Source organism: Scyliorhinus canicula, chromosome 20, assembly GCF_902713615.1.
Source record: "Scyliorhinus canicula chromosome 20, sScyCan1.1, whole genome shotgun sequence".
NCBI lineage: Eukaryota > Metazoa > Chordata > Chondrichthyes > Carcharhiniformes > Scyliorhinidae > Scyliorhinus > Scyliorhinus canicula.
Genome location: NC_052165.1, coordinates 42,628,150 through 42,762,868, shown reverse-complemented (window position 1 = coordinate 42,762,868; position 134,719 = coordinate 42,628,150). Strand labels below are relative to the sequence as shown.

Here is a 134,719-nt window from a genome sequence, read left to right as displayed (position 1 = left end):
ACAATCCTAATGGAATACTGTATTCAAAATTCTCATGATCAATTAATGGTTCTGTTGCAAGTTTTATTACTCCAAAACTGTCACTGTGTGTTCTGATGTATTTACTGTTGATTTTTTTCTGAGCATATGACACTACAGTGAGCATTTATCTTCAAAGTACTTCATTAGGTGAAGCATCTGTTGCAAATGTTTTCAGCAATTTTCTCTGTTGGATCTCAATGGATTAGGGGAAGAAAAGAAGGCACTTTATAATTTCTCGCTTGCATTTATGTTTATGTATTTAAGTTTGTGTGATTAAAGGCAGAATTCTACGGAAGATGTTATGATGCTCTCCTAATGATCCAATGAGGGAATTGGCTTAAGTATCAAATAGACTGTTGACCTTTGGTCTTACCAGAGGGTGGTTTGGGACAATAAGGAATGGACAAGCTTTTTGGAGGTGAGGGACAGAAGTTATTTAACAAAGGGAAAAAGAAGCGCTAACTCCTGTAGTTTTTAAACATGCTGTAATTCATCTCGGGCAGTAGCACAGGGCAAGAGGCAATTGACAGCTTACTTTAGACCCTACCCACTTTCCTTCAATGACTTCAGTGGTTTAAGAAATTCAGGTAGAGTGAAAATTGAGTTCTCAATTGGCTGATTAAATTTCATGTAGCCCGCTGCATGCTTCCTCCCAAGGTCGATTTCTCCCCATTTCAATTTCAGTAAGTGTTTGTAAAAAGCTGCTTGATTCAATGTTAAGAATTTTACAATAAGCTCAAAGATGTTTTGTTGGATGATCTTCTTCCTGGCTAAAACCAAGAGCTGTGTCAAGGGCAGGTTGACCAGCCCAAACCCCATGGCTGTCCCATGCCTTGCCACTTGCATTCAGACGCCAGCAGTGTCGTGCCATGCCACCATTTGCAATTACTTTTGAAATGTACAAAATAGATCATCACCCCCAGTGCCACTTTAAACATTTGCACAATATGCAAGTGCTTAGAATTATGATTGAATGGGTTCTCATTGCTTGTTTGTGAATTGGAATATGCAGGTTGATTACTTACCAAAAGGTTTGCGGAGTTAGAGACATTTTGGTACTGGGAAAATCAGTTTATTTTAGTTTTGGGCGGGGGGGGGGGGGGGGTTGCTGTGAAGTTTTCAGTCCCTAAGCAGTTTGTAGCAGCAAAGACTTGTTAAAGTTGCACAAGTTCTGCCATCACTGCATAAGATGGGTGGCACGATAGCACAATGGTTAGCATTGTTGATTCACAGCGCCAGGGACCCGGGTTCGATTCCCGGTCTGGGTCACTGTCTGTGCGGAGTCTGCACATTCTCCCCAGCTTGCGTGGGTTTCCTCCCACAAGTCCTGAAAGACAGGCTGTAAGGTGAATTGGATATTCTGAATTCTCCACCAGTGTACCCGAACAGGCTCCGGAATGTGGCGACCAGGGGACTTTCACAGCAACTTCATTGCAGTGTTTTGTCAGACTACTTGTGACACTAATAAAGATTATTATTATTATTAAATATGAAACAACAACTGATCATGGGAATTCCATCTGTTCATGACTAGGTGAATGTAACCCACCTCATGGCAGCATGGGGCATGTGTAGAGCACCTGCACGTGAGTGTGATAATCATTGGACAGCACATGCTATACACTTGTGCTGCAGAAAAGGCTCCAGTGCTTTTTAGCTTTGTGTTACAATATTGAGAAAAGGCTATTCCGCCCCTCAGCATTATTGTCATTCAGTTAGATCATAGCTGATGAGTACCTCAAATTCATTTAACCCCCTTTACTCCCAATCCCTTGATACACCGACCCAACAAAAATATTTTGGACGATTGTTGAACCCCTCCGCCAGCCCTCTCCAGATTTCTGCTGCCCTTTCTGTGAAAAAGTGTTTCCTGATTGCTTTCCTGAACTTTCTAGCTCTAATTTTAGTATATGCCAGTATGCTAGATTCCTTGTACCAGATTGAACGAGTTTCTCTGGAGTTACTGAATCAATTCCTTTTATTCTTTTAAACACCTCAATCATATCACCCTTCAGCATCGGCGTATAAGCCAAGTTTATGCAGCCTGCATATTTTGTATCAAAGAAAAAGGTTGCATTTGCTTAGCATCCGATCACTGGCTAGATTTGGCAAGTTACTTTATAGCTAAGTAATGATATAATTTAGTGTTTGAAGAGCAGCTTTTGCTATGTAGGAAACTATAATTTAAAGTTGAATAACTAGGTACTCACAACACTGGAATCCAACCCTTAAAGAACATTGCATTTCTTAATGGTTGAACTTTGAATAGCGTTGACTTGTGTTACTTGTGAGGGGCATGTTGTGGGTTGCTTTCTTTGTCAATCATTTGCTGTGTGCAACAAGTGTTTGCTTTTCAGGTCAGTTGAGGGAACCGTTGAGCTCATGGTGACATTTGGGAGGTCAGTGGCAGTTCGAGGCACTGCTTTCCTGGGGAATAGAAACTGGAACAAAACAAAAGGACTCTTGGGGCTACTGACCTTCCCCTTATGGGTCAAAACAACTTTAACTACCTGCCTTGAAATGCAAAATCGGTCATGGAGGCTAGTAATGGTAATGCTGTTAGAAGCTGGAGATGCTGAGGCTCCTTCATGCTTCTGGTGTGGGGTGCTTTGCACCAACTTACTATTCTAATAACCTTCAAACTGGAAATGTAACTTTATAAAATGTACCTCTGTGTTAAAATATTTGATATCAAACTGATAAAAGCATCTTAAAGATAGTGACTAGAATATGCTTAATGAAATAGAAGTTCTGTTTGAAACATTGTACGTAGCACTTTGATATAAAACACAGTTAACCCATAGTTGTAAAATAGTCATCTGGGTACAGACTCCAGGTTGGGTTCAATATCTTGCACTTATTCTCAGCTCGGTTCATTTGGGTTTCTTGAGCAGCTCAAATTATATTTGGTATTAAATAGGAATTTGCTGTGTAGTTTTACCAATGGGGAATTAGCACACCTCCATTAAGGAAAGAAGTTATTCCAGATGTCAAAGTTTGCTTTGATTGCACTTTTCTGATGTTGCATACTGTCCTGTGCCTGTTTTAATAAAACATACCGTACTCTGAATTGTGGTCACTTGAGTGATGTTCACCTGAATTGTTGGGGTTGATGTGGGCTCTCAGCTATGTGGAGGTGACCCAACCCATTGTCTGTTCTCCTAACTGGAGAGGGAGTCATGGGGTGGGATTCTCCCACAATTGGCTTGATGTCCCACCACCAGGAACGGTGCGAACCACTCTGGTGTTGGGCCAACCAGAAGTTACGGAATCCTCCACACTTCCGGGGGCTAGGCTGGCGGCAGAGGGGTTTGACCGCACCAACCGGTGGCAAAAGGCTGGCGTGTGTTGGCGCATGTGCAGAACTGCCGGTGTGGGTCCGCTCATGCGCAGACCGACTGGCGTGTTCCTGCGCATGCGCAGGGGGGTTCTTCTCCGCGCCGCCCATCTCGGAGCCCTACAGAGGCCGGCGCGGAAGGAAAAGTTCCCCCACGGTACAGGCCCGCCCGCAGATCGGCGGGCCCCGATTGCGGGCCAGGCCACCGTTGCCACCCACCTCCCCCTCCACCGTGGGGCCGGATCCCCCCGCGCCCCCCCCAACAACTCCACTAGATGGCCTACCAGGCATGTGGGACCGTGTCCATTTCACGCTGGCGGGACTGGCCAGGAACCCACGGCCGCCCGGCCCATTGGGGCCCGGAGAATTGCCGGGGGGTGGTGCTGCCAACAGCCCCCAACCGGCGTGGCGTAAACCCCGCCCCCGCCTGAAAACCGGCGCCGGAGAATACGGCAGTCAGAGCGGGCGGGAGTCACACACCCCCCCCCCCCCCCCCCCCCCGGATACTCCAATCCGGCTTTGGGGGGGGGGGGGAAGAGTCTGAGAATCCCACCCATGATCTTTGGGCATCAGGCTCATTTATATCAGGAATCACAGTGCAACTCTTGGATTAGGCTGCTCAATAGCCGGCCACCACGGGTGGCTCCAAGTTAAGTTCCCAGGAGGAGATTATGGAAAGGGGTGGGTGGGGGGAGTGAAAGAGTGCAGGAGGTGTGTTTGATCGCAACATGGAGCAGGCGGTGGAAGTATTACACTGGTCAGATAATAAAGGAGGCTCTGGATCTGCCAGATGAAAAAAGCAATTGAAATAGTTCCCAATGACGTTTCATTTCATCAGCAAGGCATCCACTGCTTTAATAGGAAGGAAACTAGGCAGCACGGTAGCATGGTGGTTAGCATAAATACTTCACAGCTCCAGGGTCCCAGGTTCGATTCCCGGCTGGGTCACTGTCTGTGCGGAGTCTGCACGTCCTCCCCCTGTGTGCGTGGGTTTCCTCCGGGTGCTCCGGTTTCCTCCCACAGTCCAAAGATGTGCGGGTTAGGTGGATTGGCCATGCTAAATTGCCCGTAGTGTCCTAATAAAAGTAAGGTTAAGGGGGGGTTGTTGGGTTATGGGTATAGGGTGGATACGTGGGTTTGAGTAGGATGATCATTGCTCGGCACAACATCGAGGGCCGAAGGGCCTGTTCTGTGCTGTACTGTTCTATGTTCTATGAATGTTTCACATCTCTGACAGCAATTCTAGCATAGCTGGGACCACCTGAGTTTCCATGATGACACATTTTACCTGGAATGAATTAGTGAATTTAAAGAAGAATTCTAAGGATGAGGACAGGTTCAGACGGGGGAGGGGTTGAGGCAGAGAGGTTGGGAGTATTTCAGGCAGGGAAGGGATGATGCCGAGAAATTGGAATTGGTTCAATTGCTGTTCAAGATGGAAACAGGTGACTCAAAATTTTGGCCATAATTTGACTGCATATCTAATGGTAAAAAAATAATAGGATACAGACCAGAGCACCTGACATCAAATCTCAAAGACTTTGGAAGGTGCCTTCTCCAAGATCTGTCTAAGTTGGCCTTAAATATAGTCAATGACTCTGCATCCATTGGTCACTGGGGAAGAGAATTTCAAAATCTATCAATCCTCTGAGCAAAGAAATTCCTCCTCTGTTCTGCTTAAATCAGAGAAACCTTATTTTTAAACTGTGCCCCTGAGTTCTAGATTCCCTGTGAGTGGAAACATCCTCTCATCATCTACCCTCTGAATCTTACACATTTTAATGATCTCACCTCCCTTCTAAATTCCAGTGAGTATCGGCCTAACCTGCTCAATCTTTCCTCATAAGACAACCAACTTCATTCCACGAATCAGCCTAGTGAACCTTCTCTGAACTGATTCTGAAGCAACTAACGCCTCCTTAATTAAGGAGACCGGAACTGTACACAGTACTCCAGGTGCAGTCTCATCAATGTTGTGTACAGTCGTAGCAAGACTCTCCTATTTTAATACTCCATCCTCCTTCGAATAAAAGCTAACAATCCATTTACCTTCCTAATTACTTGCTCGACCTGCATGCATGAACTTTTATGGTCATGTACAGGAAACCTAGATTCCCCCTCTACTACATTCTGTAGTCTCCCACCATTTAAACAATACTCTGCTTTTCTATTTTTCCTGCCAAATTGGACAACCTCCCATTTTCCCACATTATACTGTATCTGCAAATTTTCTGCACACTATAGGTTTGTATGTTTGACTTTTTTTATCCTTCTCACAACTTGCTTTCCTGCCTATCTTTGTACCGCCAGTGTGGTGGGTTGAAGCAATACAGTGGAAGATCCAAACGTAACCAAATGGAGTTTATTGATAACCAGGAAAAGCAGTACAGAAGCCTGCTTGACCCAGCTTCCCTGGAGCAGTAGCTCTGGGCTGCTCCAGTCCTTAACATGTTTACTACATGGCTTCCCGGTGTACTCTGCATGAGGAGGGGTCTCCACACGCTAATGTATCATCACCAACATCATGGCTTCTTATCTTGTGCAGTAACCTCTCATGTGGTGCCTTATCAATAACCTTTTGCAAATCCAAATACACTACATTTACTGATTCTCTTTTATTCACCCTGCTTGTTAAATCCTCAAAGAAACCTAATAAGTATGTCAGACACAATTCCCATTTCACAAAACCATGTTGACTGATTAAGTTACGAATTTTAAAATGAACTGCTACTACCTCCTTTGGCATTCTAACGTTTTCTCAAAGACAGATGTTTCCTATAGTTTTCTGCTTTCTGTATACCAACTTCAATCGTGATGTTGCATTTTCAATTTTCCAATCCACTGGGACCTTCCTGAAATGTAGGCAATTTCAATTATGTTAAGACAACTCGTGACTGCAAATTTCCATCTTCATGGGCGTATGGACCTGCCTCACAAGGGCTCCTGTTTTAGTCTTGCTATTCTAACAAGGCAAGGTCCCTCTGTAGAGTCAGAGGGCAATGGAGGCAGCAGACAGTGTGAATGGGAGGATTCACGCACATCACACTCATTACCCTTGTCAAGAATGATGTCTCCATGCACAGGCATGTATTAGAGGGAGGTGCTCTCCCCCTTGGCTTCCCTCCAGGATGTCCTTCACCTGAAAGGTGTGGAACACATGCAACCATTACAACAACTAGTAGCATGAATGAATTCAGGAGACTTTCAATCAGTGCAAGTGAACATATATTTACAAGTGCCCAAACGGGCAGATAATCTTTATTGTCACAAGTAGGCAAAAATTAACACTACAATGAAGTTACTGTGAAAGTCCCCTAGTCATCACACTCCAGCAGCTATTCAAGTGCACTGAGGAAGAATTCAAGATGTCCAAGCACGTCTTTCGGGACTTGTGGGGGGAAACTGGAGGAAACCCACACAGACACTGGGAGAAGGTGAAGACTCCGCACAGACATTGAGCCAAACCGTGAATCGAACCTGGCTCCCTGGTGCTGTGAAGCAACAGTGCTACCATGCCACCCAAAGGTGCACCCTCCACGGCCATAGCAGCTGGGGCTGATGGGATCAAAGACAATGGATTGGGATTCCTTGGTCAATTCCCTGGGATATCCGACTGAAACTCCTCTTCCCTTTGGGTGCTTGAGGGCCCCACCTGGTGTTCTTGAGGAGAAGAGGCATCTGGATGGAGTTTAGGGTGCCTGTCCCCCTTCCACCTAGCCGCTGCTGAAACACACCCATGTCTTTAGTGTGCAGGTCCAAGTGGGTATCTGGCAGAAAATGTAGGACCTGGGTTTCCGTGGTGATTTCTATCTTCCCCATGGAGGCATCCATGCAGTCACATTTTTTAAAAATTCATTTGTGGGATGTGGCAGTCACTGGTTAGGCCAGCATTTATTATCCATCCTGAGTTGCCCTTCAGAAGGTGGTGGTGAGTTGCCTTCTTGAACCGCTGCAGTCCTTGCGCCATGACATCAGAGAGCACGCAGATGACCTTGCACCTCTCATGCCACTCAAAGGCCTATGACCCCCCTGACAGATGTTCCCCTGCATATCTTTGATACTCCAGTGTCTTTTCCATGTCTGCATCCAGAGGCTTGTTGTCGGACTCAACTTTGCAGGTGCCTGCTCTCCAGCAGTACTCTGAGTGAGTGCCAGCAACCTCGGTTGTCTCTTCTCCTCCTGATGTGGACACTTCATGGAAATGACGACCAGTGTGCGAGGGTGAGCCTAAACTAGATATATGACCAACCATGTCTCTATGGGTTGGTGGAGAATGCAGGTGAAAACTATAATGGCCCTCCAGTTGTGAGGTCTTATCATCTTCCTCTGAGGTCAACTGGAGACTGGGTATAATTTCTGGGGTGGAGGTTGGCTGGCTCCTCTTGCTACTGCCAGCTCGAATGGAGTGAATGATTGACTATTTAGACTGCTCAAACTATTTTCTTTACTCTTTCATGGGATGTAGGCGACATTGGCAAGGCCAGCATTTGTTGAGCATACCTAATTGCCCCTGAACCGAATGGCTTACCAGACCATTTGAGAGGGTTAAGAGTCAACCATTTTGCTGTGGATCTGGATTCACATGTAGACCAGTCAAGGGCGGTCGACTTCCTTTCTAAAGGACATTAGTGAACTAGAGCCTAGTTTTCCATTCCAGATCAATTAACTGAATTTGAATTCCGCCAGCTGTAGTGGTGGTGAGATTTAAACTGTGTCCCTACAGCATTAGCCTGGGTCTCTGGATTACTCTTCCAGCGACATAACCACGATGCCAAGGTGGCCTTGTGGTACAGTGGTAGTGCTCCTGCAGCTGGACCAGAAGCTCCAGATTTGGGTCCAATGCCAGGAATGGTTGGCCATGGAGGAGCATTCAACATGGTTCACAGACTAATAATCAGCTTGAAGATCCTTCCACCACTTCCCCACTATTCCCCAAAGGGTAAAATAAGGTATATGGGTATGAATATGCGCTAATAACAATAACCACTATGCCACTATCTCCCCATTCTGACATCCTTGGAATAATGCTTTCTTCCTTACTAGATTCTTGGGAAATGTCGATGACAGGCATGGTCTCAATCTTCGCCTGCCAGTTCGGCATTCTGCTGATTAAATTGTGTGAGGGGCCTGAACTTCAAATCCCCGCTGCACCTTCTCTCTCTCCTTCCTTTTCTGGGCCACCTTTTCCTGCATAACGAAAGCTGGATTGTGAGCATGTTTGATGATAAAGCAGGTTGTAGGCAGCTAATTCTTTGGCTAATGACTGCCTTCCAAAGAAGTTAGAGTGTGATGGAATACTCTCCACTTGCCTGGATAAGTGTAGTTTCAACACTCAAGCTCAACACCATTCAAGACAAAGCATGTTGCTTGACTGACACCCCGTTCACCACCTTAAACATTCACTCCCTCCATCACTGACACATGTGTGTGCCATCTACAAGATACATTGCAGCGAGTTAAGAACTCTCTTTGGCCAGCACCATCCAAACTATCTCCTCTCAGCCCGTGCCGCCTCCTGCTGCCATCCTTTAGAAGGAAGACATTCTACCTTTCCTCGATGTCCTGGAGGAGATTCACCTGGGAAGGAAACTTGCCGCCTTCCCATATTATTTTGCCTGCTAAAGTCCTAGCATGATGAATGAATAGCTGTCTGGGTGACGTCTAAATATGACTCCAGGACATGACTATGGGGCATGTATCTTCATGCCCCACTCACCACGAGACTCAGTATAAAATGTGTGGCTGCAGAATTAATGAGGAGAGCAACGCATGATCGACATGTTTGTCTTGTTGTACTCAACAACAAGATTATTCTGACTTTCTGCTCCTGCTATGGAAGCTGAGCCTGGAGTGGAAGATTCCACCGTATGTTTTGATTCTCTGAACCAAGATCATTTCTCATTACTGTACTGATCTCATCCTTTATTAATGGAGCTACCCCCCGACCCTTTTCCTTTTTTCCTGTCCTTCAGCAATGTCAAAAATCCTTGAATATTCCAGCCTGGGCCTTGGTCAGTTGAAATGAAATGAAAATCGCTTATTGTCACAAGTCGGTTTCAAATGAAGTTACTGTGAAAAGCCCCTAGTTGCCACATTCCGGCACCTGTTTGGGGAGGCTGGTACGGGAACTGAACCCATGCTGCTGGCCTGCCTTGGTCTGCTCTAAAAGCCAGCTATTTAGCCCAGTGTGCTAAACCAGCCCCTAGTTTGCAACCATGTCGATGTAATTGTTATATCATACTCATTCACCTTTATTTTTCCCATCAATTCATCTATATTGCTGTGAATGCTGTGTGCATTCAGATAAAGAACCTTTAATTCTGTCTTTGTACCACTATTCGCTGCTCTGACCTTATTAGCTGGTGCACTCTTGTGTTTGCATGTTCTGTTCCTTCCCGTTGCACTCTGCTGATCATTACCCGTATTGCTATCCTGCACTATTGCATTGACTTTATTTTAAGTTTCAAACTCGCCCCTCACATATTTGCCCCCCCACCTTCCCCCACCCCAATCCTTGGCTAAAGTGTCATGTTTTTTTTAATATCCATCTGATAATTACCATAAAAATGGCATTGCAGCACTCCCTCAGACACTCCCACTGGGAGTGTTAGCCTTGATTGTGCGCTCAGATCTCGCTCAGACCACTATCTAATTTGGAGATGAGTGCGACCCCAGAACCACACCAATTGATATATGTAAGGATATTAAACCAGAAGCTTTACTGTCCAACAATCAGACCATCTTTATCATTGAGACAGAGCAGGGACTATGTCTCACTGGGATTGTGCTTTGGGGTGTCTTGGGAACCTGGATACTTTGTAAATACAATTTCTTGTTCACTCTTTCTCGCTTTCACTCTCTCTTTCTCATTCTCTTCCATTCATTTCTTTCTTTTCCAATTCCTGTTTGATCTATGCTGCTTTTAATGATGGACAGAACGGTAACTGTGCTGAACTTAACCCTTATTCAAGGCCAGGAACCTTGGACGGGATTCTCCGAGCCTGCGCTGGCTCGGAGAATCGGAGTTGAGGCCAAGACGGCCCGCGACGCCGGGATGCGATTCTCCGCCGATCGGAGAATCAGCGCCACGCAATCGACGCAGCACCAGTCGGGGGCCGTTGAAAGAGGCCCCCACGGCGATTCTCCGTGGTCGACTGGCCGAGTTCCCACCGGCGTGGTTCTAACATGGTTCCACCCAGCGGGAGATCAGCCACGGTGGCTGAACTGGGGGGGGGGGGGGGGGGGATCAGACGCCCAGGGGGCCTCCACAATGGCCAGGCCCGTGATCAGGGGCCAGCAGTGCAGGGCCGCGTATCAGTGCTGCGTGGAGCACTCCGGCGCCATGCTGGCCCCTTCTGGGCCACAGAATCGCAGGGCCAGGAGGCCCATTGATGCCGTCATGAAACATTCCAGCGTTTACATCGGCGTCAACACTTAGCCGCCATACTGCAGAATCCCGGGCCTTATCTGTGACTTCTTAATCTTCTCTTCTATCCTCTGACAGCAAAAAAGCTGGATTAAATCATTGATATTTGTATTTGCTGGTATTAGAAAGAAGGTATATCTTTAAGCAAGCTTAATTTTGTGTTTTTGCAGAAGGGTGAAAACCAGAGTCAGCCCAATGTTAAACAAAGGTGCCTGCGTGTATGGGGTTTTGGTCACTTAAAAATTGCACATGCATGGCAATGAGAGTTTACATTGTGAAAATAAATGGGGTTTAAAGAAAGTCTAAACTGTTGCTTAGAGCAACCAGGAGGCTCCCTTGATTGGAAAGAACTGTTGAGATTAAGCTGGACCCAGAATCAGCTGGACAGGACCAGGGAGCAGACTGCCCCAAAGAACAACAGAAAGACCAGAAACCAGTGAGTTGGGACAAAAAGTAAGCTAACGGAACAAAGAACAAGCATTTGAAGAAGATCCTGGTGGGTGAAGTGGAAGTAAAAAGCTGCGAAAGAGCTTGTTAAAGAGATAGCTGTAACACCCAGATTTAAAGTGAGAAGCCAGACACCCAAGGTAAATCAAAAGTTTGGTGACCTCATCGTACACCTGTGAAGCGATGGTGCTCTCTTGGCATGGCTGGGTACCTAAGGGATTGTGTAGAAGCTTGAATGCATGCGGTAATCCAAGGCTGAGGACAACCAAAAGGAGAGATTGAAATCCTGGAAGTAGATCCATGATGAAGTAATCCAATCGAAAGCTTTGTTTGGGAGAAGATTCCAAAGCATGTTTTTCTGAGAGTAGATTTTGGAAACATTTGGGTATAAGTCAGAGTTCCAGTGAGACCAGTTGATGCAAAGTGTGACAGGCATTTGGGGGATTTGATGAGAAATCCACAGAAGTTGTTTAGGGTGACACCTGTCACTTGCTTTCAGAGTGTGATGTATCTGACCACAGTTGGCCTGTTGTTTTACATGGACTGTGTACTTACCGAGAACACTATAGTCTAAGATATATTCTGTAACTTGGGTTATCCTTAAAATATGTGAAAATATGGGTGGGGTGAAGAGGTGTTATATTATCGTCAATCTTTTCATGTTTAATAAATGTTTTTTTTTGTTAAATGTTAATCAGCAATCCTGTGACTCTATTCATCCATGTCTCTAAACAAAAAAATTAAAGTTAAAGTCTATTGAGCCAGGGTTCCATTCGGACCCGGCTGTCCAGTAGTAATATCAGCTGGGATTGTAACACCTCCCGTTGATACTGAATTCTGCTCAAACAACTTTCCCTTTCACATCAGTTCTTTGCTCCATTACATTTCCCAGAACCAGCTCAGACAAGGCCCTTTTCTTTGCTGAATTGAAAAATATGTTTTAAGGGGTTGGGCTGGCACGGCGGCGCAATGGTTAGCACTGCTGCCTCACAGCGCTGAGGACCTGGGTTAAATCCTGGCCCTGGGTCACTGTCCATGTGGAGTTTGCACATTCTCCATTGTCTGCATGGGTCTCATCCCCACGACCCAAAGACACGCAGGCTAGGTGGATTAGCCACCAAAAAATAATTGGCTACACCTACATTTATTTTAAAAAAGTGTTTTAAGGTGCTTTGGTTTTACTTTGCAGTAGAGACAAAGGATAACACAGTAATGTATGTATTTAATATAGTAGCGAGATTTGGGATACATTTTCCGTAATAATAAATAAGTTCTATAAAAGATCTCAGTTCCAATATGTTCGCCGTCTTGTGCATCTAAAATCGAAGTCACCTTCTTAGGTTCCTTGTGGGACCAGTCCTTATCAATTACATGGCCAAGTTAACTTATGGATGATTGGAAAAATTCACATTTCTCACTCTTGACGGGACGATTGTGTCTTTCAAGATGTTCAAATGTGTATTCTAAATTCTTTAGGTGCTCCTGTTCAGTCCTGCCAGGAATTAAAATTTTACCCAAATAACATTGAGTACCTTTGAGGTCACTAAAGTTTTGGTCCATGGATTTTTGCAATAGGGCTGGTGCAGACGTTATTCCGAATGGTAGGTGCTTGTATCTGAACAGTCTTCTACGTATTACAATAGTGAGAAGATGTTGGTGACTCACTACTACTACCTTCATCTGGAGGTACACTTGGGACAAATCTATCTTCCTGAACTGTTATCCACTCGACCAGCAAATAGGAGCTCTATTAATGGTAAGGTATACTATTCAGTGCACAACACTGGGTTTATCATCTTTATAAAGTCACCTCAGATTCTTACTAAGCCATCTAAAGGTTTTTGTCCCATGTTCTGCAGTGATAGACACTGATCAGTGCACTCCAGCCTTTGAGAGAGAATGTAGTGGGTTTAAGGTCCATTCTGGTGTCTTGTCCGCAAAATCTGGGATGATGGTCTCAGTGCAGCACTGTCGCCCTTCGGGCCGACATTCCCAAGTCTCATTGCCCTCCAGGCTGACATTCCCAGTGTCTCACTGATCCCCCGGGCTGACATTCCCAGAGTCTCATTGCCCTCCGGGCTGACATTCCCAGTGTCTCACTGATCCCCCAGGCTGACATTCCCAGAGTCTCACTGCCCTCCCACGGCCAGCGTTCCCAGAATCTCACTGCCCTCCCCCCAAGCCGACATTCCCAGTGATAATTGGCCCCCTGGGCTGACATTCCCAGAGTCTCACTGCCCCGAAGCTGACATTCCCAGAGTCTCACTGCCCCAAAGCTGACATTCCCAGAGTCTCACTGCCCCCTGGGCTGACATTCCCAGAGTCTCACTGCCGCCGGGCTGACATTCCCAGAGTCTCACAGCCCCCGGGCTGACATTCCCAGAGTCTCACTGCCCCCGGGCTGACATTCCCAGAGTCTCACAGCCCCCCTGGGCCGCTGTTCCCAGTCTCACTGCCCCCTGGCTGACATTCCCAGAGTCTCACTGCCCCCGGGCTGACATTCCCAGAGTCTCACTGCCCCCGGGCTGACATTCCCAGAGTCTCACAGCCCCCCTGGGCCGCTGTTCCCAGAGTCTCACAGCCCCCGGGCTGACATTCCCAGAGTCTCACTGCCCCGAAGCTGACATTCCCAGAGTCTCACAGCCCCCCTGGGTCGCTGTTCCCAGTCTCACAGCCCCCCTGGGCTGACATTCCCAGAGTCTCACAGCCCCCGGGCTGACATTCCCAGAGTCTCACAGCCCCCGGGCTGACATTCCCAGAGTCTCACTGCCCCCGGGCTGACATTCCCAGAGTCTCACTGCCCCCGGGCTGACATTCCCAGAGTCTCACAGCCCCCGGGCTGACATTCCCAGAGTCTCACTGCCCCCGGGCTGACATTCCCAGAGTCTCACAGCCCCCCTGGGCCGCTGTTCCCAGTCTCACTGCCCCCTGGCTGACATTCCCAGAGTCTCACAGCCCCCGGGCTGACATTCCCAGAGTCTCACTGCCCCCGGGCTGACATTCCCAGAGTCTCACAGCCCCCCTGGGCCGCTGTTCCCAGAGTCTCACAGCCCCCGGGCTGACATTCCCAGAGTCTCACTGCCCCGAAGCTGACATTCCCAGAGTCTCACAGCCCCCCTGGGTCGCTGTTCCCAGTCTCACAGCCCCCCTGGGCTGACATTCCCAGAGTCTCACAGCCCCCGGGCTGACATTCCCAGAGTCTCACAGCCCCCCGGGCTGACATTCCCAGAGTCTCACAGCCCCCGGGCTGTCATTCCCAGAGTCTCACTGCCCCCGGGCTGACATTCCCAGAGTCTCACTGTCCCCCCCGGGTGGATGTAAAAGACCCTAAGGCACAATTTGAAGAAGTGAAAGGAACTCCTTCCCGCTGTACCCAAGTCCGTATTTATTCCTCAATCAACTTCACCAAAATAGAATATTTAGTTTATTCCATTATCGTTTATGGGAGCTTGCTGTGTATAAATTGCTTGTTGCAGTTCCTGCATTAAAGCAATGGCTGCAGTAGAAAAGCATTTTTATAAAGTGGCTCAGGCCAGCCTGAGGTGTGAAAGGTGCTATATAAATGCAAGTTCTTTCTTTATGTATGAGTTGCTCGATTTTAATGCATCAGCAATGAAGGAATTTAGTTCAGTTCAGGATGCCAATGAGATGAAATAGGATGTGATCTAAGTGCTCGTTCTCTATCATTTCATCCATATTTATTTATAGAAATCCGTGCATCAACCAAACCTGAGGAGGATGTTAATTATTTGAATGGTTTTCTATTGCAACTGAGTCTTCGCTGTTTTTCACACTTGGTTGAAGGTTAGAGGACATCATTACTGCTCCGTAGTTTGTAACAAACATGTTATAAAATGAAAAAGTTATCAGTGACTGGGAGTACTTTAGCTGCATGTCAGACTGTCTTTGAGCGCCATCTCCTGGTTATTCTGGTGAGGGCAGTGCAGCATCGAACATTTGCTCATATGCACTGCACTGCCCACCATTTACAAAACCTCCAGAGTGGTAAGTCAAAGAACCTACACTAGCATATTCCCTTTGGGGGTCACACCTTGGAGGCAAAGGAAGCTTCAGGCACTGGTCCAGTTCCCAAAGCTGAAATCATTGCATGCTTGATTTTAAGGGAAGACTTTCATTTCTATAGTACCGTAAATTTCACAACTTTGGGTGGTCCCAAACTGTTTCACGGCCTTGAAATACTTCTTTTTGCAATGCGATGACTGTTGTAACGCAGGAAACGTGGCAACCAATCCATGCACAGCAAGATCCCGCAAGTGGCGATCTGATAACCAGATCACCTGTTTTAGTGCTGTCGACTCAGGGATAAGTGTCGACCAAGACATTGCACTTTTTCAAATAGTGATACGGGGATCTTTTACATCCACTTGTGAGAGTAGATGGAGCGTTTGTTCAATATCTCTCCTGAAAGCTAGCGTTGCTGAGAAAAAAAGACATTTATTTGTCGAAGTTTTTTGTCTCCCACTCATCAGGACACTTCGCAAAATTACCAAGGTCAGACAAATGACAAGTAGATTGGTTGGCAGGTGGACTCTGATTGGTTGGCAATAAATACTAGCGCTCGTGCCCGTGAGTGAACTAAAGGAAGCAAAATTGCATTCTCCTTTGACAAAAAACAAAAAATGCTGGATAAACTCGGTAGGTCAGGCAGCAGTTGTGGAGAGAGAAACAGAGTTAAGGTTTCAGGTCGATGCCCTTTCATCGGAACTGAGGCAAGGTCGAGATGTAGCAGGTTGTCGTGGTAAACGATTGAAACCACTCAAGTCTGTTAGTTGCAGTAACGGAGATCTTTTATTCACAAGCATGCTTGGGAAGCACAGCACGCTTCTACAGGGTGTCTCCCCGATCAAAAGGCTGTGCAAGATATTTATATCTTTTGGTTATCACACTTACGATATAAAATCCTAATAAGCTGAATTATACGGGTTTTAGCTGTTCCCTCGTACACAGAAACAGAAAATGCTGGATATTCTCGGCAGGTCTGACAGAATCTGTGGAGAGAGAATGGAGCTAATGTTTCGAGTCTGGATGACTCTTGAGTCTCTTGGGTAAGTGCAGCCCCAACAAAACTCAAGAAGCTCAACACCATTCGGGACAAAGCAGCTCCACTTGACTGGCACTCCATCCACCGTCTTCAGAAATTCACTCTCTCCAACACTGATGCCCAGTGGCAGCAGCAAGATGCACTGCAGCAATTTATTCACTAAGCTTCTTTCCACATGGACTCTCCCACCTAGAGCAAGGGCAGGAGGCACGAGGGAACTCCACCACCTGCAAGTTACCCTCCAAGTGACAGACCATCCTAACTTGGAAATAAATCACCATTCCTTCACTTTCGCTGGGTCAGATCCTGGAACTCATAAGAGCACTGTGGGTGTAACTACATCTCATGGGCTGCAGCTGTTCAAGGAGGGTTTAGCACCCTCTTCTCAAAGGCAATTCGGGATGGGCAATAAATGATGGCCTAATCAGCGCCGCTCACATTACATGAACGAACAGATTTTAAAAAAAATTCACACCTGGCAGATCTGTAAGCAGCTACTCAACATAGACCATAAGGCCATCAGACATAGGAGCAGAATCGGACCATTCAGCCCATCGAGACCGCTCCACCATTCAATCATGGCTGATACGTTTCTCATCCCCATTCTCCTGCCTTCTGCCCATAACCCCTGATCCCCTTATTAATCAAGAACCTATCTATCTCTGTCTTAGAGGCACGCCGTGACTTGTCCTCCACAGCCTTCTGTGGCAAGGAGTTCCACAGATTCACCACCCTCTGGCTGAAGAAATTCCTCTTTATCTCTGTTTTAAAGGATCATCCCTTCAGTCTGAGGCTGTGCCCTCGGGTTCTAATTTCTCCTACTGGTGGAAATACCTCTCCATGTTCACTCTATCTAGGCCTCTCAGTATCCTGTAAGTTTCAGTGAGATCCCCCTCATCCTTCTAAACTCCATCGAGTACAGACCCGGAGTCCTCAACCACTCCTCATATCGCCGGCTCAAAGTGGAGAGGATCTCCAGGAAGATCGCGCATATAGACATTGACATTAAGTTTCTACAAAGATGCAAAAAAGCAGACACGATCCCGAAAGGGCTACAGATCACAAACCCACTCAAGTCGAACCTGTGATTATCCCTCTCCCTGGATCTGTAATGATTTGATTACCTGCAAATGCTCGCATTCCAAGCATTGTCCAACATCTCTGACTTTGTCTATATAAATGTTTCTGGAACATACCTCTCCGTTCACCCGAGGAAGGAGCTGCGCTCTGAAAGCTTGTGTTTAAAACATCCCTTTTGGACTTTAACCTGGTGTTGTAAGACTTCTTACTGTGCTCACCCCAGTCCAACGCCGGCATCTCCACATCACTCCTCATATGACAAGCCCTTCATTCCGGGGATCATTTTGTGAACCTCCTCTGAACCTCCTCGCATGCCAGCTCATTCTTCCTTAGATTCAGGGCCCAAGACTACTCGCAATATTCCAAATGGGGTCTGACCAGAGCCATGTACAGCCGCGACAGTATATCCCTGCTTTTGTATTCTAGCAGTCTTGACATGAATGCTAACATTGCATTTGCCTTCCGAACTGCCAACTGAACCTGCATGATAACCTTAAGAGAATCCTGAACTATGACTCCTAAGTTCCTTTGTGCTTTTGATTTCCAAAGCCTTTTCCCATTTACAGAATGGACACTAGGGTCCTTTTATTGAAACTCAATATGGCACCAGCTCCACTATTTTCCAACTTGAGCCCTATTTTTTTTACAAACTGGTCTATGGTATGCAGTTTGGGGTCGAATTGGAACTCATTCTATACTGTAGTGACCTGAGTTGGGTTAAAATTTGGGCCCTGGTGTTTAAGACTCATGAAGTTCAAATTGAGATTATTTGTAATTGAGGTTTTTAAAATAAAACCTTTTGGGGGCTATACTGAGGTAGTTTCAATAACTAAGGAGAGTGTGGTTATGTTGCTGAGGTCTCCTGTGCTGAATGTGAATTAATAAAAACTTTGCACTCAATAACATGCTTTTGTGTTGCAAATAAAATGGACATCATTGTTTAATGTACAAAGTCAATTACAATCAACCTTAAAATCACAGACATTCTAGAAGTACCACTAGAGGAGGCCATTCTGCCCATTATGCCTGTGTCAGACCTTGCCCTTCAACTGAATTTATCTACCAGGTTCTCTGGTTTCCTCCCTCGGTCCAAAGGTGTGCAGGCTAAGTGGATTGACCATGATCAATGCACGGAGTTACAGGCATAGGACGGGGGTGTGGGCCTAAGTAGGGTGCTCTTTCAGAGGGTCGATGCAGATTTGATGAGCTGAATGGCCTCCTGCACTGTAGGCATTCTATAATACTGGTAACATTCCCTTTTCCCTGTACAATTCATGTTCTTCCTTTTCAAATACTTATCTAATTCCTTTTTGGAAGACTGCCCTGAATGCCCTTCACGGTGGCACAGTGGTTATCACTGCTGCCTCACAGCTCCAGGGACCCGGGTTCAATTCCGGCCTCAGGTGACTATCTGTGTGGAGTTTACACACTTTCTTGACGTGTCTGTGTGGGTTTCATCCGGGTCCTCCCACAGTCCAAAGATGTGCTGGTTAGGTGGTTTGGCTATGCTAAATTGTCCCTTAGCATCCAAAATATTAGGTGGAGTTATTGGGTTATGGGGACAGGGTGGAGGGGTGGGCTGGTGGTAGACTTGATGGGCTGAATGGCCTCCTTCTGCTGTAAATTCTATGACTTCTATGTCTATGACTTCTATGACTTTGGAATTATGTGATAGTATCTTCCTCAATAACTTCCTGTGGTAAAGTGTTTTATGTTCAATAATCTCTAATAGGGGTCTTCAATCCTGTTGGCTTTATTCGCCAGTCCAGAGTGTTCGGGTGGCACATGAAGTTTAAAACCATGGGCGCGATTCAGCAGCCTAGTCGTGCCCAACAGGACGAGGTCGTTGAATCTCATGAGAGGCCTCTCGTGAAATTCGCGACACTTGAACTATCGTGATCCAGATTAACATATTTAAATGAGCCGTACGGAAGACCTGAAAAGAGGTGGGGACAAGTTCAGGGCAACCTTCTAAAATGGCGCCCTGATCTGCGAGGAGCCTTTCCTGTGGCAAATTTCAGCTCGTTAGCAGGAATTCCCTCCAAGTACGGCCTCGGCTGAGGAGAATCACCCAGAGGCCAAAATAAAGGCAAAGTGCCATTGAATAGCGAGATGTTTCTTGGCGTTGCAGGTGCTGAGAAACACTGCTAAATGCATCTTTCAGCAGACTTTAACTCTAGTCCGCTGACTAGTTTCCCATATTGTCATTAATGTGCAGCTATTTCTGGTCGCAGTCTAACGAAAGTGCACAATACAGCCGGTAGTGAAACTCAAACACAGCAAACCAATCAAATTGGGCTTTGAAAGAGGGTAGAGTGGGAGAGAGAGGAGAGGAGTGAGGGGAAGGAAGACATAAAGGGTGAGTTGGAGAGAGGGAAGAGGGAGTGGAGCAGAGAGAGAAGGTAAGGGGGGAGAGAGAGGTGAGGTTGAGGGTGGGAGTGGAAAGGGGATTGTCAACTTAGTCTGACAAACTGCAGTTTGGACATCCCCAAAACAAAAATCTTGAAAATCAGCCACAGACCTCAGAGATTCGACTCAAGAAAGGTAAACATGTGTTTTAGAATTAAATATATTCTCTGATGTGTGTCCACTGACGTGTGCCATTTCTAATGACCTACAGATCTGCTTATGCAGGTGGAAAGCTGCATGTCTTGTCAGTGACTCCTCCTTTCTGTTGTATCAATCGGTTTATTTTATGAGAAGGTCATTTTTATTTATTAATCTGTTCAATGTATGTGTGTATCACTGGTGTTATGACCCTGGACAAGACCTCCCAAGTTCCTGGCACGATCTGGTTAGGGAGCTGTAACCTTTTGTTTAAAGTAGACAAAGTTTGAGACTCAAGACACTTGCTTTGTGAATAATGCCTCAAAGATTCCATGGGGTTTTCAACAAACAAAAATAAGGTCAGAAAAACAAAACAATTTACAATATCTAACTGTAATATTCAGTGTTAATATGAGGCACAACTGAATGAACAGGCAAGCTGTGGTTGAAAACACTCCACTGCACCATAAATGGCAGGTGCGACCAAGACAGATTCCATGGATTTTTGGGCACAGAGATGATTGACTTTAAACAACCACAACCATTTTCCTTTGTGCTAGGTATGACTCAAACCAGTAAAGTGACATAAGTCTAAATGTTACCATCATTGACTACGTTGCTAAGATGTCTTTCCTACATTTGCTTCACACTCGAGATTGTATGAAGGGGCAACTTAGCCTGACACTTAATATGGCTCCAAGCTCCTTTACAAATTTTCATACTTGAACTCTGATTTTAACATAACCTGCCCTGTGCTGAGGTCTTGGTGATCAAGTCTGAACCATTTCAGTTATCCATTAACATGAATTGGGTTAAATTTGAGGCCCTGGTGTTTGTGAATTATAAAGTTCAAATCAAGACTATTTATTGCCAAATGTATAAAATAAAACCTTTGAGGAGCTTTACTGACATAGCTTTGATAACTAATGAGTGCCAAGTTATATTGCCGTGTCTGTTCAACTGAATGTGAATCAATAAAAACTCCGCACTCAAGAATATTCTTTTGTTACAATAGAATGTTTATAATTGTTTAATATACAAAGTCAATAGAAATCAATCTTTAAATCACAGAAGTTCTAGAAACAGCACATGAGAGGCCAATCAGCCCAATGAGCCTGTCAATATTAGCCCTTCAACTGAATCCATCTACTAGAATATTGTTAACTTCCTCTGTTCCCTATATACTTTCCTTCATCGATTTATTCAAGTCCATGCAATTGAAACAAGGCCAAGTCTGGGCTTTGAGTGCCAAATGACTAGGGTTTTAGGAGGGGGAGGGCTGGAGGGAGAATGGTTGAGGGGAAGGGATAGAGGGTAATGTTGAGGAGAGACGTGGGGCACTAGGTAGAGGGAGAAGGGTGAATGGGAAGGGAAAGGGGTGGTGAAGGAGATGAGGGCTGGGTGCAGAGGAGGGAGGTATGAGTTGGAGGGGGGGAGAAGGAAAAAATGAAGGGATAATTGAGGGCATTGCAGAGATATAGGCAAGGATATGAGAAGGGAGAGGGATGATAGGAAGGGGGAAATGCTTGTGGGTCAGAGATCAGGAGTAGAGGGGTAATAGGAGCACACACATGGGTCTATGTTATGGCTTAGAAACCCATGCTTCGAAAAGCAAGAAAAAACAACCTAATAATTACTGCACTTAAACATTAGTGCCTTGATTCTACAGGAATTTACAGATCTACATTTGACACATTGATTTCAAAAGATAAATGCAGTGTTTATCACTTGCAGGGCAGGTTTCCATTTGTTTTTTGATCTGGTTTGTATTGATGAGTGAGTGGATTGAGGTTTATCACATTGGCTCCAAATGATCCATATTCTAATTCTGTTTCTCATTGTCTCCGTGCACCATTAGTTTGTATTGATATAATATTGTTTCCATTTACCACTAGACCACTGCTGTAATCAGAATAAGAATAAAACAATATTCACATTACATATATTGGAATCCAGTGTTTAGTATTTCTTATTTTAGTTAAGGTGTCAGCTCTGGCTCAGTGTGGAGTCCGAAAAATTTCACGATCAAATTATCGGTCAAGATTTGAGCCATGGATATATTAAGACAGATCATTGAGGCAAGGAACATCTTCAAAACAGAAATGAGGAGAATTTTCTTCTCTCAGAGGGTTGTTAGTCTGTGGAATCCTCTTCACCAAAAAACAGTGGAGGCTGGGTCATTCAATTTATTCAAGGCTGCGTTTGACAGATTTTTGATTGAAAAGGGCATCAAGGGTTATTGGGGGGCAGCAGACAGGAAAGTGGAGCTGCGACCACAGCCAGATCAGCCATGAGCTTATTGAGTCGTGGAGCAGGCTCAAAGGACCTAATGGCCTCTTCCTGTTCCCGAAGCCCTATGTGTCTATGATCAAGGAGGAAAGAGAAGTGGGAGATTTAGGGAGGCAATTCCAGAGCTTGGGGATCAGGCAACCAAATGTACGGCTATTAATGGTGGAGTAATTAAAATCAAGGGTGTTCAAGAGGTCTGAGCACAGTAAAAAGTCTTGCAACACCAGGTTAAAGTCCAACAGGGTTGTTTTTGAATCACCTAGCTTTCGGAGCACTGCTCCTTCCTCAGGTGAAGTGCTCCGAAAGCTAGTGATTCGAAACAAACCTGTTGGACTTGAACCTGGTGTTGTAAGACTTCTCACTGTGCTCACCCCAGTCTAAAGCTAGCATCTCCACATCAAGGGGTCTGAGTGAAAGGAGGCAAGATATCTCAAGGGGGTTGTGAGGCTGGAGTTGATTGCAGAGACAGGGATGGACAAGGCCAGGGGGTGTTTGAAAACAAGGTTAAAGCCTTGTGCTCTACACCTGTCAAAGAATAAAGAAAAGTACAGCACAGGAACAGGCCCTTCGGCCCTCCAAGCCTGTGCCAACCATGTTGCCCGTCTAAACTAAAATCTTCTACACTTCCTGGGTCCGTATCCCTCCATTCCCATCCTATTCACGTATTTGTCAAGATGCACCTTAAATGTCACTATTGTCCCTGCTTCCACCACCTCCTCTGACAGCGAGTTCCAGGCACCCACTACCCTCTTGGTAAAAACACTTGCCTCGTACATCTCCTTTAAACCTTGCCCCTCGCACCTGAAACCTATGCCCCCTAGTAATTGCCCCCTCTACCATGGGGAAAAACCTCTGACTATCCACTATGTCTGTGCCCCTCATAATTTTGTAGACCTCGATCAGGTTGCCCCTCAACCTCCGTCATTCCAGTGAGAACAAACCAAATTTATTCAACCGCTCCTCATAGCTAATTTCCTCCATACCAGGCAACATCCTGGTAAATCTCTTCTACACCCTCTGTAAATCCTCCACATCCTTCTGGTAGTGTGGCGACCAGAATTGAACACTATACTCCAAGCGTGGCCTAACTAAGGTTCTATACAACTGCAACATGACTTGCCAGTTCTTATACTCAATGCCCCAGCCAATGAAGGCAAGCATGCCATATGCCTTCTTGACTACCTTCTCCACCTGTGTTGCCCCTTTCAGTGAACTGTGGACCTGTACACCTAGATCGCTCTGACTTTCAATACTCTTAGGGGTTCTACCATTCACTGTATATTCCCTACCTGCATTAGACCTTCCAAAATGCATTACCTCACATATGTCCGGATTAAACTCCATCTGCCATCTCGCCGCCCAAGTCTCCAAACGATCTAAATTCTGCTGTATCCTCTGATAGTCCTCATCGCTATTCGCAATTCCACCAACCTTTGTGTCATCTGCAAACTTACTAATCAGACCAGTTACATTTTTATCCAAATCATTTATATATATTACGAACAGCAAAGGTCCCAGCACTGATCCCTGCGGAACACCACTAGTCACAGCCCTCCAATTAGAAAAGCACCCTTCCATTGCTACTCTCTGCCTTCTATGACCTAGCCAGTTCTGTATCCACCTTGCCAGCTCACCTCTGATCCCGTGTGACCACCATTTGTACCAGTCTGCCATGAGGGACCTTGTCAAAGGCCTTACTGAAGTCCATATGGACAACATCCACTGCCCTACCTGCATCAATCATCTTTGTGACCTCTTCGAAAAACTATCAAGTTAGTGAGACATGACCTCCCCTTCACAAAACCATGCTGCCTCTCACTAATACATCTATTTGCTTCCAAATGGAGTAGATCCTGTCTCGAAGAATTCTCTCCAGTAATTTCCCTATCACTGACATAAGGCTCACCGGCCTGTAGTTCCCTGGATTACCCTTGCTACCCTTCTTAAACAAAGGAACAACATTGGCTATTCTCCAGTCCTCCGGATATCATCTGAAGGCAGTGAGGATCCAAAGATTTCTGTCGAGGCCGCAGCAATTCCCTCTCTAGCCTCCTTCAGTATTCTGGGGTAGATCCCATCAGGACCTGGGGACTTATCTACCTTAATATTTTTCAAGACGCCCAACACTTTGGGCGCGATTCTCCGCTCCCCACGCTGGGTGGGAGAATCGCAGGAGGGCCGGGTGAATCACGACACACCGCCCTGGCACCCCCCGCGATTCTCCCACCCACCCCAAGTGGCCTGTCGAACCCGACCGGTTCACGCCGGCGCCAACCACACCTGGTCGCTGCCGGCGTGAACATCGCACGACAGGTAAGTGTGGGGCCTGTGGGGGGCGGAGGGAGGATCGAGCACCAGGGGCGTGCTCAGGAGGTGACTGGCCCGCGATCGGTGCCCACCGATCGTCGGGCCGGCGTCTCTAAGAGACCACTCTTTCCCCTCCGCCGCCCCGCAATATCAAGCCACCATGTCTTGCGGGGCAGCAGAGGGGAAGACGGCAACCACACATGCGCGGGTTGGAGCCGGCCAACCTGCGCATGTGCGGCTGACGTCACTTAGGTGCCGCCGTCTCGTCATTCTCGGCGCGCCGCTTTGACGCAAGCGGCAAGGCCCAGCGGCCGAGTTTCTCGCAACGCCGTTCCTAGCCCCCCGGGGGGGTGGAGAATAGGGGGCAAGGAGCGGCCTCCAACGCCGTCGTGAAACTCGGCCGAGTTCACGATGGCTTTCCCGATGCCACGCGGCATCGGAGAATCGCGCCCCTTGTCTTTTTGGATCTCAATGTGACCCAGACTATCTACACACCCTTCTCCAGACTCAACAGCACCAATCTTTGGTGAATACTGATGCAGTATTCATTTAGTACCTCGCCCATTTCCTCTGGCTCCACACATAGATTCCCTCGCCTATCCTTCAGTGGGCCAACCCTTTCCCTGGCTACCCTCTTGCTTTTTATGTATGTGTAAAAAGCATTGGGATTTTCCTTAACCTTATTTGCCAATGATTTTTCGTGACCCCTTCTAGCCCTCCTGACTCCTTGCTTACGTTCCTTCCTACTTTCCTTATATTCTACACAGGCTTCTTCTGTTCCCAGCCTTCCAGCCCTGACAAATACCTCCTTTTTCTTTTTGACGAGGCCTACAATATATTCTCGTTATCCAAGGTTCCCGAAATTTGCCATATTTATCCTCCTTCCGCACAGGAACATGCCGGTCCTGAATTCCTTTCAATTGACATTTGAAAGCCTCCCACATGTCTGATGTTGATTTACCCTCAAACATCCGCCCCCAATCTAGGTTCTTCAGTTCCGGCCCAATATTGTTATAATTAGCCTTCCCCCAATTTAGCACATTTACCCTAGGACCACTCTTATCCTTGTCCACTAGCACTTTAAAACTTACTGAATTGTGGTCACTGTTCCCGAAATGCTCCCCTACTGAAACTTCTACCACCTAGCCGGGCTCATTCCCCAATGCCAGGTCCAGTACAGCCCCTTCCCTAGTTGGACTGTCTACATATTGTTTTAAGAAGCCCTCCTGGATGCTCCTTACAAACTCTGTCCCATCTAAGCCCCGAGCACTAAGTGAGTCCCAGTCAATATTGGGGAAGTTAAAGTCTCCCATCACAACAATCCTGTTGTTTTTACTTGTTTGCAAAATCTGTCTACCTACCCGCTCCTCTATACCCCGCTGGCTGTAGGGAGGCCTGTAGTAAACCCCCAACATTGTGACTGCACCCTTCTTATTCCTGATCTCTACCTATATAGCCTCACTGTCCTCTGAGGTGTCCTCCCGTAGTACAGCTGTGATATTCTCCCTAACCAGTAGCGCAACTCTGCCACCCCTTTTACATCTCCCTCTATCACGCCTGAAACATCTAAATCCTGGAACGTTTAGCTGCCAATCCTGTCCTTCCCTCAACCATGTCTCTGTAATGGCAACAACATCATAGTTCCAAGTACTAATCCAAGTTCTAAGGTCACCTGCCTTACCCATAATACTTCTTGCATTAAAACATATGCACTTCAGGTCTGTTTTCAGCACATCTCCCTGCCTGCTCTTCCTCAGAGCCATACTGGCCCTATTCCCTAGTTCTCCCTCAATGCTTTCACCTTCTGACCTATTGCTCCAGTACCCACCCCCCTGCCATACTAGTTTAAACCCTCCCGTGTGACACTAGCAAACCTCTGACTTCTGGCTTCCAGTCCTCAAACATCACACCATCACACATCCCACGACTAACAGAAACCCACAATACTGTACCTTACATACCCGCTCTATGATAACCTGTTCAACCCACATAGCCCACCATCAATCTCGGCGCCCCATGCTGCTGGGCAGCACGGTAGCACAAGTGGATAGCACTGTGGCTTCACAGCGCCAGGGTCCCAGGTTCGATTCCCGGCTGGGTAATTGTCTGTGCGGAGTCTGCATGTTTTCCCTGTGCCTGCATGGGTTTCCTCCGGGTGCTCCGGTTTCCTCCCATAGTTCAAAGACATGCAGGTTAGATGGATTGGCCATGATAATTGCCCTTAGTGACCAAAAAGGTTAGAAGGGATTATTGGGTTACGCGGATAGGGTGGAAGTGAGGGCTTAAGTGGGTCGGTGCAGACTCAATGGGTTGAATGGCCTCCTTCTGCACTGTAAGTTCTATGTTCTATATGGAGCAACCTTCCTAAGCAAGATCTACCAGCAGACATCCTCTGGATCAAGAATGGGAAACACGGGAAACAAGTTCCTTGTGACAAACCCATCTGTCGATGGCAAACTTTGAGCTACCATGGTGACAGTGGTCTCGGTTAACAAGTTCAGGACAGGCCAAGGCCCCTGTGCAGCCAACCTCCAGCACTGGACCCTCTGTCTAAATCCCTTCTGCAGTTATGCACTTGCTAAAGAGGGAGTGTAGGGAAGGTCCACCAGACCAATTCCTGGGATGGCAAGTTTACTGTACGAGGAGAGATTTGATCGACTGGGCCTGTATTCAGTGGAATTTAGAAGAATGAGCGGGGATATCATGGAAATGTATAAAACTCTGACAGGGCTGGACAGACTGGAAACAGAGATTTTTTTTTTTTTTTTTTATAAATTTAGATTACCCAATTATTTTTTCCAATTAAGGGGCAATTTAACGTGTCCAATCCACCTACTCTGCACATTTTTTTGGGTTGTGGGGGCGAAACCCACGCAGACACGGGGAGAATGTGCAAACTCCACACGGACAGTGACCCAGAGCCGGGATCAAACCTGGGACCTCGGCGCCGTGAGGCGGTTGTGCTAACCACTAGGCCACCGTGCTGCCCTCCTGACTGGAAACAGAGATGATGTTTCCTCTGGTTAGAGGGTCAAGAACAGTCCTAGGATATGGGGTGGGCCATTTAGAACTGAGGAGGAGGAGAAACCTCTTCACTCAAAGGGTCATGAACCTGTGGAATTCTCTACCACAGGAGGCTGTGGAGGCCAAATCGCTGAATATATTTAAGATGGAAATAAATAGATTTCTAGACTCTAAAGATGTCAAGGCATATGGGGAGAGCCCAGGAGTATGGTTCTGAGTTCAAGGATCAGCCATGATCATGTTGAATGGTGGAGCAGTCTCAAAGGGGTGAATGGCCTTCTCCTATTTTCTGTGCTTTTACAAATAATGCTGCACATTGTCGAGGAATGTCTCCTCTAAAGACTAAATGCCAGATTATTCTCCTTAAACTCAACAAATGAGGAGGCTATCACTTAGTTTGCTAAATAAAAATGTGAAAAAACAAGGGGGAGGTGGAAAGGCGATAAATAGGAAGTTAGAACTATTTACCTTTCTCTTTTTTAGTGTAGGATTTCATGAACGGGATGTAATGAAACTCTGCGTTCTTTTCCAGATCATATGCTGCACACAATTTATCAACCTCCGCAGGCAGCAGGTTCCACCTCAGACTCATGCATATTGCCTGAATGTCTCTAAATGGCACCCTCCCTGTACCATGTGGATCTCGCGCCTTCAGGACAGATTTCAGGTCGTTCCAATGATTCACGATGTCGCGCCGCAGCTTATTCTGAATGTGGGTGACAGGGCTTTGCTGCAGGTCCTTTTCTACTTGGAATATTTCAGAATAAAGGATTAGACACAAAGACAAGCAACATATTTCCGGGTTTGTGGCTTGATAAAGTTACCCAAAACGTGGCAAACTGGAACTAAAGTTTTTTTTTTAAAAGGCAGAAGGACGACATTATAAACAAAATGTTGAAGTATAATTCTTACATCCGGAAATACTGCAAGTTTAATAAATAAAATGTACAAATAAATTCTTCCACTCATGGCTTCAAGTTACCAGTTCAAGATGCACTTAGGACTTTAGCTTGGAACCAGATGCAGTACGGAGAGAGCTTTAGTATCGGAGGTGGCAACTTTCAGCTGAAGCACCACCTTGAGCACCTTGGAGCATTGAAACTGGGGTCCAAATTCCTCTCGCCCCAATATTTTAACCTACTTAAAATGAATGGATTAATTAAAATAGCAATATGATTGACTCTTAACTGCTCTCTGAAAGGGACTTAGCAAGCCATTCAGTTCAAGGGTAATCTGGATGGGCAGCAAATGGCGCCCACATCTCATGAATAACTATTTAAAAATAGAAAATCAAAGAGTTCTGAATAAACACACTTGTTATTTAACTAATAGTACACAGAGAGGCTTTGGAATAGTGAAATGTGGACTGTCTCAATTCAGTTCATTTAATTGGCAAAAACACCAGGACAGAGTGAGGAGAATGTTGTTTACACAGCAAGTTCTTATGATCCGCAACGAGCTGCTGGAAGGGTGGCAGAAACAAATTGAAAATAAATTTTCAAAAGGGAATTGGAGAAATATTTAAAGAAGTAAACATTTATGACGGTTGACGAGAAAATCAGGACTAATTGGGTAGCTCTTTCAAAAAGCCAATGCAAGCATGATGGGTCAGAACCCAAAATAGGTTTGTAAATCAGGTGATGAAAGTGTAAAATTACAAAGAGATATTGATGGATTAAGTGAACGAGCAAAAACTGCGGCACATGGATTTCAACATCGGTGGATCTCAAAAGGATTAGAACAGGATCCTTTCCAAATGGTGCAAAGCTAGAAAATACAGACGTCCAAAAAGACTGGAGGGGGTTGTCAGATGGAGTTGACTTGACCAGTCATCTCACTTACATTCAATGCTGGACTGATCAATGCTGGACTGATCATCCACAAGTAATTCAATGTATGATTTCTTGTAATGTCACGAGTGCAATGCTTGAATTCATCGATGGATGTTAATCAATAGTGAAGGTGGTTTTGAATCACACTTAACAATAAAGCCTTAAAGACAGAACTTGTGGGTCTTGTGTTATTTCTCACATCTCAAGTACAAATCAGTATGCTGTGGGTTTCAGGAGTTAGCTCTTACACCACCGCAGGTTCTTCTGTGAATCACCTTACAAAGGTGTTCTCTGGCTATCAACCCTTCTGCCAATGAGAACCGTTTCTGGCTACTCTGTCTGGATGTTATCTATTGTCATCCTTCTCGTCACTAAAAAGAACAGTTCCAGTTTCTATTCATCTAACCAAAGCATTTCAAGCCTGGAACCATTCTCGTGAAGGCTGCTGAGTAAGGTGAGGGCCCATGGTGTTCGAGGTGAGCTACTGGCATGGGTTGAGGATTGGCTGTCTGACAGAAGGCAGAGAGTTGGGATAAAAGGTTCTTTTTCGGAATGGCAGCCGGTGACCAGCGGTGTCCCACAGGGTTCAGTGTTGGGGCCTCAGCTGTTCACCATATATATTAATGATCTGGATGAAGGGGCTGGAGGCATTCTAGCGAAGTTTGCCGATGATACGAAGTTAGGTGGTCAGGCAGGTAGTGCTGAGGAAGTGGGGAGGCTGCAGAAGGATCTAGACAGTTTGGGAGAGTGGTGCAGGAAATGGCTGATGCAATTCAACGTGAGAAAATGTGAGGTCTTGCACTTTGGAAAAAAGAATCCAAGCATAGACTACTTTCTAAACGGTGAGAAAATTCATAATGCCAAAGTACAAAGGGATCTGGGAGTGCTAGTCGAGGATTCCCTAAAGGTAAACATGCAGGTTGAATCTGTGATTAAGAAAGCGAATGCAATGTTGTCATTTATCTCAAGAGGGTTGGAATATAAAAGCAGCGATGTGCTACTGAGCCTTTATAAGGCTCTGGTTAGGCCCCATTTGGAGTACTGTGTCCAGTTTTGGGCCCCACATCTCAGGAAGGACATACTGGCACTGGAGCGTGTCCAGCGGAGATTCACACGGATGATCCCTGGAATGGCGGGTCTAACATATGATGAACGGCTGAGGATCCTGGGATTGTATTCATTGGAGTTTAGAAGGTTAACGGGAGATCTAATAGAAACTTACAAGATAATACATGGCTTAGAAAGGGTGGACGCAAAGAAACTGTTTCCGTTAGGCGAGGAGACGAGGACCCGTGGGCACAGCCTTAGAATTAGAGGGGGTAAATTCAGAACAGAAATGCGGAGACATTTCTTCAGCCAGAGAGTGGTGGGCCTGTGGAATTCATTGCCGCGGAGTGCAGTGGAGGCCGGGACGCTAAATGGCTTCAAGGCAGAGATAGATAAATTCTTGATGTCGCGAAGAATTAAGGGCTACGGGGAGAATGCTGGTAGGTGGAGTTGAAATGCCCATCAGCCATGATTGAATGGCGGAGTGGACTCGATGGGCCGAATGGCCTTACTTCCACTCCTATGTCTTATGGTCTTATGGTCTTAATATTTTCTACACCCTCTCTAAAAATATTACCTTCTTCCTAACGTGTGGTGCCCAGAATTGGACACAGTCCTCCAGTGGAGGCTGAAGCGTTTTCTTTTCATAATATTTATTATAACTTTGTTGCTTTCATACTCTAAGCATTTATTTATAAAGCTCAGGATCTGTACATTTAATTGGCCACTTTCCTGTCCTGCCACTTTCAGTGTTTTATGCACATAAATCCCCAGGTCCCTCCTATGACTAGTGGATTTCCTGGGAGCTGGGGTGCATTCTACCTCCAGTGCCCTCTGTTCCTACATCCTCCTTAGAATTATCCCCTTAATTTTATATTAACTCTCCTTGTCCTTTCTACCAAAATATATCACTGCACACTTACCTGCATTAAATTGTATTTACCACTTGTTCACCCTTCCTATTCTCCTCATTGCTCTCTGTACCTCAAGGTTTAGTGTCATCTGCAAATTTTGAAATTATGCCCTGTACACCGAGCCTAAGCCATTCATAATCATCAGGTAAAAATGTGTCCCAATACTGACCACGGAGAAACCCCATTGGATTACTTCCTCCAATGCAAAAACTGCCAGTCACTACTCTCCGTTTCCATTCTGCCACTATCCCTTTAATTCCATGGGTTTCAACTTTGCTAAAAAATGCTTGTTGTGTGGTCACGGGTCAGCCATGATCTCACCGAATGGTGGTACAAGCTGGAAAGGTTAAATAGCCCCCTTTTGTTCGTACGTTCCTGATGCGGATTAACATAACTTGAACTGTTTCACGCATTTCCTCCTATTTCCAAGATACATCAAATATCATTAAAAATAAACTGGAAAACCAGGAGATGTTGGAAATGGAGAATGTCTGCATCAGAAGCACTGGGAGGGAATATGTGGGCTGGTTCTGGGGGTGGGAGGTACGGGCTGGTGCTGTGGGCATGGGGTGTGGGGCATCTCCCCAGCTTGGCGGCCCACATCACTGGGGAACCTCTGCCTTTTCTCACCACATTCCTCAGCTTAATTTCCCACGCTTCCCTCCCCCTCGGCTGTTCCGCTGCATTAAACCTCCTTCGGACAAAGGGTCACTGACCTGAAACAATAACTCTGTTTCTCTCTCCACAGATACTGCCTGGTCTGTTTAGTATTTCCAGCATTTTGTGTTTTTATTTCAGGTTTCCAGCATTTGCCGTGTTTTGATATTTGCTAAACGTAACTCAGTTGTTTATGGAGATGATTAATCTGGTGTTAGGGAGCAAAACAGTTCCTGACCCCTGTGCTAATTCTACAATTCTTGAGGCCAATGCACCTGGTCTGGTTATGTTGCTTCTGATATACACAACCTCAAAACACCTCATCAAAAAGCTTAAATAAATTGCATTTCACTCAGTGTTTGGAAGAATGAGGTGATCTCTTTGGGAATCTATAAAATTCTTTGAATTCTTCGAGGACTGGACAGGGTAGGTGCTGAGAGACTGTTTCCCCTGGCTGGAGAGTGTAGGGAGGAAAGGTCACCAGATAAGGGGGTCCAGATTAGGATCGAGACGAGGAGAAATGTCTTTACTTAGAGGGTTGTGAACCTTTGGGATTCTCTACCCCAGGAACCGGAGGTTGCTCAGTCATTGTGTATGTTAAGACAGAGGTCAACAGATTTGTGGACACTGGGAGAACCATGAGACAATGGGGATATGACAGAAAAATGGAATAGTGGTGAATATTCAGCCATGATCTTAGCAGGTGGAGTTGGTTTGAGGGGTCAAATGGTCTCCTCCTGAATAATTTCTTATTTTTATTCCACATCATGAGAAAGACACAAAAGTTTTGCCTACCTGAACCCTTAACCTTTTTCAATCTGCTAAAATATCGAAGGAATTTTCTCAATGAAATGGCTTCGGCTGGGTAGCTGATTGGCAGGCTGTACCACAATTTCTCAAGCTCCATAGGGAGAAGGATTATGTTCATTCTAGAGAGAAGTTTCCGATTGACAAAAACAACACAATGACTTAAACTTATCTCATACACACCATCAGACAATGCAATATTGGAATGGTATGGAATTCCCCTGTCAAACCTCTCTGATATCGTTCCCTCTCCCTTGTTTTAATATCTCCTCATGAGGTTCTGTGTCAAATTTTGTTTGATAATTTCTCCTGTGAAGCACTCTTGGGCATTTTCCCATGTTAAATGTGCCGTATAAATACAAGTTGCTGATGTTGTTTGGTATCTGTGTGGCTTTGTCACTGAGCTGACTGATCCAGAAGGGGATTTGTTGAAATCCTATCCTGGTGTCTCTGAGAATTAGAACTCAGTTTACAAGATAAACAAATCAGAAAGTAAACGTGTGGTTTCAGGGAAACTGATTATGAAGTGGAAGGATCTTTGTAAAAATTCACCTGGTTCACTAATGTCCTTTAAGGAGGGACAGCAGTCAACCTAATTATGAGACGTGACTTGTGGCGAGTGCACGGAGCTTGGAAGAAACAGATAACTTTGGACAAAAGCTCTCCAGCAAAGGGGATCCTCCTCTTGGCTGAGTCTGTTATAGACTCATCGATAGAGCTTGATCACTGTGACTTATCATGGCCAGAATGTATCTGTTCGCTTACCATCCATTATCAATATGTCTTGGATGGAAAGATTTGTGACTTTTCTCACCCCTGATTGTGTTAATCTGGGTGGTTCAGTTTCCTCAACAAGTCCCGGAAGACGTGCTGTTAGGTAATTTGGATGTTCTGAATTCTCCCTCCATGTACCCATACAGGCACTGGAATGTGGCGACTAGGGGCTTTTCACAGTAACCTCATTACAGTGTTAACGTAAACCTACTTGTGACAATGAAGATTTTTATTAGCTTCTAGCTCTTTCTGCAGTTTGTTTACATTTCTCCGAGTCACCGCCCAGGCTTAATAGATCGAGCACAGTGAGCATCAATAGTAAACAGACTCACATAATCAATTGAACACGACAGGGTGGAGCTGAATGAGATAAGGACATGGCACTCTCCTCACCGAATAAACCTGAGAAATGCTCGGGAAAAAGCTCCCAGCAGTAACTGCTGGTGAAGCGCTGAGTCTTTGTGCTGTATTTAGTGTTACCTTAGCAGCACACTATCCAGCTTCTCCTTATCCGCTGTACACTCATCATTGATGCAGACGCTTATGAAAACCTTACAAAAGGAGCGGAACTTTCTTTGCAGGAGGCCCCAGATTATGTTTCGCAGCTGAAAAAGAATAGGAAAATACCATCAGTAGAGGAAGAACATGTCTTTGTTCTCTACCTATTCAACATAGTGATATCTCAATCAAATTTACTGACTTGGGATGAACAATAAACTGCATTTAAATATTACTTTTAATGTGCTAACATGTCCCAAGGTGCTTCACAGGATCATTATCAAGCAAAGCTTGTCAACGAGACACAGAAGATGCTATCAGGACTAAAAGCTTGGTCAAAGTGATAGGTTTTAAGGAGCTTCTTCAAGGGGGAAGAGAGAGATGGAAAAGCAAAGAGGTTCAGAGAGGGAGCTCCTTGGGGTCAGGTAAGCGATGGCACAAACAGTAATGCTGAAGCTATTAAAATTGGGAATGCACAAGCATGGCTAGGGAGAGAAATGATAGGCCTTGGTATTTCATTTGTTTCAGGCTCTTTTTATTCCTCCCCCCCAACCTCCACTCTTCCCACCACCCTAGCCTGCACCTTTAACCGTCCCCCTCAGTCAGGTCTTCACTATCATTGAGAAACGCTGGAGCTCTCAGGTGTCTCTGTGCAACACCACTTTTTAAGAACCAGAAGAAAAAGATAGAGTGGGTCCCAATTGTATCCGTGTTGATCAGCAAGCCTGAAGACTCTGTTGATTGCTGTCTCTCACTACAATATATTTTCAATGTCTACAATGCAGCACAACTTTATCATAATATTCCAATATCTCAGAAAACTCACAAAACGCATCAAGGAAACGTTGGATGATAGGCAAGTAGAAAAGCGGTCAAGATTGCGATCAATGGAAAAGACTGTTGGAGAATCATGTACAGTCTATAACATGTTAACAGATTCACTATGAGTCATTATATACTGCTCTCTGGCAATTCACCCCACAAAGACTGCTCACCGTAAACTACTGTCCAAAATGATGTACAAACATGTATTAGGAACAGGAGTAGGCCTGCTCCCCTATTTGATAATGCCTACTTTGGGTGGGTTGTTCTGCCGTGTGTTTTGCGGCATCAGGATTTTCCAGTCCTGCCGCTGTTAACTTGGGGCGTGATCCTATGGCCACGCTGTGGCAGAAAAGCAGCTCACTGCAGTGCAGCATGGCCTTTGAAAGCCGGTGACGCCGTTCCTGAGATCTACCAGGCTCGCAACGCATCGCGGGATTGAGTTGAATCTCGCGAGATGCTGTATGTGAATCCCACCCACAATGGCTGCTATCACTTTTTAAGAAAATCTACATATTAGAGCAAGGCAGTAAGCCTTACTCTAATGTGCAGATTCCCCAAGGTAACCGAGGCTTTAGGATTCAACCCTTTCATCTCAGAGACCTCGGGCGAGCACCATTTAGCCACACACGGGGACCAGACGGAACGGCACTCGTGACGGGGATTGGAGGCCCCAGCTGCATGACCTTTGGTGGTACTCTGGAACTGTGGGTGCCAGCCTAGCACCTTGGCAGTGCCAGCCTGGAACCTTGACAGTGCCACCTGGGTGGAAGCCTGGCAAGATGCCCATGTTCTGGGGAGGGCCAGGGGACCACCCTGCACTGTTCCTGACCACCCAGGAGCCTCCAATGGCCAGGGAGACCTCCCCGGGTCCATTTCAACCTGGTCCACATTTTGTGTACTGATTGGCGCCCAGCTGGGGGTGTCCCTGGGAGGCTGGTAGATGCTGGAAGCCCGATAGATCCTGGGCCAGCAAACCCAAGAGGGTTTAAAATGCACTTAGGCTTGGTCCTGCCCATTGTGGGGGGGGGGGGGGGTCCTGATTGCGATGCCTTGCAAGACCTGGGTAGATCTCATGAGGCATACTAGCTGTCGGGAAGACCACGGTAGGCTTCTCCCAGCATCTACCATCGCATCGTACTCCCGTTTAGGCGCAATGCAGTCGGTAGATCATGTCCTACATTTACAAAATAATTAAATTCTTCACTTAGGACAGCCTTACCATCCTCCCTTCTCTGGAACCAACCAACTCTTAATGGCATGTGCTCCTTTTACATGAATGGCATTATCCTCAGAATGTGTCAGTCAGACGTTTACCAACAACTTAGGAAAAATGTAGACTGAATTATTAATCAGAGTGTTTCAGAGGAGAATGATACATGGTACAAAAAAAGGTTCCTTCACTGTCGCTGGGGCAACATCCTGGAACTCCCTCATTAACAGTGGGTGTACCTACACCTCAACCACTACAATGGTTCAAGAAGGCAACTCACCATCACCTTCTGAAGGGCAACTAAGGATGGACAATAAATGCTGGCCTACCCAGCGATGCCGACATCCTATAAATGATTGATTTCAAAGTTCAGTGTGGCCTTAACTCAAGAACTGAATTCTTTTCCCTTCTCCCAGAAGCTGTCATGCAAGTTGTGTTGCACACTGAATTTACAGCCTATCCACAGTTTACACATGATATTACATTTGTACCAGGTAAATGTGCAAATAGTATTTTTTTTTAAATTCAGGCAAATTAGGGCAGCACGGTGGCCTAGTGGTTAGCACAACCGCCTCACGGCGCTGAGGTCCCAGGTTCGATCCCGGCTCTGGGTCACTGTCTGTGTGGAGTTTGCACATTCTCCCCGTGTCTGCGTGGGTTTCGCCCGCACAACTCAAAAAAAATGTGCAGAGTAGGTGGATTTGCCACGCTAAATTGCCCCTTAATTGGAAAAAAATAATTGGGTAATCTAAATTTAAAAAAAAAAATTCAGGCAAATTAAGTGGAAAAATGTAATTAATATATAAGAAGCACTCAACCGCTAAAAACGGGTGTGATGGCAAAGTCCCGGGAGAAATCATTTCTAGAAGCACTTGATCGCAGGATTGGGTTCCTATAAAGATTTCAATGTTTTTTTGCCAGAGTTACAATAGCCGATCAGAATTCTCCCCCAGTGAAATGTTAGTCACACAATGTGACCACTTTCTGCGAGACTTACACAGGATGGTGCAGGGTGAGGTGAACCAAGGATGGAGTAGAGATTTGTAAATTTTTTCTTTAAGCAATCTCTGTGCCAAATCGGAATTTCATTCCCAGACTTTGCAAGAGTAAAGCGGGATTCTCTGGCTGTATTTGCCCAGCGAATGGAAATTCCCGCCCGAGGTCAATGGACCTTTACATGGTTTGTGTCCCGCCCGTGGCGATCTTGCGGCAGGTGGGGCTGTGTAAATGTAACAAATTCATGAAACTGACTGAAAGCTGGGGCTGAGCTGCCATTTCGGGGAGGCGTATAGCGGAATGGAACAAATTATCCAGAGACTTTTCACAATTTGTTGCCTTTCAATGATAAGATTTCTCTCCCTGCAATGTCAATCCGCCTCTCCAGCCCAGTAAGGGAATAATTAAAGCTACAGAATTTCATTCCTGCAGCTGGAAAATAGCTCTTGAGATTTTTTTAGAGTTTAGTCATTTTTTCCTTCATGTCTCTTTCTTTGTCCAATAGTTCTTTATGTAGGATTACATAAGATATACAGCACAAAAACAAATAGTGAATTATCTCAAGTTGCTGGATAATTTGTTCCATTCCACTATAAGCCTCCCGAAAATGGCAGAAACAGACCATTTGTCTTCACCATAAGTTACGGGGTGGTTTGCACATTATTAACAGCAAATGCCATTAACCAAAATCTCCCAGCAAATTCTGTGCCCAACTTTAAATTTGTGATAATCTAGTTTACCTCTGGAAGAGAGCGTTGTTTCTGTGCGTGACTGTATCTCACCCAGTCACTCCCGAACCTATCCAAGTAACGGATTCTGTCCAGACGGAAATTTTTGTTATTCATGAGGATGGCATTCTGGTTTACTTCCTGCTTCAGCTCCCCTGTGCTGGGTCTGCACAAAAAAAAAATAACATGGGGAAATAATCACAGCGTTACAGCACAGAAAGAGGCCTTTTGGTCCATGCAAGCTCAATAAATGGGAAATTAAGTTGTGACACTAATGTATTGGGGGCAGTGCCAGGGGGGAATGTCAGGAGACAGTGCCCAAAGTCTGCCTGGGCATGACAGCAGGACACTCTCCCTCCCTGAGGCCTGCACTTATCTGTGAGGCCTCAGCAGGTTCTCTTCATTAGATCCCATTTGTCAGGACCTGTTGTAAACCCCGCTGACGTGACGTGACGCAATGCCGGTGGGGGCTATATACGAACGTGAGATTTGATACGGGGGGGAACCCGCCAGTGATATGTTAATGTATGGTAATGGAGTTCCCAACCTTTCATGGTGGGGACCCCATTACTGCATTGGCAGCACATGGGGACTCTCTCGATGGGAAATCCCACTCATTTCAAAACATAAAGCGGCATTCTCCCCTACCCGGCGTGACGGATGGTGCCGGAGTAGGGGAGTGGCGCCAACCACTCAGGGGTCGCGCCTCCCCAAAGGTGGGGAATTCTCCCCACCTTTGGGGGCCAGCCCCGCGCCGGAGCGGTTTGCACCAGAAGGCTGGCGCAAACACCCGGCGCCGTCGGTAGCAGGGCTGGCCGAAAGGCTTTCGCTGGTCGGCGCATGCGCCGGCAGTGACGTCAGCGGCAGCTGGCCGCTGACGTCACTGCCGGCGCATGCACGATGTGGTGTTCCCTTCCGCCTCCGCCATGGTGGAGGCCGTGGCGGGCGCGGAAGAACATAGTGCACCCAGGGCACTGGCCCGGCCCCTGATCGGGGTCCCCGATCACGGGCCAGGCCACCGTGGGGGCACCCCCTGGGGTCCGATCGCCCCCCCGCCCCTCCAGGACCCCGGGGGCCTGCTCGCGCCGCTGATCCCGCCGTTCCTGAGGTGGTTTAAACCTCGGCGGCGGGAGAGGCCTCCCAGCGGCAAGACCTCGGCCCATCCGGGCCGGAGAATCGCCGCAGGGGCCTCTCCAATCGGCGGGGCGAGATTCCTGCCCCCTCCACTTCCCGGGTGGCGGAGAATCTCTGCCACGGCGGGGGCGGGCTTTTACACGCCCCCAGGCAATTCTCTGACCCTGCTGGGGGTCGGAGAATTTCGCCCATAATCAGAAAATATTTTGAATACTATTTAATCTGTAGACAGAAAATGCAAACATTTCAAGCCTGGTTCAAAGATCTGAATCCATTTTAATTATGATAAGGTGGGCATCATTCCAAATGTTCACTGATACCTTTCAAAGTATCAGACATCCTGGGCGGGATTCAACGCAATTGGTGAATTGGCCCGACGTTGGCGCCCAAGAACGGCGCAAACCGCTCTGGCGTCGGGCCAGCCAGATGTTGCAGAATTCTCTGCACTTCCGGGGGCTAGGCCGGCAGCAGAGGGGCTGGCGCTGCGCCAGCTGGCGGCGAAGGGAATGCGTGCATTAGCGCATGTGTAGAACCAGCCGGCGTGGTTTAGCGCATGCACAGACCGGCCAGCATATTCTGGCACATGCGCAGGCGGGGGGGGGGGGTATTCTTCGCGCCGACCATGGCGGAGCCCTACAGGGCCCTGTAGAGCTCCACCATGTTCGGCACAGAAGGAAGGAGTGTCCCCACGGCACAGGCCAGCCCACAGATCAGTGGGCCCTGATTGCGGGCCAGGCCACCATGCCCCCCCCCCCCCTCCTCCCGGGGCTGGATCCCCCCACCAATCCCCCTCACCCGAGGACCACACCAGCTGGCCTACCAGCCAGGTCCCGCCGTGTGGGACCATGTCCAATCCACGCCGATGGGACTAGCCACAAACTGACGGCCGCTCGGCCCATTGAGGCCCGGAGAATTGCCAGAGAGGCCGCTGCCTACGGCCCCCGACCAGCGTAGTGTGATCCCTGTCCCCGCCCGAAATCAGCGCCGGAGAATACGGCAGCCGGCGTCGGAGCGGGATTCGCGCCGCAACCCCCCCCCGGCTCTGAGCCTCCAATATCGAACTCACCGGTTTTGAAAGAGGCACAGGAACTTTGAGTAGAAAACCAAATTGTTTTGTGGATCGCCGAATTTTGTCACAACACAGTCGAGTTGATTCACCGACATCTGGATCTGAAAATGCTTCTCAATGATTTCCTTAAACGCTTGAATATTAACAGCCTCCTGTCCTGGGATCGCAACTTTTCTAATGGATCAAAAAGTTAAACTGAATTAATATATGCCAAAGACTATACAGACTAAATTATACTGATTATACAGACAAAGATTATATAGGAACAACAGGAAAATTTTCTGTTCCGCCATTCTATTTGAATATAGCTGTTCTATATCTTAACTCTGTTTACCCATGTTGGTTCTATACCTCTTAATATATTTAGCTAACTAGAATCCATTAATCTCAGTTTTGAATGTTCAAATTGACCTGCAGTCTCAACAGCTTCTTTTGGGTGGGGAGGTGGGTGAAGAGAGAGCTCCATATTTCCACACCTCTTTATGTCAAGAAGTGTTTCCTCATAGCACCCTTAAATGGTCTTGTGCAGGGCTTGCCAAAACTGTGGGTCGTGTCCCCTCCCCCCAGTGTTGTCACAACAACCGATTTTGAGGTCTTAAGCTCTGAGGCAGCGATGGCTGCCATGAAGTTCATACTGAGTGCTGGCATCTGCGAGGTCTCGTTAAATCCTCATTTCCATGGGTGTGGCCTAATGGACAGATCTTTGAGGGCTGATTGCTGCTGCAATGTGTTGTGACATCCTGGGTTAGTGCCCGGTCAATTCCAGCCCCACAAGTCCCAGAGTCCCAACACAAGTGAATTAACCAATAATTTGTAGAAACTTTTCTGAAATCGTTCACCCTGCTGCTCAATAATTTACAGTCACCAGGTTTGTAAGTTGAAACACAACTACTGATTATTTATAACAGAAATAAAGATGAAATAGTCAGCAATTGTGAAGGAATAATTACAAGCTAATCCACTACCCCCCCCCCCCCATAACTGTCCCCCTCTCTGCTCATACACACAAGGTAGACACACACAGAGGGGTGGAAAGGGGTGAAAATAATAAGGGTTAAGGGCAATAGATAAAAGTTGCTTCAGTTGATGATTTACTTAGTGCATCTTCTTCCGGCATGAGTGAGGTTTAAAATCTCTAATTTTGCCACCCGCACTGGTGTGCCTGCAGTTTTAAAAACACAGAACTCACACCTTTCCTGGAGAGACCAAGACTTTGCTTCCTCAGACTTTGCTCTCAGCTTGTGGGTCCTCTTCCAGGCTCTGTTTTCAGGAATCAAACACTCCCTGGCTTATTGGAGAGAAAGGGTTGGATAGATCTTTTCATGTAGAGGTTTAGCAATGTTCTTTCTGGAGAGTACTCAGCTGGCTCTTTCACCTCCGCTGCCAGAATTCAAACTGATAGTAAAAATGGAACCTCGTGGCTCTGAAGAACATTCCAGAGGGACAATATCCAATCACCAATGGTGTCCGGGCAGAATGCAGCCTCTTCTGCTCATTCATTGGCCACCAGCCAAGTCAGTCAACCTGAGTCATCACTGATGTCAGTCAAATCGTTCTGGAATCTGCTTGTTCAAATTAAAGGCGGCAACAACCCTCTGGAACCTGATGGTTGGAATTACAGACAGCTTCATGCAGCCTGCTTTGCCTTAGGGTCACAGGTCAATCATCAGTTTAAACCAGTTCAGCCTTCTACTCGAATTAAAGGCAAAGCCCGCATTAAAGGCACAGGCTCATTAATCATCCATGGTCAAAAATTGTAATAACAAAAATAAAAGAAATACAAGGAAAGGGAACAAACAGAGTTTAAACAGGTGGTTCCTCACAAAAGGTAAATGTTTTAGTCAAACAGTGCAATCTATAAGACTCACTCAGAACTGCTGTCTGTGGCTAGAATACATTCCAAATAAGCAGTTGCAGAGTTTTAGTGAGTGTGTTGAGAATATTGGATCAGATTTTATAATGACATCCAGGAAATAGCATACTGCAAGCAGCAAGAAGCATAGCCAAAAGTAAACATTTTGATTGCCTTGTGCATTAAGCCTATTTGCGGACTTCAGAAAATAAAATAATATTAGGCATATCAGGTTCCACTCAGCAGCTAAGGTTCACCCCACCCACCCCCACCCGGTAGTTGAAGACCTCCCTCATCCCCACCCCTTCCAAGCTCAACAACCCTCAGACCCGACACATTTTCACACCGGGAATAAGTCAGGGAATCACTGGCCCAGCACTGATCTTTAAGTTATGCTCCTCGTTTTGGATTACTGCCAAACAGAGGAAAAGACTTTTCTTTATCAAACCCATCAAATCCTTTAATCAACTGAAACACTCGAATTATTTCCCTGTTTAATCTTCTGTAAGGTATATAAGTCCAGCCTATGCAACCAGGGTGAGGTTCATTAATTATTCAATACCAGGATATTCAATTTATCTTACCTACTTCCTTCAGAGCAAAAGGCCTTGAAATATACTGGACTAGAAACAAATTCCAGCACCTTCCATTCCAAAATCAAACACTCCTCAATCACCCACTTACAACATGATTCTTCCTTAAATTTAGTAAAAACTGGTGCACACTGAGTTTCGGCATCCATCCATACTCAACTTAAATCTACAAACGATATTATGTAAATACCTGAATGCTGCCAACAGCTGAAGGTAGAGCCGGTGACATTGGCTCAACAGACTAGTCGCAGCTTCTGAGGCAGTCAGACTGCCCTTGGCGACCCTCAAACTGCCTCCATCACTGAAGATCCGATAAAAGATTAAAGAGAACAAGTAGACATTAATAACAAGCTAGTCATTTGAGAAAGTTAGGTCAACGCTTCAAGAGCAAGTCAAGAGAGGTTCAGAAGGGGGCATAACGATCAGTGTAGAAAGCTCTGAGGTGGAGCTATTGCTAACTTAAGGTGACATGGTCATCATTGGTCAGACATTCAGCTGGACCAACCAGATAAATGCTGTGGCTAAGACAGCAGGTAAGAAACTGAGCATTCCATGACAAATGACTCCCCTCTTGACTTCCCAAAGTCTGTCTACCATCTGCAAGGCACAAGTCAACAGTGTGAGGGAATACACTCCACTTGCCTGGATGACTGCCGCTCCAACAATACTGAAGAAGCTCGATATCATCCAGGACAAAGAAGCCCCGTTTGATTGCCACCCCATCCATAATCATTCACTCCCTCCATCACTGACACATAATGGTACCATCAACAAAATCCTTGCATTCCAATTGTAATAGCCCTACTAGGTGGAATTATCTTCTGCGCGGTCTTTGCGGAGTATGAGCTCCCCCACTAGGCGCGGAGGATCTATAGTAACCTCTGTATAAAAAGTCGACCAGTAAGGCAGTAAGGTGGTCCAGCCAACCCGCTCCCACAGGGGCCCGAGTTGCTGTGGTAATATATAACTTTTTGTTATGTATCGACCAGACCAGGAACCCAGAAGGGGTCTACCAGCCATGGTATATCTCGTGATGCAAATAAAACCATGTTTCTTTGTTTCACTCAGTGTGGATTCCCTGTGCCCTTATTAAACAAAACACAGGAATTACCTGGGACTTAACCTCTTCAGCATCTTTTGGAATAGGCTCAGATTTGATCTGCTGTGTAGTTTTCCCACAAACGCTACATAATCCACACACCCATCATTTCTTCTTAAATTCAATCTGAATAAAGTGTAAAATTACAGTTAATTGTCAATTATTACTTACACAATTACTCAATCACAGAAAAAATAAATGTATATTTGGTGTAACTTCATTGCATCCAAGCAAATACAGGATTCTCGAATGTTCCAGCAAACAAATAGACCATTTGAACAATCATGGCTGCATTAGGATTTTTGCCTCAAACTTATAGAACCTCACAGCTGTAGAAATAGTTAAGAATGAATATAGAGAATGAAATTCTTTTCACAGTAACTTCATTACAGTGTAACCCAAAGCTACTTGTAACAATAATAAAGATAATAACTTAGACATCTATTATAGTCAACATTCAGTATCCCCAAACTTCACTAAGTCCAACTCTCAAATACCATACTTAATCCTCGATATACTATCCTCAGTCCTAAATATACTATCCTCAATCCGTGATATACTATCCTCAACCCTCAATATACCATCCTCAATCTTCGATATATTATCCTCAACTATCAATATACCAATCTCACCCTTAACATATTATCCTCAACTCTCGATAAACTATCCTCAACCCTCGATATGCTATCGTTAATTGGCATACTATCCTCACCCTCAATATATTATCTTCACCCTCAGTATATTATCTCCAACCTCACTATACTATCCTCTACCCTCAATATACTATTGGCTACCCTCAATATACTATCCTTACCCTTAATGTACTATCCTCACCCCAATATACTATCCCCACCCACAGTATACCATCCTTACCCTCAATATACTATCGTCACCCTCAATATACTCTCCTCACCCTTAATATATTACTTACTTTAGTTCTTGGCCCAAAGGTAGGTTTGACGCACAGCACCACACCTTCCACAAAGAGTACCCGCAAGGAAGCAGGTCCCAAATCCACCCGAGCCAAATCAAACCCTGTACTGTTGGCACCAATCTGATCCACACATGCGGTCCAGCCAACCGGCTCCCTCAGGGGCCTGAGCTGCTGTGGTAACATATACCTTTTTGTTATGTATCGAAGAATATATTTCTGCTGATTATGCATCACATGCTGTGTAGTGACGTCAGCAGAGTATTTGTGTGGGCTTTGGGCAGATCGGCATCTTGATTGTATGGGCAACATCGCTTAATAAACCTCTCATCGTGTTTTACAAAAATCAAGAGTGTGGACAGCTCCATACTTTTTATCTTTGCAACAACAAAGAAATATAACAGAACAGAAAACTGGGGACAAGGATTAACGCAGAATAATGGCTGAAAAGAAGATTTTGTTGACTAGCTGTGGGAAGGCATCAGGAGCAACGTAGACGTTGGGCGAAGCACTGCCGCTGATGCAAAGGTTTTAAACAAAATTTTCAACTGCAACTATGAGAAAGCCGAAAGTCAGTGAAGTCATGCTTGCATTGAAGTAAGTAGGGTTTGGGCTGCAGGGACCATGCACGTGGCGAAACTACAAGGCTACAAGGGCTGCGGGGAAGGGGGAATCGCAGACTGCCGACTCTGCACGGGCATCCGATGTTGGGGCATCGTATCAGGGGTATCCCAACGGTGCGTTGGGGAATCCCCTCTTGGAGATTCCCAGGTAAGGATTGCCCAGCAATTGCCAGGATGTTCAAACTTCCCTTGGACAATTCCTCTGCAATGGGAGCCATCCCAAAGTATGATTTAAATTGCAAACGCCAGAGGTTCTGAATGTCTTCAGGTAATAGTTACCCCCCAAAAATTAGAAGAATTAAAACCACTTCTAACTTCTGGGTAACTCTAGTACTGAACACGCCCCCTCCCCCCACCCTCCAACACCACCCACCCCCTCCTCCCCCATTGGACTCACACTGACTGTTTCCCCACTACCCACCACTTCCTCACTGATAACCACTGGCCACCCCCCACTGACCACATGACTCTCATCCCTTCACTAACTACCCAACCACCCTTGCCAACCAACTGACCAGCCATGACCAACAGCCCTCCATCCCTCCTTCCCCCCCACCCCCATTGATGAAAGTTCACCAGACCCTCCTGGGATGGCAGAGCTGTCTTATGAAGAGAGATTGGACAAACTGTGCCTGTATTTCTAGCGTTTCAAAAAATGAGAGGTGAGCTCATTGAAACCTACAAAATATTTAAAGGAATAGACAGGCAGATACAGATAAGATGTTTCCCTTGGTCGGGGAGTTTAGAACCAGAGGGCACAATTCCAACATAAGGAGAACGCCACTCAGGACGAGATGAGGAGAAATGTTTTTACACAAAGTGTTCTTGAAAATACAGAAAAATGTGTCATTTGAAACATGGAAGTCTGGCAATATCTGGTCTGAGAGGATACAGGGAAAGATCCCACAAAAGGTTAATAGCAGCTGCAAAGAGCAGGATTGTAAAATGCAGATTATCAAACACACAGGTTTCATGTGGTAAGCTAAAATAATGGCTCACACCTTCATGGAATGTAACTATCTCAGGAAGTAGCTGGAAAAGCATGGATGAGAGTTTCAATTGACGAATGTTTAAAACAGGCAGGTCTTTCAGTTAAATTTTAGCATACAGCTAAAAGCAAAGTCTCACACCTTAATTGAAATAAACTCTTAGTAACCAGCTGGAAAGGATGGAAGATGCTCAGTCGAATTTGGTATAAATTCTAAAGTGTAAAATTCTATGAACATTAAGTCAATTAAAAGAAAATTGGAGACGACCTGTCTACGGGAGACACAATTTGAAGTCAAAATCAAAGGCAAATTTATGAGCTGGGGACAATTAGAAAATTAAGCGATTCAAAAGCAGGAAGTGGAGGTAACACCTATTGAAACCGGGGCGTTTTTTAATCAGATCTGAGAGGTGACGTTATGCGCAAAGTGAATAGTTGGTTGTATTTGGATGTTTGCATCAAGGATGCTTTTTGACAATCAAAATGAAACAAGCTCATTTACAATAAAGTCGTTAAAACTTGGTGACTCTTCGAAAGAGAATATAAACCTGAAGAAAGGGGACAGCCAGTAGAGCCAGAGCCAGCTCTCACAGCTCGGTACATGGGAAGGACAGGACACAGCAACCGAGTTCACCAGCGAATACAACTCAAGAAGACCAGATTTTAAGAAGATCGATTGTCAAGGCCAGGGCCTGAAGGTCCCTTCAACCACCAAGAAGGATCGCGAAGCAAGATCTTTTTTCCTTTCTGTAAAGAAAGTGTTTGCAGCTTTTAAAAGAAAAAATATAATAATAAAATAACTTAACTTAACCTGAAAAAGTGGTTATTAGCCTACTTTACTTCCTTAACAACACAGGACCCAGGACATCGATGCTACTAAGGGGTAAGTAGGTAAAATTCTTCGGTGAAGGTATGGGTTATACTGGGGGATAACTTGAAAATATAGTTTGACCTAAATAGCACCCACCGAAGCCTGCATCGGAGTCAGGGAGTGAGAATCCCTGTTCACCATTTAGAATATCGACCTTTTTTTGGTATAGGGGGAATTCTAAGAATAGTGGCCTCACGGTAGCATGGTGGTTAGCATCAATGCTTCACAGCTCCAGGGTCCCAGGTTCGATTCCCGGCTGGGTCACTGTCTGTGTGGAGTCTGCACGTCCTCCCTGTGTGTGCGTGGGTTTCCTCCAGGTGCTCCGGTTTCCTCCCACAGTCCAAAGATGTGCGGGTTAGGTGGATTGGCCATGCTAAATTGCCCGTAGTGTAAGGTTAATGGGGGGATTGTTGGGTTACGGGTATACGGGTTACGTGGGTTTAAGTAGGGTGATCATTGCTCGGCACAACATCGAGGGCCGAAGGGCCTGTTCTGTGCTGTAGTGTTCTATGTTCTATGTTCTATAGTGGTGAGTTTTCAAAAACATGATGAATCTTTGAAATTCCCTACTCCCGAGGGCTGTGGAAGCTAAGTCATTGAGTATGTTTAAAGTGGAGATTGATAGATTTCTGATTAACAATAACATAAATTGTAATGGGGATAGTGTGTAAAAGACAATGAAGTGTCCAGTCAGCCATGATGGTATTGAATGGTGGAGCAGGCTTGATGGGCTGAATGGCCTACTCCTGTTCCTGGCTTCTCAAAGTGGCTGGACATTTAAAATTGCCTATTTCACGACAGCAATTGCCACAAAAAAGGGGCATGTCTGCCTTACCTCTAACGTTCCAGTCCTTGATTCAATGCCTTGTGAACCCATTGCTCGCTTAGCCTTAGGTGGACTGACAGGCGAGAAAGTTGAACTTTCAGGGCAGTAACTCAGAGCAGAAGGGCAATCAGACTCGGATTGTCATTCCGCGGAAGTTCAGACCCAAGAAGACCTTCGGACAGATAGCTAAAACCTTATTCAAAAGCTAAGTTTGAAGGAGCGCCTTATCAGAGGAGAGGGAGGCAGAGAGGGTCAGGAGAAAATCCCAAGACACACAGGTCCAGGCAGCTGAAAGCACAGCCACCAATGATTGAGGGATTAAAATCAGAGGTGCTGAAGGGACCAGACTTAGAGGAGTGCAGAGATCTCAAAGATGTAGGGCTAAATGCGATTACAGATATATGGAGGGGTGAGGACATGGAGGGAGTTGAAAACAAGGACGAGACTTTTAAAATCGAGGCATTACATAATAATAATAATAATCTTTATTGTCACAAGTAGGCTTACATTAACACTGCAATGAAGTTACTGTGAAAAGCCCCTAGTCGGCTGATGAGTTGGGTAAGCTGGGTCTACGAGGACTGTGTTTACTGCAGTGGTGAGACTTCCAACACTTGAAGAAATGTAACTCGATTTTATTGAACTCTTAACTATCATACATACTTTGGGCGGAATTCTCCACTCTCGGGAAAAATCGGGAGGGCCGTTGTGAACTCGGCCGGGTTTCACGACGGCCTTGGTGGCTGCTCCTCGCCCCCTATTCTCCTCTCCCGGCGGGGCTAGGAGCGGCGCTCCGTAAATCTCGGCCGCGGGGGCGTCGCGCCGAGAATGACGCGGCCGGCGCGCCTAATGAAGTCAGCCACGCATGCGCTGGTTGGCCGGCTCCAACCCGCGCATGCGCGGCTGACGTCATGACGCTGACGGCATGAATCCGCACATGCGCGGTGGCCGTCTTTCCCCTCAGCCGCACCGCAAGACGTGGCGGCTTGATCTTGCAGGGCGGCGGAGGGGAAATAGTGCGTCCAATTTGGACGCCGGCCCACGATCGGTGGGCACCGATCGCGGGCCTGTCCCTTCCCGAGCACAGTCGTGGTGCTCTTTCCTTTCTAGGCCACCTACAAGCCCCAAACTGGCTTCTCACTCCCATTTCACGACGGCAGCGACCAGGTGTGTTTGCCGCCGTCGTGAAACGGCTGCGAACGGCAGGCCGCTCGGCCCAGCCGGGTTGGAGAATCGCCGTTCGCCGTGAAAAATGGTGAGCAGCGATTCTTCCGAGCGGGGGGGGGGGGGAAGAGAATCGCGGGGGTGCAAGGGAGGCGTGATTTTTGCAATTCTCCCATGCCCCGTGGGGAGCAGAGAATGTGCCCTTTAACTGTGGGTTGACACTATGCTGACTTGACTGGAGACCTGAGGCTAACCTGACCAGACTATCTTACTACCACATGGTGTATGTTCTAGTTGCTGCTCACGGGCTCTGACTGTCTCAGAGACTGGATCCCGAGAGAGCGGGAAAACTAGTGCCCTCTGGCTTTATAGTGGTCGTGTCCTGTGTGGTGATTGGCTGCTGTGTTCTGTGTGTTCACTGGTCATCCTGTGTGTCAATCACTGCCTGACTGCACACCATCATATACCTGGATGTATATTATGACATCGGCCACACTCCGGCACCTGTTCGGGTACACAGAGGGAGAATTCAGAATGTCCAAATGATCTAACAGCACGTCTTTCAGGACTTGTGGGAGGAAACCGGAGCACCCGGAGGAAACCCACGCAGACACAGGGAGAATGTGCAGACTCCACACAGACAGTGACCCTGGGACCCTGGAGCTGTGAAGCAACAGTGCTACCCACTTGTGCTACCGTGCTGCCAATGGAGATCAGCGAGAACAGAGATGATAGGGCAACTAGCTTGGTGCATATTAGGGTATGGGTGGCAGAATTTGTGCTGAGACCTAGTTTATGAGGGGTGGGATGGGAGGGAATCATCGAGAGGCATTGCGCAGAACTATTCAGACTGGACAGGAACTTGTCAGGAGGTGATCTTATCGTGAGTATTGGAAAAGTAAAATCCTATCATTCTAAACAAATTACAAGAGTTTGACAGGGTAATTGCAGCTTCATTGTAAGTCCTCTTTCACACAAAGGGTATCATGCACATGCATTGGAGTCCTAGATAAAATAGTAGATGGTTTCTCCTTGCAGAGCTTGAAGGTTTTGTATCTTTTTCACAGTTTCCTATTGTATTCTGTAGAATAGATGGGTTCACACACTAGAGCATAAATCCTCTTCAGACAGCTCAGCCTTTGGGAAATGGCTGAATGATTATAGGAGGGAAGGTACTTTGAATTTCTGAAGATAGAGGGAATGAAGGGTATTTGTTCTACTGAGCTTTGAACTATTGGTTCTACTTTACCTCATTGGCCAACACATCTCTCTCCCTGTGCGAGTTCTGAGTTCCATCTGCTACTTGACTGTTTTTTGGGTTGTTGCACATGCGAGTTGGGAATTGTTCATTCCTCTCCATAGTATCCATAGAATCCCTACAGTGCAGAAGGGGGTCATTCAGCCCATTGAGTCTGCACCGGCCCTCCGAAAGAGCACTCTACATAGGCCCACTCTCCGTCCATCCTGCCCTGTCACCTTAACCCCACACATTGATCATGGCTAATCCACCTAATCTGCACATTTTGGGACTGTGGGAAGAAACTGGAGCACCCAGAGCAAACCCACGCAGACATGGGGAGAACATACAAAATCTATACAGTCACCCAAGGTCAGAATCGAACTGTCCTTGGTGCTGTGAAGCAGAAGTGCTAACCACTGCGCCACCATCCCACCACTTCTGAAGGCACTGACCCCTGGTGAGACATCAGGTCCCATTAGTTTCCTAGCACCCAACCTGAGAGCCCATTGTATGAGCTTTGAGAATGTGAGCACAGTAGGCTATTAATAGACAACCAAATGTATCAGCCGTGACTCACTGGGCAGGACTCTCCCTCCTGGGTCTAATGTCTATAGGTTTGAGTCTTTTCATCAAACTTGAAACATTTGGGTGGGATTTACTAGGCCCAACGGGGGTCTCAATCTCCGATTCACCAACCAGTGGGAAAAACACATCAGTGGGAATTGTCAGACGGAGTTAAGTGATCAGGCACTCACAAATGAGGACCTCGGAGCTAAAAAAATATTCCGGCTGTGATTTGCCACCCAATCAGGCGCAGAGAGTTCCTCATTGCCATCAGTACCACCGAAATGGTGGAAGTTGCCAGAAATGCATCCACCAGAGGCCCAGGATTAACCAGGTGCCCTGGGCTAAAGGTAAATGAGAACAGATGGGAGGAGGATCACGGGAGAGGACAGGTCTCTCCATATCATGCATTGTGTGCTTGACAGCGAGGGACCACCCATTATAAAGCTGCTGACAATCCCAACATACTTTTCTGGGCTGCTTTCAGGAGGCATGGGAATGCTGTACAACTCCCATTCAACTCCTGAGCCACCTGTAAATTCTGATGGGCTCACGTATGAATGGTGTCAATTGGCTCGTTAATGAGCCTAATTGACATCCTGCAGCTGGCGGTTGGGATTCCTGCAGTAGGACCTTCTCACCCTCATCTTAATTGGGGACAGTTTATCTGATGCTGCAAATCCGATGCGAATCCTTCCACGTAATACTCTTGTCCCCCCCACCCCCTGACATCATGTCCCCTTTGGCGGGCTCAATTATTAACTTTTAGACAAGGTTATTAAGGATTATGAAACCAAAATGGGTAGTTGGAGTTAGCTTCCAGATCAGTCTTAATCTAATTGATGGGCTGGACGGATTCCTGCTGTTCATATGCTGCTATTATGCCCATGCCCTAACTTGCAACAGGTTCCCCTGTGTTCACTGACTTACATTGGCTCCAGGCTAAGCAACATTCAATTTGAAAATTCCAATCCTTGATTCCAAACCCCTCTGTGGCCTCACCCCTCCCTATCTCTTTAATTCCCTCCAGGCCTACAACTCTCTGAGATAGATGCACTCCTCTAATGATGACCTCTTGCACATCTCCAATTTTAATCACACCACCATTAGTGGTCTTGCCTTCAGCTGCCTTGGCCCAAGGCCCAGGAACTTCCTCTGTCAACCCTTCCATCTCACTATGGGCGTGATTCTCCGCACCCGCGGGAAATCGTGAGGCTGGCGTCAAAAATGGGCGGATTTGACGCCAGCCTCCGCCCCCCCGACCGGGAACCGATTCTGGTCCCCAGTCGGGGCTAGCATCCCGCGGCCGTGAACTCCGGCATCGCGGGCTTAACTTTTGTTAAGCCCGCTAGCCAGAGTTAGCGACGGCTGACGCGTCAGATGACGTCAGCCGCGCATACGCGGATTGGACGACTCCAACCCGCGTATGCGCGGATGACGTCATCACGCATTTGCGTGAAACCCGCGCATGCGCGGGCCGGTATGCCCCTCAGCCGCCCCGCGAATGGATACAGTGGGGCGGCGGAAGGATAAAGAGTGCGCGGGGTAAGTACCCGCTGCCCGCGATCGGTGGGCACCGATCGCGGGCCCATGGCACCCTTGGCACGGCCATGGTACTGCCGTGCTAATTGGTGCCATGGTTCCCCAGATCGGGACTTTACGGCCGTTTTTACGAACGGTCAGACCAGGTGTGATTGACGTTCATAAAAACGGTCGTAAAGGCCTTGGAAATCGGCCCATCGGCCAGCTGAGAATCGCTGCTCGCCGTAAAAAAACGGCGGGCTGCGATTTGTGTCGGGAGGTGGGCGTGGGGGGGGGGGGGGGGGGGGGGAGAATAGCGGGAGGGCGTCGGACCAGCGTGGTCGTAAAAATTTACGCCGCCCGCTATTCTCCGCCCCGTCGTGAGTGCGGAGAATTCCGCTCTATATCTTTCTCTTGTTTTACGATGCTCCTTTAACAAACTTTTGATCAGCTGACCCGACATCTCCTCACTTGACTCAACAGTCAAAGTTTGCTGCCGTGAAGCACCTTGAGCCATCTTATTCCATTAAAGGTGTTATATAAATACAAGTTGTTGTTGTTGGATACGGGCATCTTGGTTACACCTCTCAAAAACAGGGAAAGATTTTTTAATTCTGCCGCAGAGATTCTCTCACTGAGCAAGTTGTTTAATTGCATTGAGACAAAGAAGTAAACAGGTCACGTTCACCTGAACAGCTGACAGTGTTGGGATTTTAGAATAGCTGCATCTGCATAAAATCAATTTGTTTTCTCTCGCGCCAGTGACAGCTGCTGTTAAAATCTCCAGGTGCATAAATTCTCCGAAGAAAAGAGGCACAGAATATTTATCATAAGGTGCAAGGATAAGACACCTACGGAAAGCTGGACAGTTTGACATGATTGTTTCTCACTGCTGTCACACAGGACGGGGAGCAATGGGGGAGGATCATTTAGCTTTGGAATGTAACAGAGCTGCTAAATCATGTCCATGAATCGCGGATGCAAAGAATAACAAGGCCTTATGCTATATGCACCCAGGATGCAACCTATCGATCCCTTAAATGCTAAACAGCAGGGGTGCAGTGCAGATTTTTAAAAATTATTTCATTTGATGTAGGTGTCACTGGCAAGTCCAGCATTTATTGCCCGTTTGAATTCTCCTTCAACTGAGTGGTGTGCTCAGCCATTTCAGGGGGCAGGTTTCTGTCAACCAGATTGCTGTAGGTTTGGAGTCACATGTTAGGCCAGACCAGGTAAGGATGGCAGATTTCCTTCTCTAAAGGATATTCATGAACCAGATACAACAATTCATAAAAGCATAAAAACTAGGGGCACGATTTAATGCCCCAAAAAACAAAGTTCAGTTTTGGGCGTGAATGGCTATCAAATGGAATCTTTTTTTTTGGCCTTGGCGAGGAATACCCCGCTATGCGAGTCTGATCCACCATTCAACATGATCACAGCTGATCCTCTATCCAAATGCCATATTCCTGTTTGCTACCTATGCCCCTTGATGCTATTAAAATCATTATCCATCTCTTTCTTGAATACATCCAGTAACTTGGCCTCCGTAGGCTTCTGTGGTAGAGATTTCCACAGGTTCACTACCCTTTGAGTGAAGAATTTGTTTCCTCATCTCAGTCCTGTCGGCGGGCCCCCCCCCCCGGCGATTCTCCGGCCAGCGATGGGCCGAAGTCCCGCTGCTGTCATGCTGGTCCCGCTGGCGGGAATCAAACCACCTACCTTACTGGCGGGACCAGGCGGTGCGAACAGGCTTCGGGGTCCTGGAGGGGGGGGCGGGATGATCTGGCCGGAGGCCCCGGGGGGTGCCCCCACGGTGGCCTGGCCCGTGATCAGGGCCCACCGATCAGTGGGCGAGCCTGTGCCGTGGGGGCACTCTTTTCCTTCCGTGTTCGCCATAGCCTTCACAATGGCGGACGCGGCAGAGACCCCCTCTCCTGCGCATGCACGGGGATGGCATCAGCAGCCGCTGATGCTCCGGCGCATGCGCGGACTTCCACCGGCCGGCAAAATCCCTTCAGCCCCGGCTGGCGTGGCGCCAAAGGCCTTTCCCGCCGGTCGGTGCGGCGCCAACCACTCTGGCGCGGGCCTAGCCCCTCAAGGTTAGGGCTTGGCCCCTAAAGGTGCGGAGAAATCCGCACCTTTGGGGTGTCCTGACGCTGGAGTGGTTCACGCCACTCCATCCCGCCAGGACCCCCCGCCCCGCCGGGTAGGGGAGAATCCTGGCCCAGATTTGAATATCTTGGGATTTTTCCTCTTTAAATGTGTGCAATTTTTTTTTGATTGTGAATGTGGTCTAATCCAATGAGATCTGATAGCTGATCGCTGACATTACCAGTGCCCACAAATGGTAGGCGTCTTTGTTATTTTTTGTGCCCGTGTCTCTGCTGTTTGAACCTCCACCCCACTCAACAACCCGCCCACCACCACCACCACCAAACCTCCACCCACCTTCCAAAAGTTTCACTCTAGGGCTGTGAAGCATTAAGATGGGGTCACAGCACAAAAAACTTTCAGGAAGAACTGAGCTAGAGGGCAACTACTTCCTGTGACAGAGACTCCAGTTCAAGAGGCCATAACCTTAGCATTCGCACTAGGCCAATCACTGAAGATGTCAGGCAGTACTTCTTCACACAAAGGATGATGGGAATCCAGATCTCTCCCGCAAATGTTGAGACCAGGAATCCATTGAAAATTCTCAAAACAGAGCTCCATAGATTTTTGGTGAGCAAGGGTATTATAGTGTTAGGAAACCAAGGTTGTTTTACGGGGGTGGGGCAGGGGGTTGATGCTGTTAAATTGAGTTAAAATATAGATCAGCAGGGCAGCACGGTGGCGCAGTGGTAGCACTGCAGTCTCACTGCGCCGAGGTCCCAGGTTCAATCCCGGCTCTGGGTTACTGTCCGTATGGAGTTTGTACATTCTGAAAATGAAAATCGCTTATTGTCACAAGTAGGCTTCAAATGAAGTTACTGTGAAAAGCCCCTAGTCGCCACATTCCAGCGCCTGTTCGGGGAGGCTGGTACGGGAATTGAACCGTGCTGCTGGCCTGCCTTGGTCTGTGTGGTAGTATGATTAACATAGCTGCCTGCCATTGGTGCAGAACACCGGCTTACCATTGGCCCTGGTTGGTCATGTGCCTCTCGACCAATTGGTTGAGACCAGTCATGTGACGGGTCCCCGATTCGTCGAGAGGCTGAGTTAACCCCGCCTCCAGGGCGGGGTATAAATACCCAGTACGGCCGGCGGTCATCCATTTACTGTAGTCGACCGCAGGGCTAACATCTAGCTTATTAAAGCCTAACTTTTGTACAGCAACTCGTCTCGTGTTCAATTGATGGTTCATCAGTCTGCTTTAAAAGCCAGCGATTTAGCCCAGTGTGCTAAACCAGCCCCGTGTTTCTCACCATGTTTGCGTGGGTTTCGCCCCCACAACCCAAAGATGTGCAAGGTAGGTGGATTGAACAAGCTAAATTTCCCCTTAATTGGAAAAAATTAATTGTGTACTCTAAATTTATTTTTTAAAATACAGATCAGCTACAATCTAATTGGATGGCAGAACAGATTTGGGGGCCAATTATGGATGGTCAATGCATGCTGGCCTAGCTGGTGAATCCTACATCCTTTGAATGAATAAAGAAAAGCCACTTCCTGTTCCTATGTCCTTCCTGTGCAAGTGACCAATAAATAAATAATCTGAACCAAATAACAAATTTCAGATTGCTACAGTATTGAGAAGGAATGGAAATGGCCTCAGTTTTAGAAAGAAAATAATTGTATTTCTGTAGCATTTTTCACGAGCATTTTTCAGAGCTCTGTATGACGAATGAAGCATGTCGAAGATTAGTCACTGTTGCTGTGTAGGAAACATTGCAGGCAATTTGCAAACAGGTAATGATGAACTAATCCGTTTCTGAAGGTTGATTAAGGAATAAATATTGGCGAGGTTACTATGGCGATCCTCTGTTCTTCTTCAAATTAGTAGCACTGTGGTATATTTTACAACCAACTGCAAGACAACACCTCTAATACCTCATCTGCTGGATGGCGCCTCTGGCAGTGCAGCACTCCCCCAGTGCTGGTGTGTCAGCATAGTGTGTGCACAAATGTCTCCAGACTGGGACTTGAATCCATAACCTGCTGACTAAGTGAGAGAGCCATCTCCCATTAAATCAGTGCAGTGATACCACTAAGTAATCACTTCCATCATAGGGATAAAGTAGCAACAATTAAACTGCATCAGTACCTGGATAACAGATGCTCCAAATCCATTGCAAACATTGAAATTTTTAGATCAACCAGTGCGTGTCGAAATGCAGTCTTGCTGATCTGAAAGGTAAAATAAGTTTGTTCAACTCAAGTTATTTTAACTCCAATTTAAACAAATTGAGTATGTATTTGAAGCAGTGGGCTGTGGGGAAAGAGTGGGGCATTGGCATTAGTTTGGGACTGATACAGGGTTATAGGGAGAGACTGGGGCAGTGGGATTAGTTTTGGATTGGTACTGGGCTGTGAGGAGAGATTAGGGCAGTGGGATAATTTTGGATTGGTACTGAGCTGTGGGGAGAGTGCACGGAGCAGTGGGATTAGGTTTGGATTGGTGCGGGGCTATGAGGAGAGATGAAATGAAATGAAAATGAAAATCGCTTATTGTCACGAGTAGGCTTCAATGAAGTTACTGTGAAAAGCCCCTAGTCGCCACATTCCGGCGCCTGTCCGGGGAGGCTGGTACGGGAATCGAACCGTGCTGCTAGCCTGCTTGGTCTGCTTGAAAAGCCAGCGATTTAGCCAAGTGAGCTAAACCAGCCCCTAAACCAACCAGATTGGGCAGTGGGATTAGTTTGGGAAATTTTTACAGAACTATGGGAGATAGTGGGGCAGTGGGGTTAGTTTTGGATTGATACTGGGCTATGGGGAGAGAGCGTGGGGCAATGCGATTAGGTTTGGATTCGTACGGGGCTATGAGGACAGAGTAGGGCAGTGGGATTAATTTGCAATTGGGGGAAAGAAGAGCAGTGGGATTAGTTTGAGATTGGTAGTAGGTTATGGGGAAAGCAGAGCAGTGGGATTAATTTTTGGCTGAAACAGGACTATGGTGAAATAAAAAGGATGTGAGAAAGTTCACGTTTACTGAATTTAATGCTCTTTCAGTCATTTCTGCCACATTTCTACCACAGTTTCACATTGCACAGCAAGAGGCCAATCAGCCGATCATGCATGTGCTGCTCTTTGAAGGAGAATCCAAACAATTCCACTCCCTGACAAAATTACATAATAGAATTAATCAAAACATCTGGGAGTAAAACTATATCAAGACTGAATCGGAAAGGTAATTTTATTCGCCCCTCTGTTCCCAATGTGGAGCCTCTCACTCTGAGAGCCTGTATCAGATAATGAAGGGTAGGTAAAATTGGAAAAACTACCTTCAATTAATCATCTACTTACCAAGCCATTGGTCTCTTTGTCATACTTGGCAAACTCATGGAGGGTGGAGTCGCAGGCTTCATCCATCTAGAACAAATGGAAAATTATCTTTGGTGAAAATTGTGATCCGTCCCTGGCTCACTCCATTTTCTGCTGAAACCTTCATTCACAACTTTGTTACTTCTACACTCAACTATTCCAAAGCTCTCCTGACCGGCCTCACATCTTCCAACACGCATAAACTGTCGCTCATCCAAAACGCTGTTGCCTGCTCCCTAACAAGCACCAAGTCTTGCTCGCCTTTCACCCCTCCATTGGCTGTCAGTTCAGCAATGCCTCGGCTTTAGAATCCTCACCCTTTATTTCAAAACCAACCAAGGAGAAAGGCCTCTTTATCTCTGTAACCTCCTCCAGGCTCTCAATCCCTACATTGCTCCTTCTTTGTCTTCTTGTCCATTCTCCACCTCCTTCTCCCCAACACTGGCTGTGCCTTCAGGTCCCAAAACTCCTGAATTCCCTCCAAAAATCTCTCTGCCTCTCAACCCCGCTTTCCTTGGAAAAGTGATGTCCTTGAAACTTACTTCTTTGACTAAGATATTGGTCACTATTTTCATGGGCTATGGGTGCTGGTGGCTGGGTCAGCATTTGTTGTCCATCTCTCATTACCCTTGACCTGAACGGCTTGCTCTGCTATTTCAAAGGGCATTTAAGAATCAACCACATTCCATTGAACCCCTACAGTGCAGAATGAGGCCATTTGGTCCATCAAGTCTGCACTGACCCTCCAAAAGAGCACCCTACCCAGACTACCTGTTCAGGTACACAGAGGGAGAATTCAGAATGTCCAATTCACCTAACAGCACGTTTTTCGGGACTTGTGGGAGGAAACCGGAGCACCCGGAGGAAATCCACGTAAACACGGGGAGAACGTGCATGGTGTGGGGGGGTCTGCATGGTGTGGGGGGGGGGTCTGCATGGTGTGGGGGGGGGTCTGCATGGTGTGGGGGGGGGGTCTGCATGGTGTGGGGGGGTCTGCATGGTGTGGGGGGGGTCTGCATGGTGTGGGGGGTCTGCATGGTGTGGGGGGGGGTCTGCATGGTGTGGGGGGGGGTCTGCATGGTGTGGGGGGGGTCTGCATGGTGTGGGGGGGGTCTGCATGGTGTGGGGGGGTCTGCATGGTGTGGGGGGGTCTGCATGGTGTGGGGGGGATTGCATGGCGTGGGGGGTCGGCATGGTGTGGGGGGGGTCAGCATGGCGTGGGGGGGTCGGCATGGCGTGGGGGGGTCGGCATGGCGTGGGGGGGGGGGGTCGGCATGGTGTGGGGGGGGGTCTGCATGGTGTGGGGGGGTCTGCATGGTGTGGGGGGGGGTCTGCATGGTGTGGGGGGGGGGGTCTGCATGGTGTGGGGGGGGTCTGCATGGTGTGGGGGGGTCTGCATGGTGTGGGGGGGTCTGCATGGTGTGGGGGGGTCTGCATGGTGTGGGGGGGTCTGCATGGTGTGGGGGGGGGTCTGCATGGTGTGGGGGGGGGTCTGCATGGTGTGGGGGGGGTCTGCATGGTGTGGGGGGGGTCTGCATGGTGTGGGGGGGGGTCTGCATGGTGTGGGGGGTCTGCATGGTGTGGGGGGGGGGTCTGCATGGTGTGGGGGGGGGTCTGCATGGTGTGGGGGGTCTGCATGGTGTGGGGGGGTCTGCATGGTGTGGGGGGGTCTGCATGGTGTGGGGGGGGTCTGCATGGTGTGGGGGGGGGTCTGCATGGTGTGGGGGGGGTCGGCATGGTGTGGGGGGGTCTGCATGGCGTGGGGGGTCGGCAGGGCGTGGGGGGGTCGGCATGGCGTGGGGGGGTCGGCATGGCGTGGGGGGGTCGGCATGGCGTGGGGGGGGGTCGGCATGGTGTGGGGGGGTCGGCATGGTGTGGGGGGGGTCTGCATGGTGTGGGGGGGTCGGCATGGTGTGGGGGGGGTCTGCATGGTGTGGGGGGGGGGCTGCATGGTGTGGGGGGGTCTGCATGGTGTGGGGGGGTCTGCATGGTGTGGGGGGGTCTGCATGGTGTGGGGGGGGTCTGCATGGTGTGGGGGGGGGGTCTGCATGGTGTGGGGGGGGTCTGCATGGTGTGGGGGGGGGGTCTGCATGGTGTGGGGGGGGGTCTGCATGGTGTGGGGGGGGTCTGCATGGTGTGGGGGGGTCTGCATGGTGTGGGGGGGGTCTGCATTGTGTGGGGGGTCTGCATGGTGTGGGGGGGTCTGCATGGTGTGGGGGGGGTCTGCATGGTGTGGGGGGGGTCTGCATGGTGTGGGGGGTCTGCATGGTGTGGGGGGGGTCTGCATGGTGTGGGGGGGTCTGCATGGTGTGGGGGGGGGTCTGCATGGTGTGGGGGGGGTCTGCATGGTGTGGGGGGGGTCTGCATGGTGTGGGGGGGGGTCTGCATGGTGTGGGGGTGGGTCTGCATGGTGTGGGGGGGGGTCTGCATGGTGTAGGGGGGGGTCTGCATGGTGTGGGGGGTCTGCATGGTGATGGGGGTCTGCATGGTGATGGGGGTCTGCATGGTGATGGGGGTCTGCATGGTGATGGGGGTCTGCATGGTGATGGGGGTCTGCATGGTGATGGGGGTCTGCATGGTGATGGGGGTCTGCATGGTGATGGGGGTCTGCATGGTGATGGGGGTCTGCATGGTGATGGGGGTCTGCATGGTGATGGGGGTCTGCATGGTGATGGGGGTCTGCATGGTGATGGGGGTCTGCATGGTGATGGGGGTCTGCATGGTGATGGGGTCTGCATGGTGATCGGGTGCACAGCTGACAGCTATTGCTAATAGGGAATTAGCTATTGCAGTAATGTGAGCACTTCACAGCTCCCAAGTTGATTTGCGTGGTGCACGTGCCATGTCGCAGGTGAGCGTTATTGCCTCGCATCCCAACCAGACTGTGAGACTTGGACACCTTGCCTGAACACCAGAGGCTAGCCAACATCCAAACAACCAAGAGCTGAGTCTCAGCACTGGGAACATTTCCACAAACAGAAGGTGGATATATGCACTAGGGAGGGATCCAGCGAATGGCCCAGGTAACATTATCAGTGGGTGTCTATGGTACAGCGTCTGGGATCCGGTGCCCGGGGGCTCCTGCTGCGACCAGGGATGCATGCACAGGACACATTGAAGGGCATCCTGAAGGATGGAAGGGATTGCGAGGGGGGAGCCAATGCGGGACTGGAGGGTACTGGGCTGGAAGCTGATTGTCTGGCCTTCACCTTCTTCAATTCCTTACAGATATTACACGATTTGGATGGTATCTTGGATTCCGCAGAATCTGCCCTCGTGGTGCTTGCAGGAGGCAGGAGGCCAGATACCAGAGAAGGCGGCAGCAACAGCATCGACAGAGGTTCAAGGCAGCGGCCCATGTGCAGGCCCCCACCCTACACCCTGATGACCTGGCCACCCATCAGGCCAGAGAGAGACCCAAAGGGGGAAGTCGGCGACAGCCCAAGGTATACACGTGCCGACGGCCATTATAGCAGATGACGAATCGCATGTGCTGCAGGAGACTCCGCCCTCTTTGCTCAGGTAGCTAACTATGTAAACTTTGACCTGGATCAAGCCAACAAGCTGCCCAGGCAGCAGGACTCTCCGCCATTGCTGGGATGGCCCTAATCTGGAGGTTAAAGGTGGCATGCATGTCAACTTTGGCGAATCAGGTAACAAGGAATGCCCTTGTCCTCTCCTTAGGGGACTTACCCCTTGGCCCACCGTGGGGTCTACCACTGCAGGACCCTACTGGTAGAAATCAACCGAGCCCAACTGAGCCCCATAAAGCACTGCCTGCCCACCCCTTCAACCAGACCCCATCCCCCACACACTCTCTTCCAGGGCCCCTTGTAATAGGGAGACCCCCCAGGCACCCTTGTAATAGCAGGACTCCCTCAGGGACTCTCTGACCAAAGGGACCACCCACGTGCTTGAGTGATTAGAAAGCACTTAGTGCTTGGAATGCAATTACCTTGCTTTGACGTGGTCAATCATAGAATCCCTACATTGCAAAAGGAGACCATTCAGCCCATCGAGTCTACACCGACCTCCACCATATCCCTGTAACCATCAATAACCTTTGGACACTAAGGGGCAATTGATCATGGCCAGTTCAGCTAAAGAACTGGCTTTTAAAGCAGGTCTGCATGGTGGGGAGAGGCGGGGGGGGGGGGGGTCTGCATGGTGTGGGGGGGGGGTCTGCATGGTGTGGGGGGGGTCTGCATGGTGTGGGGGGGGTCTGCATGGTGTGGGGGGGTCTGCATGGTGTGGGGGGGTCTGCATGGTGTGGGGGGGGTCTGCATGGTGTGGGGGGTCTGCATGGTGTGGGGGGGTCTGCATGGTGTGGGGGGGGGTCTGCATGGTGTGGGGGGGGTCTGCATGGTGTGGGGGGGTCTGCATGGTGTGGGGGGGTCTGCATGGTGTGGGGGGGGTCTGCATGGTGTGGGGGGGATTGCATGGCGTGGGGGGTCGGCATGGTGTGGGGAGGGTCAGCATGGCGTGGGGGGTCGGCATGGCGTGGGGGGGTCGGCATGGCGTGGGGGGGTCGGCATGGCGTGGGGGGGGGGGGTCGGCATGGTGTGGGGGGGGGTCGGCATGGTGTGGGGGGGGTCTGCATGGTGTGGGGGGTCTGCATGGTGTGGGGGGGGTCTGCATGGTGTGGGGGGGGGGGGTCTGCATGGTGTGGGGGGGGTCTGCATGGTGTGGGGGGGTCTGCATGGTGTGGGGGGGTCTGCATGGTGTGGGGGGGTCTGCATGGTGTGGGGGGGGGTCTGCATGGTGTGGGGGGGGGTCTGCATGGTGTGGGGGGGGGGTCTGCATGGGGTGGGGGGGGGTCTGCATGGTGTGGGGGGGGGGTCTGCATGGTGTGGGGGGGGGTCTGCATGGTGTGGGGGGGGGTCTGCATGGTGTGGGGGGGGGTCTGCATGGTGTGGGGGGTCTGCATGGTGTGGGGGGGTCTGCATGGTGTGGGGGGGGTCTGCATGGTGTGGGGGGGGTCGGCATGGTGTGGGGGGGGTCAGCATGGCGTGGGGGGTCGGCATGGCGTGGGGGGGTCGGCATGGCGTGGGGGGGTCGGCATGGCGTGGGGGGGTCGGCATGGCGTGGGGGGGGGTCGGCATGGTGTGGGGGGGTCGGCATGGTGTGGGGGGGGTCTGCATGGTGTGGGGGGGTCTGCATGGTGTGGGGGGGGTCTGCATGGTGTGGGGGGGGGGGCTCTGCATGGTGTGGGGGGGGTCTGCATGGTGTGGGGGGGTCTGCATGGTGTGGGGGGGTCTGCATGGTGTGGGGGGGGGTCTGCATGGTGTGGGGGGGGGGTCTGCATGGTGTGGGGGGGGTCTGCATGGTGTGGGGGGGGGTCTGCATGGTGTGGGGGGGGGTCTGCATGGGGTGGGGGGGGGGTCTGCATGGTGTGGGGGGGTCTGCATGGTGTGGGGGGGTCTGCATGGTGTGGGGGGTCTGCATGGTGTGGGGGGGGTCTGCATGGTGTGGGGGGGGTCTGCATGGTGTGGGGGGGGTCTGCATGGTGTGGGGGGGGTCTGCATGGTGTGGGGGGTCTGCATGGTGTGGGGGGGGGTCTGCATGGTGTGGGGGGGGTCTGCATGGTGTGGGGGGGGGGTCTGCATGGTGTGGGGGGGGGTCTGCATGGTGTGGGGGGGGTCTGCATGGTGTGGGGGGGGTCTGCATAGTGTGGGGGGGGGTCTGCATGGTGTGGGGGGGGGTCTGCATGGTGTGGGGGGGGGGGTCTGCATGGTGTGGGGGGTCTGCATGGTGATGGGGGTCTGCATGGTGATGGGGGTCTGCATGGTGATGGGGGTCTGCATGGTGATGGGGGTCTGCATGGTGATGGGGGTCTGCATGGTGATGGGGGTCTGCATGGTGATGGGGGTCTGCATGGTGATGGGGGTCTGCATGGTGATGGGGGTCTGCATGGTGATGGGGGTCTGCATGGTGATGGGGGTCTGCATGGTGATGGGGGTCTGCATGGTGATGGGGGTCTGCATGGTGATGGGGGTCTGCATGGTGATGGGGGTCTGCATGGTGATGGGGGTCTGCATGGTGATGGGGGTCTGCATGGTGATGGGGGTCTGCATGGTGATGGGGGTCTGCATGGTGATGGGGGTCTGCATGGTGATGGGGGTCTGCATGGTGATGGGGGTCTGCATGGTGATGGGGGTCTGCATGGTGATGGGGGTCTGCATGGTGATGGGGGTCTGCATGGTGATGGGGGTCTGCATGGTGATGGGGGTCTGCATGGTGATGGGGGTCTGCATGGTGATGGGGGTCTGCATGGTGATGGGGGTCTGCATGGTGATGGGGGTCTGCATGGTGATGGGGGTCTGCATGGTGATGGGGGTCTGCATGGTGATGGGGGTCTGCATGGTGATGGGGGTCTGCATGGTGATGGGGGTCTGCATGGTGATGGGGGTCTGCATGGTGATGGGGGTCTGCATGGTGATGGGGGTCTGCATGGTGATGGGGGTCTGCATGGTGATGGGGGTCTGCATGGTGATGGGGGTCTGCATGGTGATGGGGGTCTGCATGGTGATGGGGGTCTGCATGGTGATGGGGGTCTGCATGGTGATGGGGGTCTGCATGGTGATGGGGGTCTGCATGGTGATGGGGGTCTGCATGGTGATGGGGGTCTGCATGGTGATGGGGGTCTGCATGGTGATGGGGGTCTGCATGGTGATGGGGGTCTGCATGGTGATGGGGGTCTGCATGGTGATGGGGGTCTGCATGGTGATGGGGGTCTGCATGGTGATGGGGGTCTGCATGGTGATGGGGGTCTGCATGGTGATGGGGGTCTGCATGGTGATGGGGGTCTGCATGGTGATGGGGGTCTGCATGGTGATGGGGGTCTGCATGGTGATGGGGGTCTGCATGGTGATGGGGGTCTGCATGGTGATGGGGGTCTGCATGGTGATGGGGGTCTGCATGGTGATGGGGGTCTGCATGGTGATGGGGGTCTGCATGGTGATGGGGGTCTGCATGGTGATGGGGGTCTGCATGGTGATGGGGGTCTGCATGGTGATGGGGGTCTGCATGGTGATGGGGGTCTGCATGGTGATGGGGGTCTGCATGGTGATGGGGGTCTGCATGGTGATGGGGGTCTGCATGGTGATGGGGGTCTGCATGGTGATGGGGGTCTGCATGGTGATGGGGGTCTGCATGGTGGGGAGAGGCGGGGGGTATGCATGGTGGGGAGAGGCGGGGGGTATGCATGGTGGGGAGAGGCGGGGGGGGGTTCTGCATGGTGGGGAGAGGCGGGGGGGGGGGGTCTGCATGGTGGGGAGAGTGTCTGTGGTTGGGGGGGGGGGACCACAGAAAGGGGGTCCCTTTGGGGAATTCCTCTATTTCAGGGTTCCCTGTGGGGGTCCCTTTGGCCAGGAGGTCCCTGGTGGAGGGTCTCTGTATTACAAAGGTCTCTGGGGGTCCCTATTGTAGGATCCCAGAGGGGTCTTCCTATTACAGGGGTCCTGGGACGGGGGGGGGGGGGGGTGATGCCGGGTAACCCCCCGTTCAAATTAGAATTTCAGTGCAGGGGACTCAAAGTGATGGCCCGATATTAGATTCCCTCGGGAATCTCTTGTATTCCAAGCCATGCATAAATTTGCCTGGCAAGGGACACTGAATTGATTTCCAGTTTGCGCTCCCGGGGATCGTAAACCAATTGCAATTCACCTCGGTGGGAGAACATGGTTCCCAAATGGAGAATCCTGTCTCAAGTCTTTTCTTCCCTGACAATGGAATCCAATCCCTGGAAGTATTTTGCACTGAAATAACTGACCTTGAACAAAATCTGCAAACGACCACAAACGTAAAATATTTTCAAACAAAAGGGTCTTGCGTCACAGAGCAGACCATATCAGCTTCACAGCTGCAAATAATTACACTCCAGGTGAAAATGCTGAAACTTTAAGTGAATAGCACGAGGTACAATTCATCTTATTACAGTGCACAGTCAAAGCTACCGACTGAGGAAAAGCAGGGGAAAAAAATAAAACAAGTTCAGAAAAATACCACCCTGGGAAATTAAATTAAACAAGGAAGGTCTACGCAGAGATTGTCAGTAATTTACTTCACTCGGATAAACTTTAAAATTCTGACAAGCTCATCTGTTATACGGAGGCCAAAACTGATTCTGTCATTCTCAGAAGGCTCGTCGTTTAATACTCATTCTCGGGATGTGGGTGTTGCTGACAGGGCTGATATTTATTGTCCCTCCCTGGTTCCCCCATTAGTAGAAGTGGTGGTCAGGCATCTTCATGAATGGATGCAGTCCATGGGGTGAAGGTACTCCCCCAGCGCGCTTAGGGAGGGCATTCCAGGATGTTGACTGAATGTGAGTTGCTGTAATCCACAGGGCTACAGCCCAAAGGTTGGAAGGTGGGATTAGACTGGATAACACTTTTTCAGCCATTTTGTTCATGATATAGACTCAAATAGCCTCCATCCGTGCTGTAAGTTCTACCAAGCTGGCTCCTTATTGGCATGGCATGTGATGGAACTATTCAATATACCTGAAATAAAATACTGCGGACGTTGGAAATCTGAAATAAAAACAGCAGATGCTGGAAATACCTACTGAGCCCTGGTGCGGTCTCCCATGTTTGTGCAAACCAGGCTCCAGCAGTTGACAAAATAGTGAGAGAGTGAAATCAATGATGATTCTATATTGGTTTTCGGCATTCTATGTCACTTACCTTATCTTTAAATGTCTTAATAATGTCTTCACTGGGATCAGCAGTACCATTTGATGGGTTATGTTTATTTTTAGCTGTTGATGACCTTGCTGAATCTTCATTTGAATCTGAAAGAGATTTATGATCAACCTGATGCAACCTGTGCCTTGGAATTGCAAGTGGCTTCACAATTCAAACAAAGTTTCCGTTGGCTGCTTTCCACATTCAGATTAAAGGTTCTCGTTCTTCTCCAGACAGATTTTGCTCCTGAGCATCCAATACCGTGCCAACACATGCAAGCCCCATTCTAACATTGCTAAGAGCTGCCCTGCCGTTTAAGTGCCCAGGAACCCACACCGACCTTGTCACCACCTCATCGGAAACCTGTCAGCACTGTTCATAGATTCTTAAACTCATGCCACATTCCAGCCCCTTGCTAACAAACTTCCAGAGCCACACTAATATATCTTCATCAGACCCATGCCCCGCACTCATTCTCCTCCCAGTCTGAATTTCATCCATTCCTATTACATGCAATCCTAACCTCTCCAAACCATCCCACTCCCATTGATCATTCTCTTATCACCCATAATTAGGTTTGTGTGTTGCCAACCATTCCCCCACCCCTGCCAGTCCCAATCCCAGTCTAAAATGAAGTTATCATAGAATTTACAGTGCAGGAGGCCATTCGGCCCATCAGGTCTGCACTGGCCCTTGGAAAGAACATCTTACCAATGCCCAACCCCCACCCGTAACCCAGTAGCCCCACCCAACCCAACCTTTTTGGACACGAAGAGCAATTTAACATGGCCAATCCGCCTAACCTGCACATCTTTGGACTGTCAGATGAAACCAGAGCACCCGGAGGAAGCCCATGCAGACACGGGGATGAAGTGCAAACTCTACACAGTCACCCGAGACGGGAATTGAACCCTTGTCCCTGGAGCTGTGAGGCAGCAGTAACCGCTGTGCCACCGTGTTGTCCCCATTAGTCCTTTCACCCCATCCCACCATATTTTAACTCTGACATATCCTCAGCTATCTCTCTAATTGCTTATCCTCACTAAAAATGGAAGCAATGGTGGCATAATGGTAATGTCACTAGTCTAGTAACTAAACAGCCCAGGCTAATGCCCAGGACATGGGATCAAACCCCACCATGGCAATGGTGGAATTTTAAATCCAATAACTAAAATTTGCAATACACAGCTAATCTCAGTGATGGTGTCCACGGAACTATCATCAATTGTTGTAAAAACCAATCTGTTTCACCAATGCCCTTTAGGGAAGGAAATCTTCCTTACCTGGTCTGGCCTACATGTGACTCTGGATCCATAGAAATGTGACTTGTAACCGTGCTCTGAAATTGCTGAGCAAGCCACTAGAACTACATCATCATCCCTCCTCTGTTGCTGGGTCAAAATTCTGGAGTTCCCTGCCTGACAGCATTGTGTGCGTACCTACACCTCAGGGGCTGTAAAGGTTCAAGAAGGCAGCTTCTGAAGGGCAACTAGTGATTGGCAATCAATGTTGGTCTAGCCAGTGATGACCACATCCTGTAAATTAATTTTATAAAAGGTGCCACTCTGATCCAATTAAGGCTGCCCCCAGCGTAAAACTGCAGCAAGGCAGCTGGACTTTGGTGGATGGACAGACAACTGACCTTTCACTCAGAAAAGGAATTCATCCACCCATAAAATCCAGCCTCAAGTGCTGGGAAGTGGGATTAGACTGGAAGGGTCTTTTCTAATTGGCGCAGTCAGGGTGGACCGAATGACATCCTTCAATGAGTTACATTTCTATGATTCCAATTACCTTTTTTACAGATTGTGCCGAGATCCATTGTTCCGCAATGAACAGATTGTTGGGAACTCAACCCAATCTCATTTAAAAGCTGCACGGTCGGGATTTCCGATTTCCTTTCCTTGGTGAGTCTGCAAGAAAAGAGCAGCACAGTTGAGGAATAAATCTGGCAGGAACACAAAGTGCTAGAATGTTTGAAATGCTTTTGATAATCTTTGTGTCTGCAGATGTACCAGTTATAACATTTGATCAGAATGCTCCACCTCAGTACATTCCAAAATGCTTTACAACCAATTAAGTGTTTTTGGAAGTGTTGTAAGGATATTCCCTAATGTAAGATATTTTGCAGCCCATCTGTGCACAGGAGGCAGTAGCAAAATGACATAACTGCCCAAACAATCTGGCCCAGCGGCTCAACATTGTGGCACAAATCCAGGAGATGGCTGAAAATCCGAAGTCTCGACCCCTGAACATGGCATGTTCTATTTTCGCAGGGGCAGGAGTGGAGTTGGGCAGGGCTTCGCGTGCTCGTTGACCATTTAAATCACCAGCTGCCTCCACTGAAGTGAAATTTTGGTGGTCCAAGAGTGCAAAATCCAGCATGTGTAGATTAGAGCAGATAAGAAAAGGTCTTACTTGTGGACTAGACCAATTTTTAAATTTCCCAACCCTGGGCACCTAAGAGATCGCGTGGAAGCTTGAATGCATGTGGTAATCGAAGACAGGAATATTGAAAGGAGAGATTACATTCCTGGAAGTGGATCCTTGATGAAGGCATCTGAGAGAAAGCATTATTTGAGAGAAGATTCCAAGGCATGTTTTTCCGAGAGTGAAGTTTGGAAACACTCGGGTGGAAAGGTGTGTTTCAGTGAGACCATTTGGCTCACAGTGTGACTAACATCTCGGAGGGTTTGATAAGGAATCCACAGTCATTATATTGGGTGGCATCTGTCACTTGGTTACAGGGTGTGGTGTGTCTGACCACAGTTGGCCTGTTGGTTTACAAGGACTGTCTACTTACCGAGAACATTAGAGTAAAATATATATTCTGTAACTTTCTTAAAAATCTGTGTGCATCTCAGCTAGTCATGGAGTCAAAGAGTTTTACAGCACAGAAAGAGGCCTTTGGCCCATCATGCTCATGACAGCCATCAAGTGCCTATGTATTCTAATTTCATTTTCCAGCACTTGGTCCGTAGTCTTGTATGGTCTGGTATTTCAAGTACTCCTTAAAATTTGTGAGGGTTCCTGCCTCTACCACCATTTCAGAAGGTGAGTTCCAGATTCCTACCACCCTCCGGTTGAAAAAGGTTTCCCTCAAATCCTCTCTAAATCTCTTATTCCTTACCTTAAATTTATGCACCCTAGTTATTGACCCCTCTACTAATTGGAAAGGTTCCTTCCTATCTACCCTAACTATGTCCCTCATAATTTGCGCACCTCATTTAGGTCCCCCTTCAGCCTTCTCTGCTCTGAGGAAAACAAACACCAGCCGAACCAGCCTCAAATAACATGCCAGTGACTGATGGAAATGAGGCAGTGACAGGTGAGGACCTTGAGATGATTGTTATCACTAAGAAGGTAGTGATGGGCAAGGTAATGGGGCTAAAGGTAGACAGGTCTCCTGGCCCTGATGGAATGCATCACAGTGCTAAAAGAGATGGCTAGGGAAATTGCAAATGCACTAGCGATAATTTACCAAAATTCGCTCGACTCTGGGGTGGTCCCGGCGGATTGGAAGTTAGCAAACGTGACACCACTGTTTAAAAAAGGAGGTAGGCAGAAAGCGGGTAATTATAGGCTAGTTAGCTTAACGTCGGTAGGAGGGAAGATGCTTGAATATATCATCAAGGAAGAAATAGAGAGGCATCTGGATGGAAATTGTCCCATTGGGCAGATGCAGCATGGGTTCATAAAGGGCAGGTCGTGCCTAACTAATTTAGTGGAATTTTTTGAGGACATTACCGGTGCGGTAGATAACGGGGAGCCAATGGATGTGGTATATCTGGATTTCCAGAAAGCCTTTGACAAGGTGCCACACAAAAGGTTGCTGCATAAGATAAAGATGCATGCATTAAGGGTAAAGTAGTAGCATGGATAGAGGATTGGTTAATTAATAGAAAGCAAAGAGTGGGGATTAATGGGTGTTTCTCTGGTTGGCAATCAGTAGCTAGCGGTGTCCCTCAGGGATCAGTGTTGGGCCCCCAATTGTTCATAATTTACATAGATGATTTGGAGTTGGGGACGAAGCGCAGTGTGTCCAAGTTTGTAGACGACACTAAAATGAGTGGTAAAGCAAAAAGTGCAGAGGATATCGAAAGTCTGCAGATGGGTTAAGTGAATGGGCTAGGGTCTGGCAGATGGAATACAATATTGACAAATGTGAGGTTATCCATTTTGGGAGGAATAACAGCAAAAGGGATTATTATTTAAATGATAAAATATTAAAACATGCTGCTGTGCAGAGAGACCTGGTGGTAGTGCATGAGTCGCAAAAAGTTGGTTTACAGGTGCAACAGGTGATTAAGAAGGCGAATGGAATTTTGTCCTTCCTTGCTAGAGGCTTAGAGTTTAAGACTAGGGAGGTTATGCTGCAATTGTATAAGGTCTTATACAACCTTAGTGAGGCCACACCTGGAGTATGGTGTTCAGTTTTGGTCTCCTTACTTGAGAAAGGACGTACTGGCGCTGGAGGGTGTGCAGAGGAGATTCACTAGGTTAATCCCAGGTCTGAAGGGGTTGGATTACGAGGAGAGGTTGAGTAGACTGGGACTGTACTCATTGGAATTTAGAAGGATGAGGGGGGATCTTATAGAAACATATAAAATTATGAAGGGATTAGATAGGATAGATGCGGGCAGGTTGTTTCCACTGGCGGGTGAAAGCAGAACTAGGGGGCATAGCCTCAAAATAAGTGGAAGTACATTTAGGACTGAGTTTAGGAGGAACTTCTTCACCCAAAGGGTTGTGAATCTACGGAATTCGTTGCCCAGCAAAGCAGTTGAGGCTTCTTGATTAAATGTTTTTAAGATAAAGATAGATAGTTTTTTGAAGAATAAAGGGATTAAGGTTTATGGTGTCCGGGCCGGAAAGTGGAGCTGAGTCCACAAAAGATCAGCCATGAACTCATTGAATGGCGGAGCAGGCTTGAGGGGCCAGATGGCCTACTCCTGCTCCTAGTTCTTATGTTCTTATGGTCTCTTCATAGCTGAAATGCTATAGTCCAGGCAACATCCTGGTGAATCTCCTCCTCACCCTTTCTGGTGAAGATATCTGTGAAGATAGAGGTGGGGCGAAGGAGTATTGTATTACAGTCAATCTTTTCATGTTTAACAGATGTATTATTCTTTCGTTAAAGGTTAATTAGCTGTGCTGTGACTCTGTTCAATCACAAGGCTAAATTAATAAAAAGAAGTTTAGTCTATCGAACCAGGGTTTCATTCAGGGACTTGACTGTCCAGTAGTAACATTAGCTGAGATCATAATGGTATTCAACAGGATTGTGAGCAGTTCTGTTGGCTAGGCAGCCAGCTCGAGGATCAGATCAATGCCAACGACATTGGCATTGTGGAATCTTAATCCCCATTCTGGCTGAGGTAGTCAACCTTTGGCCTGCCTCTTCACCTGACCTGAATTAAAAATCACAACACTTCACAATGGTTCAGTGAATAATCCCCAGGGACCTGCCCTTCAGACAGAGAACTCAAGAAGAAACTTACTAAAGTTTACCAATGTTATAGTCAATTTTCTTTCAGACCCTGACAACCATATTTCAAGTTAAAATGGAACCCTATTACACCTCTGATCAATGATATTGTGTTGGGTAATCACCTGTGATCAATGCTACATGCACCCCATAGTTTAGTACATCCCAGTTTTTACTTTCTAATGAAAGTGCAACGATGATTAAATATATATGGAGGCATTTGAGATGTATGGAGTTTCGATGGCCCCTTGAGCCTGCTCTGCCATTCAATAAGGTCATGGCTGATCATCTACCTCTGCTTCAATTTCCCACCCCACCCTATCACCATATCCTTTAATTCTCTGGTCCAAAAATCTATCTTAAATATGCTATGATGTGGAGATGCCGGCGTTGGACTGGGGTGAGCACAGTAAGCAGTCTTACAACACCAGGTTAAAGTCCAACAGGTTTGATTCAAACACGAGCTTTCGGAGCGCACCTGAGGAAGGAGTTGCGCTCCGAAAGCTCGTGTTTGCTCGTGTTTGAATCAAACCTGTTGGACTTTAACCTGGTGTTGTAAGACTTCTTACTGTGCTTAAATATGCTGGGTAGCCCATCAACTTCCTGCCTACCCCAACCCATTCATAATCACTCAGGGGGTGGGGAAGCTGGAGGGTGGTTGATATCTACTAGCCTGTCTGACTGTAGGTCTATGGAAGGCTTTAAGTTGTCAATTAATGTCCACTTAAGCCCCTAAATCCACCTCCATTGCAATAAAACGAATGATAGGATGCTAGGAAGTACAGATGATCAGAGGGACCTTGGCTCCATGTCTAAAGATCCCTGAAGGCAGCAGGACATGTAGATAAGGTGCTTAAGAAGCCACATGGGATATTTGCCTTTATTAGCCGAGGCATAGAATGTCAGAGCAGGGAGGTTATGATGGAGCTGTATAAAACGCTCATTAGACCATAGCTAGAGTACTGTCTGCAGTTCTGTTGCCACACTATAGGAAGGATGTGATTGCACTGGAAAGGGTGCAGAGGAGATTCACCAGGATGTTGCATTTCACTGATGAAAATAGGCTGGATAGGCTGTGGTTGATTTCCTTACAGCAAAGAAGACTGAGGGGAGGAAGATTCCTGCTGTGCACCTTTGGATATTTGACAACGTTAAAGGCGCTAAATAAATGCAATTTGTTCATATTGTTCATTATCTCTTTCCTTCAACTTTGGTACGCAGTCAAATCTAACCAAAGGAAAGCAGCAGGTCTTCTCTCAGGTTCCGATGTATTCTGCAGGTCTCAGTCTTGTATTCATGCGGCTATTTACAGCAATGCCACACTTAACGCAAAACAAAAATAGGGCTTTGGACAGATGGTAGCACAAGAACAGAAGACAGCAAATGACAGACACCAATACAGTGCGTAACAGTGGGTGTTTACCCACTCTCATTTGTGCATTGAAAATAATTGATGCACAGAAACACGTGCTGACTTCCTCTGCTGTTTAAAGACCAGGCATAAACTTGATCTTAGGAAGTGGCCAAAGCAATTTTAACTGTCCATCCTTATTTGGACCACATATAGTAGAACTTTAGTTATATATAGACCAGACCCAATAAGGATGGCAGATTGCTTCCCTCAAGGACAGGTGAGCCTGTTGGATTTTTCATTCAGCAGTTTCAATGGCCATAGCTTTTTCCCTGGTACCCGACCACATTGCTGGATTCAATTTCATCATTTTGCTATGTTGGGATTTGAACTCAGGACCCCTCAGTTTACTCATTCAACATCGTTCCCACAATATTTCCATTCCCGATGAAGGCTCTTTTACCCTCTCTTTGTATGGTGCAATATTTTATTTGTACAATCTTCCCCTTGCAGAGAAAATGTCTCAACTTTATTCCTCTACCAATAGTTTTTATTTGATGATGTTTCTGCATGTGTTAAAGTCAGTGAAATTAATCGAATACTCTTCCATCTCAGTTTTAGTGTGACTGTAAAGCACTTTCAGGACAAAGGTAGAACAAACTAACAGATATCAGAGTAAAGCATAAGTCTATTGTTTCCCTTTCTAACCTGCTTTTGTTTCAACCTCAACCTACAGGAACAGTAATGTCGGAAAGAGATTGGAGAAAAGAGTCATAGAAATTTACAGTGCAGAAGTCTGCCATATTCATGTCAGCTGAAACTGAACTACCCTTCCAAAAAGTTCAGAAACTAAAGTAGAATGATTGCACTTTTGAGTTATCAGTCTGTAGGCTTGTAGGTTACACTTCAGGTGCATAACCAAGGATTTTTTTCAAGGAGGTGAGTTTCTTTCCTAACTAATGTAGCCCTTTTCATGACATCAGAAAGCACTTTACAGCTACAGTGTGGCATTGCTGTAAATTAAGTACTTTGAAGCATTGACGCTGTTCTAATGCAAGAAATGCAGCAGAAATGTGCGCACAGCAAGATCCCACGAATAACAATGTGATCATAATCAGATACTCGGTTAGTTGAAGGATAAATATTGTCTCTCTTCAAAATAGTGTCATAGGATCTTTAATATCCACCCAGGAATGAAACTGATCACCCCTCTGACAGTGCAAGATTGGGATTGTCAATGGCGAAGATTGATCTAAAGAAGAGCATATCGACTCAAATTGTTAGCTTGGTTTCTCTTTCCATGGATGCTGCCAGACCTGCTGAGTATTTCCAGCACTTTCCATTTTAATTTCAGATTTCCAGCTCCTGCTGTATTTTGCTTTTATTGTATTGATGGGTTTTATTGTTAACCTGGGTTTTGTGTTCAAGTCTCCAGAGCGAGATTCAAACCCACAACCTTCTGGCTGAAAGGCGAGAGTGCTACCCACAGAACCACAGTGGACAGTAATGTATTCTTCACCAATTATGGGTGGTTTTATGCCCAGCTAGGAACCCATTTAAAAGGTTGACAGTAACGAGGTCCCAAACTTGGAAACAAAAGATCTTGGTTGGAGTTGAGCGTAGAATTTGGGTTTAATCACCTCCTACCGTGGTGGGCTGCAAACCTGAATTCATTCAAATCTGGGTTGGTGCCCGAAAAAGTGACAATGAAGCGGTTGGATTGTCAGAAAAACTCAATTGGTTCATTAATGTCCCTTTAGCGAAACGTGCTATCATTACACAACTCAGATAGCACGGTAGCACGGTAGCATGGTGGTTAGCATAAATGCTTCACAGCTCCAGGGTCCCAGGTTCGATTCCCGGCTGGGTCACTGTCTGTGTGGAGTCTGCACGTCCTCCCCCTGTGTGCGTGGGTTTCCTCCGGGTGCTCCGGTTTCCTCCCACAGTCCAAAGATGTGCGGGTTAGGTGGATTGGTCATGCTAAATTGCCCGTAGTGTCCTGTAAGGTTAAGGGGGGGGGTTGTTGGGTTACGGGTATAGGGTGGATACGTGGGTTTGAGTAGGGTGATCATTGCTCGGCACAACATCGAGGGCCGAAGGGCCTGTTCTGTGCTGTACTGTTCTATGTTCTATGTTCTAGATCTACATCTGGCCCCAGCCCTCCACCAACCCGTTTGACTTTCAGTGTCTCCAGGACAATCCGGGATGTACAATGAATTCTCAGCCTGCTGATGGCACCCAAGTTCCGAGAACAAATCTAGGTATCTAGGAACGGCAACTTTCTAGCTGGATAGAGAAAAACAGAATTGATTTTGATATGTATTGGCTGAAATCGGAAAAACAAAATACACATTTTTTTTTTCTTTGAAGGAAAAGCAATCAATCAAAAATAAAAACAATGTCCAAAATGAAAAGCCAGCTCTTGGTCTGGTAAACTCCATTTATTCTCTGACTGAGAAAGTACAGAAAGTGGGACGGTTCCTATTAGGTAACAACAATTTGGACCCAGTGAAGCAGAAAAGGAGCAAATCGATAAAAAAAAATCAATGTTTATGCTCATTAGCTGCACAGAATGCAGAGCGAATGTTTCTTTTTTGGTATCCGGTCCATGTATGGAAATCAATAATTGCCCAGCGTTATATCCTTGAGGATAATATCAGAAAAAACTTTCATACTCTTACAGAATCCGCAAAGAAAAAGCTCATCAGTACAATCCACTGACAACACAATGTGTACACTGGGTATTTCATGCAGAAAATTAAATAAAATATAATTGTAGGTGAAAACTGCAACTCTAAATTAATACTCATGTCACCTTCTCCTGCTCAACCTTGTCAATTTGGTGCAGGTAGCACTTGTGCCTCTGAATCATAATTTGTCATCCCACTTCTGGACATGAACACAAGAATCAAGGCTGACACTTCAGGGCAGTACTGAGTGAATGCTGCTCAGTCAGAGGTGCTGTCAGAGAGACCCCATTAAACAGGGGTCCCATCAGCCTGCTCAAGTGGATGTAAAAGATTTTGATGCAATTTTTGAATAAAAGCAGGGTAGTTCTCCCCGATGTGCTGGCCAATATTTACCCCTCAATCAACAACACAAAGATAGCTAGGGCAGCACGGTGGCCTAGTGATTAGCACAACCGCCTCACGGCGCTGAGGTCCCAGGTTCGATCCCGGCTCTGGGTCACTGTCCGTGTGGAGTTTGCACATTCTCCCCGTGTCTGCGTGGGTTTCGCCCCCACAACCCAAAAATGTGCAGAGTAGGTGGATTGGCCACGCTAAATTGCCCCTTAATTGGAAAAAATAATTGGGTAATCTAAATTTTTTAAAAAAACAACACAAAGATAGCTAGTTGGTCATTATCACATTGTGCACAGCAAGCTCCCACCAACTGCAATGTGCTGCTGCATTTCCAACATTACAACAGTGACTACACGTCAAAGGTACTTACTGGTTCTCAAAGGTTTTTGACATGTCAAAACCGTCGTGTACGACACTAGAAATGCAAGTCTTTCTTTTATGTTTTCTTCACACATTACATTTCACTGCAGCCAAAAAGGACTCACCAATCTAACTGGTGCAACAGTCTAGGCACACATTATTACAATTGTGTATCATTTCAATGCGCCACCAAAGGGGGTAAATTCAGATTGATTGGCCACTTGTTTCACTGCATCTATGCAGGATTTTCCTCCGTATGTAATAGCTGTCTCCACATTTCAGCTGCGCCTCAGTAGCACTTTCAGTTCTGAGTTACAGAACCAGTCCAGACTAATACGTCTGGTGTCAGAGGGAGTGCTGTACTCTCAGGGGTGCTGTATTTAAGATAAATCACTAAATTGCAGCCCTGTCTGACTTCTAAGGTGGATGCAAAAGTCCATGGTAATGAAGAAGAGGAGGGGTATCCTCTTGGCCAATATTTATCCCTCAACCAACATTGAGAACAGACTATCTTTCATCATTTGATACACTGCTGCATGTGGGATCTTGCTGTGCAATAATTGGGTGTTGTGTTTCCTACAAGATAATAGTAACTAAACTTCAAAAGTACTTCATTGGCTGTAAACAGTTTGGGACATCTGAAAACATGAAAGGCATGATAGAAATGTAAGTCTTTCTTCTAACAGTGTGAGCAATGAAAAAGCAATTCAATGCACGTCTGATTTTTGAAATATTCCAACATCTTTATTTTTGGTTCACAAGCTCAGCTTAGTTTTATTCTCTTTCTGAAAGTTACAGAATAAATTTCGCTCATCCCTCTCATAAAAGTTTCCACTTTGCTTAATGTCATTTATTGGATATCATACAATATAAATGGGTGCTTCCTTTGAAATTTGGTGTTCCTGTATCTGTCCTGATGTGAGCAAGTGGAAAAACCTCAATGCCATGTCCCTTTCTTTCTACAGTACTCAAGTTCTATACTAATATGTATTGGATAATTCAAAGTCTAAGTGCCACGTTTTTGACATGTCAGGCAGTGGAGGGTATTGTTAACCATTTCTTCCCTGAGTTATTGAACTAAATTTAACTTGGGGTGAGAATCTGGTTGTTGATTCAATGGCAACAGGGATTTACTTGGATCTCCTCACCGTGGAATGTTCCTTCATGGACTTTCATCTACCGCCAGTAAAAATAGCCTCTCTTTCAAAGGGTTAGTGCAGACTTAGTGGGCCAAATGGCCTCCTGCTTCACTGCAAGGATTCTAAGAAAAAGAACAGCTTAGAGGCAGGGTAGGGTGGGGGGAGAGCGGTAGGGGCGGGGGCGGGGGGGGGGGGGGGGGGTCGATGACAGGAAACATCAGAATTGAAGGTGGGAGGAAGCAAAGTCCCAAGGTCTGTTTGTTGGGCCAGGAGGAGTCCAACTTACCATATAGAGACTTACCTTAGTCTCTTGTGGCCATTTTCAGCCTGCCTGCTAATAACCTTCGTAATCAAGTCTCAGACTGCAAGGACTGAAGTCCACCTGGTGTTAGAATCGTGTTCATGTTGCACATGTGATTGTGATTTTTCCCCCCCCTGTAATTAGTTGCATAGTTTTCTACGACGAGTGGCCTACCGCCCGAACTCTTCATAAAATTGCCAGTTAAAATGGCATCTATTAAGAATGGTTCAGGTTTGCTGTGGGAACTGCCCCAGTCCTAATTTTAATATCCACTGTCCTGTTTTTACTGAGGGGAGCAGCTGATCGGAGTGGTGTAATTTTTTTAAAAAATGGCAACACAGTGAACCTTCATTGAATTCAGGGGCCTGAGGTTACGTCAGGATTCAGAAAGAGAGGTGGGGCAAGTGGAAACAGCTGATTATTGTCTGGGAGGTGCATCCTGCAGTCAACATTATGGTGGAGCAGTCTGGGAAGTGGAGCTGGGAAGCAAAATAATGCAACAAAGAGCAAGGCTGAGAGCACAGTGCTAGTTTGGAGCTCCTGAGTTGATGTCAGATTTCAAAGAAGGTGCAGGGATACTGGGAGCAGCTGATTGGATGAGTATAGTCCAGTACGTATGTACTACTTTTATCGTGTATAATGTGTAAGGTTTTTTTGTGGTGTATAATTTGTAAGGGCTACATTATATAGTAACGAGGACCTGGGAATAAGGGCCCTGGAGTAATTGATATTATTTGATATTAAGCATCTTCCAAAATGTTTAATTTAAAGGACTAAGTCATGATAGGGAGCTCAAAGCCACGGTGTACTCTTCTTGCTCTATGTGGGAAGCCGGGAACATTTCCAGTGCCTGGGTCCAGCATGTGTGCAGGAAGTGTCTCCAGTTGCAGCTCCTGGAAGCCCAGGTTTTGGTGCTCGAGTAGCGGCTGGGGACACTGTTGTGCATCCACAAGGCGGAGAAAATCATGGTTAGCCTGTATAGAGTGGTGGTCAGGCCATAGGCTAAGACTCCACAGACAGGAAGGTAATGGGTGACTACAAGCAGAGCAAGAGGACCAGGCAGGCAGTGCAGGAATTCCCTGTGGCTATTCTCATTCCTCTGCAAAACAGATATACAACGTTAGAGACTGTTGGCAGGAATGGCCTCTGAGGGGAAAGCAGCAACAGCCAAATTCATTGCACCACAATTGGTTCTGCTGCACAGGGGTGGAGTAAAACATGTGGGAATGCAATAATTATAGGGAAATCAGTTGTAGCCGCAAATGAGACTCCATGATGGTATTTTGCCCGTTGGGTCAAGGATGTCTCAGAGCAGCTACAGGACATTTTGGTCAGGTGAACAGCCAGTAGAAGTGGTACACATTGACTCAAACACCATAGGTTAAAAAAAGGATACGGTCCTAAAGCCAGAATTTCAACAATAAGTTGAAAAGTAGGACCTCAAAGGTAGTGATCTCAGGAATACTACTAGCGCCATGTGCCAAAAATAGCAGGATATATCAGACTGAAGAGATGGTGCAAGGGGGAGGGATTCAGAATCCTGGGACATTGGGGCCAGTTCTAGGGTTGGTAGGACCAGAACAAGCTGAACAGCTTTCATCTGGGCAGGTCCCAGACTGATGCCCTTGGGGAATTATATGCTAGAGTGGTTGGGAAGGGTTTATATTAAGATGTCAGAGGGATGGAAGCTCAGCCAACCACACACATATGTTTTGGACCTGCCCCAAGCTTGCTGGGTTCTGGACAGCTGCCTCCGAGGGAGGGCGCGGAAGGAAGTTGGGGAAACCACAAGAGAAGAGGAAGGATGCTGAAGCCAATGGGGGAGGGGGGGGGGGGGAATCTTAGACCGATCTTGAGGGCAACTAAATGTACATAGAGTTAGTTAAATGAAGGACAAAATAAACCTCTCTGTAAAATAAAGTAAATTAGCGCGGGCTAATATACACAACAACTGTTTATAAATAAGAGATAAGCCAATAAAAAGATTTTCAAAAAAGAAAGATGGCAGGGGGATGAGAACCTACCCAAGGAGTCAGAGGAGGGGAAAACAAGGACAAGAGTAAAAGACAGAAAGGGGAATAAGAAAAGTTACAGGCAGAGAAATCAAGGGCCAGAATCAAACAGGGGCACAGTGAAAATTAATGGGAACAGGACAAGTAATATTAAAAAGACAAGCCTTAAGGCTTTGTGCCTTAATGTGCAGAGCATTTGCAATAAAGTGAATTAATTAATCACAAAAATAGATGTAAATAGGTACGATATTGTCAGGATTCTGGAGACATGGCTGCAGGGTGACCAGGGATGGAAACAGAACATCCAGAGGTGTTCAGTATTTAGGAAAGACTGACAAAAAGGATATTAGTTCTGACAATGTGGAATCTCTATGGGTAAAACTGAGAAACATCAAGGGGCAAAAAACATTAGTGGGGGCTCTATAGACCACAAAACTGTAGTAGTGCTGTTGAGAATTGCAAAAACAGCAAATTAGAGATGCATGCAATAAAGGAACATCTGTAATTATGGGTGACTTTAATCTGCATATAGATTGGGTAAATCAAATTAGGTAACAATACTGTAGAAGAGGAATTCCTGAAGTGTACACGGGATGGTGTTCTGGACCAATATGGTGAGGAACCAACTAGAGAACAAGCCAGTAGCATCTTTAACAAAGAGTCATCCAGACTTGAAACATTTGTTCCATTCTCTCTCCACAGATGCTGTCAGACCTGCTGAGATTAATCAGCATTTTCTGTTTTTGTTTCAGATTCCAGCATCCAGTGATTTTCCTGTAGCTTAGAGAACAGGTCAACCTAGACGGGGGGGGGCAGGATTCTCCAATCCTGCGGCAGACTGTCCACGCCGTGTAATGGGCCGCTCCCACGTCTAATTCTGGCCCCTACAGAGGGCCAGCATGGCGCTGGAGTGGTTTGCGCTGCTCCAACTGCAGATCCCGGCGCGAACTGTGCGCCGCGGGATCCGCGCATGCGCAGTTTCGCCGGCACCAACGAGGACATGTACAGTGGTGTCGGCACCATGTGCAGTGGACTCCTTCGCAACATGGCCCCGACACAATATGGCGCAGGGCTACAGGGGCCGGCGCGTAGGAAAGGAGGCCCCCAGCCACAGAGGCCGGCCCGCCGATCAGTGGGTCCCGATCGATGGCCAGGCCACTTCGGAGCCCCCCCCTGGGGTCAGACCTCCCTATTCCCCCACCACAGGCCGCCACCTGACCCTTACATGCCAAGGTCCCACCGGCCCAGGACAGGTTAGAATGGCGGCGGCGGAACTCGGCTCTTTTCCTACTGCCGCTCGGCCCATCCGGGGAATCGCGTACAGGGGTCGGGGCGCGTGGCCCTTTCGCAGGGATTCTCCGCCCTGGGTATTGTGTAATGAGAAAGGAATCATTGCCAATCTAATTGTACAAGGTCTCCTGGGGATGAGCGGCCATCAGATTTTAGAATTGTTCATCAAGGTGGAGAGCGACATAGTTAATTCTGAGACTAGATTCCTGACTCTAATTAAAGGAATCTACGATGGTATGAGGCACGAGTTGGCTATGATGAATTGTGGAAAGACATTGGGTGGGATTCTCCAATCCCCCGCCAGGTCGGAGAATTGATGGGGCCCGGCATGAATCCTGCCCCGCCGCCCCGATGCCGGCTGCCAAATTCTCTGGCGCTGGTTTTCCGTCGGGGACGGGAATCGCATCGCAACGGTCGGGGGCCGTTGGGAGTGCCCCCCCCCCAGCAATTCTCCAGGCCACAATGGGCCGCGCAGCCGCCCCTTTTCGGCTGGTCCCGCCGGCGTTAATCAAACCAGGTCCTTACCGGCGGGGCCTGGCTCTACGGGTGACTTGCAGAGTCCCCGTGTGGCGTGGAGGGGACCTGGCCCCGGGGGAGGGGCCCCCACAGTGGCCTGGCCCACGATCGGGGCCCACCGAACTGCTGGCGGGCTGTGCTCTGGAGGCACTCTTTCCCTCCACGCCGGCTGCAGTCAACCTCCGCCATGGCCTGACGCGGAAAAGAACCCCCCCTGCGCTTGCTTTGGGATGACGCCAACACACGCCGGCGCTCCTACGCATGCGGCAACTTCGCTGGCCAGACGATTCCGCACCTTCCGGGCGGCCTGATGCCGGAGTGGTGCACGCCACTCCTCAGCGCCGGTACGGCCTGCCCCGCGCCTCCGGGTAGGGGAGGATCCCGCCCAATGGCACATTCAAAGAGCCCATGAGTAAACTGCAACAGTTGTTTATTCCTGTCTGGCACAAAGGTTAAATTGGACAATCACCAAACCATGGCTTACAAGGGAAATTAGAGACAGTATTAGATCCAAGGAAAAGGCATACAAATTGGCCAGAAAAAAAACAACAGACCTGACGATTGGGAGCAGCAAAGGAGGAGAAAGAGATTGGTTAAGGAGGGGAAACTAGAATACGAGAGTAAGCTTGCGGGGAACATAAAAACTGACTGTAAAAGCTTCTGTAGGTATGTGAAGAGAAGAAGATTGGTAAAGACAAATGTAGGTCCCTTACAGTCAGAAACAGGGGAATTTACACTGTGGAACAAAGAAATGACTGGGCAACTAAGTACTGACTTTGATTCTGTTTTCACAAAGGAGGACAAAAATAACATACTAGAAATGTTGGGGAACACAGGGTTTAGTGAGAGGGAGGAACTGAAAGAAATTAGTATTCGGAGGGAAATTGAGTTGGGGAAATTGGTGGGCTGGAAGGCCAATAAATCCGCATGGCCTGAAAATCTACACACCAACGGCATGGCGAGGCCTCCCAAGCATGGGCGTTCATTCCCAGACCTCGGGAGCATGGGTTACCGACATATTTAAGTGAGCCGAACTGCTCACTTAAATATATAAACCTGGATCTCACTCAGCGGCTGGATCTAGATTGTGACGTCTCACAAGGTCTCGTTAGAGATTTAATGGCGTTGTGGCGTCACTGAATTAGGCGCAACGCGGCCATTCAATCGCTCCCAATATCTCCAAATTTGCAGATGACACAAATCTGGGTGGGAGGGGGAGCTGTGAGGAGGATACTGAAACGCTTCAGTGTGATTTGGCCAAGCCTAGTGAGTGGGCAAATGTACGAGGTATGCAGTATAATGTGAATAAATATGAGGTTATCCACTTTGGTAGCAAAAGAAGGAAGGCAGATTATTATCTGAATGGCTGTAAATTGAGAGAGGGATTGTGTAGCAAGACCTGGGTATCCTCATACACCAGTCTCTGATGGTGAGCATGCAGGCTGAGCAAGCTGTGAAGAAGCCAAATTGTGTATTGCCCTTCCTGGCGAGAGAATTCGAGTACATGATCAGGGATGTCTTGCTGCAATTATAAAGGGCCTTGGTAAGACCACACCTGGAATATTGTGTGCATTTTTGGTTTCCTTATCGAAGGAAGAATGTTTTTGTTATTGAGGGAGTTTAGCGATTCCTGGGATGGCGGGACTGACACATGAGGAGAGGTTGAATTAATTACGATTATATTCGCTGGTGTTCAGAAGAATGAGGGTGTATCTCATAGAAACTTATAAAATTCTAACAAGACTAGACAAATTAGACACAGGAAGGATGTTCCCAATGGTGGATGAGCCCATAACCAGGGGTCACAGTCTAAGGATACGGAAACAATTTAGGACTGAGATAAAGAGAAATTTCTTCACCCAGAGAGTGGTGAGCCTGTGGAATTTGCTACTGCAGAATGCAGTTGAGGCTAAAACATTGTCTGTAGTATTGTCAGCGGGATCCTCCACTTCACCGGCAGCGAACCTACGCCCACGGCATGGGGTGGCTACAATGGGAAACCCCATTGGCCGGCTGAAGGAACGGAGAATCCCGCTGCTCGCATGGACGTACCGGGGCTGGCATGATGGAGAACCCTGCCCTGTATGTTTTCAAGAAGGAGTTAGATATAGTTCTTGGGGCTAAAGGAATCAAAGGATATGGGTAGAAAGCGGGAACAGGCTATTGAGTTGGATGATCGGCTATGATCATAATGAATGGCGGAGCAGGCTCGAAGGGCTGAATGGCCTACTCCTGCTTCTATTTTCCTATGTTACAGGATAACCCATATCATTATTGTAAACTAACTCAATTAAGAACAGAACCTGGACCCAATGCAGGCCTGGAGCCTGTTTATAGCTTACATTTACATGTGTTGTCTGACCTTTGACTCCCAGTTCAGGTGACCGAATGAAGTACAGAATGTATCATATATCTAATACTGGTGAATATTACCACAATCAGCATAATATCATGTCATCCCCCTACCACCAACAGTTTAAGAGAACCTACTATCCTGTAATTTAAGGGACTGCCCCTTATTTAGACTGTTTCTTCAGTATCTCTGAAGGTTTTACCTTTTGTCCGGTATTTCTAGGACAACATGTGGGAAGTCGATCCTGGAAGTCAGCTGGGGCTGCAAGAGAGTGAGTTGACCAGCAGGGAGATGATAATGTTGTAGGTGAACAAGATGTGTTGTAAGTTACCCGTCTCCCCTGCTATTAGGTCTCAAGACATATGGTTTCCTCACTGCCCTCTCATCTTGTACCCCAACCACCGTTCTCTGATGGCTACCAACCACCCTACCCCGTTCTTACAACCCCACTCGCAAGGTCATCAGCACCATCTACCCCGCCCCCAGAAACTGTCCCACAGTCGAAGTGTCCCTTATTTTGCTTCGTAAGCATTGATCCCCCGTTGTAATTGTCCCCTCTCGATATGCCTATGTGATATTTCCCATGCAAGATAGAAAAATCACAATATCACAGAGGCTGATCCTAAAACAGATTGTACCAGAATCTGACAGGGGGCCGGTGGAATTAGTGAGGAGAACCGAAAAGTTAATGTTTGGGGCGTGAGAGGTTGTTTGTCTGAAACTTTATCTGCTCTGATCTCTGTTCCGACTGACCTGCCATGTGTCTCCAATATTCTCTGTTTCTGTCTCAATGTGTGGTTATTCAGCACACATGGTTTAAGTTCAGGACAATCATCAGGAGAATCAGAAATATCCGGTAATTTTCCTCACCTCTGCCAGAGAATGTTGAATTCCACATTGTTCATGACAAACCCCATGCTGTTGAGGGCTTGCTTTAGTTGTTCAGCTGTAATGACTCCCCCAGGTTCCAGGCAGGATGGTGGGAAGTGGGATTCCAGTGAAAATCCACTGAAAAACAATCAAAATAAAGACGTTGGAGAGTCAGTCATTGAATCATAGAATGGTTACAGCACAGAAGAAGGCCATTCAACCCATCATATATCCATGCTAGCTCTCTGGAAGAGCAGCTCAGCTAGTTCCATTCCCCTATCCTTTCCCCTGCAAGTTTTTCTGAGTATACAAATAACTTAGGAGCAGGAGTAGGCTACTCAGCCCCTCAACCCTGCTCCGTAATTCAATAAGATCATGGCTGATCTGATTGTGACTTCCCACTTAACCCTGATAAGCTTTCACCTCTTGGTTAATCAAGAATCTATATATCTCTGCCTTAAAGATCTGCTTCACTGTCTTTCCAGGAAGAAAGTTCCAAAGACTCACTACCCTCTGAGAGAAAAAAACTTCTCCTCATCTCTGTCTCAAATGGACGACCCCTTAGTTTTAAACAGTGACCCTCTTTCTAGATTGTCCCACAAGAGGAAATATCCTCTTCACATCCACCCTGTCAATACCCCCCCCAAGCTCTTAAAGGTTTCAATCAAGTCACCTCTTACTCTTTTAAACTTCAATCGATACAAACCTGGCCTGAACAACCTTTCCTCATGAAACAACCCACCCATTTTGGTATTAATCCAATGAGCCTTCTCTGAACTGCTTCTCATGCGTCAACATCCTTTCTTAAATAAGGAAATTAACACTGCCATTTCAGAGAACAGGTAAAATACAACCACATTGGTGTGGGAGTGGAGGCACATGGAGGTCATCAGTGAGAATACCAGGTTTCCTTCTTGAAAGGGTATTAATGAACCAATCAACGCATTTTTATGACAATTCATCAGCCACATGGTCATTTCTGTTGATAGCTGTTTCCAATTTTAAAGCCGGGGAAGCGGTGGTCTATTGATAATTTCACTGGTCTAATAATCCCGAGACCCAGGGAAATGCTCTGGTGACCTGGGTTTGAATCCCACCACCGCAGATGATGAAATTTGTGTTCAATTTTTTAAAAGCTGGAATTGAAAGTTGAAATGATGACCATGAAACCATTTTTGTGTCCTTTATGGAAGGAAATATGCTACCGTAGCTAGTCTGGCCTACATGTGACTCCAGATCCACAGCAATTACTCTTAAATGACCTCTGAAATGGCCTATTCAGTCAAGAGGCAAGTAGGGATTGACAACATTTCAGACAGCGACACCCACATCTTATGAGTGAATAAAAAAAAACCCTGCAGTCCCCCCCCCAAGGCATGCACACCATCTTGACTGGCAGCACAGTGTCACAGCGGCACTGCTGCCTCATAGCGCCAGGGACCCAGGTGCAATTCCGACCTTGAGTGACTGTCTGTGTGGAGTTTGCATGTTCTCCTCATGTTTGTATGGGATTCCTCTGGGTGCTCTGGTTTCCTCCCAAAGTACAAAGATGTGCAGGATGTGGTTGTCACCACTAGCAGTATTATATGTATTATGGTAAGACACGTATAATAGAAGTACATGGGTAAATCCCTGCCTGCTGGCTCCACCCAGTAGGCGGCGTATAAATGTATGTGCTCGCTGGTGGCAGCTACTGGAGGCACAACATCTTTGCTCAATAAAGCCTTGATTATTCCACTACTCCCGTCTTTGTGGTAATTGATAGTGCATCACAGGGTAGGTGGATTGGCCATGCTAAATTGTCCCTTTGTGTCCATAGATGTGTAAGTTAAGTAGATTGGCCATGTTCAATGCATGTTTTACAGTGAAAGGGCTGGGAGTGGGCCGAGGTAGAGTTCTCTTTCGGGTGGTCAATGCAGACTTGATGGGCTGATTGGTGTCCTTCTGCACTGTAGGGATTCTATGATTATCTATGATTGACTTAGAATTATTTCACTGTTGCTTCTCAGTCACTGGGTTAAAACCTTGGAACTTGCTCCCTAACAGCACTTTGATTAATCTACCTACACCATATGGACTGCAGTGATTTAAGAAAGCAATATAGTATATTTTATATATCTGATTTACTTCAGGATGCAGGTTGACACTAATTCTAAGTCTACAATCAATTTATTTACTACCACTCAGTAATCACAAGACTTCTATACATATTTTCACAACTCTGGCTTCTCAAGTCTTTCTGGAAGCTTCTGTTTATTTTAGCACAATAAGAAGTCTTACAACACCAGCTTAAAGACCAACATGTTTGTTTCAAACATCTTTTGGAGCACTGCTCCTTCCTCAGGTGAATGAAGAGGTACGTTCCAGAAACATATATATAGACAAATTCAAAGATGCCAGACAATGCTTAGAATGCAAGTATTAGCAGGTAATTAAATCTTTACAGATCCAGAGATCGGGGTAACCCCAGGATAAAGAGGTGTGAATTGCCTCAAGCCAGGACAGTTGGTAGGATTTCGCAAGCCCAGGCCAGATGGTGGGGGATGAATGTAATGCGACATGAATCCCAGGTCCCGTCAGAGGCTACTCCAAGGTTTAATCAATCAAGCACAGTTCAGGCACACAATCAATCATTGATTAGTCAACAAACTAACATAATCAAATACAGATCAGTTAAACCATTGAACACTACAAGTAACTCACCACCACCTTCTCAACGGCAACTGCTGACCTTGTCAGCAACACTCAAATCCCATGAAAGAATAACAAACATAAATTCAAGTTCTTACACTGTCATGATGGAATAATAATCTTACATTACATTAGCAGGCTCATATTAACACTGCAATGAAGTTAATGTGAAAATACCCTAGTCGCCACAGTCCGGTGCCTGTTTGGGTACACAGAGGGAGAATTCAGAATGTCCAAGTCACCTAACAAGCACGTCTTTTGGGACTTGTAGGAGGAAACTGGAGCACCTGGAGGAAATACACGCAAACTCGGGGAGAATGTGCAGATTCCACCAAGACAGTGACCAAGCCGGGAATCGAACCTGGGACTCTGGTGGGGTGAAGTAACAGTGCTAACCACTGTGCTACTGTGCCACTCATGAGCTCATGTTCTTTGATCTATTACCTCAGTAACATAACAATCATGTTTTTATGACATAAAGGTACCAATCGCTCGTAAGGGATTGGGAAACCCCATTGAGGGTTCATTTATTAGTCTATGTGCATGGGAACATTTGTACAGAAGCATAGCTGGGATTTTACACCCGCGAGATCTCTGAAACAAGAATCTCGGTGGCGAGATCACGTGGCGCAATTGTCCCTACCCCACCACCACAGACGTAATGAGGTTCCCACCCAGAAAAGCCAGGAACATTGTTTAAATAGATTATCAAATCATTCAGTCTTCCCCACCGTATAATCCACTCACATTGGGATCTCCCCCCTTGTTGATGTGACATCATGTTGTTGAGATTTACAACAGGCTTGTAATATCCAGGTGAAGGAAACCCACCTGGGGTGGGGGGGGGGGGGGGGGGGGCAGCTATTACATTCTTGATATTCACTAGTTTATGTTTGACGTGACTACATGGAAATATGAATAAAATACCTATGTATAAAATAAGCCTGTCAGATGTTGACTGTTGAGGCTTCTTTCTCAAATAAAACTATGGGGTTTTAGGGCAAAGGTGCTTTACTGCAAGTGGCTACTGATTAAGAAAGTACATTCAAAGGGAAGTTAGATAGGTATTTAAAGGGGCAAATTTAGAAGGATATGAAGGAAAGGAATATGATGGAAGTGATAGAACAGGAGCAATAGGGCAAATGGCCTCCTTTGGTGCTGTAATTTCTAAGATTGTATGAGCTTGGTGCAAATATTGATCGACTAGCCATCTCTTTAACCCTGAAATGTATGGCACTATTGTCTGCTTCAGGACTTCCCACAACGAATGAAAACCTTTTACACAGAAACAGACATAGAAAACAGAAGCAGGAAGAGGCCATTTGACCCTGTGAACCTGTTCCGCCATTCATTATGATCATGGCTGATCATCAAGTTCAATACCCTGACCCCGCCTTTCCCCCATATCCCACAATTACTTGCCATCATTTTTGGTATTGTATTGTAGGAAACCAATTTACACACAGCAAGTTCCCACAAAATACCATGCCATCATCATTAAATTATCTGTTCCAACAATATTGGTTGAGGGATGAATGTTGTCTGGAACATCAGTGCGATTCCCTCTCCTATGCTTCATGTCATGGGATCTTCTTTGCCCACCTGAAAGTTTATCACATTCTTGTTTCTGGGATAATCATATGTTCAAAATGGCTGTCATGTTTCCTACATTACAACAGTGACAATGCCTCAGAAGTCGCTCATCAGCTGTGAAATTGTTTGTGACTTCCTGAGGTTGTAGTAGGTGCTATAGAAATGCAAGTCTTTTTAAAATCTCAAATATTTGACACAAGCTATGGGCAATTTCCGCAGCAACTCTTTCACTATGTCAATACATCACCGAAAAAAATCAAATGTTATTGTTTCACTCTGCACCATTCACCTTTCATGTACTTTCTGTTCAAGTAAAGTGAGATGATTTTGAGCATTTTCTTCAACTTTACTTGATTTTTGCAGCAGAAAACAATTTCTGGCATTCTTGGCCCCATTCTCCTGCAATTGTTTTGGTTGAATGTTCGTTATCCACTCGGTCTTCCCAACCTATGGGACAAAACTTCAAAGTAATAAATGTCATTTACAAATATTGGCTGAAGGTAAGACCCATTGTGCTAAATTATTAACATGAGTAGTGACCAAGACCACAGTTGGATTGGACTAGTTCTCCTTCAGTCTCTGCCCAAAGGCAGGACCAACCCAAGTTTACTGATGACATGAAATTTGGTGGGAATGTGAGTGGTGAAGAGGATGTTAAGAGGCAACTTGAGTGGGTGGGCAAATACATGGCAGGTGCAGTATAATGTGGATAAATGTAAAATTATCCACTTTGGACGTAGAAACAGAATGGCAGAGCATTATCGAAATGGTGATGGATTGGGAAACGTTGAAGTAAAAAGGGACCTGGGCAGGCAGCACGGTGGACAGTGGTTAGCAGTGCTGCCTCACGGCGCTGAGGTCCCGGGTTCGATCCGGGCTCTGGCTCAATGTCTGTGTGGAGTTTGCACATTCTCCCGTGTTTGCATGGGTTTCGCCCTCACAACCAAAAGATGTGCAGGGTAGGTGGATTAGCCAAAAAGAAAAAGGGACCTGGGTGTCCTGGTACACCAGTTACTGAAAGTAAGCATACAAATACAGGCAGTTAGAAGGCAAATAATATGTTGCCATTCATTGCAAGAGGACTTGAGTACAGGAACAGGGGATGTCTTACTGCTGTACGGGGACCACACCTGGAGTATTGTGTGCAGTTTTCGTCTTCTTATCGAAGAAGAATATATTTGACATAGAGGGAGTGCAGAAAATTTTCACTAGACTGATTCCTGGGATGGCAGGATTTGTCGTATCAAGAGAGATTAGGTCAAGTGGAACTGTATTCGCTGGAATTTAGAATGAGAGGGGATCTAGTTGAAACATATAAAATGCTGAAAGGCCTGATTCTCCGCTCTGCGGACCAAGTGCCCACACCCTCGTTAACGCCTTCGCGTTTCACAACGGCGCGAACGTTGCCCGGGCACGACCTATTCTGGCCCCCATAGGGGGCCAGCACAGCGCTGGAGTGGTTCACGTCCCTACGCCAACCCGCGCATGCGGAAATGGGGCAGCTCAATCCTGCGCGTGCACGGGGAACTTCTTACGCACGCCGGCCCAGACACAATATGGCGTAGGTGTTCAGGGGCCGGCCGCGGCGAAATGTAGGCTCGGGGGGGAGAGGTCTGCCCACCGATCGGTGGGCTCCGATCGGGGACCAGACCCCTTCGGAGCCCCCCCCCCCCTCCCCCCCCCCGGTGAAGGAGCCCCCCTCTCCCCCCACACAGGCAGCCCCCCGAGCGTCCCTGCAGAGTTCCCGCCAGCAGCGACCAGGGGTGGACGGGGCCGGCGGGACCCTGTTGTGTCGGAGCGGCCGCTCGGCCCATTCGGGCCGGAGAATCGCCGCTCGCTGTTTGCAGCGATTCTCCGAGTGGCCCGGCGCGATTAGCACGCCGATGGTTTCGGGGGGGGGGGGGGAAGAATTGGGTGCAGAGGTCGGAGCGGCATGGCGCGATTTGCGCGGCGCCCTGGCGATTCGCCCACCCGGCGTGTGGGGGGAGAATACCGCCCAGGATGTTGTTTCCTCTGGCTGGGAGGGGGTAGGGGGGGTATAGATCGGAGGGGGGTATGGTTCTAGAACAAGGAGTCACAGTTACAGGATAGCCCATTTATTACTCAGATGAGGAGAAACCGCTTCACTCAGAGGATGGTGAACCTGTGCAATTCTCTACCACAAAAGACTGTGGAGGCCAAGTCACTAAATATATTTAAGAAGGAAATAGATAGTTTTTACACTCAACAGATGTCAAGGGGAATGGGGAGGGTGTTGGAGTATGGTGTTGAGATAGGGCAGGCATTTTCAAAGTGGGATTCGCGAATCCTGCACCCGATATGTGCATAGCCCTCTCCTCCTATGAACCTGATCGGAGTGAGATCGTGAGGACCAAGCAGGCTCACCTCTCGCATTAACGGCAAGAAAAAAAAAAAATCGCTTATTGTCACGAGTAGGCTTCAATGAAGTTACTGTGAAAAGCCCCTAGTCTCCACATTCCGGCGCCTGTTCGGGGAGGCTGGTACGGGAATCGAACCGTGCTGCTGGCCTGCTTGGTCTGCTTTAAAAGCCAGCGATTTAGCCCGGTGAGCTAAACCAGAAAATGATGGGTCGCGAATGTTGTCTGGCGTGGGTCGCAAAGGTCGGCCGGCATGGGTCCCTAAGGTTGGCCGGTTGGTAAAAACGGGTCCCCGGAAAAAAAGTTTGAAAAACACTGCGATAGAGGATCAGCCATGATCATATTGAATGGCCAAACAGGCTTGAAAGGCCGAATGGCCAACTCCTGCTCCTATTGTGTATATCACCACGATTGCCACAGGTAAGGTAAGTAGGCAGGTCCCAAATCCTCCCTAACCAGAATAGGGAATTGACCTCTGTGCTACTGACACCAATTTGATCCACACCGGTCGTCCAACCAACTGAACTAACTGTCCCTTGAGGAGTCTGAGTTGCTGCAGCAAGATGCACATTTAAAAGCATGTTGTGGTCTGCAGCTATGGATAGTGATGGTCGAGGCTCTAAGTTTCTTTCCATTACATGGCTGAACAAGAACCTTTCCCATTCTTACTGCCTGCCATTGGCGTGTGTTGGGAGGATTTACAGATTGGCATTCATCTTGTTTAGCTGGGCCAGTTACCTGCACTGAAGAATCACTCTGAAATCGTTCATCATTACCTACAACCTGAAAATGTCAGCCTGCACCAACGACTTTCAAACACAGGTAGATATTCAACCCATGGCAGGGCTGCGACTCACTCTTGCTTCTACATCTGGAAGTTCTGCATTCAGCCCCACTCTATACTTGAGCACAAATTCTAGGCTGAAGCCCCAATGGATTGCTGACGAGTGCTTCATTGTTAGAGGTGTCGTCTTTCAGATGAGACGTTAAACCAAAGCCCCCTCAATACTCTTAGGTGGGCATAAAAGATCCTATTTCTCCGTTCTGAAGAGCAAGGGAGTTCTCCCGCTCCTCTAAAATATTTGTCCCTCAACCTGCACCTGAATCTTTACATAGAATTTACATAGAATTTACAGTGCAGAAGGAGGCCATTCGGCCCATCGAGTCTGCACCGGCTCTTGGATCGAGCACTCTACCCAAGATCAACACCTCCACCTTGTCCCCATAACCCAGTAACCCCACCCAACACTAAGGGCAATTTTGGACACTAAGGGCAATTTATCATGGCCAATCCACCTAACCCGCACATCTTTGGACTGTGGCAGGAAACCGGAGCACCCGGAGGAAACCCACGCACACACGGGGAGGATGTGCAGACTCCGAACAGACAGTGACCCAATCCGGAATCGAACCTGGGACCCTGTAGCTGTGAAGCATTTGTGCTAGCCACAATACTACCGTGCTGCCCATAATCTCTGGCCATTATTGCATTGTTGGTGGTGGGAGCTTACTGTGTGTAAATTGGCTGCTCATTTGATATTTCAAAACAGTGACTACACTTGAAAAGTTACTTCATTGGCTACAAAGTGCTTTGGGACATTCTGAGGTTGTGAAAGGGTGCAAAAGAAATTCACGTTCTTTCAGTTGCTTGGCAATACACAAGTTGAATATTGCTGAAAAGAGACATGTCGCTGAAGATTTTATGTTGCACTCATCAAGACAAATGCAATCCTGAGGGCACTAATTGCTACGCTAACAACCAATTTAAGATAATCAGTCGAGCTTATAACTTGGCTCACTTACGCTTGCTAGAAGCAACGTACATTCATGCACAATGTCCCATTCTCTGCAAACAAAAGAGACATGTTCAAGCCTTGCACCATTTTTGAATTACCCGGGGGCTTGAGGAGTCTACAGTTCCCTATTGCTTTCTAATGACAATGCCTTGGCCAATCAGAGTTGGCTTACCAACCAATCAGCACCCTTTTCTCAGGTTTTTGAAATTTGATATTCTTGTGTTTGTCCTGATGAGGGTAAGGCGAAAAGCTTCAGTATCATGTCTCCCTTTTGAGCAAAGTCCGAGTTCTTTCATTCCTTCTTAATAAACGTACTTTGGGGAAGGAAGGTTCCCTTCATGCTTCCTCTGCTTACCTCAGTATTCTGGAAACGGCTCACAAAGTCCGCAAAGGGGAATCGCGATAAGCCGACCATTCCGAAACTACAGAGAGATTAATACAAGACGAAGCTTAATAATTATCTATCATCATAAAATATCTGTTCTGTCATGAGGAAGACACTGAACAAAAACACAATAGCCACAAGTTTGGAGAGAAAGGGACACGGACAGTGCAATTGTCCCCAAAATCTCTGGCACGTTAAGCAATTTTCAGTTTTGAATATCAGGGGAGATGTAACTTGGAGGAAACCAGTAAGAAGTAAACCTCCAGCACTGCAGGTGGTTTGACTATATTTGACAAAAATGAATGGGTGGAAATGGTGTAGTCAAAAAGGATTCGCTAGTTAGGGGCATGACATGACAAGGCTTGCCTGTAACCACAGATATGATTCCCTTAGGGTATGTTGCCCCCCTGGTACTAGGGTCGAGGATATCACCAAACATGTTTTGAGGAACCGGGAACAGCCAGAAATTATGGCTCATGTTGGAGCCAATAGCACAGGTATAAAAACTGAAGATCTAAGCAAAGCACTTAACAAAAGACCACAAAGTTAGTAATCTCAGGATTACTCCCAGTGCCAGATACTAATCAATATAAAAACAGAAGCTAGTGCAAGTAAGTACATGGCTGGATAAATGGTACAAGAGGCAGAGTTTTTCATTCTTGGGGCATTGGGACTGCTTCTGGGAGCACGAGCTCCTGTACAAGGTGGACAGAACAAATGATCTCGCTGAGACGTTAGCTTGTATTCATAGGGAGGATGGAGAGATTTAAACAGCAATAAAGTTAGAAATATCTCTGAAATCACAGGGACAGGATTGAGGAAAATAGCAAAAGTGACTATGGCAGCATTAAGTTATATCTAAATCTGTGTCCACTCCATAGTATAACCAATAAGCTTGGTGGACTGCAAGCACAGATTGCAACACGGGGTTTAAAATGTGGTTACATTAAGAGATACATGGCTCAGACAAAGCCAGAAAGGGGTTCACAGTATTCCTGCCTAGCAACTATTCAGGAATGTAAGAGACGGGAAAAGAGGAGGGTGAGTGGAGATGTTGGTTTTGTGCAGGGAAGGTCATGTCTTACAAACCTAATAGAATTCTTTGAGGAAGTGACAAAGTTAATTGATGAGGGAATATTAGGGAGATATATAGGTCGGGAAAAATATGCTCAGGGTAAGGAACGTGACAAATTTCCAATCATTTTCCAGGGGAAGATGTCATATACATGGACTTTGAAGGCGTTTGATAAGGTTTCCCATGGCAGGCTGATGGAAAAAGTGAAGTCGTATGGGGTTCAGGGTGTACTAGCCAGATGGATAAAGAACTGGCTGGGCAACAGGAGCCAGAGAGTAGTGGTGGAAGGGAGTGTCTCAAAATGGAGAAGGGTGACTAGTGGTGTTCCACAGGGATCCGTGCTCGGACCACTGCTGTTTGTGATCTACATAAATGACCTGGAGGAAGGTATAGGTGGTCTGATTAGCAAGTTTGCAGATGATACTAAGATTGGTGGAGTTGCAAATAGCGAGGAGGACTGTCAGAGAATACAACAAAATCTAGATAGATTGGAGAGTTGGGCAGAGAAATGGCAGATGGAGTTCAATCCAGGCAAATGCAAGGTGATGCATTTTGGAAGATCAAATTCAAGAGCGGACTATATGGTCAATGGAAGGGTCTTGGGGAAAATTGATGTACAGAGAGATCTGGGAGTTCAGGTCCATTGTACCCTGAAGGTGGCAACGCAGGTTGATAGAGTGGTCAAGAAGACATACAGCATGCTTGCCTTCATCGGACGGGGTATTGAGTACAAGAGTTGGCAGGTCATGTTACAGTTGTATAGGACTTTGGTTCGGCCACATTTGGAATACTGCGTGCAGTTCTGGTCGCCACATTACCAGAAGGATGTGGATGCTTTGGAGAGGGTGCAGAGGAGGTTCACCAGGATGTTGCCTGTTATGGAGGGTGCTAGCTATGAAGAAAGGTTGAGTAGATTAGGATTGTTTTCGTTGGAAAGACGGAGGTTGAGGGGGGACCTGATTGAGGTCTACAAAATTATGAGAGGTATGGACAGGGTGGATAGCAACAAGCTTTTCCCAAGAGTGGGGGTGTCAGTTACAAGGGGTCACGATTTCAAGGTGAGAGGGGGAAAGTTTAAGGGAGATGTGCGTGGAAAGTTTTTTACGCAGAGGGTGATGGGTGCCTGGTACGCTTTACCAGCGGAGGTGGTAGAGGCGGGCACGATAGCATCATTTAAGAGGCATCTAGACAGGTATATGAACGGGCGGGATCAGAGGGAAGTAGACCTTGGAAAATAGGAGACAGGTTTAGATAAAGGATCTGGATCGGCACAGGCTGGGAGGGCCGAAGGGCCTGTTCCTGTGCTGTAATTTTCTTTGTTCTTTGTTCTTTGTATTAAGGGATGTTACAAAAGACTGACTGGATGGTTCTAGGATTGAATCGATTTGCTTTGAGTTGGGGAACAGAGAGGCAGCAATTACATCGGTGGGAGGTTTTTGCTTGAACTGAGGAGGAGATAAAGCTGTGCAACAGGAAAATAGTACCAATATTAGGGAGACATATAGGTCGGGAAAAATATGCTCAGGGTAAGAACGTGACAAATTTCCAATAATTTTCCAGGGGAAGATTCTCGATCGTTAGGCTGAATTTTTGCCACAAAAATGAGAACCAGGTATCAGGTTGTCTTTGGGTCAGGGATCAGAGAAGACTAAGCTCCAAAGGACAATGAGAGCAACCTGGACTTTTCAGCTCTGGAACAAGAGGTGACCTTAGTGAGTACTAAAGGTTAAGCTATGTGGTGAACCACATTCCACTGTTACTCACTGCTGTATACATATATTCACTGTTATTGTTTGTTCCATTGTTACTGTTGTTGTTGCTTCTGTTGGCTCTGCCTGTGGCTCCACCCCTCGGGCTTTGTATATAGTTGGCTGATCTGTGGCCCTGCCCCCAGTGAGGGATCAGCAGCAGGCAGGCACAGATCTCAGTGTATTAAAGCCACAATTTAGTTCTGTAACTCGCTTCATCTATTATTGATGGACCATCAACCTAGAAAATTATATTGAACTAAACTTCCAGAGTAGGACTGGGCGCAAAAGGTCCAGGTAATAAAAGGCAAAGATTGAGATTGGTACACTCTTCTTTTGGACTGGCGAAGTGGGTAGCTCTCTTGCCTCTGGGCTGGAAAGTCCCAGGGTTAAAGTCCCACTCCAGCACTTGTTGTCTATGAAAGAAGCCAGCCACAGGAGCAGGCATGTTGGTACGTATTGGTACCAGTCCCCAGGGCGGATAAATGGGTAAGGTTAGCAGTGGGAACGGCATCTGGCTGTAAAATCGCAGAATAGAAGGACAGGGTTAGATCAGAACAAAAGGTGATTGACAAAGATGTTCTGGACACAAGACAACCGGGATTTTAATGGTGCCATTGAGGACTGAAGAATGTTAATATGGCAAAAGGTAAGATAACCTTATTAGCATTCTTCAGCCCTTAATTATACCATTAACCATTACCCTTTGTCTTTTGTCCATGGTACCTTTGTTAATGTCGTCTTCGCTCCAACCTATACCTGTTCTTCTATTCTGCCTCAATTCCTCCACCGCCTTTTCAATGATATAATTCATACATTTCTACCTCTCCAGTTCTGTAAAAGAATCATATGGACTCAAAATGTTAATTATGTTTCTCCCTCGACAGGTGCTGCCAGACCTGCAGAGTTTATCCAGCTTTTCTTGTTTTTATCTATTAGTGTTTGTGGGAGCTTGCTGTGCAGAAATTGGCTATAGATTTTCTGCATTACTAACGTGACTGTATTTCAAAATGTACTTCACCAGCTATATGAGATTCTGATAGGTGCTACACAAATGCAAATGATTGATTTCTAAAACCTGAATATAAGCATTTGCATATTCCACTTGAGAGTTTGGTCGAAGAAACCATTTAGACTTCTTGACCGATTCTATCTATTCTGACCTGCAGTTTACTGTCAGAACAAGATGTTGAGATAGATGTCGTTAAAATGATTGAAACTTAACAACTTGTTAAGTTAGTGTAAAGCATTACAGTTTTGCTGAAGTGTCTCGCCTAATAGGAATGAAATATGGAGTTCAGTGACCAGACTTAACACAGGCAGGACCTTTTCACCTGAAGCTGGTTTTGTGCACAGCGCGATCCCACAAACAGCGATGTGATTTTTTATTAAAAACCTGATTTAGTAATGTTGGTTGAAGGTTAAATGTGAGCATGGGGGGGAACTCCCCATTTCTTTTTCAAATGGGTACTTGGGCTGAGAGTTTTCCACTCTGACCAGTGGCAGCCAGAGTCACGGGCGGGACAAGAAAATCTAGAGGCCAAAGGTAAGCGACATTCTAAACTTGAGAAAAAAACGGACTTCCTTCCTTGAATTTCATGCTCTTAATTCCTCAGGGAGTAATTATAAATCTATATCATTGCCTTAGCCATTAATCTGCCCTCTCCACTGATGGAGTCCACCGAAACAGCCAGCGTGTCTTGGCAGCCAATCACTGGTGACACAATGGGGAATAATTAGGGGACGTACTTGCAGTACCCCACTGAGATCTTCCCCCAAGTACACCAAACCATTGCATTCATTAATCTCCTCCAATTAAGGGCAGAAAAAGCATTGGAAAGAATTTAAAGATTGTAATTACCTGCTGAGGAGGTCATTGATCTGTTGAGTATTTAAATATCCACACAAATTCCACAGAATTCTTGTCAGGGCCTCTCTGTGCCAAATGAATCAGTTACCAGTTAATGATTAGTTAACATGCCAACAACTGCTTGTATTTATTTGCAGGTTTAAAGTAACGACATGTCTCATGAGCGTTTTCAAGAGTTTATAACACTGAGCCTCATAATGCAGCACTTGGACAGGTGACCAAAACCTTACCAAATATATCATTTTAAGGTACTCCTTAAAGGAGGAATAGAAAGTTGAAGGAGTTTTGGGGGAGAATTCCAGAGGTTAGGGCCTCAGATGGCACGATAGACCGATTAAAATCAGGGATGCTCAAGAAGCCAGAATTAGAGGACCATAAATATCTTGGAGGCTTGTGAGATTGGAGGAGATCACAGAAATTGAGACACCAGGAGGAATTTGCAAACAAGGATGAGAACTTTAAAACTGGGGTGTTGCTACTTGCCAGACTGGAAGTCAATATTGGTCAGCAAATGCGGGGGTGAATGGGACTTGATGCGAGTTCGGATATGGACAGCCGAGTTTTGGAAGAGCTCACACTCACCGGGTGTTTAAGGTGGGAAATTGGCCAAGAGGGCATTGGAAATAGTCCCTCATATCAAAAGCATATTTTAAATCTCACACATTGATTTGTTTTGGTTACCTTGCATTGGTAACAACATGGTGATACGATGGTAAAATAATTAAATAAATAGGTGGGGAGGATGAGAGATGTCCTGGATCCATGGGGGGTGGGGCAGGAGGCCATGCAGACAAACACTTAGAAAGGAATTGGAATAGATAATCATGGATGCAAACAATGCTGCCTCTCGCCGCCAATTTTCTGAGAGAGCAATAAAGTGTCCACACCAAGTTCTAGAGAAAAACAAAACTTACTTTATGTACCGCGTTAACTATTATGCACAGCTCCAGTAGTTCCCTACTGGGTCTTCTCTAGTCAGTGCCTGACCGACTCTATTTGTACAATGACATATGAGCCTTGTTAAGGGTCCCTGCCCCCTTATAGGGGAGCTCATATTCTGCAAGCTCCATGGGGTTGTGGATCACCCCTACCCTGTGAGACGTGTGGGATATAACAGTTGCCTTGAGGACCTGGATGCAATGGCACAGGAAGTTTAATTACTTCACATTTGTGGTCAAGTCCAATGAATTCCCCTTCAAATGCCATTTCCTTACAACTGAACCACTATCCTCACACACACTGCTCAGTGCTTTACACATCCATCACTCCACCTACCAACTGCCTCTAGCAACCACTACTCACTTTGCCTCACCCTCGCAATGTAGCGCTGCTGCAATCTACATGCACACATCTCACACCTTGCATGCCAGCTATTCAATCATGACAGCCACATCACTCAAACACATTGCGTCACATGCACTGACACACTTCCCCCACTCTCTTTCAGGAAAAGGATGTGCACAACCAGACGCAGCAGCAATTAACTAGGAAGCTATCGGCTTGGCTGCATATCTTTACACTGTTGGAGCAGAAGCTGCTCATCATCGTTGGAGTGACCATGATGGGTTTGATACCATAACAGATAATGGTCTGTTCCTACATAATCCAACCTTCCACATCTCCCTTTGTCCTCAAACAATCTGTTCTGATTTGCCATGCTGCAACAACTGGGGAGGACTGTGTCGGAACAGTAGGCCAGGCAAAGGCATGACAACAATGAAGAGAATGCATCAGGGTGATTTGTAAAGCTTTATAAGGACTGTTGGATGTTTTGTTGTTTTGTAATGGCTATTTTAGCATTGTGACCATGAGATGCATGATTGTAATGAACTCCAATTGGCTTTATTGGTTGGCCAATTGGAGTATGAGCTCCCTCAATGATAGCTCATTGAGGGGGCCCATATAATCACCTGTGTAGGCTTTGTGAGCCAGTCTTAAGTTGGCTGGACAGCTAGCAGCACTGTTTGTAGCTGCTCCTGTAATATCGTTATTGTAAATAAATATTGATGTGGTGACGGAACTCCTGCCTCCTGTGGATTACTACAGTGGCGACGAGGTAAACTAAGAATTTTGCGGAGACCAGCTGCCGCACTCGGAGGGTAAGCCTAGCCATTTAAAAAATGCTGTTTTTTGGAAGGTTAGAGGCATTCGACCCGGCTATTGAGTACTGGTCCCAGTATGTGGAGAAAATGTGTTACTTCCTCCGGGCAAATGATATACTGATGGACGAAAGGAGACGGCTTATCCTGCTGTTGGTGTGCGGACCCTCAGCTTTCGCCATTATACGTAGTCTGACTTATCCCGATGCGCCGGACACGAAAACTTTCCAAGAAGTAACGGAATTGGTGAAAGAGCACTACGACCCACAACCACCTCTAATTTTGCGTAGGTACAGATTCTACACAGCAAAGTGGGAAGACAGGGAGTCAGTCACGAATTTCTTGACCCGCCTGAGAAGGCTGGCGGAAAAATGTGAGTTCGGCCCAACGCTAAATGAAATGTTTCAGGACCGGTTAGTGTGTGGTATAAACGACCTCACAATACAGAAACGCCTGTTAGTGGAAACCGAGCTAGACGCAGGCAGGCGTTACAGCTCGCACTGTCCCTAGAAAAGGCAGCAAGTGGGGCGCAGGAACTACAGGGCACGCCAATGGAGGTAGATACCTGCAAGAGGGACTACCACAACGGGTCCTGCTACCAGATAGCCGCTCTCAGGAAAAACCTGAGGAATAGAGGGAAAAAGGAAAACCCCAGAACTGCCCCCAAGTCTGCCAGGACTAACTGGAGACAGAGGGAAGTACCGGCTGAGGCTCCCCCAACAGAGAAAGACCGTTTCTGGCACCAGACAGAGTGGGGTAACAACGACAGAAACCCTAGAAGGAGGTGGCAAAAGAGGAATAGCAGGTGGGGACGCAGGGAAGTACACCACCTAGACGCCCCATCCTCCTCCGAGGGGGAACAATTATATAATATTGCAACGAAGAAAGCAGAACCCATTAGGATTACCCCACGGGTGAACGGGCAGCCAACAATAATGGAAATAGACACAGGTGCGGCCGTATCAGTAATGGGAGTGGCAGCATTTAGAAAAATCAAAGATCAACTCCAGCCACTAACCCTAACAAAAACATTGACGAAACTTAAAACCTCCACGGGGGAACCCCTGGGAGTTCTAGGCACGACTCATGTACCCGTGGTATATGAGAAACAATTGCTCAGATTACCGTTGACTATAGTAGAGGGCTCCGGACCGAGCTTAATTGGACGGAACTGGCTGAAAGACCTAAAATTAGATTGGATGAAAATTTTCCAGAGTGGAAGGGGGCAGTTGAGTGGAGTACTCCAAAAATACCCGGAGGTCTTCCAGGAAGGCTTGGGGGAAATCATAGGCGCCAAAGCAACTTTGCACGTGGACCCAGAAGCCCTTCTGAAATTTTGTAAGGCCAGGCCGTTACCTATTGCATTAAGGAAGAAAGTAGATGACGAAATAGAAAGGTTACGGAGCGACGGCATTATCAGACCAGTACAGTTCTCGGAATGGGCAGCGCCGGTGGTACCAATTTTGAAGCCAGACGGCTCAATACGTCTCTGTGGAGATTTCAAACAGACAGTAAACAAATACGCACTGCTGGACAAATACCCAATCCCGAAAATAGACGACCTATATGCCAAATTGGCAGGTGGGCTTTTGTTCACGAAACTAGACATGAGCCACGCCTACCTGCAGTTAAAACTGGGCAAGGGCTCCCAGAAGTTCGCTACGATCAACACCCTGAAGGGCCTTTTTCGTTATACTAGGTTACCTTTCGGAGTGTCATCAGCCTGCGCTATATTCCAGTGTACGATGGAAAATATTCTGCAGGGACTACCGCAGGTGGCGATTTATTTGGACGATGTCTTAATCACGGTTAGGACAAACAGGCAACACTTAAGGAACCTGGAGGAAGTGCTCAGGCGTTTCGCAAAGGCAGGCGTAAGGCTAAAAAGGGAAAAATGTATTTTTCTGGCCCCACAAGTGACGTACCTGGGATATAAAGTAGACGAGTCAGGCTTACACCCATTGGAAGACCGAGTAAGGGCAATAAAAGAAGCCCCAGCTCCCACCACGGTCCAGGAGTTACGATCATTTCTAGGGTTGGTAACCTATTATGGAAAATTTATTGAAAATAGGGCATCCATCCTAGAACCCCTCCACCAGCTACTAAAAAAGGGGCAAGAATGGAAATGGTCCACCCGCCAAAACCGAGCATTTAGGGACATTAAGGAACAGCTGTCATCCGAAAATGTCCTAGAGCATTATGACCCAAGGAAGGAGTTGGTGGTCACTTGTGATGCATCCCCCTACGGGGTAGGAGCCGTCTTAGCCCATAGAGGAAGGAATGGGGAAGAACGGCCAATAGCCTATGCTTCGAGGACCTTGGCGATGGCTGAGAGGAAGTACGCCCAAATCGAGAAGGAAGGACTGGCGGTGATATTCGCAGTAAAAAAATTTCACCAGTATCTGTACAGGCGGAAATTCACCATAGTGACGGACCATAAGCCATTATTAGAGTTATTAAAAGAAGACAAGTCAATACCCGCGATTGCATCAGCTAGAATCCACCGCTGGGCGTTGCTACTGGCGGCAGATACGTTCTGGAGCACAGACCGGGAACGCGAGTAGCACATGCAGATGCTTTGAGCAGACTTCCCCTCCCGGACACTGCCGCAAATACCTAAAGTAGAGGAGACAGTAATGACTCTAACTTTTTTGGACACCCTACCAGTAGACGCACAACATATTCGGTTGTGGATGCAAAAAGACCCAGTTTTAGCCAAGATGAAGCATTTACTGCTAACAGGGGAACTGGAAAGATCAGTGGAACCCCAGATGCACCCATACTGGAGCAGAAGGGACCAAATAACCGTAGAAGACGGTATCCTATTATGGGGAGCCCGGGTAATCGTCCCAGCTCAGGGCCGTCAGGCAATCTTAACCGAGTTACATCACGGACACCCAGGGGTGTCTAAAATGAAGATGCTAGCTCGAAGCTACATTTGGTGGCCAGGTTTGGACACAGACATAGCAGCCTTGGTACGTCGGTGCCAGGAGTGCCAACAGGGGCAAAGAGTGCCACCAGTGGCGCCATTGCACCCGTGGGAATGGCCAGGCAGACCGTGGAGCCGCCTGCATATTGACCACGCCGGCCCTTTCATGGGCTCAATGTTTTTGGTGATAGTGGACGCCCATTCCAAATGGTTGAACGTCCACCGGGTAAACACGGCAAGCACAGCATCGACAATTGAAAAGCTCAGGGCCTCGTTTGCAACACATGGACTTCCGGAGGTATTGGTGTCGGATAACGGAACGGCATTCACAAGTGGGGAATTTGGAAAATTCCTGAAGGAAAACCGAGTCCATCGCATCAAAACAGCCCCCTACCATCCAGCGACCAACGGCCTGGCAGAGAGAACGGTCCAGACACTTAAAGCGGGACTCGAAGCAGCCGGCAGCGTCAATGGACACAAAGCTCTCCCGCTGGCTGTTTGATTACAGGACCACACCGCATTCCACAACGGGCATACCGCCAGCTGAACTCTTAATGGGAAGGCGGCTGCGGACGAGGCTGAGTCTCCTTTTCCCAAATTTAACGGGGAAAGTGGAGAAACATCAGGAGGCCCACGCAGGGGGCATGATAATAGTCAGCAGCAGAGACATTTCCAGGTGGGGGCATCGGTTTGGGTCAAGAATTACAGGAATGGACCAACATGGGTCAAAGGCACGGTAGAGTCCCAAACAGGGCCCGCATCAATAGGAGGTAAGATGCTGAAGAAACACCTAGACCAAATAAGGGCAGCGGAACCACACCTGGAGGCAGACGAAGCAGGACCGCCTCAAGCTGGGATAGCCCAGACGGAAAGTATACCCACACCCCAGCCCCGAGCAATTTCTCCAGACCCCGTCATCCAGTCATCAGAGTCGGAGATGGACACGCTCGACGAGGCCGCCGCGACACCTCTCCCCAAGGAGGAGGAAGAACAACTTCCAAGGAGGTCGTCAAGGAAAAGACGGGCAACTATAAGGTACACTCTGCCCACTTCGGAGAACGACCCGGCGGATGACACAGAGGTGACAGACCCAGACATGAGGAGCAGGAAGAAGCTCCGAGGAATGCCAGCTGGCAGGAATTCCTCGGACCTTGGGGGGGGGGGGGGGGGGGGGGGGTGTAATGAACTCCAATTGGCTTTATTGGGTGGCCAATTGGAGTATGAGCTCCCTCAATGATAGCTCATTGAGGGGGCCCATATAAGCACCTGTGTAGGCTTTGTGAGCCAGTCTTAAGTTGACTGGACTGCTAGCAGCATTGTTTGTAGCTGCTCCTGTAATATCGTTATTGTAAATAAATATTGATGTGGTGACGGAACTCCTGCCTCCCGTGGTTTACTACAGTGATGGTGTGTACCAGAGGGAGGATAGTGTTATGAAATGGGATTTTGGATTTGAATGAAGTGATGTTGGCAGTCCAGCCAGGACATAGATGAGTGAACTGTCTCCTCCACCTTCTTGCTGAGGTGCTCAGCAGATCCTTGGAGGCGAGGTTTGTGCCCTCATGAAGACCAGGTTCTGGAGGATACAGCAGATTGTCATACATCAGAACACTCATTCCAGCAGGTTGTAGTGCAGGCTTCTCCAGAATAACTACGGCAGCTGAACTATTGTTTCAGCCACTTGATGGTCTGCTCGATGACTTTTCTCATACAACATGACCCTCATTGCATGATGAACACATGTTGTTGAGTTGTAGTGTGGAGCCATCAACCAAGTATAGAGTGAACAGCCTTGGTCACCCAGCAGAGACCCCTGGTCTAACAGAGTGACTGAAAGATTGATGGAACACAGGACTGAACACAGAACACACAAGGAACTCTGCTCTCCCGGCCTGACGAGCCTCTGTCACCTCCCGGATGTTTACTGCAGACTGAAGGATGTGAGATATGTTGCCTGTTGCAGAATAGAAACATTTCAACATAAAGGAAGTCAGGGTCGCAATAACCTTACAATCACTGACAGTGTCGGCCTCACCCTGCTCTGATCTGAGGTTGCAGGTCTGGCTCCAAGAGGTGGCTGACTTCCTTGAGCATTCTCTTCTCCTGGCTTACATGCAAGTAAGAGAGGTGCCCCTGAAAACTCATGTTGATTCCCTTCCTCCCTCTCCCGGTAGCTCCTATATTTTATCTCCCTCTCACACTGCAGCCCAAGTGGGAATGTTACCATGGCACCCATCACTGGGATCAAGCAGGGAGAACACAGACAGCAGCCCTGTTACCAATGTTCATTCAATACCAAGTCAATTGGTGAAATATGAAACTAGACACTATACTTTTCTTGATATTAAGTTTCTTCACAGAAAGCAGCATTACTTATGTCTGATTCCTACCTACCAACCAGCCCAGTGTCCCAGCAGTCTCCGTTTATATATTTGAGTAAATAACCAATTAACTGATTAACACTCCTTCAGGAGGCTGTGTGACAATAATCATAAGAATTTTAACAGGAAATTTCAAAGAGAATCAGTCAGATGTAATCAGAATATAACCTGAAAGATGCTGATGATCCCTTTAAATACTGTTGGGGGATGTGTGTGTGTGTGGGCAAGATTGTGATGTGTATGTGGGCGAGGGGGGATGTGCATGTGGGCGAGAGGCGATGTGTGTGAGCAAAGGGGGATGTGTGTGGGCGAGGGGGGATGTGAATGTGAGCAAGGGGGGATACTTGAGTGTGTGGGCGAAGGGGGGATGTGTGGGCGAGGGGGTGGTGTGTGTGTGAGTGAGTGTGTGTGAGCGAGGAGGTGGTGTTTGTGTGGGCGACGGGGTGGTGTGTGTGTGGACGAGGGGGAATGTGAGTGAGGGGGTGGTGTGTGTGAGTGAGGGGGAGGTGTGTGTGGGTGAGGGGGTGGTGTGCGTTGATGTGTTAGGCAGGCTGGTTCGATGTGGACTGCATTTGATGCGGGGAAGCTAGAAGCAGACGTCTAACACTGGAGAAAATCCAACACTGTTTTATTTAACGATAGAACTGATATACGTGTTCAGCTGTGGGTCGACACTATACTGAACTGACTGGAGACCTTGTATTAGTCTGACCAGACTTACTAGCTACCGCATGGTGTTTGCACTGGTTAGCTCATGGACTCTGACTGTCTCAGTGGCTGGGTCCCGAGAGAGTGGGAAACCTAGTACCCCCTGGCTTTATAGTGGTAGTGTCCTTAATGGTGATTGGCTGCACTGTGTTGTGTGCTTACTGGTCGTCCTGTATGTCAATCACTGCCTGTCTGCACCTCATTATATACATGTGTGAATATTATGACATCTCCCCCTGTTTTTTTTAGATAAATAAATACTGGGGTGTGTGAGTGTTGATTCCTGGTTAATTTGCTGTCAGTCTAGATTCAATAAAATCTGAGATGGATTTGCAGGTATCATAGCATTTAATAATAACTAACTTGCAAGGCTGACTCAATCCATAGGACCTCAGGACACACACACTGTCTTCTGAGAGCCCAGAATAAAGAGAGAGAGTATACAAAGAAACTTCTGCTGATATATTCAAAATCACAGTAAGATTCACATATAAGCTTCCCATTGGTCATTCTATACACCTCCTGACCTGGCCCTATATCCTAATTGGTCACTTTGCATTGTAACCCCAGCATCCTTTTCACCATGCTCACCACGAGGTTACCATCCCCCGCGAGCCATGCTCTGCTCTGCTCTTTCCTTTGTTCTGTCTGTGAACACAGTACCCTCAGGGTCCTACGGTCCACCCTCTTCGTTTGTTCACTTCCTCATGAGCATATATATACATATCTGGCTGACTATATACAAAAGGTGTCTAGATGAACGTATATACATAGGAAGGTGTCGATAGTGCAGATACATGGCAAACAAAACAATATTTACAGAGGTTAAATCGATGAAGTCACAAAATGTACAAGAGTTCAGTCTATAGATTTAGTCTTTGTGGTGGGTGACCAATTCTTGTCGATCGCCGCAGAGGTGGATCAGGAGCCGCCTGCACTCAGATAGGTGGCATCGCTGCCATCGTGGTGGTTGCATGGGCCGGCAGGATTGCTGGTAGATCGGTCAAGAAGGACTGAAAAGGTTCATCCTTACCCTGAAGCCTCTGCTGGAAAACGTACTGTTCAAAGCTCTCATTCACCTCAATGTCGCAGTGGCTGTCGAACTTCAGCAGGACTGTTTTGAATTTAGTTTTGTCTTCGCCTTCAGCGAACGTAAGGGAGTTGTAGATGTGGATGGCCTGGTCCCCCACTGTGGAGAGAAATAGCGCGATCTTCCTGGCATCCGATGCGGCTTTGAGGCCAACGGCCTCGATGTACAAGAGGAACTTTTGCTTGAAGGTCTTCCAATTGGCGTTGAGGTTGCCGGAGATGTGGAGCTGCGGAGGAGGCTGGATGTTCTCCATTTCACCGGATGGCTGCTTGCTGGTCAATGCTGATTCACTCGAGGTAGGTCTGTCAAGATCAGTACCACTCTGGTACCATGATGTGTTAGGCAGGCTGGTTGGATGTGGACTGCACTTGATGCAGGGAATCTAGAAGCAGACGTCTAACACTGGAGAAAATCCAACACTTATTCAATGATAGAACTGATATACATGTTCAGCTGTGGGTCGACACTATACTGAACTGACTGGTGACCTTGTAGTAGCCTGACCTAGTCTAGCTAGTCTGTGTACTAGCTACCGCATGGTTGCACTGGTTAGCTCGTGGACTCTGACTGTCTCAGTGGCTGGGTCCAGAGAGAGCGGGAAACCTAGTGCCCTCTGACTTTATAGTGGTAGTGTCCTGTCTGATGATTGCCTGCACTGTGTTGTGTGCTTACTGGTCGTCCTGTATGTCAATCACTGCCTGTCTTTTCCTCATTATATACCTGAGTGGATATTATGACATGCGTGTGTGAGAGCGAGGGGGTGGTATGTGTGTGTGAACTAGGGGTGGTGTGTGTGTGGGTGAGGGGGTGGTGTGTGTGTGTGGGCGAGGGGGCGGTTCATGTGTTGGCGAGGGGGTGGGTGCATTGGTGTTGAAGGTGGGGTTTCTCTGAATGCATGTTCCAATGTGTGGGGCTAAGAGATAATGATAGATAGAATAATGTGGCCCCATTATATCAGCAATACCATCAAATCAACGATACACACTGACTGGTGTAATCTGCCGACTCTATTCTACTCCAGCATACTCTCCTTACATCCTCATTCACACTTCCAACAAAATAGCATTTGACACAATGTGCTGGGCATATGCACACATGTTGCCAATGGCATTGTGGTAACAGAATAGTCCCCTATAGCGTCAAAACCACGGGTGCTTCGGAGCCCAAGATTGCAGCTCTTATCTGCACAAGGAAACCAGGATGGAGCTGATGGGTGAAATGGCCTCCTTCTGTGTTGTAACAACTGACTCTCTAAAACAACAAGCATCAGCATTAATTAATAATAAACTCCTGTCATTCCTGTAATTTATCATCTATAATTTAAGATAATCGCTAACAGGTACAAGCTGTAGAATCTAACTGTTATTGTTGCTTTCAACCAACATACTCCACGCCTAAAATAAACCCCACTGTATTGAAGACTACAGAAAGATATATGATCCGTCAAGACTTTTGGCTTTCTCCCAAAGAAAGGTCTTTGTAGAATTTATGACTTACTTTGAAACTGTGCCTGCTCCCTTAGGATCACTCGCCTGAAACATCCGTTGAACTGTATGAAAACTGGAGTTCAACTTTTCCCTGATCAGAGCTGCGACCTAGTGTTAAAGGAACCATATCACACTGTGATAGCACATGATGCAAAAATGACAGATTAAATCGCGTAATCTTATACAAACTCACAGCACATGATTTACACACATGCATTCACATATATTCACACATCAGCACACATATAATCAAGGCAATAACGGAAACTTGAATTTAAATAGGAAATACCCAGCAGGTCTGGCAGAATCTGTGAAGAGAATAAAACAATTAATGTTTCAGGTCAATGACCTTTCGTAAAAACTGGATGAAGTTAGGAAGACATCGTAGATTTTAAGGGGAAGAACAGAAGGGACGATCAGCGATAAAGTGGAAGGCAGGAAAGATTAAAACAGATGATGCTGCAAGACGAAAGAGGGTGGAAATGGGACAAGTAAAGAAACAAAAGATCGGTGCAGAGGAAGTGTGAGTTACAAACAGCTGCTGTCTCCTTGGCCTCCTTATTGAAAGAAGGACGTAAATGCATTGGAGGTGGGTCAGAGGAGGTTTATTAGATATACCTGGAATGTGAGGGTTGTCTTTTTAGGAAAGATTGGGCACATGGGACTTGTCCCCACTGGAGTTTGGAAGAGTGAGGGGTGACTTGATTGACGTATGCATGGTCTTGACAAGTTGGACATGGAAAGTATGTTTCCTCTTGTGGGTAAGTCCAGAACTAGGGGGCACTGTTTTAAAATTAGGGGTCGCACTTTTAGAACAGATGAGGAGAAATGTTTTCTCTCAGAGAAGGTTGTGAGACTTTGGAACTACCCACCTCAGAAGACAGTGGAGGCAGGATCATTTAATATTTTTAAGGCCGAGATAGCTAGATTCTTGTTAGGCAAGAGAATCAAAGGTTATCAGGGGTAGATAGGAATCATAGAATCCCTACAGTACAGAAGGAGGTCATTTGGCCAATTGAGTCTGCACTGACCTGAAAGAACTCAAGGCCAGTTAGGCCCAATTCCCCACCCTATCCCCGTAAACCACCTAGGGATAATTTAGCATAACCTGCACATCTTTGGACTGTGAGAGGAAACCGGAGCACCTGGAGGAAACCCACGCAGACACTGGAAGAATGTGCAAACTCTACACTGACAGTTACCCAAGGTTGGGATCGAACCCGGGTCCCTGGCACTGTGAGGCAGCTGTGCTAACCACTGTGGAATGTGGAATTAGAAACACCAACAGATCAGCCATGATCTTATTGAATGGAAGAGTGGGTTCAAGGGGCCAAAAGGCCTACTTCTGATCCTAATTCGTGTGTAAAAAAAATGTGAGCATTGGTTATGACTGAAATTGTTGAACTCAATGTTGAGTCTAGAAGGCTGGAAAGATCCTAATTGAGAGGTGTTCTTCTTTATATTTATATAGTGCCTTCAATATTATAGAAGCCCCCCATGGAACTGGATACTATTGATATAAAAGGACATGGATTATCACAGGAAAGTAGAGTTGAGCTAGCTGATCAACCATGAGCTAATTGAGTGGTGGAGGAGGCCTGACAGGTTGAATGCTCTACTCTTGCTCCTACATTCCTATGTTTCAAACATGTACTTTTCATGTGAAGGAGATTTGCCCCTGATTCAGAACAGCTGGTATAATGGAGTCATGTTCTTACAATACTCAATTATACAAGCTTGTTCCTCCTGCGTATTGACTGTCCAGCCCATCTCAGCTTCACTACGACCAACAGCTTTATTTATTCTGCAGTTAGTGTTTAATATAAATTGTAATCTGACACTCCACTTAGAGGGGATTGGCAGGGTTCAAGTACACAAAAGATTCTTGAACATTAAGCAAATTTGATTTACTCACCTTTCTTCTTGCGTTCAGCATACCATAATGAGTTGTGAATGAGTGAATAAACATTTCTGTTTCTGCCCATAATATACCGGACACTTAATACACCATAAGCAACAACTTTGAAATCAATGTCAATATAATGGATAATGGATATGGCCTTGCCCAAATATGAAATTGTCTATATGGATGCTCAAACGTGAGTGACAGCTGTATACATTTAGATATTAGTAATCTTTTCTGTTCCCCATCTCAGAGATCTACACAGAATCACAGAATTGTTACAGTGCAGAAGGAGCACTAGCACTTGGAATGAGCTCATCCAACTCAGGAATCTGTTCCCGTCTCCCCCTTATCCTTTGACCTCTTTAGTTCCAAGAGCTAGATCTAACTCCTTCTTGAAAACATATGTTTTGGCCTCAATTGCTGCCTGAGGTAGCAAATGAAACTGGGCAAAGAATTTCTCATCTCAATCCGAAATGGTTTACCCCGCAACTTTAGTCTGTGACTCCTGGTTCTGGACTCCCCCGCCACCAGGAACATCCTTCCTGCATCTCCCCTGTCTAGTCCTGTTAGAATTTTATAAGTTTTTATGTGATTCCTCCTCATTCTTCTCAACTCCAGCAAATATAATCCTAACCGACTCAATTTCTCCTCATATGACAGTCCCGCCATCCCAGGAATCAGTCTGGTAAACTTTCGCTGCACTCCCTCGAGAGCAAGAACATTCTTCCTCAGATAAGGAGACCAAAACTGCTCACAATATTTCTGGTGTGGTCTCACCAAGGCCCTGTATAACTGCAGCAAGACGTTTCGAATCCTCTCGCTATGGAGGCCTTCTTTACTGTCTGCTGAACTACATGCTTACCTTCAGTAATACAAGGACACCCCTGTCTCATTCCACATTCCCCTCTCTCAGTCTGAAAGTCCAAATAAACCACGGGCAAGAGTCATCAGTACGCCAGGCACGAGTTTCTCGGTCGCCTGCTGCTCGCTGGCAGCAGGATTCTATCATCCCGCCACTTGTCAATGGGATTTTCCATTGTAACTACCGCGTGCCACCGGGCAACCAGCTGGCAGTGCTGCATTGCCAGTGGGGAAAATTGAATCACATTGGCCAGAGAATTCCGGCCCACATCTACTGGCTCCCCCTCATCAATTCTACATTTACATAGAATTTACAGTACAGAACTTGTTACATCCTCAAAGAATTCCACTAGATATGCCAAGCGTGATTTCCCTTTTGTAAATCCATGCTGATTCTGTCTAATCCTGCCATTGTTAGTGAATCTTTGCTGTACTGCCTTCACATCCTTCCTAGAATTGAAGACAATACTCCAACTGTGGCCAAACTAGTAATTTACATAAATTCAGCATAATCGTTTTGTTCTTGCATTCTATACCTCTATTAATAAAGAACAAAGAACAAAGAAAATTACAGCACAGGAACAGGCCCTTCGGCCCTCCCAGCCTGTGCCGATCCAGATCCTTTATCTAAACCTGTCGCCTAATTTCCAAGGTCTACTTCCCTCTGTTCCCCGCCCGTTCATATATCTGTCTAGATACATCTTAAACGATGCTATCGTGCCCGCCTCTACCACCGCCGCTGGAAAAGCGTTCCAGGCACCCACCACCCTCTGCGTAAAAAACTTTCCACGCACATCTCGCTTAAACATTCCCCCTCTCACCTTGAAATCGTGATCCCTTGTAATTGACACCCCCACTCTTGGAAAAAGCTTGTTGCTATCCACCCTGTCCATACCTCTCATAATTTTGTAGACCTCAATCAGGTCCCCCCCTCAACCTTCGTCTTTCCAATGAAAACAATCCTAATCTACTCAACCTTTCTTCATAGCTAGCACCCTCTATACCAGGCAATATCCTGGTGAACCTCCTCTGCACCCTCTCTAAAGCATCCACATCCTTCTGGTAATGTGGTGACCAGAACTGCACGCAGTATTCCAAATGTGGCCTAACTAAAGTCCTATACAACTGTAACATGACCTGCCAACTCTTGTACTCAATACCCTGTGCGATGAAGGCAAGCATGCTGTATGCCTTCTTGACCACGCTATCAACCTGCGTTGCCACCTTCAGGGTACAATGGACCTGAACTCCCAGATCTCTCTGTACATCAATTTTCCCCAGGACTCTTCCATTGACCATATAGTCCGCTCTTGAATTAGATCTTCCAAAATGCATCACCTCGCATTTGCCTGGATTGAACTCCATCTGCCATTTCTCTGCCCAACTCTCCAATCTATCTGTATTTTGCTGTATTCTCTGACAGTCCTCCTCGCTATCTGCAACTCCATCAATCTTAGTATCAAAATAAAGTCCAGGATTACACAAATTCAGCATAATCTTTTTGTTCTTGTACTCTATACCTCTAGTAATAAAGTCCAGGATACTGTATGCTTTACTTTATTAGCTGTGCTCTCAACCTGCCCTGCCACTTTCAAAGATTTATGCACATAAACATCCAGGTCCCTCTGCTCCTCCACCCGCTTTTGTTCTTTTCCCTCACCCCCTTCACGATATTTGCTAAAAACTCCCACATTTCCATGCTTAACAAAAGGATACTGATCAGAAACATTTGTCTCTCTAAGATGCTGCCTGCTCCTGTCTTGATGAGTATTTCCAGAATTTCCTGTCTACGTTTCAGATTTCCCGCATCTGCAGTATTTTGCTTTTGTTTGAATACTTATACCTTTCTAAACACTCGCAAATTTCCACAACACACACAACCACATACATTTACAACAAGCACCTTCAGAGGTTTTCCCATGCCAAAGAGATATAGGGGGCGTTTCTCCACCAGCTTTGTGCCCAGTGCACATCCCGCTGTTCCAGGAGAATAGAGGGAGAGCCTCTAATCGGGGGTCATGCCAGATGCCGAACAGAGCTCAATGCTCCGTTACACCTGACGCAATCTCGTTCATGCTCTCGCTGGGCATGAACAAAATGAGTATATTTAAACAGGCATTTAAACAGCGCAATTCAAGCCGGAATCTCCCGGCTCCTGGGATTCTTTCCCACCCGCCGGCACAGCTGAGGCCAGCAGGAATCACTATTGGTCTCCACCATGAGAAACCAGACTTGATGACCACGCCAAGTGGCTCGGAGGCCATTGAAGCCCGCAGGCAGCCCTAGCACTGCCTCCAGGTACCCTGGGGGGATTACAAAGATGGGATTGAAGCAGGGCATGGGGGGGGGGGGTGAATTTGGCGACCCCTTAGCAAGGTGTCGCTCACCTGAGGTGTGGAGATGCACTAGTGCTGACGATAAGGAGCGGGTGGCTAGAAGGGGAGGAGCGTGTGATTGAAATGCACAGTGCTTGGAATGCACTTACCTCTCTTTGATGTGGTCAATATTTCTAAACATTGGGGTTTCACCACTTAGAGTCTTTGATTAATGAAATTGTCCATTACAGTCCACTACTAGAATATTACAAATGGCTTGCAACTAATGGATCTGAGAGCTCCAGACGCAGTACACAGATGTTCCCCTTCCAGAAATGGACACAGAGCTTCAAGGTTAGTGGTACCTGTCACTGTACCTGTCAGGGCTGTTCTCTAGTTTCCAGACAGGGGTTTCTTTTCTGGGAGGGGGGGGGGGATCTGGGGGGAAGGGAGTGAAGGGAGTGGCTGTGGAGGGGGTCCCTTTCATCAGGGAATCCCTGTTGCGGATCCCTTTCATCAGGAAGTCTCTGTAGTGGGTCCCTTTAGTCAGGGGTGATGGGGGGCTCCCTATTACAGGGGTCCAGAGAGGGGGTCTCCCTCATTACGGAATCGCTGGGGGTGGATCGGGTCACTCCATTACTTGCAGGAAGGGGCACCAAGGCAATCCGGGGTGGGGGTGTGTTATTTGCAGTCAGGGTGGGGGGTTGATTTGTGTTGCAGGGGGCATGTTGGCCGGCCGCAGGACTTTGCTATCAGGTTGCCCGCACAAAATGACTGTAAGTAGGTTCCTGATATTTTGTTTAATTCTCATCATATGGGCTTCATTGACACGGCACTGTTGCTAAGTTTGCAGATGATACAAAGATCTGTAGAGGGGCAGTTAGTATTGAGGAAGTAGGCAGGCTGAGAAGGACTTGGACAGGCGAGGACAGTGGGCAAAGAAGTGGAAGATGGAATACAATGTGGAAAGTGTGAGGTTATGCACTTTGGAAGGAGAAATGGAGGCATTCTAAATGGGGAGATGCAGAGGAAATCAGAAGCACAAAGGGAAATTGGAGTCCTTGTTCACGATTTTTTTAAGGTTAACGTGCAGGTTAAGTCAGCAGTTAGGAAGGCAAATGCAATATTAGCATTCACGTCGAGAGGGCTACAATACATGACCGGGGAAGTACTTCTGGAGGCTGTATAAGGCTTTGGTCAGACACCATTTGGAGTATTGTGAGCAGTTTTGGGCCCTGTATCTAAGGAAGGATGTGCTGGCCTTGGAAAGGGTCCAGAGGAGGCTCACAAGAATGATCCCTGGAATTAAGAGCTTGTCATATAAGGAACAGTTGTGGACTCTTGGTCTGTACTTGTTGGAGTTTAGAAGGATGAGGGTGGATCTTATTGAAACTTACAGGATACTGCGAGGCCTGGATAGAGTGGGCGTGGAGAGGATGTTTACACTTGTAAGAAAAACTAGAAGCAGAGGACACAATGTCAGACTAAAGGGACGATCCTTTAAAACAGAGATGAGGAGGAATTTCTTCAGCCAAAGGGTGGTGAATCTGTCGAACTCTTTGCCTCAGAAGGCTGTGGATGCCAAATCACTGAGTGTATTAAAGACAGAGATAGAAAGGTTCTTGATTAATAAGGGGATCAAGGGTTATGGGGAGGAGGCAGGAGAATGGGAATGAGAAAAATATCAGCCATGATTGAATGGCGGAGCAGACTCGATGGGCCGAGTGGCGTAATTCTGCTCCTATGTTTATGGTCTTATAGTATTTATCACTCATTCCTTGTTACCCTTGAGAAGTTAGTTATGAGTCCCTTCTTGAATATAAGTTAGTGATCTACACAATCACTTTAGTGGACAATTGCTGTGGACAATCCGTGACATTGCTGTGTATCTGGAGTCACATGTAGACCAGACCAGGTAAGGATGACAGATTTCCTTCCCTAAAGGACATTAGTAAACAAGATGGGTTTTTACAACAATCAATAATAGTTTCATGGTCACCATTACTGAGACTAGCTTTCTATTGAATTCAATTCAATTCACAAAAATGCTGTGTGGGTTTGAATTCATGAACGTATAAGAACATTAGTCCAGTGATATAAGTATTATGTTACGGTAACCCAATAGCGGTGACATCAATGTACCTCTCTCATTCTGATACATGGTTCACCAGTTTATATTGACAAGATAATCAAAAGAGGAAGGAGTTTATTCAGACACTTCGGGCTGGGTTCTCTGATTTTGAGGCTATGTCTGAAGTATGTGTCTAGTATTACGACCAAAAAGTCGGTGCCACCCCCATACCGATGCTCCGCCACGTAAAACCCCCAGCTTTCCCTGCAGAAAGGGACTGACAATTGTCGGGTCCGTGGCTGTGCATGCGCACGGCGGCCACCTGCAGTGGTCGGGCCCTACATCGTGCCGCCGGCCGCGAGCGGACCCGGCCTGCCCGATAGTGTCTCCCCTGTAACCTCCCTCACCACCACCCAGACCACCTCCCACCTGACCCCCCCAGCTCCCGCCGAAGCTCTCCCCTGGCCAGACTGCAGCCGCCATGCGAGGTTGACGAAGCTTCAGACCACAAGTGATCCAAACCGTCGGGAAATCGGCTCATCGGCTGCGGAGCATCGGGGGAGGGCCTTCAGGTGACGTTCTGAGGCCACCCCAACGGCGTGCGGCGTACTCAGCGACTATGCCGTTTTGGAGGAGGTGGGGCATCCAAAAACAGGCGCTGCCCCTGATTTCGACATCAAAAGGCGTTCACCGGCCAATCGCCGAATGCAATTCCGGCGTCGGCAATCGGACAATCCTGCCCTTAACTTCCATAATCTCAATAAGACCAGTACCTCCATGGATAATTCTGCACTTAACTGGTTTCGGGGCAGGAGAACGAAACAGTGAGGACAAAACCTGTGTGACATATCACTGACACCTGGCTTACCATGAGCACGATGGAAGATCCCTGGGCGGGATTCTCTGATCCTGAGGTTAAGTGTTGACGCCGTCGTAAACGCCGTCATGTTTCTCGGCGACCCACGCCTCTCCAGCTGCTGATCCAGGAGTCAACTGGGCGCCACGGGGTCCGCGCATGCGCAGTGGCACCAGCGCAAACGTGCGCATGGGCCGTGGCTCCCTTCTCCGCACTGGACCCGATGCAACATGACCTAGGGCTAAAGGAGCCAGCATGGAAGAAATTAGGCCCCCAGCCCGAGAGGCCGGCCCGCCGATCGGTGGGCACCGATTGCGGGCCAGGCGACAGCGGAGGCCCCCCCCCAGTGTCGGACCCCCCTCCTTCCCCACAGGCCGGCCCCGGACCCTTCCTCCCCAAGGTCCCGTCGGGTAAGACGGCGCCGGCAGGACTCGGGTTTTTTGTTATGGTCGCTCGGCCCATCTGGGCCGTGAATCGGCAGGGGCCACATAGAGCGGCCCCCGACTGGCACCGCGCCGACCATGCCGGCGCCAATGGCACCAATTTTCCGCTCTGCAGAGAATCGCGTCCCGGCGTCTGGGCAGCGTGGCGTGATTCGCACCGGTCGCGGCGATTCTCAGGCCCAGCCTAGGCTGAGACATTCCCGCCCCTTATGTATCATCTGGATGGATCACCATATGAATGTATTCTCTAGGAATAAAAACATAAAGGGCTGAAAATTCTCAGCAGGCCAGGCACCAACTGTGGAGAGAAAAAAACAGAGTTAACGTTTTGAGCCCAACATGATTCTTCTTCAGAACACTCATACTGGACCAAAGACGTTAACTATGTTTCTATCTCCACAGATCCTGCCAGACTTGCTGTACTTTTCCAAATCTTTCTGTTTTTATTTCAGATCTCCAGCATCAACATTGCTTTTATTTTAGTGCACTCTCCAGGAAGCAGGACTCCTGGGTGTAGACCATTTTCACATGGCAACCACTGCACTGGACAGGCTTCTGCATCAGCATGCTGGAGAATCACCATCTGAAGAGCCCTCTCTGCTCCCAGTCCATGACTGGTCGAAGATCACAGGGCTGCCAGCAGAAATGCTTCAAAGATAGCCGATAAACCTACGGGAAGAAGATTGGCTTTGACCCCAACAGCTGGGAAGACTGTGCACTGGATCGCCAATGATGGTACAGCCTGCTTTACCAAGGCCTAAGTGGTTTCAGAACAGAATGAATGAAAAAGGCCGAAGATGCGAGGGCGAGAGGGAAGCTTAAGAAGGTGCACGGCCCCTCAGCCCCCCTTCCCCCCTCACATAAGCCATGGACTGACCAACAGACTGACTAATGGATTGACCGCCAATGTGGATTTTGGATATGTTTTCTCCTCTTAATGCTGTTTCTCCTTAAGTCTTTTTTTTTCCTTTTCCAACTCCATTATCTTGCACTGATATTACCCCTATTCTGTTATGGCCTCTCGTTCTTTCTCTCTCCCTTTCTTTTTCCCCCTCTCTTTACTCTAGGACTCCGTGGTGAACATTCTCCTCAATTCGTGGGTTTATTATTAGTTAGTTGCTCTATAATTATCCATGAGATAGACATTCACTGATTACCAATAATGCTCAATGCATAACTGCTGGTACCTCTACAAGAGAAAGGACAAGGATTGAAACAAATGTTCAGAAGAAAATTGATGAGTCATGCCCACCTTATTTGTGTCGTACGTCTGTCTGGGTGAGCATGCCATGGAGAAGCGGCCCATTGCCGTTTGAGCACGCGATCTTTCACCATTGCCCCTTGGAAATCCTACAAGGGGGAAAAAAGTCACACAGTGTTTCCTGTTTGAGTTTGGCTGATCAGCTCAATAATGCTAGTTTCAATGAATACATCCAAGGTTTCATTACTAAACCTCCTGTCATTTCTCCCTCAAGGTCAATATTAAAAATGGACATCAAATGCTGAACGTAATGTTTATGAAACAGAGGTTGGCAAAAGCTGTGAGCTCAGTTGATTTACTTGCACAGGCAATGTTCTCTCTGATGGCGCAATGTGCTCCATCACATTGTACATCTGTAAAATCTGCTACAACAAATATCTGAAGGCGTTTAAATATCTGTGAAAAATCATTCAATCATTACACAATTATATCTTTATAAATATGGAGCAAAACTGAAACATTGTAAATCAAGTTATATAGTTAACAAAATCAGTGCCCTCTAATAGAAATTGCTGACGAATCACAGATGGTGACACGGTTTTATCCACTTGCAGTAATTTCAGTAGAAAATGCCTCGCACACAATCCAGTAAATGTTCTGCACACGTGTGTGGTTACTGAAAAATCTGCCTCCAAGAATTAACTCCAACAATCAAAAAGCACTCAGGCCTCTCGAGCTCATCAATAAAACAATAAAAAGATGAACGTTCATTCACAGACGCCATGTGATTATGAAATATGGAGATCACTTCCCAAAAGCAGTGTTTTAAAAAAAAAATATTTTGGGAGTGGGCATCCATTTGTTGCCCATCCCTAATTGTCCTTTGACTAAGTAGCTCGCTCAGCCATTTCAGAGGGTATTTTGAGAAAAACCCATGGCCGCGATTTAACGGCCGCGTTGCGCCCAGCGCGAATCGGATTGCGATATACCTGACTCGCTCTCGTTGGTGGGTTCCGGGTCCCACCTAGACGTGGTGAGATACCAATTGAGACCAATTAAGGGCAATCTCCATCTCATTAACAGGCTGGATGCCCTATCGACTGGCCTCCCAGGACCTACCCTGCTCCCCAGCGAGAGGTCACACGGGCATTGTATAGCACTCCTATTTAAAATCATGAACCTAACACAATGACTGCTGAGGCGATCAGAGGAGGTAGGTTTCGGGGATGCAGCCCAGGAGTACTGGAGCTGCTGCCCCAGTACTTGGGGGGGAGTCCCGCGGGGGGAGGGGGCTGGTGAGGGTCTGTCACCATCGGTTGGAGGTTACTCTTAGCCTTGGGGGTGAGGGGCGAGTTCTATAGGCCATCTTCCAATATAGTGGATACTATAACAGGGGCAGCTACAGCTGCTGCTTGTCTGTCCCACCAAACATTTCCAGGAAAGAGCCCCATTCGTGGTTATGTGCTAATGGTCACTTTAATTCCCTCTGACTGTGAGCAGCCTCTGGCTGCATAGCTGAAGGCTATTGCTGATATGGAATTAGCATTGTTAGTTATGTGAGCACTTCACAGCTGAGGGTTGTGTTTGCTGCTTGCTGTTTGCTGCTGCTTGTGTCCTGGAGGCTGCTGTTGCTGTTTCCTTCTTTTTCTGTAGCCGGAAAGAAGGACAATTCTTCCTAAGATATCTGGAACCTGGAACACCAGGCTGCGGGAGCGCTGACTCCGGAAGGCAATCAGGTTTGAAGCAAGAAGATGATACGGCACCTGGTGCGCGACATTGATCTAAATGAGCCACCTGCTGCAGATATTGAACGGATTGACTTCACGGATTGATGATGCTTTTGTTGCTGGTGTGGCGAGCGCTGCATGGAGCTTGTGGGTCGGGCGTACTGACGATTGAGGATGTTCGGCTGCGCCTTGGGCCCCAGTGGAGAGGGTGGGTGTCAGGATTTGGTTCCGATGGGATTGCACAGCTGCAGTTTCTCGACAGAGAATGGCACTGATAAGTGGATCAACCATCAGGTAACGCATTGATGGATAGATCATTTCTACGACAAAGTTCTGGACCTGGTAAAACATTCTCAAGCTTGTCCTCCATTTCTGTTGAGGAATCTGCGGGGGGGGTGATACTTGATGGAACTTTGTATTTGTACCAATATGGAACAGTGATGTTTGCTTGTTGTTTAATGGTTAGTGTGATGTGTAGAATGTTACGTAGTTGATTTTCCAGTTTTGTTACTGTTGACCGTTTTGGGCAATAAAATATTCTCAAGTGCATTCTTGTGGGTACATGTGCCATGTCTCAGATAGGTTTTATTGCATAGCATTCCAATTAAACTGCGAGGCCTAGACACTAGGCGCGTGTCTCCGCAACCACGATGGGTGGGTGAATAGCGGGAGGTCCGCTCCTGCACCTCACGCCCCCCCAAATTGGCGTGTCCGGTTTTGCGACATGCCGCTCGAAGAATCGCGGGCCGCCGTTTTTCACGGCAGCCCGCGATTCTCCGGCCCGGATGGGCCGAGCAGCCTGCCGTTCCCGACCTGTTCACGACGGCTGCAACCACACCTGGTCACTGCCGTCGTGAACATGGCTCGCCAGGTAAGTGTGGGGCCTGTGCGGGGTGGATCGGGGATCGAGCACCACGACCGTGCTCGGGAGGGGATGGGCACGCGATCAGTGCCGACCGATCGTCAGGCCGGCGTCTCAAGGGGACGCACTCTTTCCCCTCCGCCGCCCCGCAAGATCAAGCCGCCATGTCTTGTGGGGAGGCTGAGGGGAAAGACGGCAACCGCGCATGCACAGGTTTGAGCTGCCCAACCCGCGCATGCGCAGCTGACGTCATTAGGCGCCGCGGCCGCGTCATTCTTGGCGCGCCGGACCGTGAAGCCAGGGACAAGGCCCGGCGGCCGAGTTTCCCGGCACAGCCCTCCTATCCCCCCCGGGGAGGGGAGAATAGGGGGCCGGGAGAGGCTTCCGAAGCCGTCGTGAACCTCTTCAGGTTTCACAACGGCGTCGGGCCTTGCTGAGAATTCCGCCCACTGTGTCTGAACCCTGGGGCAGTCAATACTACACAGACAGCAACCAACAATCAAACACATAAGAGCTGGGCTTCAGCACTGGGGATCTACTCGCAACCAGAGGTTGAGTGATGGGATCATGGGAGGGTACCTGTACCCGGTCCCCGGAGTGTTCCCAGCAGTGGTCTGGGGTCCAGGGGTTCCTGTTGTGCCCATGGGTGCTTGTCTAGGGCGGGGCCCTCCAGCATAACTGGCTCAGGGGGCGGCACTCAGAGAGAAAGCGGGACTAGAAAGGGATGGGGGAGGCTGAGGAGATTTGAGGGTCCCGAGCTGCAAGCCCAGACTGATTGTTGGTCTCTCTCCTTCTCCAATTCCTTGCAGCAATCAAGATAGGTGGTGTTGTTGACCCCGCAGTGGCAGCCCTCCTGGTGTTGGTGGCAGCCCAGGTGGCCAGAGGCCAGAAAAGGCATCAGCGGCATCGACACAGGCTCAAGGCAGCATCACATGGGCAGGGGGCCGCCACGCACCCTGGAGACCAGGCCGCCCATCAGGCCGCAGAGGAAGCCAAAGGGGGATGGTGACGACAGCCCAAAGTGTACAGGCGTTGTTGGCCATTCAAGGAGATGTCAGCAAGCATGTGCCGCAGGAGAATCTATCTCAACAAGGGGATGGTGGGACACCTTGGGGACCTGGCACCCCGTGGAGGAGAAAGACATCCGCTCCTGGTGGCCACTGCAGCCCTGAACTTTTATACAACGGTTCATTCCAGGGCGCGAGCAGGGACTTGTGTGGAATTTCACAAGATACAGCCCACAAGTGCACTCTGATGCCCTATATGCCCAGGCATCAGACTATATCAACTTTGAGCTGGACAGGGCAGCACGGTGGCGCAGTGGTTAGCACTGCTGCCTCATGGCACCGAGGTCTCAGATTCGATCCTGGCTCTGGGTCACTGTCCTTCTGGAGTTTGCACATTCTTCCCGTGTTTGCTTGGGCTTCACCCCCACAACCCAAAGATGTGCAGGATTGGTAGATTGGCCACGTTAAATTGCCCCTTAATTGGAAAAACTGAATTGGGTACTCTAAATTTCTTTTAAAAATAGGACAGGGTTCCACTCCCTGAATATTCAATTCATGTGAGACTACCTCCTCTGGATCATGCACATGAATGCACCCTTCCCAGGGAATGCACATGACAGCTGCATCCTGAGACACTCTGAGATCATCAGCGTCTTCGAAGACCACCCCAGGGATGACAGATTGACACCTGGGGGATAAAGGGTACCCACTGAGGTCCTAGTTAATGAAGCCAATGCGGAGGCCAGAGACTGATGCGGAGACCCGATATAACAAGGCCCATGTTGCCATCCAGGCAGTCTTTGAGCGGTGCATTGGACTGCTACAAATGCAGTTCCAATGCCTGGACCATTCTGGTGGTGCACAGCAGTACCCCCCACCCCCACAGAAGGTCTCCCGGTTTGTGGTGGTCTACTCTGGCCTCACAACCTGACACAGCAGTTGGGCGATGTGCTGGAGGTTTAGGAGGAAGAACCAGCGGCCAAAGTCTGACTCCTGTCTTCCCGCTAACAGCATGCGCACACCTATCCCCTGCATCGGGGCCCTTGCTGTAGGACCACTGAACCCGGGGGAACAGGGAGTGGGGAAAGCAGTGGGCAACAGGGGGTGGGGGTGCAGGCCGGCCCACTTTGAAGAATGCCATGTCAGAGGCTTTATATGTATCAGGTGTAACATGTTTACATGCTTTAATTGTGCACATTCAACACCTATATTACCCTAACTACACGTGCCACACCCCCCCCCCCCCCCCACCCCCGTGTGCCAGTACCCACTCAGAGATCCTCATTCTTCATTAAGTTTCCATGCTCTGCCGTTATGTCTAGGTGGCGTCCCAGGATGCACTTCAGAATTGGAGTCCGCGTGCTACTTCTTGCGCCCTTTGACCTTTGATGTCCTTTACGGTTGTCTTCTGGGGGCCTGGAGAGGGGTGGGCCCAAGCCAACTTACAGGTGCCACAAGTGTCGCTGTGCCAACCTCTTCTGCCCACTACCCTTGAGAAGCGCCAGTGTCAGGAGAGAGGCGTTCGGGTGAGGTGGAGGCCACTATTGTCTCCCTGATGGAAGGCACCGGGTCAGGCTCTGGTGCTCCCTCCTCCCGGATGGTGCCCATAGGGACCTGCGGGCCACCTTGGAATGGAGGGGCAGCTGGACTGAGCTCCAGAGGCCTCTGCATCATCCAGCTCAGCCGGTCCTGGCAACGCCCATGGTGTTGACTCCCTCGGCGCTGCTTCTCAGTAACTGGGACACACACTGGAGAGCCCAGGCAGTGACACCTGCAGCTGGCACACATCCCTCAGCGACTGGGACATGATATTGAGGCCCTCAGCCATGGTCGGCACAGACTGAGACTGCCTTGGACACCAGTCAGCTATGCATTCACTGGAATTTGGGTGAGATCTCCTCCTGAATCTCACGGCTGTGTCCTAGCAACTGCATCAGCTCTGGGATAACCTTGCCCAGAGGCTCGGTATTTGACTGAGACTCAGCTGAGTCCTGGAATCCAGCAGACCATTGACAGTGATTAACTTGGGTGTTCCTGCCTCTGCCCGATGTGCATCAACAACTGTGTAGTGCTCAACAGATTCTTCCCTAGAAGCCTGCCCTCTAGAGTCGCCCACCAAGGTGTGTGTCTCTGCGCTGGTGGAAGATGGGGATGAGAGCTGTGATGGCTCGATCGGTCAACCCCTGTCAATCGGTCAATTCCTGGGGCCCATGTCTCATAGGGGATGAGGATTCTGATGTCCGTAACCCCACCACCCATCTGGGCCCTTTCTAGCCTATTATTGGCTAATTTCTCCTGCGGGAACAAATAGAGGGCATTGTGCGTCACACGCTTGATGCATCGGGGTAGGGAGGTCTATGGCAGGTGGTATGTGTGGGCACTATTCCTAAGCTTGGAGAGGTTGAGCTGGTGGGTGCCAGGGCGTGCTGGGGTACAGATGCGGTAATAATAATAATCTTTGTTGTCACAAGTAGGGTTACATTAATACTGCAATGAAATTACTGTGAAAAGCCCCTAGCCGCCACATTCCAGTGCTTGTTCGGGTACACAGGGAGAATTCAGTATGTCCAATTTACCTAACAAGTACGTCTTTTGGGACTTGTGGGAGAAAACATGAGCACCCAGAGGAAACTCACGCAGACACGAGGAGAATGGGCAGACTCCGCACAGACAGTGACCCAAGCTGGGAATCGCACTTGGGACCCTGGCACTGTGAAACAACAGTGCTAACCCCTGTGTTACCATGCATACGCTGTGGGTGGGGGTGCGGGTTGTCAGCCGCCGACTTATTGGTGGGGTGGGTGTGGCGGTGGTCGAGGTTGGCAGGCAGGTCAGCCAGGCGCTGGCGTTAATTTACTCTTGCAGCCCAGTGGTCTTCTTCCTGCACTGTACGGTGGTACACACTGCCCGAACTGACGGCTGCTACCACTGCCTCCCAGGCAGCATTGGCGGCCCTGTTACTGGTCCTCCAACCCCCTTGGGGGAACAGGGTGACCCATCTCACATCCAGCAGCCTGGAGCCGGTCTACGTGATGCCATGGTCATGTGCTGCCTGGGAGCTGGTTCGGAGGGAATGGTTTATAGGCAGCTCCTCCTTGTTAGAGGGGACAATCCGGACTCAGTCCAGGAAAATCAGATGGTGAGACAGCCAGTTCCACTGTGAAGTTCGTTCGTGGGGTATCATTTCCAGCAGTAAGTGCTGTTAAATATGGGCACGGTCTCGCCGATTGGCCGTCAGGAAGCACCCAGGGAGTTGCGTCCAATACAGCACTTAGAATTTTTCCCATTAAAATCATGGTCCACATTGCTGTGGGTCACATGTAGGCCAAGCCAGTTAATGATAGCAGATTTCATTCCCTAAAGGACATTAATGAACCAGACGGATTTTATGTCAATCCTCTTAATTCCAGATTTTTATTGAATTCAAATTTCACCATCTGCCCTGGTGGGATTTGAGCCCCAGAGCGTTACCCTGGGTCTCTGGATTACTAGTCCAGTGACAATACCACTACACCACTGCCTCATTCCTATACATACTCCTGATGCATACTTCAATTTACTAATTTGAAAGGTACATCTGGATTCCCAATTTGTCACAAGTGGCTCACGGCTAACATGATGGACTGCTCTTTCTATGAATTGCGACTATGTGCTAAGTGTAGAGGTAACACTTTTGTCTTTGTGTCAGAGTTTTATGAGTTCAAGGCCCACTCCAGAGACCTGACTACACAATTCAGGCTGATGAACTCAGTGCCACTGCTGAGAGAGTGCTGTCTTTCAGATGAAATATTAAACTGAGCCTGGTCTACACTCTCTGTTGGTGGGAGCTTGCTGTGCACAAATTAACTGCTGAATTTCCTACATTACAACAATGGTTACACTTTAAAACTATATTTCATTGGCTGTGAAGCGCTTTGGGAGGTTGTGAGATGGTGAAAGGTGCTATACATATGCAAATTCCTTCTTTTCTTTCTCACTTCCAAGAGTTTAAGTATTGTTTTTTGAGGTCACAAAATCAAGTTGAGATGTTTTTATTTGTTTCTTGCTCAATGGGTGGTTTGGAATCACTTGTGTCGCTAATCACGTATACAGCAGATCTCTCGTCACGACAGGTTCATAAGAACATAAGAACATAAGAACTAGGAGCAGGAGTAGGCCATCTGGCCCCTCAAGCCTGCTCCGCCATTCAATTAGATCATGGCTCATCTTTTGTGGACTCAGCTCCACTTTCCGGCCCGAACACCATAACCCTTAATCCCTTTATTCTTCAAAAAACTATCTATCTTTACCTTAAAAACATGTAATGAAGGAGCCTCAACTGCTTCACTGGGCAAGGAATTCCATAGATTCACAACCCTTTGGGTGAAGAAGTTCCTCCTAAACTCAGTCCTAAACCTACTTCCCCTTATTTTGAGGCTATGTCCCCTAGTTCTGCTGTCACCCGCCAGTGGAAACAACCTGCCCGCATCTATCCTATCTATTCCCTTCATAATTTTAAATGTTTCTATAAGATCCTCCCTCATCCTTCTAAATTCCAACGAGTACACTCCCAGTCTACTCAACCTCTCCTCATAATCCAACCCCTTCAGCTCTGGGATTAACCTAGTGAATCTCCTCTGCACACCCTCCAGCGCCAGTACGTTCCATTTACAATTGCTCGTGAATTTTAAAAAAGCTTCAGCCACTTTGATGTGCTTCTTTTCATGATTCTGAGCAGCTTTCTATTCCAAAGATTGGACATTGTAATTCAAATATACAATTGCAGTTTTCCCTGTTAGCAATTTCGATCGTCAAAGCCACAAATGGAAAAAGGAGAATTGCATTTTGTTGTTGCTTCTGTCTTTCTGTGTATGTGTGTGTATGTGTGCATGTATGTGTGCATGTATGTGTGTGTCTGAATGCATGAGTGAATGTGTATATGTCTGTATTTGTGTATTTGTGTAGGTCTGTGTGTGGATCTGTGTATGTGTGTTGATCTGTGTTTGTGTGTGTGCATATATGTATGCGTATGTCTGTGTGTGAATATGTGTCTCTGTCTTTATTTATGTGTATGTGTTCATATGTGTATCTGTCTATGTGTTTGTGTATGGGTGTGTGTATGTGTGTATTTCCATGTGTATGGGTGTGTGAATGTGTGTGTGCTGGTGTATGTGTGTTTGTGTATGCATGTCTATGTTTGTGTCTGTGTATATGTGCATGTGTGTGTTGTTTGTGTCTGTGTATATCTGTATATGAGTATGTTTATGCATGGGTCTGCGTGTGTGCTAGTATATTTGTGTATGCATGTGTTTATGACTATATATGTCTGTGTGTGGGTGTGATAGTGCATGTGTGTGTATGTATGTGCACATGTGTGGGTTGTGTCAGTGCCTACATATGTTTGTGTGCATGTATGTGTGCATGTGTTATGTCTGTGTGTGTGTATAAGTGTGAATACATGTGTATGTATTCATGTATGTGTGTGTTTGTGTCTTTGCATGTATGTATTGTTTGTATGTATATGTGTGTACCTTTGAATGTGTGTGTGTGTATGTGTGAGTGTATGTGTTAGTGTATGTGATTATTTGTGCATTTATTTGTGTGTCTTTGTTTGTTTGCATGCGTATGTGTATATGTGCATGTCTATGTGTGTTCATGCATGAGTGTGTATCTATGCGCACATATGTCTGTGTGTGTGTTGTGTCTGTGACTGTGTGTATGAGTGTCTGTGGTGTGTGTGAATGTATGTGTATGTTTGTGTGTGTTTATGTGTGCATGTTTATTTGTATGCATACAAGTATGTGTGTGTGCTTGTGTTTGTATGTATGCGAGCATGTATTTGTGTTTGTCTGTATTTGTCTGTGTATGTATGCGTGTTTTTGTGTTGCGAAGTTATGTGTGTTTGTATACCTCTGTGTGTCTGTGTATGTATGTATCTGTGTATATCTCTGTATAAAAGTGTGTATGTCTGTGTTTGTGTATTTGTTAAGTGTGTTTGTGTGTATGTTAGTGTTTGTGTACAGGTATACAGGGGCAGCACGGTAGCATGGTGGTTAGCATAAATGCTTCACAGCTCCAGGGTCCCAGGTTTGATTCCCGGCTGGGTCACTGTCTGTGTGGAGTCTGCACGTCCTCCCCGTGTGTGCGTGGGTTTCCTCCGGGTGCTCCGGTTTCCTCCCACAGTCCAAAGATGTGCGGGTTAGGTGGATTGGCCATGCTAAATTGCCCGTAGTGTCCTAAAAAAGTAAGGTTAAGGGGGGGTTGTTGGGTTACGGGTATAGGGTGGATACGTGGGTTTGAGTAGGGTGATCATTGCTCGGCACAACATCGAGGGCCGAAGGGCCTGTTCTGTGCTGTACTGTTCTATGTTCTATGTTCTATATGTATTGGTGTGCCTGTGTATGTGTGCCTTCGTATGTGTGTATGTGTGTATGTGTGTTTTGTGTTGTGTGTTGTGTGTTGTGTGTGTATGTATGTGTTTATGTGTGTTGTGTGTGTGCGTATTGAGTGATTGTTGTGTGTGTGTGTTGTGCGTGTGAGTTTTTGTGTGTGTGTATACTGTGTGTGTGTGGAGTGAGGCTCTTCACAGGGTCAACTTCACATCCTTATGTGCTAGGTTAAGCCTCGTCCAGTTCAAGGTGGTGCACAGGGTGTGTGCGTGTGACTAGGACATGTATGAGTGGGTTCTTCTGAGGCGGGGAGGATTGATGTGAGCAGTGCTCGAGGGGCTGGCAAACCACACGCACATGTTTTGGTCTTGCCCTAAGCTTGTTAGTTTCTAGGTCTCCTTTTTTGACACAGTACAAGGGATTTTGGACATTCAGCTGGGGTTGTGCCTTTTGGTGGCCATTTTTGAAGTATAGGATTAACTGCAGACAGTGACAAAGGCAGGTGTTCTAGCCTTCGTCTTGCTAATAGCCCGGAGGTGAGTTCTGCTTGGGTGAAGGCCCCAAGGCTTCTGCTTGGTTGGGAGACATGATGGAATTTTTGCACCTTGAAAAGATTGAGTACACCATGAGGGGGTCGGCTGAAGGGTTCTACTCAAGGTGGCAGCGTTTCACTTCCTTTTTCATGGAACTGATTACCGTCAGCTGTTGGGAGGGGGGGGGAAGCCAAATTGTGTTTCTCAGTGAATAAATCTGTAGTAAGTGTTGGTGGTTCAAGGATCTCCAGCTCAGAGCTGATGAGCTGGATTCTGAGCTTTGGACATTGCAACACATCAGGGAGGGGGAGAGGTACCTGGACACTGTGTTCCAGGAGGCCGTCACACCCTTTAGATTACCTAACTTGAATTCGGCCAGTGGTCAGCGACAGGATGGTGTGGCTGCGAGTGAGGCAGGTAGAGGGATCCGGGAGGTATGGTTACAGGAGCTTCAGTCCTTGACCTTGCCCAACAGGTTTGAGATTCTTGCTTCCTGTAGGGAACAATAATCATGGGGGACTTCAATCTGCAGCTGGACTGGGAAAATCAGGTCAGTAGCAGATCCCAAGAAAAGGAATTTGTGGAATGTCTACGCGATGTTTTTTTGGAGCAGCTTGTGGTAGAGCCCAATAGGGAACACACAATTCTGGATTTGGTGATGTGTAATGAGGCAGACTTGATTAGGGAACTTAAGGTGAAGGAACTCTTCGGGGGCAGTGACCATAATATGATGGAATTCACCCTGCAGTTTGAGAGGGAGAAGGTGGTATCAGATGTAACGGTTTTACAATTGAATAAAGGTAACTACAAAGACATGAGGGTGGAGCTGGTCAGAGTTGATTGGAAGGGGAGCCTAGCAGGCAAGACAGTTGAACAGCAATGGAAGGTGTTTTTTGGGTTATTCGGGAGGCGCAACAGGAATTCATCCTAACGAGGAGGAACCATGCTAAGGATAGGACAAGGCAACAATGGCTAACAAGGGAAGTCAAGGACAGCATAAAAGCAAAGGAAAAAGCATACAATGTGGCGAGGATTAGTGGTAAGCCAGAGGATTGGGGAGTGTTTAAAAGCGAGCAGAGGACAACTCAGAAAGAAATTAGGGGGGAGAAGATGAAATATGAGTGTAAACTAGCGTAGGTGTAATATAAAAGAAGATTGCAAGAGTTTTTTTTTAATATATGAAAGACCAGCGAGAAGCAAGAATGGCCCACTGGAAAATGAGCCTGGGGAAGTATTAATTGGGAGCAAAGAAATGGCACAATAACTAAACAATTACTTTGCATCAATCTTCACAGTGGAGGACACTAGTGGTAGTGACAGGGTGGCACCATAGCACAACGGTTACCACTGCTGCCTTACAGAGCCAGGAACCCAGGTTCAATTCCCGCCTTGGGTCACTGTCTGTGTGGAGTTTGTACATTCTCCCCTTGTTTGCGTGGGTTTCCTCCGGGTGCTACGGTTTCCTCCCACAGTACAAAGATGCACAGGTTAGGTGGATTGGCCATGATAAATTACCCCTTAGTGGGAAATGTGTGTGTTTATGTGTGTGTGTGTTTCTGTGTGTGTATTTCTGTGTGTGTTTCTGTGTATAGGTGTATGTTTCTGTGTGTATGTGTGTGTTTCTGTGTGTGTGTACGTGTGTGTTTCTCTGTGTGTGTTTCTCTGTGTGTGCTTCTGTACGTGTGTGTTTCTGTGTGTGTATGTTTCTGTGTGTGTGTTTCTGTGGGTGTGTGTGTATCTCTGTGTGTATGTGTGTGTGTCTGTGACTTTCTGTGCATATATCTGTATGTGCGTCTTTCTGTGTGTATATCTGTGTGTATGTCTGTTTTTCTGTGTCTGTCTTTGTTTCTATATGTGTGCATATCTCTGTCATTGTGTGTGTGTATGTCTGTGTCTTTCTGTGTGTGTATGTTTCTGTGTGAGTGTGGGTGTTTCTGTGTGTGTGTGTGTGTGTTTCTCTCTGTGTGTATGTTTCTGTGTGTCTGTGTCTTTCCGTGCATATGTCTGGATATGCATCTTTCTGTGTGTGTATATCTGTGCGTGTGTATGTCTGTGCGTGTGTATGTCTGTGCGTGTGTATGTCTGTGCGTGTGTAGGTCTGTGCGTGTGTAGGTCTGTGCGTGTGTATGTCTGTGCGTGTGTAGGTCTGTGCGTGTGTAGGTCTGTGTGTGTGCATATCTGTGTCATTCTGTGTGTGTACGGCTGTGTCTTTCTGCGTGTGTAAGTGTGTCTTTCTGTGTGTATGTGTGTGTTGGTGTTGGCCTGGGTGTGTGTATTATGCAAATTAACATCAGTTTGTATTATGCAAATTAACATATATGTTCAACAAGGATGATAGATGCCTTATTGCTGATGATCCTTTGGTTTGAAATGTTATGAAGAAGCTTTAAAGAAATCATATTATCAGTAAGAAAGACATGAAAACGCCTAGGGTGCGATTCTCCGCTCCCCACGCCGGGTGGGAGAATCGTGGGAGGGCCGAGCGACTCACGACACGCCCCCCTGGCGCCCCAACGCGATTCTCCCACCCCCCGCTCGGAAGAATCGCCGCTCGCCCGGATGGGCCGAGGAGCCTGCCGTTCGCGACCGGTTCACGATGGCGGTAACCACACCTGGTCGCTGCTGTCGTGAACATGGCGCCAAACGCTGGTTTGAAGCTTGTGGGGGTTGGAGAGGGGAGTGAGCACCACGGCCGTGCTCGGGAGGGGACTGGCCCGCAATCGGTGCCCACCGATCATCGGGCTGGCGTCTCAATGGGACCCACTCTTTCCCCTCCGCCGCCCCGCAAGATCAAGCTGCAACATCTTGCGGGGCAGTGGAGGGGAAGACAGTAACCATGCATGCGCGGGTTTGAGCCGTCAGCCGTCCTGACGTCAGCCGCGCATGCGCGGGTTGGAGCCGGCCAACCTGCGCACGGCTGACATCACTTAGGCACCGCCGTCGTGTCATTCTCGGCGCGCCTCCTTGACGCAAGCGTCAAGGCCCGGCGGCCGAGAATAACGGAGCACCGCTCCTAGCCCCCCGGGTGGGGGTGAATAAGGTGAGAGGAGCGGCCTCCGAGGCCGTCGTGAAACTCGGCCGAGTTCACGATGGCCTTCCCGATTTTTCGCGGGAGCGGAGAATTCCGCCCCTAATGTAGGAAATACAGCAGCCTAATTGTGCTGAGCAAAATCCCAGAAGCAACAGTGGGATTTATGATCAGATAACCTGTTTTTGTGACATTTTATAGGTTAATACTGGCCAGGATGCTGCAAAGAACACCTTGTCAGGAGATCTTTTACAAACACCTGCAAGGTGCAGGCATCTGAAGGATGGCACTTCTGACAGTGCAGCACACCTTCAGTACTGCACTGGCCATGTTGGCCTGGATTAGGGCAGCAAGGTGGCGCAGTGGTTAGCATTGCTGGCTCACGACGTCGTGCTGCCCCAAGTTCGATTCTGGCCCTGGGTTACTGTCCATGTGAAGTTCGCACATTCTCCCTGTGTTTGCGTGGGTTTCACCCCCAAAGCCCAAAGATGTGCAGGGTAGGTGGATTGGCCACGCTAAATTGTCCCTTAATTGGAAAAAATGAATTGGGTACTCTAAATTTATTTAAAAAAAATCAAAAATAAAAATAAAAAATGCTGGCCTGGACTACGTAAACAAGTCTCGGGTATGGCACTTAAACTCATGCCATTCTGACAGAGAGGGTGAGAATGCTCTCAGCTGAGGCACAACTGACACTGGTGTCTGTGGTGATATGCATCACTGTAGATACACAAGGGGTTAATGTAAGTGCACGTAGACTAGCTAGACACTAGAGGGAGCACCAGAGACATGACACACAGGCACTCAACCTATGGGTCAGTTAGATAGGACATGACCAATGGGCATTCACGATACACACAGAGGTGACACTACCACAGGAAGGCATTACACCAACCCATATATCAAGGACACAGCACACATGATCTTCCTCTTTCCAGTTGAGACACTTAGTGAGTACAGACACAGGTTGATCACACCCACCACATGGATTGTAGCAGACTAGTTTGTCAGTCTGAGTAGCTATAGAAGGATTAACAGCAGTGGCGAACCCGAGTAGGAGAATTGTAAATAGTTTAATAAGCTTGTTGAAATTATCTCCACGCTTGAACCTTCCTTTGTCAGAGTGCACATCAAGGAAGCCGCTTATGCTTTGCCAAGAGCCTAACAAGACAGTGTCCACCATCACAGCTTGGCTTTCCAAACCCTGGTACCACCAATTGATCATGAACGGACACTGCTTGTTGCAAATGTCCCCACTTTTGCCTTCCCAAAAACAGAAGGACAATTCAGAGGCAAGGCTTGCTAATCATTGCTGCAGCTTTCAAAGCTGCATTCAATCACGGCTTTGCAAAAAATACTGGAAACTTTGACTAAAAATAAAATATGCTGATGGCACACAGCATGTCAGTCAGTCTGCGGAAAGAGAAGAGATTAATGTCTAAGGGTCTGCAACTGATAAATTAACCTGCCTCTTTGTATTGCAGTCCCAGAAGGGAGAATCACAACAACACTTCTCAAAAAGCCAAGGCAGAGAGGAATCCCAGTAAGAAAATTAGAAAATCCCAGGAACAGAACTGCAGGTCAGCTGTGGAGAGAGGGAGGTGCATGGGGTGAACCTTTCGGGCCTGTGGCCCTTTGTTAACCCGCTGAGCATGCTGCCTGACCTTCTGAGTCTTTCTAGCATTGCACCACTTAATTTTGAGTCTCCAGCATGATGGACACGAAACGTAGATGAAGTCCGAACGATAGGCTTTAATGCACAAGAAGTGTACCCGGCAGCAGACGTACAAAAGAAAGGCCGACTGCCGGGAAGCACGGGTTCTTATATCCCGTCTCGTAGGCGGAGCTACCTACCTCTCAGCCAATCGGCTGAGAGGCACATGACTTACCCGGGCCAATGGGCAGCGAGTCTTCTGCACCAATAGCAGCTCACTTCCAGATACCATAATACCCGTAGTCATACTACCACACAGCAGCTCCAGCATTTTTTTCTTTTTATCTCAACTTTAGCAGTCTCCAAATGGGAGGCCAGAGAGAGCAACGGAGAGAAATAAAGCTGCGATAGCACTGGAAACTGAAACCAAAGGAGAACACT

The 134,719-nt window shown here is 47.5% G+C and overlaps 1 protein-coding gene across 1 annotated transcript; it reads right to left on the bottom strand.

Moving 5' to 3' along the window:
* Positions 1 to 20,921: 20,921 nt before the first annotated feature.
* Positions 20,922 to 66,473, bottom strand: LOC119954879. Its single transcript, XM_038780496.1, has 11 exons — positions 66,454 to 66,473; positions 57,749 to 57,814; positions 56,550 to 56,632; positions 43,588 to 43,701; positions 42,667 to 42,777; positions 40,029 to 40,205; positions 37,841 to 37,994; positions 34,052 to 34,176; positions 32,786 to 32,919; positions 28,009 to 28,284; positions 20,922 to 21,822 (listed from the first exon to the last, which is right to left on the bottom strand). The coding sequence occupies exons 2-11, from the start codon at positions 57,812 to 57,814 to the stop codon at positions 21,812 to 21,814; spliced, it is 1,251 nt and encodes a 416-aa protein (XP_038636424.1). The 5' UTR covers positions 66,454 to 66,473; the 3' UTR covers positions 20,922 to 21,811.
* Between the last annotated feature and the right edge of the window lie 68,246 nt (positions 66,474 to 134,719).

Coding starts and splice junctions, on each gene's coding strand:
- LOC119954879 (XM_038780496.1), bottom strand. CDS start 57,814: ATGGATGAAGCCTGCGACTCCACCCTCCATGAGTTTGCCAAGTATGAC. Junction 56,633..57,748: donor ACAAAGAGACCAATGGCTTG/GTAAGTAGATGA, acceptor TTTACCTTTCAG/ATCAGCAAGACTGCATTTCG. Junction 37,995..40,028: donor CTGTGCCTCTTTCAAAACCG/GTGAGTTCGATA, acceptor TTTTTTGTGCAG/ACCCAGCACAGGGGAGCTGA.